The following is a 144179-nucleotide window of genomic DNA, read 5'->3' as shown; positions in this document are numbered from 1 at the left end:
GGAGTGGCACTATTAGGAGGTGTTGCCTTGATAGAGTAGGTTGGTCACTGTGGGCATGACACTCATCCTAGCTATTTGGAAATCAGTATCCTGCTAGCAGCCTTCAAATGAAGATGTAGGACTCTCAGCTCTGCCTGCATCATGCCTGCCTAGATGCTGCCATACTCCCACCTTGATGATAATGGACTGAGTCTCTGAACCTGTAAGCCAGCCCAATTAAATGTTGTCCTTTATAAGACTTGCCTTGATCATGGTGTCTGTTCATAGCAGTAAAACCCTAACGAAGACACACTCTTTTGGAAATCAAATGCTTTCCAATGTTTAGCTTTCAATAAAATTTAAAGGGGACTTAATTGTGCTGAGAAACTATTAAGAATAAATATATTACTTAATTAAATAATTATTTTTAAATTTCAATTAATTTAACAAACAAAAACAAAACACAGACATTACTTATTTGGTGCTATGTGATGTTTGAGATACACACACAATATATACATACATGCATACTTACATACATGCATGCAAACATACAGTGATACTCACGTCAGGGTAACCATTTCTACCTCCTCAAACATTTATCATTTTATGGGTGAAACATCCAAGCCTTTTTTCTTGCAGAGTTTGGAACTATAGAGTATGTCATTATTATCTCTGGCTACCCTGCTGTGTGGCACTGAGACTTCTTAGCCCTGTCTAACAATGTCTTATATTACAGATAACTCACTCCCCTGTAACTACATCCAGAACCTTTCTCCAATACTCCAAAGCATTACAATGGTACAAGTTATTTTCAGCCATCCATCATCTGCAATAAAAAATGCTTTTCAAAAACCTGGCAGTTCCTTTGAGTACCCTCCTAAGAATGAAGGGACTGCAAAGTCCAAAGCCTTTGGCTATTTATGTGAACATGCTTATTTGGCCTTAAACTTATGAAAGTAATCAAGTCTCACATGGCATTCATTCGTTAATTAATTAATTCATTTATTCATTTGAAGTACTAGGGATTGAGTCCAGGGTCTCACTCATAGTAGACAAGTGTTCTTCCACTGAGCCACTGTTTGAACCCTTTTACCAAACAATTTAGGAAGTACATACCTACTTCTTGTTACCCAGGTCACCACTTATTCTCTGTATTCATCATAGATGCCCCCAAGACTTCATGACACTTAGGTTACATAGCTCAGTGGTGAGTGGCTTCTGGTAGGTCAGTTCATTATCTGGATCATCAAGCTTCGTTGTGTCACATGGCTTGAGAATAAACAGCCACTCCAAGTCATACAAACATCATCAGACAGGGCCATGTCACAGAAGTGCCCCAGTTGTTCCACGCTTAATGTACCCTTTGGTGACTCCGTGATGGGAAGGACAGAGAGCACGAGTGGCCGAGCTGCTCTTGTTCACACACATTTGCAGGCTCTAAGAGTGCTCTCCTAAGTAATTCCCTCAACTGTGGTTCATTAGCAGATGCTAACAATCCCCTCCTGGCCTTAATTAATTACCTTGCTTTGGAGTCAAAGAGGGGAATGGTTGTCAAGAGTATTATTTGCTCAATTACCCAAAAGCCATAGATAATGCGTGGTAATGGATTGGAAGATGGAACACCAGCCTTGCTCCAATCCCACAACTGTAAAATCTTGCACTGTTCACTAAGGCCCATGACAGCAGCCGTGGGAAGAGCTTACACCGGAGACAACAGTAAGTGGACTCAGAGGTGAAACCTCCACATTTGCTTTGCAGCAGAAGCACAGAAACTCCACAGCTAAAGAGCTTGCTGTTATTCACAGACAAATTCCTGAGGCCTCTCGCCCTCTGTCCTTTCCTGCCTCTCCATTTTTAGGCCATTTTGTGTCTATTTCACAGCTGACTTCACCCTGGTTGTTATTCCCCGGATAGCATAATTAAATGTCAACTTAGAGGCCCACAATGATAAAATTACATTTATGTTGGCTTTTTAAAAATCATCTTCTAGTTGGTTAGAGCTGGTGATTATAAAAAAAATCATCTTTTCATATTTTAAGTCATGTTCATTGGTGAAAATGTAGATGTAGTCAGTCATATTTGAGACAGTTGGTAAGGAGATAATTGATGTCATGGAAATAACAAAGCTTCATGAGATGAGCTAAGGTGCAGGGGGTGCAATTCATATATGTAGATGATCAGTGTATATGCAGTGTTTAACTCTTGAGTGTGTTTTCTGCAAGTGATATGTATGTTTGGTATGATATGTATAGGTCTGTGATTAATATGCACGTATGATATTTAACTCTGCATATGTGGTGCAAACTGCACCATGCTACAAGCATGGTATAGTTTATATATGTATGTGTTTGATTTGCATAAACAATGTTTAACTCTCTGTGTATGAGATTGGTGTCTGGTGTGCATGTGTGGTGTGGTAGTACACGTGTGATTGGTGTTACATGCATGTACTATGCTTATCTCTGAGCCTGTGCATGTGGACTTTATTCGGGAAGTATTTCCTGGGTTGAGTCTTGAATAATGAGTCCCTGGAGGATTATAAGAGTCAGGTCCTTTAGAAAGAATAAACAGTACTCCAGCAGGAAGAGAAACCAGGTATTGGTAAATCATAGCATGCATGCCAGAAGATGGGACTGTGCAAAGGGGTTCTGACCTGCTCACCAGTGACTTGTGTCTGTCTCAGGACAAACAAATCAGACTTGATGAGGGAAAGTAGCCAGTTTTGTTTCATCAGCAATGTGAAACTTGACCTTTGGAAATGAATCATGGGAAATTGTGTTCCCTGACACCCTCTGTGGTTTTCTCTGACTTCAGAGCTAACTGGGTACGTTCATAGACTCACAGGATTCAGGCTTTGCCTCATTTTCATAGTCCATGTGTTTCTTCAGACTTGGATTCCAGCTTGATGACCCAGAATCTGCTTCCTTTCAGCTGAAAAGAACATCCACACCCCTCCTTAAAAATAGCTGAGTTTCCTGCTATTACAAAATAAAAAAGGACATCATGAGTTTTGCAGGCAAATGGATGGAACTAGAAAATATCATCCCAAGTGAGGTAACCCAGATACAGACATGCATGGTATGTCCTCACTTAGAAGTGGTATTAGCCATGAGGTACAGGGTAACCATGATATAATCAACAGACCCAAAGAAGCCATGTAACAAGAAGGCCCAAGGGAGGATGGTTGATTCTTTCTCAGAAGAAGAAACAAAATAAATATTAGAGGTTTATGGACGGAAGGGACTGGGTGGAAGAGGGGATGGGGAGTGGAACAGGGTCGGGTCGGGGGAGATCATGTGTAGGGAGAGCAGGGGAAAGAGAAGTGATATCCGCTGGGGACATTAATCTCTAGGATGTGCCAGAGATCTAGGATGGGGAGAGTCCCCAGAGCATCTCTAGTGCTACTCTAGCTGAGACTCCTAGCAATGGGGGATATGGATCCTGAAGTGGCCACTTCCTGTAGCCATGCAGGACTCCCAGTGGAAGGATAAGGACAGCAACCCACCCACAAAGCTTTCCACCCAAATATGTACTTGCCTAGATGTTCAGGGACAAAGATAGAGCAGAGGGAATGGCCAATCAATGACTGCCCCAAATTGAGACCTATCCCATGGGCAAGCACCGATCCCTGACACTATTAATGACACTCTGTTATGTTTGCAGACAGGAGCTTAGTATACCTCTCCTCTGAGAGGTTCCACCCAGAAGCCAATGGAAAGAGATGCAGAGACTCAAACCCAAACATTAGATGGAGCTTGGGGAATCTTACAGAAGAGCTAGGAGAAGGACTGAGCGGCACAAAGAGGACAGGGACTCTACAGGAAGACCAAGAGAGTCAACTAACCTGGACCCTTGGGGGCTCCCAGAGAGTGAATCACCAACCAAAGAGCAAGCACCAGCTGGACCTAGGCCCCCTGCACATACATAGCAGATAAACAGTCTTCATGTGAGTCCCCCAACAAGGGAAGCAGGGGCTGTCTCTGAACCTGCCTGCCTGCCTGCCTGCCTGCCTGCCTGCCTGCCTGCCTGCCTGCTGTCTGCCTGCCTGCCTGCCTGCCTGCCTGCTGTCTGCCTGCCTGCCTGCCTGCCTGCCTGCCTGCCTGCTGTCTGCCTGCCTGCCTGCCTGCCTGCCTGCCTGCCTGCCTGCCTGCCTGTCTGCTGTCTGCCTGCCTGCTGTCTGCCTGCCTGCCTGCCTGCCTGCCTGCCTGCCTGTGGATCCCACATTCCTAAATGGACAGACTTGTCTGGCCTCAGTGGAAGAGGATGTACCTAGTCCTGCAGTGACTTAATGTGCAGAGGGGGTTGGTTGAGGGTGACACCCATAGGGTGACTTCCCAAAGGTGGAATGGGTGAGGACTTTCATGACAGGGTACTAGGAGGGAAGGAAGAGCTGATATTGGGTTATAAAGTGAATAAATAAATAACTAAATATCCGTATACCTTTCTTAACTGGCTTTTCACCAAGCCTGCCATTTAGACCAAATCATCTCAACAACAACAGCAGGCTCCTATCATTTACCAGTTACCGCTTGGGATAGCCCTCCTTGAATATGAAAGATCAATTTAGAATCTGTAAAAAATGTCCCCAGCTTTTATCCCTTTATTGGATTGTTTGTAGCCTACAAATGCTATTCACAGTGAAAGCTATTTTTTTAATTTATTTTTATTTATTTATTTATTTATTTATTGCTGTTTCCTTATTAATGTCTAATTTCTGCAGCTTACTTTCTCTGTGGTGATACCATCTCCTATAAAAACATAATAAGAATTATCACCAGGAGCCCCTGCTACCCCTGCTTTCCCCACCTTTTGTTACCCTCCTCCGCTGCCATCTCCACTCCCCAGCTACCTTCACACCATTCCTTCCTCACCCCCTACCATCCCCCCTGGCTACCCCTACTCCCATTATTCCCTCCACCCATATCACCTGCTACCCCCACTCCTTGCTACCCTTACTCCTGTAACTCCCACCCCGTGCTGGGAGACTGAGTACTGATGCACCAGTTATGTGTATTAGGACACTGTCAGCCTGAAATACTTGCTTGGGGCTTTCTCATTCTGAGCTGTAATGAAAGCAGACAGAATTCTCAACTTCAGTCAGCATTTGTCATCCAAGAACCTTGACTATTTACTGTGAGGTAATTTGGTCCACTGGTTGACATTGATTTCATTTTGGCAGTAGACTCAGTTTTGCTGGCATTGCCCTATGAATAGGGACATATGGCATCTCATCACTCAGGTAAATCTCTATACCTTAGATTTGCAAAACGATCAGGACTCTGATAGAGTGTACTGGAAGTGCCTTATCCAACACAAAGAATGCTCAGGAAGCAATTCTCTTGGTTTCTATGGATATAGAAAGAGAAAACTCGTACTCCATCCCCCATTTCTCAATACAGATCAAACCTTGGATCTAATAACTCCTAAACAGGTGCATATCACTGAGCTACACCCAAACACCCACGGCTATCTATCTCATTTATTAACAACAGTCTGTTATCCTACTGGTTAGAGGTTTGTATAAGATAACCTTTTAAAGAAGTCACACATTTAAAGCAATTCAGTTCAGGATTGGAATGGCCAGTCTCCAGAATGGCCCTCTTTACTTCACATTATCTTATTGCCTCTCACATATCACAGGACTGAGCTGCCACCAATAGGATTATTATTAAACTAAACATTTGTGTCCCATCCATATCTCAAGTCTTAACCTCCAACGTGATGGTCTAAGAAGGGCCCATAGGGGTTGCCTTTGTAAAAAGATGGTAATACAACAGAGCTTCATAGCTCTCAACAAGGAAGAGAAAAACCAAATTGAAACCTGGAGGTCCCAAGTTCAGTTTCCAGAAACCACACGGTGGCTCACAACCATCTGTAATGGAATCTGACTCCCTCTTCTGGTGTGCCTGAAAACAGAGCACTCATATACATAAAATAAGTAAATCTTAAACAAGCAAACAAACAAACAAAAATCAGCTGGCATCATGATCTTGGACTTCCCAGCCTTCAGAGCTATAGAAATAAATGTCTGCTGTTCAAACCACCCAGTCTATGGTATTTTCTTATAGCATCATGAACAAAACTTCACAAAGTTGGGACTTCTTGGTCCCAGTCATCTGTCTCTGTCTCTGTCTCTCTGTCTCTCTGTCTCTGTCTCTGTGCCTGTCTATCTCTATGTCTGTCTCTCTCTTCCTCTCTCTTCCCCTCTTTCTCTGTCTCTCTGTCTCTCTGTCTCTGTCTCTCTGTCTCTCTCTCTCTCTCTCTCTCTCTCTCCTGAAGATATTTCCATAGCAGAAGCCTAGGTACAGTATCCACCAGTCCTCACCATGTGAGAAATCATCACATCTTCTAGTCTCACAACTGAAATCCAACCAACACCTTGCACTCTCAGCCACAATTTTTGACACATTCGATCCAAAACCACTCGACTCAGGCGTTCCTGCATCCTTGGTTCATACTGTATAAAAAATTAAATGTTTACTTTTTGAGCTATTAACTTTAGAGGTAATTTCTAGATAATAGACTTCTTTTTAAATTCATATATAATTGAAAATACATTTCCTAATGGGAATGACGAAGGAGTCTGCATATTCCCGACTCTTCTGAGTTCATATGAAACTGCCTGACAATGGCTTGTGGTCTTATTCCCAGACAAGTCACAGGACAAAGCTCTTGGTCCAAACTCCCACCTGCAGTCTACAGGTCAGAATGATTCCTGGATCACAGAATATTTTTTAAGTGTTTACTTTTCAACATTTAAAAATTGAAGAATTCCATTAATGTGAGTTTATTGTTACTATCCTTTTGATACAAGAATATGGTAACATTAGGCTGGCCTTTATGATGATAGCAGTTAGAGAGAAGCCCATGACAGCTGCCTGTTTTGAATGACCATATAGTCTCCAGTTTGCACGGACTCTACAGCCCCCATTTAGCTCATCTATGTTTACTACTTGTGCACTCCAGGGAGTTGGATCTCCAGCACTGCACTGTGAGCTCTCCCGGCTAAGGGAGACATTCGTCTTATTGCTGGTACCTTGCCTGGCATATTCCCTGCCATACAGTAAATCTTAAAATGAGATCACTCAATTGTAAAAGTATAGTTAGCTTTGAGAATTTTTAGAGTTTTACACCTATTACTCAACATTATGGGTTCTAAACGTATAATCACTTACTCTCATATAGTGCTGCTCTTGTGACAGGTTACCTTTCAGAAATGTCCCTGTAAGTCCCCTTTGAATTTCTGTATACTCTCTTAGTCTTTTTTAGCTCTTAGAGTTAGTAATATTTCAGTTTATAATTATAAATTTAAACTATGTTGTGTGTGTGTGTGTGTAGGTATACATGTTCTGAAGATTAAAGCAAAGATCTGTATACTATGCTTACACAATACCATTGAGCTATACTCCTCAACCTCCATGGCATTTGTTACATATCTATTTCCTACATCTTTCCACTAAAAAGTCCCGGAATTGAAGCCCTTCAGTTGTAGTTATTAATCATCACTTCACAATAATAGGAAAAGATGCATTTGGGAGAAATGGCTGGTTCAAACTCTAAAGGATGCACACGAGCTTGGTCACACTAGAAAACAAGGGAACTGTGCAAGATTGTTTCTTTAGGATATATGTCTGTATCTCTCCAAGTTCATAGGTGGAAATTCGGATCTCAGTGTGGTGGTGATATTTGCAGATGGGGCTTTGGGAAGTGATTAGGTCACAGAGGTGAGACCCTTTGTGAGTGAGGTTAACGTCTTTATGAAACAAGGCAGAGCCCAGAAGTAGTTCCCTTTACTCCTCATAAGTAAGAATAAAGTAAGCCAGGGAAGAAGCTCTTTCCAGGAGCTGGAGTCGGCCTGCACATTTATTTCGATTCTCGGAACTGTATACTTCTGTAGCTTAAGCCACCTGGGCTATGGAAAAGTCATTCATCATTTAATGCCAAGAATAAGAGTCACAACCAAGAGCTGTACTGAAAGGTTCAAGAGGCGGCTGCTGAAGCAACACAGCACAGTGCTCTTAAGGAAACTCTTTTCTTCATAAATAGGAGTATACCGTACAACTGCCATTGGGGTGGTTGTTTTAGAAGGAAGCCTCAACTGAAGAATTATCTAGATTAGGTAAGCCTACAGGTATGTCTGGGAGGGATTGTCTGACTGTTAATTGGGGTGGACAGACTGGCCCTGGATGTGTCACCATTTCATAGGCTAGATCCTGAACTGTAATATAAATGAGAAAAACCAACTAATCACAAGCGAATGCGGATGTGTGATGTGATGCGACTCAATGCTCAAGTTCCTGCCTTGACTTCCCCAAAAGAATGGATTGTAATGTGGGATTTCAGTGCAAATAAACCACTATTCCTCTCTATTCCTTTTCTCAGAGTATCTGTCATAGAAGCAGAAATGAAACCCTAATAGTCATACAAGGTATCATATAGTAAATGTATAAGCAACTAACATACCCACCCCATCACTATCATCACTAAATATCAGGAACTGTATAAAGTTGGATGTGCTAGCCTTTTACACTACCGTCAACTTAGTACATTTGTTTGTACCAGCATTACCACAAACATGAGTAACTGCTTTTGTTTTAGACAGAGTTTCATTGAATGGCCAATGTTGGCTTCAAATTCATAATCATCCTGGCAGCCTCCTGAGTGGTACAGGAATGTACAGCACCTGGCTGAAGAATGGTGCTTTGATGGCTATAATACCATCAGGCAATAGGAAAATTTCAGGTCCATTATAGCAATTGGATATGCTGTTTGTCATTGACTGAAATGTCATTATGTGGTGTTTAACTGTGACAGTGTTTTATTGGAGCAGCCTGAGGTAAAAATAAATGTTCAAGTTGTCCCTGAGTATAGGGTTTCCCGAGTCCCAGGACAGATTTTGGAGGTTTGTTTTGGTTGTTTCCCCAACATATTTGAGACATCTTGGGTATATCACAGCTGAGACATTTGCCAGACAGTGGGCTATTCAAAGCATGTCCACAGAGCTGACATCCACAGGTCACTCCTTATTTAACAGTGATGCTCCAGGTGAGAGGGCTTCCTGTCGCCTAGACATTAGCTTTCCATTAGCCAATGGCAGGGCAACTTGTGCACCAAAAAGATGAAAAGCAGGGGAATAAAATGCATCAAATGGTGTAAATCCATGAGTCCCTCGTGATATTAAAACCAAAAAGAGCCGGGTGGTGGTGGCACATGCCTTTAGTTCCAGCACTTGGGAAGCAGAAGCAGGTAAATTTCTGAGATTGAGGCCAGCCTGGTCTACAGAGTGAGTTCCAGGACAGCCAGAGCTATACAGAGAAACCCTGTCTCGAAAAACTAAACAACCCCCCCCCAAAAAACAAAAACAAACAAAAAACCAAAAAGAGAACAAGGGAAAATAGAAGCTCCCTTGCCACCTTTGATAAACAGTGAGTTTATCAGTGAGATGAACTGAGTTGTCAAACAATGAAGAAAGACACTCAATGTTTTCTTCTGCCCTATGAGCTGAGGGGAAATTGTTTACAAGATGTTCCATTATAATACATACAGGATTGATATTAGAAAACCCTGATTTTGTAATCACCACTAACATGATGGACTAGAGAGAACCCGTGGCTGTTAGTCACAAAAGCAGTGCTTCTCACAAGCAGTATGGGTTGGGTGGGCTCAGCTAGATGGCGCCTCTGCTGACTTTGCCTGGGGTCACGCATAGGGAAACACTGAATTGAGTTGGTGCTGGGGCTTCATGAGGAGGAAATGGAAACTGTAAAGCCTCTTTCAGTTCTCAAGTTGTATTGTGTAATTCCCACCATGTATTATGGGTGAAAACAAATTGAAGTGTTATCTCAGATCAATGGTGATGGGCATATAGGATGATAAGGCCACACCTAGAAAAGATACATGGCACCTGGAGGTCAGCTCAGTAGTAAAGTGGATGTTGTGCATATGAAGCCCAGCTTTCCACCCTGATTCCACCAAGAAAAGAAAACTAACAAGATAGGAGACAATTCTAAGGGCATCTATCACAGTGTGGATGTGTCCCTCAAAATGCATATGTTGGAAACTTAGCCTACACTGCAACAGTGTTGGAAGGTGGGGTGTGTTCAGAGGTGAGCATGAGTGAGCGAGCCCTTGTGAAGAGAATATTGTCTCAGGAGTGGGTTCCTTATCATGCAAATGCATTTATGAGAGGAGCTTGCTTTCTGCACGCTCGTATGTTCCTTCTCCTGCCCTTTCCTCCCATCGCAGGAAGGTACAGCACAGAAATCCTCTTCGGAGTGCAAACAGATGCCAGCACCATGCCTTTGGATTTCCCAGCTTCCACAATTCTATAATTTTCTAAAATTATATTTTCTAAAACTCCATAATTTTCTTCTCTTTGTAAATTGCAATATAACAGTACAAAATAGCCTTAAGGCACTATTTATAGAAACAATTCTTTTCAGGACAAACATGAATTTAATCAAGCCAGGAGATTTACTAACTTACAAATTAATTCCTTTGTTGTATGACTTTAGATATAAGAAATGCCTTCATTATTTTGAGGTATAATTTTATGTCTTTGAAGTGTCTAGATGGCAACAAGCCCTCTCACCTGGAGCAATACGGCTAGGTAGTAGTGACCTGTGGATGTCAACTCTGTGGACATTCTCTGGATGCCCAGAGTATGACAAATGTCTCAGCAGTGATATGCTTTAGATGTCTCAAATATGTGAGGAAACAATCAAAGCTACCTCCCATGTCTATTCTAAGACTGGGGGAGACCCACACTCGTTGTCTATATACTCACACCTGCTTTCCTTTAAGTCTCATTCAGCCAGGATCTTCTGTCTCAGATGATGGCATCACCAACTGCCACCACAGCGCCCTGCATCTCCCTCTGAGCACACTGTCTGTGGGCCCATGCCAGTCACCCTATCTTCCTCTACTGTCTTACACAGCCATCTCTCATTCAGTGTGTTGGGCTGTCCACAACATCTCCAGGCTGAGTGGTCTCAATTCATCTATTTCTACTTTTCAGGCTTATCTATTTGTTTCTATACTTTAAGAGACAAGAGGTCCTACTTGTTCTAAAAGTCACTAGTTACAAGGATATATGCTACCTCACCACCAAAAGACTTTAAAAGCACATGATCATGTGTATTTATTAAAATTATCGCTTGGCAGTGGTGGCACAGGCCTTTAATCCCATCAAGTGGGAAGCAGAGGCAGGCCGATTTCTGAGTTCAAGGCCAGCCTGGTCTACAGGGTGAGTTCCAGGACAGCCAGGACTACACAGAGAAACCCCTGTCTCAAAAAAAGAAAAAGAAAAAAGAGGAAAAAAAATGAAATAAAGAATTTTTGTTAATTGACTTATTTGTGCTTCTGTGCATGTGTATGTGTATGTGAATGTGTGTGTGTGTGTGTGTGTGTGTGTGTGTGTGTGTGTGTGTGTGTGTGTGTGTGTATGTGTATGTGTATGTGTATGTGTATGTGTATGTGTATGTGTATGTGTATGTGTATGTGTATGTGTATGTGTATGTGTATGTGTATGTGTATGTGTATGTGTGGAGTGGTTGGAGAACAACTTCCTGGAGTCAGTCTCTCTTTCCACTGTGTGGGTCCCTGGGATTAAGCTCTGGTCATAAAGTTTAGTGGCAAGTACCTACGAAGCCATCTGACCAGCCAAAAATAATTTACAATTCAGAAAGATACTTGAATGTCATCAGTTTGACACCTCCCTTGAACAGATGATAAAGCTGATGTTCCAATTGGTTAAATAACAATTCTATTCTTATATATCTATCTCAGAATGGGCCTGAAGAGTTGTAGCAAGCAACTCTTGAATACAACACTGAGCCTTCCACATTAGATTTTCACCTGCATTTCTCCCAGTATATTTTAGTATACCCATGAACAAGGTACTGAGCACCTGGCTAAAGACTCTCTTTTATACCCAAAGCCTTACCTGAGTTCAGCAAAACCCTAGTATCAAACACTTTTCAGATTATATTCTCTTTTAATAAGTATGACCCATTATTTGATTTTTCTGTTCAAACTTATGAAGCTAAAACAGTTTACATAGTATAAGACCATCCCTAGAAGTTGTGAGGAGAATAAACAGAGGGAATCCGAAGAATGGCCCAAATGCCTCCAAACCCCCAATATGAACAGAAAAGCTGACAGGTCATGAAATATCCAGCTATTCAGGGTCTGGTGAGTTATGTAAGTGCCACAGTAAAACCACACAACCTTTCCAAGGGAAAGTGATAATGATTAAAGAAAAGATCTGTGGCTCATTCTGAAATGGGATATTTTCAGGGATTTATCAGAAAGCAGCACTAGGTGTAAACGGATGATGTGGGCACAGTATTAAAGCCACAATGAAACTGTGTTTCTTGTCACTAGATAATTGAAATAGACTCTACACCTCAAACCTCCACCACCACTGCCAATGTGACTAGGTCACTTTTCAATCCCCCCTCTGAGACCACATTGCCGAATATTACTCCTGCTCATGGGCTAACAGTGTTTGCACTGTGTATGACAATTCTCTTCAAAGTCACATTTCTCATTCAAAGATCTTCATAGTCCAACCACACTGTGCTCTTCCAAGCACGTTTCTCCTTTGTCACTGTATTCCTGCTGTTGCTTGCTGTCTCTCCTAGCCATCGATCCTCCTTCTGGCTCATTTACTTACTGTCTTTCTAGATTCAGAAGACAAGACCCAGCTTTCTGGCCTGGTTCCACTCTCTCCAGGAAGCATCTCTGACCAAGCTTGTCCTACCAGCTTTATGTTTCTCATATCTGAAATTATAACCCAGGACAAGAATCCTCTAACTCTTGTATGCATGCTGCATTGATCTTCCCATCTAGGAAGTATAATGTTCCAGGCATCTAATCTTGGCTAACCGCATCACCACGATTCCTAGAGGAGACTCTGACAGGATTCTAAAGGGGATTCTGACAAGCCATAGGAAGACATTCTGAGGTGCAGGCAATGGTAAAGATGTATCAGGTGCTTAAATAAAGCCTGCACTGAGAGTTAATGATAAGCCAGTCATTTGGATGACTGAAGCAAGAGGACTCTTCCTTGACACTGACCTATGAAGCATAAATACAAAACCTTGAAGATCTTATGGTTTCAAGACTGTTATTTCCAATTTCCTACATACTCTAAGAGACCACAGGTACTAGACCAAACTACTATACCCAGTAAAGGTTTCAATCACAATAGATGGAGAAAGTAAGAAATTCTATGATAAAAACGAAATTTAAGCAGGATCTATCTATAAATCCAGACCTATAGAAGGCAGGAAAAAGAAAACTTCAATCTAAGATTAACTACGCACAAGAAAACACAGGGAGTAAATAATCCCAGACCCCCTCCAAAAAAAAATCAAAAGAAGGGACACACACACACCACCGTCGCCGCTGCCACCACCACTACCAATAAAAACAACAACAAACCAAAATAACAAGAATCAACAAACACTACTCATTGATATCTCTCAGCTCAACAGCCTCAATTTTCCAATAGAAAGACATAGACTAACAGAACAGATGTAAAAACAAGATCCATTCTTCTTTTGAATATAAAACAAAACAAAACAAAACAAAACAAAAACATGCCTTAGCATTGAGGATAGACATCACCTCAGGGTAAAAGGATAGAAAAAGATATTCCAAGAAAATGGACATAAAAAAGCAAGCTGGTATAGCTATTTAAATACTTGACAAATAGACTTCTAACTGAAATTAATCCAAAGAAATTGAAAGGACGTTATATACTCATCAGAGAAAAATCCACCAAGAAGACATTGCAATTATTAGCATCTACGTACTAAACACAAGGTACCCAAGTCCATAAGAAAGACTACTACAGCTTAAATCTTATATTGTTCCTTACAAACTGGTAATGGGAGACTTCAATACTGCAGACTCAACAAAAGACAGGTCATTAAGACAAAAACTAAACAGAAATGCTAGAGCTGACTGATGTTATAATCCAAATGGACCTGTCAGATGTTTGCACGACATCTCACCAAACGTGAAGGAATATACGTTTTCCCCTGTGCCTTATGAAACTTTCCCCAAAATTGACCACATTCTCAGACACAAAACAAGTCTTGACCGATTAAAAAACAAAACAAAACAAAACAAAACCAGAAATAACACCCTGCATTCTATCTGACAATCACAGATTAAAGTTGCATATCAACAAGAGAAACGACAGAAAGTTTGTGATCAGTTGTTTATGAAAACTGAACAGCTCACTACTGAATGAAAAACCAGTCAAGACAGAAATTCCAAAAGAAATGAAAGACTTTCTAGAATTGAATGAAAATGAATATACACTATACCTAAACTATGGGACACAATGAAAATAGCTCTAAGAGGCAAGTTCATAGTAAGAGGCAAGTCCACATTTAAAACAAAAAACAAAAAAACATTGGAGAGAACTCATCTTACTAACTTAATAGCACACCAAAAGCAGCAATAACAAAGAATCAATGAAACAATATGTGGGGCCAGAAAGCCATGGGACATGGCCGGGTTGGGGGTGGGGGAGCAGGCTGGAGCAAGAATAGGATTGAGGTATGTCCAAACCCCAGAAATCTCATCCTGAGATTGGCAGGAGTAGCATCTTTCCCCACTCCTGCCCCAGGCGTCCACACATAACCCTGTGCCCCCACCTCTGTTTCCCCCAGGAGGTCATGGAGCCTGGTTAAACTTCCTCTCCCCTTATAAGGTTATGTTCTTCCTTATGCAAATAAGGCATCCTAGGCATCCTGGCCCCAGCCAATGACGTACAGTCCCTCCAAAGCCCCTAACCCCCACAAAGGTTTAAGTAGCCTTCATTCCCCCTCATTAAACTGACTCACTACAGTTGTCTCCTGAGAGTCTTTTCTTGTGGACACCACCACCTGAGGTCTCTTCTGCTACTGGCAATTCTGGCCTCCACTTCCCCTCTCAGGATCGTCAGGCAAATAAAAAAGGGTGCATGACAACAGATTCTGAGGAAATCCAGAGAATCAGGAGGACATACTTTAAAACTCTATTTTCCACAAGTTGGAAAATGGATAATTTTCTTGATACATATCACTTACCAAAGTTAAATCAAGACCAGATAAGCACTTTAAACCAACATATAACTCCTAGTGAAACAGAAGCAGTCATTAAAAGACTCCCAACCAAAACAAGCCAAGGGCCTGATGGTTTTAGTGAAGACTTTTTTTTTTTTAAGCCAAGCTTCAAAGAAGAGTCAATGCCAATATTCCTCCAATTTTCCCACAAAATAAAAACAGAAAGAACATTGTATAGTTCTTTTTATGAGGTAGAGTTATCCTGATATCCAAACCAGATAAAAATCCAACAGAGAATTACAGACCAATTTTCTTTATGAATATAGATGTAAAATTTCTTAATAAAATGCTTATAAGACAAATCCAAAAGCAATAAGAAATACCCACTATTTCATTTCAGAGATTAAGAGATGGATTAATTTATATAAATCGATAAATGTAATCCACCATATAAACAAATTAAAAGACCAACCACATGACCATCAGGTAAGATGCAGGAAAGACATTTGTTAAGATTCAACACCCCTTCAAAAGTCCTGGAGAGATTAGGGGCATACCTAAATACAATATAGGCAATGGCAGCAAGCCTATAGCCACAAACACATTTAATGGAGAGAAACTCATAGCAATTCCTCTAACATCAGGAATAAGACAAAGTTGTCCATTCTCATCATATCAACTCAATACACTACTTGAAGTCTTAGCTAGAGCAATAAGACAGCTAAAGGGGATATAAATTGGAAAGGAAAAAGTCAAAGTATTGTTATTTGTGGATAACTTATAGTGTACATAAGTGACCCTAAAAGTTCTACCAGGAAACTCTGATACTACAAAACTTTAGTGAAGTAGCTGGATACAAAACCAACTCACAAAAATCAGTAGCCCTCCTTTATACATATGACAAATGAACTGAGAAAAAAAAGTCTGGAAAAAAACACTTTCAACAATAGTGTCAAATACCTTGGGGTGAATATAAGCAAACAAGTGAAAGTCTTGTATGGTAAAAACTGCAAGTCTTTGAAAAAAGAAATTGAAGAAGATCTCAGAAGGTGGAAAAACCTGCCATGCTCATGCATTGTTAGGATTAATATAGTAAAAATGGCCATCCTACCAAAAGCAATCTACAGATTCAATGAAATCCCCATCGAAATTCCAACACAATTCTTCACAGATCTTGAAAGGACAATTTTCAGCTAAATATGGAAACATAAAAAACTCAGGATAGCTAAAATAAAAAATTCTGAATTTAAAAAATAAAGACAACTGAGGTATCACCATCTTTGATTTCAAGTTGTACTACAGAGCTATAGTGGCAAGAACAGTATGGAAATGGAACAGATGTGTCAATCAATGGGATCAAGTTGAAAACCCAGACATAAATCTACATGCATATGAACACCTGATTTTTGATGAAAAAGACAGAAATACACACTGAGGGAAAAAAAAAAGCATGTTCAGTAAATGGAGCTGGTCAAGCTGGCTGTGGCTGCATGAAGAAGATTCCAACTAGATCCATACTTAGCACTATGCACAAAACTCAGCTCCAAATATATGGAAGAACCAACATAAAACCAGATACACCAAATCTGATAGGAGAGAAAGTGGGGAATAGCTTGGAATTCCTTGGCACAGGAAAAAGAGAAAGCAGAGAAAGCTGCACTAAAGACTGTGTTACATTCTGACAAGAGATCAGCTACATGTCGCCCATGTCCTGACAAGTTGTGAGGTTGAATTAAAAAGTAATGGACCCCTTTGTTTGGTGGAGAAATTTTTCAGAATAGCCTAACATTGGGGCTGGGCATGTTTGCTACTGCTTGCTTTTAGCCCCTCTGCAGTGAAAATGGAGAAAATGGAAGAGACTAATGTTAAACCAGTGAGGTTTGAGAGCACCTGAGTGCGTTTAAAGCTGTGAGCAAGGAAGCACTGACAATGTGGAAGTGGAGAGAGAGAGATTAGTGTGTGCACTTCACCCTGGGACAACAGGGAAGGTGCTTTAAAGGAAAGATGCCACTTTTCGAAGCCCACAGAACCTAAGAATGCAAACTCACTTGAGAGATCTTTCCTTGTAAGAAGACAGAACCTTCGGGATGTCACACTTGAACAGGGCTACCGGGGGAAGTGTTTTGTTTTATTTTGTTTTATTTCTGTGTAGACACTCAGAGGCCACTGTGACAGTAGTAAAAGGGGATGAGCTGTGTGAAGCTAGCAGCCAAGCCTAGCATTATCCATTTGGTGTTGATTTTGCAGGTGTGGACTCGATAATCAATGTTTATACTAAGGTTCCTGAGAAAGACAACACCCTAGGGTCAGATGACCTATAAGGTGCCCCTGATGACCTGGGTAAATCTATGGTGTATCTGAGTAGAGTATGAAGTTTTTGTGAAGGCTGAATAGCAGTGGAGACTTCCTGATGAGGGACATGTCAGGGATGTGCTATATCTGCTAAGAGAAGCTGTAGGCAGTAAGTGGAACATGTTATATCTTGTAGCCAACAAAGCCCTAGAAGTCCAATTCCCCAAACCTGTTTTGGCCTAACTAAGCAGTTGTCAACCTGTGGGTCCTGACCCCAACTCTTTCACAGGAATTTCCCAAGACCATCAGAAAACACAGACATTTACATTATGATTCATAACAGTGGCAAAATTACAGTTACAAAGTAGCAAATGAAAATCATGTAATGTGAATCAGCACAACATGAGGAACTGTATTAAAGGGTCACAGCATTAGGAAGCTTGAGAACCATTGACCTAGATGATGCCACCACGAGCCCTAATATAGGTCAAGGAGGTACAAAATTTAATGTTTGTTGTGCTAAGTCTCAGTCTTGGACCGGTCTGATCTTTTCTTGCTATGACTCCATTCCTCACTTCTGGAATGGAAATATCCAAGTGTCATCATATATAAAAGTATGTGGCCGGGCAGTGGTGGCACACGCCTTTGATCCCAGCGCTTGGCAGGCAGAGGCAGATGAATCTCTGAGTTTGAGGCCAGCCTGGTCTACAGAGTGAGTTCCAGGACGCTCAGAATCACACAGAGAAACTTTCTCAGAAAAAAATTAAAAGAAAAAGGACAACGTAATTTGTTGTCATATTTTATAGGAATTCACAGCTCAGAGCTTTCCTAGAATCCAGATAGAGACTTGCCCTTTTGAGCAGTGTTGGGACTGGTAAGACTTTGGGGACTCCTGAAGTTGGACTGAATAATTTGGCACATTGAAAAGGCTAAGAGATTATTAGTGGCCAGAGGAGAACTGTCACGTATTGACCAGGGGCTATTCCCCTCAGGCTGATATTTTTGAATACTTGGTCCCCAGCTACCATACTGTTTAGAGTCCTTTGAGACATGAGGCCCACCTGGTAGCTATCCGATACTATGGCTCCATCAGTCCAGCTCAAGGCTTTCTCCCTTAAGTTGTTTTGGTTCTACATTCTCTCTTTGTTCCACAAACAAACATACTCAAAATCAACCAGGTTGGACTTGATCTCACAGAGTACTGTGTGCATCTGCCTCCTGAGTACTGGGATTAAAGGTGTGAGCTATCAGGTCTGGCAAGAAATGCACTTTTATTTGGTACCATCTGCATAAACATATGTGTGACCAGAAAGGGAACTCCCACACTTTGGTAGGCCTGCTTGTCCCCACTTCCTGCTTCTACACAGAGAGAAAGAGAATTTCTGCTTCTCCCCAGTAAGCCTGCTGACAGAACTGGTTGAAAAATGGAATTGTGGGAGAGCAACAGTAATGGAGACATGGTTAGAAAGCAACAGTAGCTCAAGGAAGAATGAAATCTTTATGCGAAAGAGCAGGGATCTAAGGAAGTGGGCTCACAGATGCTATTTTTATTTTGAGCATTTCAGGGCAACACAGATTGAGTTAATGATGTATAGCTCCAAGGCAACTCAGAAATGGCAGGGCTCAGACTAGCAGAGATGTACTTCTTGTAGACTAGGGAGAGATGCTGAGGCAGGTCTGGGGGGCTGTGCTGAGCCCCTGGCTGCAGATTCAGAGGCAAAACATACCGTGGCAGGGGATTTCTATCCCCCCCCCCCCAGGCAAGTGGCAATTCGCCTGCCTCTTCTTCTTGTCAGTTTCACAGCTTGGAATCTACTGCTCCATTTCAGTGGTTAAGAACCTTTTATATTGGAGTAGCCCCAGAGGTTCAATGACAGACATGAGCCAAATGAGGGTAGGAAACAATTAAAAAGAACCCTGAATTCCGTTTCACCTCTAGTGTTTATGTCTTCCGAGGGAGACATAGAAGTATGCAGGAAATTTCTAAAACCCTTCTGGGGTACTTTGAGATGCTTCCTATTGTAAAGGATTGCTAAAGACCAAAGAATCTGCGCTGCCTGAGGCTTTCTTTTTGAATGACTGGAGAGTTATTTTAATTTTTTTAAAGGCAGTGAAGATCAATCAAGACATTTTGAAATCTCATCTCAAGTTTCTTCTTGACAAACATTTTTTTCAAATGAACTTTTTATGAAATTATTTAATTTTACCCATATTATTTTAGTATGCCAAAACCTGAATCAAAACTACTTTATGAGCCTCAAAAGTCATTTACATGTGTGGATATGGCTGTGTACATTTTCATATGCACCTATAAGACAATTCTATTCTTTGTGTGTAAAGTGTGTGTGTGTGTGTGTGTGTATGTGTGTGTATACATATGAAAAGTATGCATACACAGAATATATGGAGACCAGAGAAGGAATCAGGTGCCCTCCTCCATTGCTCTCTGCCTTATTCCCTTAAGACAGTATCTCTTGCCCCAGATTGAACCTGAATCCCAGTGTTTGGGCCTGGTTGGCTGGCACATAGTTTCATTGGATCCTCCTGTCTCCACTCCACCAATGTTAGAATTATAAGAACAAACGGCCATGCCTGACTTTTATGTGGGTGTGCCGACTCATACTCAGAGCCTCATAGTTACATAGTAAGTATCCTACCCCCTGAGCCTCTCTATCACCCCTCCCCAGCTCAAGTTCAAGAGATGCCAATTATGTCCTATAGACACAGAAAGGCCCAGGCTCTGTCCTCATTCTCTCCTCCCACTGTGTGAGTGATACCATCCCCTCCTGGGGCTTATTTGTCAGTAGTGATTTCCAAAGCTCTGCATAGGATGTGTGATAGAATGTGACACAGACATGAAAGAGTATGGCAGAGGACATGGCGGTGCTGGTCTGAAATGGCGTAAAGATCTAAGAAGAAGAACTCCCAAGTCTCAATTGTTCTTACAAATTGAACAACAAGAGATGTTAATCCATGATTAGCTTCAAAAGGCATTGCTGGGCTGCACTTAGGATGACTAAGAATTTTAAGAGTGAACTGGAGGTGATGGCATCAACTGATATGAAAAAAAAAAAAACAGGAAGAAGAACAAGCAGGCTGCTGAGGGGTAGACACCAAGACGCTGAGGAGGAGATCAAGGAGCATGGAGAAAACCTATATATCAAGCCAAGGGAACTGTTCATGGAGACACAGTAAGTAAGGTGGACTTGGAGCACCCCAGTAAGATCTGAACCAGGGCAATACAGAGCTGAACGCACTGTGATAAGAAAGGAAAGCCATACTGGTGAATGGCATCATTCAGGGTGAGCACGCAGGGTGGGAGGGGAATGGAGACAAAACCCCAGGGAATCGGAGTCCTTACAGCATGAGTGACATAGGAAACAACTAGGAGACATCCAAGAGGGAGGCACTGTCAGCTAGCCAGGGCAGTGCAATAAAGGCTGAAAACCAGCCAGCCAGCTTGTCTCCCACATTGCTGTCTCCTCAGCAAGAACATTTACAGTGTACTAATGACCATGAGACCCAGACTACAGTGACCCAGGGACAGCGAGGACCAGAACGCCATGGCTAAGGGACACTCTTGCAAGGATTATGTATGAATCCAGTGGGTGGAATAGGGTAGATTAAGAACTTAAGAAAGGTTTTCTCTTGTATTTCTTTTTTGCTGTTCTTTGGTTGGTTGCTTTTCTGAGATGAGTACTTTTTTTTTTTTTTTTTTTTTAGGATAAGAAAAGAACCAATTGAGAAGAAAAAAATTGGAATGGAAAAAAATAGATGAAAAATTGAAATAAGATCCTGAAATGAAAAATGGATGGGCTTATCTGTGCACCTGGAAACATCTCTGTAAAAAGAGGGTGCCTCCTTCAGGGGAAAGAGCTGAGGATAAGTGTTTTGAGCATACACCTCTATACACACATGGAATCATTTCTCTTTGCACTTTACAGCAAGTTCCTTAATTCTCAGGAAGAAGAGGAAAAATAGATTTAGATTTATCCCCACTACTAAAATAACAATAGACATGCAAAACTTATTGCCCGTTTTTCTAATTTGCTCTCTGTTTCTGTGATAAAAACACGTCCCAAAAGCAGTTTGGGAGAGAACAGGGTTTATCTGGCTTACAAGCTACCTGCCCATCCAGTGGGGAAGCCAAAGTAGGAACTCAAGGCAGGAACCTGGAGGCAGAAGTTAGAGCAATACCAAGAGGAAGGCTGCTTGGTGACTTGCTTCTGGTTCATATTCAGCTCTCTTTCTTGCACAACCTAGGTCCAAACTCCTAAGGGTGGAGCTTCCTACAGTGGCTGGGTCTCTTACATTAATCAGCAATCAGAAAATGTCTCACAGACTTTCTCACTGGCCAGTTATTGGAAGCAGTTCTTCCACAGGGTCTTCTTTTTCCCAGATGTGTCACATTGACAACAAACCCAGACCCCTATATATCCATTCTTTTATTGTTATGTGAATGCCATCAAATCATATGTAAAAATTATCTCCCATTTAAGCAAACCAAAAGAAATAGAAGAACTCTCCTAGGCATTACTAATAGGATTCACCATCAAAACAGAATCTGGGTCCATTGATGGCTGGGCTAACAAACCACTCATCAGTCTCTAGTAAAATCTACCACAGTCGCCTCACTGGAAGTAACTAATGCAACTCCATATTTTGCTTTCTCTTTCTCCCTTCTATAAGTTTGGCCATTTTTATAATAGAATGATATATCCCATAATACAAAATATGTATTTAGCTCCATGATATTTATCTCAGTGAATGTATGAATGTATCAAGTTATTTGTCCCATAATACAAAAGTGGTGCCTATGCCCATTCCAGAAGACAAGCTCAGGAAACTTTAAAAGTCACTACAATGATGCTATGGCGAAACTGTCTCATCTGCTACAGGCCACATCATGTTCTACTGCTAGAGAAAAGAGGATAGAATCTGCTTTAGAACATTAGAGTCAAGACCATAAAAGAGTCCCTAGGGATCTAGGCTGCTAAAGCACCCCTGAAACCCAGGCACTCATGAGACTGGAGGATCATGAACCCAAGAGTTCTTGGGTTACTTAGAGAATTGAGAAATGACTTGGAAAAAGTTTACACCATTATTCATTCTCCTCTTCTTCTATAACTTCTGATGCAAGTCACTATCCTTTTAACCTGAACAGCTTTTGCTTGCCATCACAAGTGGAATTATTAATCAAATTTAGTGCACTCCCATGGATCTTCTGGCTAAGTAAATAAGTATAGAGTCGAGAGCTTTGAGCCTACTCATGAACTAAAATTACCTGAAACCAAAATTATTTTATGTTCCCTTACTCCCCTCTGCTGGTGATGTCTAGTATAGTTCTTAGTTACTGTAAAATTAAATTGATATGTGCATTAATTTTGCTTTAAAATTATTTTTTAAATGTACCATTTTAGTTTAAAATTCATAAAACTATTAATTAGAAGAGGTCATTGGTCGATCTTTAGGTATCTTTTCAGTACACCCTGCCCCAACAATATGAGATACATGCTCAAAAGAATGGAGCTTGGTACAATGTGAAGTGTATTTGGACACAAAATAATAATTATAAAATTAATTTATTTACAAGTTAAAATAGCTCACTTTCTTGGCTATTCACAATACAAACCATTCTTACATTTGCTCCCTCTTATAACAATGCCATGTGATAGGTATCCACACCATGAAATCCATAACTTATTCTCCTAAGAAGCAGTTGGAATCATGTGGGCAGCTTCAAATGATTCTAAAGTGAATTTCCGTATCTTTTGACATTGTCATTTCTTTCCACAAGGCTTTTCCTCTTTTCTCCATGATGACATCAATCTCCTCCTTTGAAAAAAATAAAGCAGTTGGGACATTTAAGCATCTCACCTCTCAGGACAATATGAAGAAAGTGATCCTAAAACTAACCAGCCTATTACGGGAAATTGGACTTTACTGAGGGATACTTTTCCTCAGGGAGATTTCCTATAGTCAGGCAAGGTGACTTAGCAACCAAGGTTAGTATGTCCTCACAGGAATAACTGGAACTTTACCAATAAGAATTCTGTATTAGTTGAGCAGTGGTGGCACACGCCTTTAATCGCAGCACTTGGGAGACAGAGGCAGGCAGATTTCTAAGTTTGAGACCAGCCTGGTCTAAAGAGTGAGTTCCAGAACAGCCAGGGCTATACAGAGAAACTCTGTCTCGGAAAAAAAAGAGAACTGTGTATTAGACTGAACACAGACGTAAGGTTTAATGTGTTGGGATGTACAGTTTTATTCTCCAAGTTTTAGCTTTCTTGTCTGTAAGTGGGGATAACAGCCTCTTCCTAGGTGTGCAGTGAGGACTAACAACTGACATGCTGTGTTGAACATATGCTGCTCCTTACCTCCTAGTGCCTTGGTGGAACTTCTTAGATGGTTACAGAATTTAAATTTTGCCAGAGACTAGACAAAAACATCACAGACTTTTGCAGTTTTGAGGCTATGCAGAAGAACAACTCTTTCTAGAGACTGTTCCCTAGAAATATTTCCAAGTCATGCCCCCTTCCTGTTTTATACCGATGTGCCTAAGGATACAGAGCCTTTTCTGGTGGAAGTACAGATGGGAGATGGCCACTCAGCCTCTTCATGTATTTCTACTTACTTTCTTCCTGAGTTGTAAAGCTGCTATCTGTAGTTAATAGTCACTTCTGCTTGTCATCTCTGCTGCATGGTCAGTGAACACTAGCTCATGAATTTGAGTCAGTTAATGTCATAAAATCATGCAGCTGGTGGCTGGTATCCCTTAAAAATAGCCCCGTCTTAACCATTGGGCCAGAATGAAGACATCTCAACATTGGTCCCATTAGAGCTTTTTTTCTTTCCTTGAATTTTCAGGAAAGTTTGTAAAACAAGAATAATGTGTCTGCTGCATAATCACAGGACCTGAGTTTGGACCCTCTTCCCTGTTGCTAAGCACTTGGAGGTGAAGTTCAGCAGCATCCAAGCAGCAGAAGAGATGGTCATTCAAGAAAGATGCTGAGAAGAGTCAACAGGGGGCAACACATGTGAAGGAGGCCTTTTCCTTCCTTTCAGCATCTCATACAACTTCAAAAATATGTCATAAAAATATTTAACATCGATTGAGGCATTTGATATACCAGACAAAATGTTGGGACTACAACATGAGTTGCATTGAGGAGGAGAGGGGGAGAGGGGGAAAGAGGGAGAGGGAGAGGGAGAGGGAGAGGGAGAGGGAGAGGGAGAGGGAGAGGGAGAGGGAGAGGGAGAGGGAAACCCTCCTAATAACTTAGTGATGTAGATTGTCTTGCCTATAAGGATTTTTTTTTCCCAAGACAGGGTTGCGTCTGTAGCCCTGGCTGTCCTAGAACTCATTCTGTAGCCCAGGCTAGGCTCAAATTCAGTGATGTCCCTGCCAGTCACCCAAGTACCTAAAGGCATGTGACACAATGCCCATCTTACTTACTTTAAGAATCACAGGTGCTAGGTGATGGTGGCACACACCTTTAATCCTGGTATTTCAGAGGCAGAGGCAGGCAGATCTCTTTGAGTTCAAGGCCAACCTGTCTATGGTTTGAGTTCTAGGACAGTCAGGGCTAAATAGAGAAACCCTGTCTTGAAACACCAAAAGAAAAAAAAAAAGTTACAGAAGTTATAAATCACCCATGACTAAGTGGTAGAGCTGGAATTTTAGCCCCAGTTGTTTGACAACACTCTCCAAGGTCATCAAAATATCCTGTTCTGATTTCCTAATTCTAAGAGTATAAGCAACAGAGGTCCGTGTTGCTGACTTTTGAGCCCATCATTGTGTTCATAGTCTGTACTGCTGCAGTCAATGACCTGCTCATTCCTGGGCGATTTAGACTCCTCTACCAAGTAGCACTGGATGGGGACCTTCCCAGCAGCTCGTCCAGTTTTTCTTAGCAGCATGCTGTAATTTGAGGTTCTGTTCTCCTTTCACGGGGGTCTTGGTCTAAAGGTTCCCTCTGATGGCCCCTGCTATCTTCCCTTTCTACTTTAAAGTGCTTCCCTCTAATAGCTCTCTTGTACATCTGTTTGTCTTAGCATCTGCTTCTTGGAAAGCCCAAAGAACACATCATCCATGCTGTGTTTCGGAGATTAGTTTAAAACTCTAGACTACTTATGCAAGGGCTAAGTGGAAACTGCTAGGGAGGCTTTGGATCAGAGTCCTGGTTTCATTTCTATTTCTGAGATAATACACTGACAAAAAGCAACTCAGGGTAGGAAGGGTTTATTTGGGTTTGCAACGCTAGGTTACGGTCCATCACTTGAGGAAAGTCAGAGGGAAAGAAGCTGGTCACATCATATCTACTGTCCCAACTGAAGAGAAATGAATGCATGCTTACTTAGTGCTCATACACTGCCCAGGGCCCCAAATCCAGGAATGGTGTCTTCCTACATTAATTATAGCAATCAAGACAATCTCTCATGGGTAGATCCACAGGCAAATCAAATCTAGGTAACCTGTCACTAAGTTAATGACTCATTGAGATTCTCTTTCTTGGTAATTCTAGATTGTGTCAAATCTGTAAACTAGCCACCACACAAACAATATTTTTAAAAGGGTGTGTGTGTGTGTGTGTGTGTGTGTGTGTGTGTGTGTGAGAGAGAGAGAGAGAGAGAGAGAGAGAGAGAGAGAGAGAGAGTAGGTGCCTGTGGAATCCAGAGACATTAGATCTTTCTGGAGCTAGAATTATAGGTGGTTATGAGCTGTGAGATGTTGGCACTAGGAAACAAACTAGGGTTCTTTGCAAGGGGTTTGAATGAGAATGTGCCCCACAGGCTCACATGTTTGAATATTTGGTCCCCAGTTGGTAGAACTATTTGAGAAGAATTAGGAAGTGTGGCCTTATTCAAGGAGATGTATAGCTGGGGGAAACTTTTGTGTTTTCAAAAGCCAGCCAGTATCATTCCCAGTTAGTTTTCTGTCTTCCTCCTAGCTGTGGATCAAGATATAAGCTCTCAAATGCTCCTTCTGCCATGCCTTTGCTCTACAATCATGAACTCTAACCTTCTGAAAATGTACTCTCCAGTTAAACACTTTCTTTTATACATTGTCTTAGACATGGTGTATTATCACAACAATAGAAAAGTAATTAAGTCAAGCTGTATACACTCCTAACTGCTGAGCTAGCTCTCCAGCCTCAAACATTCTACTTTAAGTCATAACCTTCTGACATTGTCTCCAAAATCTCATATTTTGTTTTTATATAGAATTTTAAAAATTATTTTTAATATTATTTTTATTTTATGTGTATGATAGCACTGTCTGCATAAATGCCTGCAGGCCATAAGAGGTCATAAGATTCCATTATACATGGTTGTGAGATGCCATGTGGTTGTTGGGAATTGAACTCAGGATCTCTGGAAGAACAGCCAGTGCTCTTAACTACTGAGACATCTCTGCAGCTCCCCTTATTTTTTAAAATAATATAAAATACAATTCAGCCAGGCAGTGGTGGCGCATGCCTTTAATCCTAGCACTTGGGAGGCAGAGACAGGTGGATTTCTGAGTTCGAGGCCACCCTGGCCTACAGAGTGAGTTCCAAGACAGCCAGGGCTACACAGAGAAACCCTGTCTCAAACAAACAAACAAACAAACAAACAAACAAACAAAACCAATTCAATTTTAAAAGCCTGAGGGCCATAACTCCAATACTTTAAAAATCCAAACTTTCTTAACGATGATACCATATAAAATAAAGAACAAGTTTATACTTTCAAAATATAATTACACAGAACAAACATTTTTATCCAAAAATGTAAAAACAAAGGTATAGCAAGTAACCAATCATACCAAAGAAAGACATGCCCATCATCTGGAGCTCACAGTGTAATTTTCCTGGCTCCAAAGGGCTAAGTAGTCTACCCTTCCCTGTCATCTGCTGCACACACAACTTCTCTCTCAGGTTTAGACTATTGTACCACATACCTCCACCTCTCTTGGTAGACATCCCATGGTCCTGTCAACTATAGATCCTGGAATCTGCCCTGCAACTGAAACCTTACCTTCACAGCCCCATTAAATGTCTTCTCAGGGGCTTCTGCAGAGGGCCTCTAATCCTGTCACATGGTACCAATCTCACCCACTCTCCATAACCTCTTGTTTTCTCATGCTGTCAAAACAGAACCACATGGATGGTATGGACATCTCTAGGTTCTGTTAGGAGCTGAACATATAGCCAACCCAAATTGGACCGAAGTTGTGTCTTCCTTTGTGTGCTGACTCCAAGGGAATACTTTCCCACTGTTTCAGTGAACCACAGGAGTTTTCACTTTAGTGATGCTGATCCTTTAAAAACCACAGCTGCTTCTTCAGCCCTAGTCTCATCAGAACACACACATTCTTAGCCAAAATAGTCATAGAAATAGCTCTTATACCTTTCCCTGGTAGAGTCTTTATTCCTTTCTAAAAATTCATGAGCTGTGCTGCGACTGTCCATATTTAACTCAGTATTATTACTATGGAAGCTCCTACTAAAATATCCCATTAGTCTCTGCTTCCATATTCAATGGGTTTTGTAGCCCAATGTACCAAATGCTTCTATATTCTTCCCACAAAAATAGTTCAAAGCATGTCTTAGTTAGGCTTTCTATTGCTGTGAAGAGACATCATGACCATGGCAACTCTTATAAGAAAATATTTAACTGGGGCTGGATTACAGTTTAGAAGCTTAGTTCATTATCATTATGGCTGGCAGCATGTAGGCAGGCATGGTTCTGGAGAGGTAGCTGAGAGCTCTTTATTCAAACTTGCAGGCAGCAGGAAGAGAAGGAGACACATGGCTTGAGCATCTGAGACCTCAAAGCCTACCCCCAGTGACATAATTCTCCAACAAAGCTATACTAATTCCAGCAGGGCCATACTTCCTAATAGGGATACTCCCTATGGAACTATGAGGGGCCATTTTTATTGAGATCACCACAAACCATAAAAGTCACATGGTCAAGTCTATCATAGCAGTCCTCTTCCCCTTTCACAGTACCAATTTCTGTCCTTGTTTTATTTCTGTTGCTGTGATAAAATACCCTGACAAAACAACAAATTAAGGAAGAGAGAAGTTTATTTTAGTGTGCAGTGCCAGGCTATAGTCCATCATAGGGAAGTCGAGGCTGGAACTTCAAACAGCTAATAACATCACGCCCACAGTCAAAGCAGAGAGAAATGACTGTGGACATGCTTGCTACTTGCTTGCTTGTTCTCAGCTTAATTTCTTCTTGTTGTTGTTCTTGTTGTTGTTTGAGACAGGGTTTCTCTGTGAAGCCCTGGCTGTCCTGGAACTCACTTTGTAGACCAGGCTGGCCTCGAACTCAGAAATCCGCCTGCCTCTGCCTCCCGAGTGCTGGGATTAAAGGCATGCACCACCACACCCGGCTTCAGCTTAATTTCTACACCCATAAAATTCAGGACTCAGGGCTGGAGCGATGGCTCAGCGGTTAAGAGCATTGATTGCTCTTCCAAAGGTCCTGAGTTCAAATCCCGACAACCACATGGTGGCTCACAACCATCCTTAATGAGATCTTCTTCTGGGGTGTCTGAAGACAGCTACAGTGTACTTACATATAATAAATAAATAAATCTTTAAAAAATAAAATAATATAAAATTCAGGACTCCCTATCTAGGGAATGATGCCACTCATAGTAGGCTGGGTTTCCCAAATCAATTAATTTAATTGTCCCATAGACATACCTGTAGATCAAGCCCATGTAAATCTTTCTTCATTGAGACCCTTACCCAGGTGATTCTAGGTTGTATCAAGTTATAAGGCTAACTGTGACAAACTTAACTATCATTTATCCATCGCTCATATCTGAGCAATCCTATACTGTTGCTCTCATTGAGTCATTTAATCTGTCATTGTTATTCTGTTTTCTATATGTGAACACCTGTGGATAAAACAGATATGTATCTACATAAATATAATTAATTACCATTATTTTCATTATAAGAAGAGTTACAATTTTAAAGCTTTAAAACTGGAGTTCAACATAAATAGAAAACATTTCTTATTATTCGAGAGCTGATCTGAGAGTCTTAAAAGAAATTCTGAGCCATCTGAAACAAGAAAAAAATGTGAACTTGAAAAGGATATACACAACGTAAGTTATGTTTTAGAGTTATGATTGAAGAATGAAGACAGGGAATAGATTCCGTTTTCTCTTTAATGCAGCTTCTTATTAAAAATTTATAGCTTTCTCCAGGAGTTCATCTTTAATGCTGTTCCCACTCAGCCACTTCACCTTCACTTTTGAAAAATTAATTTATTCCTTGAAAATTTCACATATGTGTATAATACATTCTGGTCACATTTATTTCCCTACCTTTTTCTTATGTAAATTTTTAATTTTTTGAGAATATTATACATGAATACTATTTTGACATCATCATCCCCCATCTTCCCTCTTCCTGCTCCAACTGGCCCCATGTCCCCCTACTACCTCTTACCTTCATGACCCGTTTTCCTTCAATTATTATTGTTACACACACACACACACACACACACACACACACACACACACACACATTATGTTAATCATTGTTCTATTGCTGTGAAGAGATAACATGACCAAGGCAACTATTATAAGAGAAAGTTTAATTGGGGGCTTGCTCACGGTTTCAGAGGTTTAGTCCATTATCAATAATCTCAGGAAGCATGGTAGCATGCAGGTACATGCTGGAGCAGTAGTTGAGAACTACATCCTCATCCATAAACAGAGAAAGAGACTGTGGGTTTGGCATGGGCTTTTGTAACCTCAAAATCTACTCCTAGTGACACACTTCCTCCAACAAGGCCACACCTCCCAATCCTTCTAATCCTTTCAAATAGTGGTGGTCCCTGGTTACTAAGAATTCAAATATCTGCTGGCCAGTGGTGGTGCACGCCTTTAATCCCAGCACTTGGGAGGCAGAGGCAGGCAGATTTCTGAGTTCGAGGCCAGCCTGGTCTACCGAGTGAGTTCCAGTACAGCCAGGGCTACAAAGAGAAACCCTGTCTCAACCCCCTCCCCCCCCCCAAAAAAAAAGAATTCAAATATATGAGTCTATGGAGGCCATTCTTATTCAAGTCACAACATCTCACTCCCTGCTCCGCAGGCTTGTAGCCATATCAGAATGCAAAAATGTATTCAATTCAACTTTCCATAGTCTATCAGTCTCAACAGTGTTTAAGAGTTCAAAAAGGCTGGGCGGGCCGCAGACAACCGGCCACCATCCGGACCAGAGGACAGGTGTCCGCCTGGCTTGGGAGGCGGCCTCAGCCTCAGCAGCAGCGGTCGCCATCTTGGTTCCGGGACTCAGCAGAACTTAGGAAATTAGTCTGAACAGGTTAGAGGGTGCGCCAGAGAACCGGACAGCTTCTGGGACGGGCAGAAGCACAGAGCCGCTGAGGCAGCACCCTTGGCGGGCCGCAGACAGCCGGCCACCATCCGGACCAGAGGACAGGTGTCCGCCTGGCTCGGGAGACGGCCTCAGCCTCAGGAGCAGCGGTCGCCATCTTGGTTCCAGGACTCCCTGGAACTTAGGATTTTAGTCTGCACAGGTGAGAGTCTGCACCACAGAAGCTGACAGCTTCTGGGAACTGCCAAAGCAACACAGCTTCTGAGAGAGGCCCTGTTTTGGGCCTTCTTCTTCGACCAGGAGGAGGTCCAAAAACAAGATATCTGCGCACCTTCCCTGTAAGAGAGCTTGCCAGCAGAGAGTGCTCTGAGCACTGAAACTCAGAGGAGAGAATCTGTCTCCCAGGTCTGCTGAGAGACGGTAACAGAACCACCAGAAGAACAATCTCTAAACAGAGTCAACTATAACTACTAACTCCAGAGATTACCAGATGGCGAAAGGTAAACGTAGGAATCCTACTAACAGGAACCAAGACCACTCACCATCATCAGAACCCAGCACTCCCACTTCGCCCAGTCCAGGGCACCCCAACACACCCGAAAACCTAGACCTAGATTTAAAAGCATATCTCATGATGATGGTAGAGGACATCAAGAAGGACTTTAATAAATCACTTAAAGAAATACAGGAGAACACTGCTAAAGAGTTACAAGTCCTTAAAGAAAAACAGGAAAACACAATCAAACAGGTAGAAGTCCTTACAGAAAAAGAGGAAAAAACATACAAACAGGTGATGGAAATGAACAAAACCATACTAGACCTAAAAAGGGAAGTAGAAACAATAAAGAAAACTCAAAGTGAGGCAACACTGGAGATAGAAACCCTAGGAAAGAAATCTGGAACCATAGATTTGAGCATCAGCAACAGAATACAAGAGATGGAAGAGAGAATCTCAGGTGCAGAAGATTCCATAGAGAACATCGGCACAACAATCAAAGAAAATGGAAAATGCAAAAAGATCCTAACTCAAAATATCCAGGAAATCCAGGACACAATGAGAAGACCAAACCTACGGATAATAGGAGTGGATGAGAATGAAGATTTTCAACTCAAAGGACCAGCAAACATCTTCAACAAAATTATTGAAGAAAACTTCCCAAATATAAAGAAAGAGATACCTATGAACATACAAGAAGCCTACAGAACTCCAAATAGACTGGACCAGAAAAGAAATTCCTCCCGACACATAATAATCAGAACAACAAATGCACTAAATAAAGATAGAATACTAAAAGCTGTAAGGGAAAAAGGTCAAGTAACATACAAAGGCAAGCCTATCAGAATTACACCAGATTTTTCACCAGAGACTATGAAAGCCAGAAGAGCCTGGACAGATGTTATACAGACACTAAGAGAACACAAATTCCAGCCCAGGCTACTATACCCAGCCAAACTCTCAATTACCATAGATGGAGAAACCAAAGTATTCCACGACAAAACCAAATTCACACATTATCTCTCCACGAATCCAGCCCTTCAAAGGTTAATAACAGAAAAAAAACCAATACAAGAACGGGAACAATGCCCTAGAAAAAACAAGAAGGTAATCCCTCAACAAACCTAAAAGAAGACAGCCACAAGAACAGAATGCCAACTTTAACAACGAAAATAACAGGAAGCAACAATTACTTTTCCTTAATATCTCTTAACATCAATGGTCTCAACTCCCCAATAAAAAGACATAGACTAACAAACTGGCTACACAAACAAGACCCAACATTTTGCTGTTTACAGGAGACACATCTCAGAGAAAAAGATAGACACTACCTCAGAATAAAAGGCTGGAAAACAATTTTCCAAGCAAATGGTATGAAGAAACAAGCTGGAGTAGCCATCCTAATATCTGATAAGATTGACTTCCAACCCAAAGTCATCAAAAAAGACAAGGAGGGGCACTTTGTTCTCATCAAAGGTAAAATCCTCCAAGAGGAACTCTCAATTCTAAATATCTACGTGCCAAATACAAGGGCAGCCACATTCATTAAAGAAACTTTATTAAAGCTCAAAGCACACATTGCACCTCACACAATAATAGTGGGAGACTTCAACACACCACTCTCACCAATGGACAGATCATGGAAACAGAAACTAAACAGGGACACACTGAAACTAACAGAAGTGATGAAACAAATGGATCTGACAGATATCTACAGAACATTTTATCCTAAAACAAAAGGATATACCTTCTTCTCAGCACCTCATGGTACCTTCTCCAAAATTGACCACATAATAGGTCACAAAACAGGCCTCAACAGATTAAAAAATATTGAAATTGTCCCATGTATCCTATCAGATCACCATGCACTAAGGCTGATCTTCAATAACAAAAAAAATAACAGAAAGCCAACACTCACGTGGAAACTGAAACTCAATGATACCTTGGTCAAGGAAGGAATAAAGAAAGAAATTAAAGACTTTTTAGAGTTTAATGAAAATGAAGCCACAACGTACCCAAACCTTTGGGACACAATGAAAGCATTTCTAAGAGGGAAACTCATAGCTCTGAGTGCCTCCATGAAGAAACGGGAGAGAGCACATACTAGCAGCTTGACAACACATCTAAAAGCTCTAGAAAAAAAGGAAGCAAATTCACCCAAGAGGAGTAGACGGCAGGAAATAATCAAACTCAGGGGTGAAATCAACCAAGTGGAAACAAGAAGAACTATTCAAAGAATTAACCAAACGAGGAGTTGGTTCTTTGAGAAAATCAACAAGATAGATAAACCCTTAGCTAGACTCACTAGAGGGTACAGAGACAAAATCCTAATTAACAAAATCAGAACTGAAAAGGGAGACATAACAACAGATCCTGAAGAAATCCAAAACACCATCAGATCCTTCTACAAAAGGCTATACTCAACAAAACTGGAAAACCTGGACGAAATGGACAAATTTCTGGACAGATACCAGGTACCAAAGTTGAATCAGGATCAAGTTGACCTTCTAAACAGTCCCATATCCCCTAAAGAAATAGCAGCAGTTATAAATAGTCTCCCAGCCAAAAAAAGCCCAGGACCAGACGGGTTTAGTGCAGAGTTCTATCAGACCTTCAAAGAAGATCTAATTCCAGTTCTGCACAAACTTTTTCACAAGATAGAAGTAGAAAGTACTCTACCCAACTCATTTTATGAAGCCACTATTACTCTGATACCTAAACCACAGAAAGATCCAACAAAGATAGAGAACTTCAGACCAATTTCTCTTATGAATATCGATGCAAAAATCCTCAATAAAATTCTCGCTAACCGAATCCAAGAACACATTAAAGCAATCATCCATCCTGACCAAGTAGGTTTTATTCCAGGAATGCAGGGATGGTTTAATATACGAAAATCCATCAATGTAATCCACTATATAAACAAACTCAAAGACAAAAACCACATGATCATCTCCTTGGATGCAGAAAAAGCATTTGACAAGATCCAACACCCATTCATGATAAAAGTTCTGGAAAGATCAGGAATTCAAGGCCCATACCTAAACATGATAAAAGTAATCTACAGCAAACCAGTAGCCAACATCAAAGTAAATGGAGAGAAGCTGGAAGCAATCCCACTAAAATCAGGGACTAGACAAGGCTGCCCACTTTCTCCCTACCTTTTCAACATAGTACTTGAAGTATTAGCCAGAGCAATTCGACAACAAAAGGAGATCAAGGGGATACAAATTGGAAAGGAGGAAGTCAAAATATCACTTTTTGCAGATGATATGATAGTATATATAAGTGACCCTAAAAATTCCACCAGAGAACTCCTAAACCTGATAAACAGCTTCGGTGAAGTAGCTGGATATAAAATTAACTCAAACAAGTCAATGGCCTTTCTCTACACAAAGAATAAACAGGCTGAGAAAGAAATTAGGGAAACAACACCCTTCTCAATAGTCACAAATAATATAAAATATCTCGGCGTGACTCTAACTAAGGAAGTGAAAGATCTGTATGATAAAAACTTCAAGTCTCTGAAGAAAGAAATTAAAGAAGATCTCAGAAGATGGAAAGATCTCCCATGCTCATGGATTGGCAGGATCAATATTGTAAAAATGGCTATCTTGCCAAAAGCAATCTACAGATTCAATGCAATCCCCATCAAAATTCCAACTCAATTCTTCAACGAATTAGAAGGAGCAATTTGCAAATTCATCTGGAATAACAAAAAACCTAGGATAGCAAAAACTCTTCTCAAGGATAAAAGAACCTCTGGTGGAATCACCATGCCTGACCTAAAGCTTTACTACAGAGCAATTGTGGTAAAAACTGCATGGTACTGGTATAGAGACAGACAAGTAGACCAATGGAATAGAATTGAAGACCCAGAAATGAACCCACACACCTATGGTCAATTGATCTTCGACAAGGGAGCTAAAACCATCCAGTGGAAGAAAGACAGCATTTTCAACAAATGGTGCTGGCACAACTGGTTGTTATCATGTAGAAGAATGCGAATCGATCCATACTTATCTCCTTGTACTAAGGTCAAATCTAAATGGATCAAAGAACTTCACATAAAACCAGAGACACTGAAACTTATAGAGGAGAAAGTGGGGAAAAGCCTTGAAGATATGGGCACAGGGGAAAAATTCCTGAACAGAACAGCAATGGCTTGTGCTGTAAGATCGAGAATTGACAAATGGGACCTAATGAAACTCCAAAGTTTCTGCAAGGCAAAAGACACCGTCAATAAGACAAAGAGACCACCAACAGATTGGGAAAGGATCTTTACCTATCCTAAATCAGATAGGGGACTAATATCCAACATATATAAAGAACTCAAGAAGGTGGACTTCAGAAAATCAAACAACCCCATTAAAAAATGGGGCTCAGAACTGAACAAAGAATTCTCACCTGAGGAATACCGAATGGCAGAGAAGCACCTGAAAAAATGTTCAACATCCTTAATCATCAGGGAAATGCAAATCAAAACAACCCTGAGATTCCACCTCACACCAGTCAGAATGGCTAAGATCAAAAATTCAGGTGACAGCAGATGCTGGCGAGGATGTGGAGAAAGAGGAACACTCCTCCATTTTTGGTGGGATTGCAGGCTTGTACAACCACTCTGGAAATCCGTCTGGCGGTTCCTCAGAAAATTGGACATAGTACTACCGGAGGATCCAGCAATACCTCTCCTGGGCATATATCCAGAAGATGCCCCAACTGGTGAGAAGGACACATGCTCCACTATGTTCATAGCAGCCTTATTTATAATAGCCAGAAGCTGGAAAGAACCCAGATGCCCCTCAACAGAGGAATGGATACAGAAAATGTGGTACATCTACACAATGGAGTACTACTCAGCTATTAAAAAGAATGAATTTATGAAATTCCTAGCCAAATGGATGGACCTGGAGGGCATCATCCTGAGTGAGGTAACACATTCACAAAGGAACTCACACAATATGTACTCACTGATAAGTGGATATTAGCCCAAAACCTAGGATACCCAAGATATAAGATACAATTTCCTAAACACATGAAACTCAAGAAAAATAAAGACTGAAGTGTGGACACTATGCCCCTCCTTAGAAGTGGGAACAAAACACCCTTGGAAGGAGTTACAGAGACAAAGTTTGGAGCTGAGATGAAAGGATGGACCATGTAGAGACTGCCTTATCCAGGGATCCACCCCATAATCAGCATCCAAACGCTGACACCATTGCATACACTAGCAAGATTTTATCGAAAGGACCCAGATGTAGCTGTCTCTTGTGAGACTATGCCGGGGCCTAGCAAACACAGAAGTGGATGCCCACAGTCAGCTAATGGATGGATCACAGGGCTCCCAATGGAGGAGCTAGAGAAAGTACCCAAGGAGCTAAAGGGATCTGCAACCCTATAGGTGGATCAACATTATGAACTAACCAGTACCCCGGAGCTCTTGACTCTAGCTGCATATGTATCAAAAGATGGCCTAGTCGGCCATCACTGGAAAGAGAGGCCCATTGGACACACAAACTTTATATGCCCTAGAACAGGGGAACGCCAGGGCCAAAAAGGGGGAGTGGGCGGGTAGGGGAGTGGGGGTGGGTGGGTATGGGGGACTTTTGGTATAGCATTGGAAATGTAAATGAGCTAAATACCTAATAAAAAATGGAAAAAAAAAGAGTTCAAAAAGTCTCTTCTGAGACTTGTAGAATCCAAAATAAATTCAAGACCACTCAGCCCCTTCCCCCTCTGAAGGAACTTTTCAAACTATACTAGCAGGCCAAGTGCAGAGTCTGATAAGGAAGCTGGCTGACTAAACAATGCTGAGAAAAAAACCATAAGGGCAGGCAGAGTGAGGGACTAGGCCAAAGGTAGTGACCCTATGCAAACCAACCAATGCCTGAAAGGGTTACTTGCTGCACCAATTAGAATAAGCCAGCTAGCCTTGTTGCATAAATCTGCTCCTTACAAGGTATAAAAAGTGTGTTCTTTGTTTGTTTGGGGTCTCTCCTCTTGCCTGCGTGCTGGGGGGGGAGGTTCCCCAACATGTTGGATCAAATAATAAAAACCTCTTGTTGGTCTCTGTGAGTGAGGGTCTTTTGGCGGACTTCAACAGACTCAAGGTAATTGGCTAACTGTAACCCTTTATAAAATCCAAATTAAAAAAAGCAGATCACAAATATCAAACATTCAATGGCACATAATATACATTACAATTCCAAAAAGAGGGGGTGGCAGAAGAGGCAGAGTGAGGAAATACTAAACCAAAGCAAGACCAAAACCTAGCAGGACAAACTCCAAATGCTACGTCTCTATGCCTGATATCAAAGCCCTTTTCAGCTCTTCAACTCCTTTCAGTTTTGTTGAATGACAGGAGCGCACTTTGTTCTCTCTCCTGGGCTGGTTCCACACCAGCTCTGCAGCTCTCCTTGACAGGACTCCCATAACTCTGACATCTCCAACATCTTGGAATTTCCAACACAATTCAGATTACATCAACAACTTCACACAATGGCCTCTCTAGGCATCCATGTAGAGACATCCTCCACATATGTCTGGCCCTAGTGACTTTCCTTAGTTATTCCATAACTCCTGTCTCGTATCCTTGATTCTAAAGCCAGAATGATATGGCTAAAGTTAAGAATCCCTGTGTACCCTTTCTTCAATTACATTTACATAAACTTTCTGTTATTGAAGGGGTCCTTTGCTTTTGTTTAATTCCTTTTCACAAGTTGAAAGTTTATCTGGGTGGGACCTTTCCTTAAAGTCACTACTTCCTTTATTCTATTTACCACCAGGCTTTCTTTAAACATTTTATCACCTGGAGCACTAGACTTAGCTCCAGTACACTCTCTTTTCTTCTCAAACTGTACATTTTGCACTTCCCCTTGTCCAGCTTGTTCCTTTTCATTATATATCTGCATAAGAGTGACCACTAATAAACACACAACACAATCAATACTAAGTTGTCTTGCAGTCTTCTTGGTCAATGCCACTAATCCAAACCTTTTATCCTTGGGCAGATTTTTTTTTTTTTTTGAGAAAGGCAGAAAGCAGACACATCCTTCCACAAAATGTCATAATATTTTTTGTTGTTTTAAAAACAAAATCTCAATCATCCTGTTTTACTAAATGAAGACTCAGGAGCCAAAAAACCTACTAACTCCGAATGGCAGAGAACGCACCTAGCTGACCATCCTACTCAGGGACATCCCAAAAGGAAAAAGCCTTTCTCTTTCTCCATGGTGCACCTTTCAACTCAAAGGACGCTTCTGTTTATTTATTTATGTTCACTCCCTGTCAGTTTGGTTACTTGCTTTGCCTCTTGACCTAGGGTTGACTTTATTTAGCTCTGGATTAAAGGTGTGTGTTAGGGCTGAGCCACACCACAAGGTTTTTCTAGTTCACAATCTTGGGTTTCACAATGTGTTCAAATACCCTGAAACACTTCTGCTTCTCTGAAACCTCTTGGGCTGGGCCATCATCATCTACATTGCTCTCAGCACCATTGTGTTCCATGTTCCCAATAAGAAGACCCAGTAATATCCATTTCAAATGTTCAACTACCTTTCTAGTCCAAAGTCCTAACATCTACCATATTCCTATAACAGCATGGCCAAGCCTGTCACAATGATACCCTACTCCCTGGGACCAACTTCTGTTCCCAATTAGTTACTATCAGTGTGATGAAGCACTGACCAAAAGCAACATGGTGAAGAAAGAGATATTTAGCGTTATATATTCACATCACTGTCCATCATTGAAGGAAGCCAGGAAAGGAACTCAAACAGGACAGGAACCTGAAAGCAATAACTGATGCAGAGGCCATGGAGGAGTGCTACTTCCTGATTTACTCATTATAGCCTTCTCAAACTGATTTCTTACAAAACCGAAAACCACTTGCCCATGGATGGCACCACTCACAATGGGATGGGTCTTCCCCATCAATTACTTAGTAAGAAAATACCCTACAGCTGGAACGTGTGGCATTTTCCTCACTTGAGGTTCCCTCCCTTCAGATAATTTTAGCTTGTGTCAAGGTGACATAAAAACTATCCAGTGCATACATACATGGATGTAAATAGAAAGCACTATTTAATATTCAAAAGCTAACCTAAGCACCTTAAAAGGAATTCTTAGCCATCGAAGAACCAGAACAACGTGGCCTAGAGAAGGATATACACAACATAAGTTATTTTTATAGTTATGACTGAATGCATACACATTCTCTCTCTCTCTCTCTCTCTCTCTCTCTCTCTCTCTCTCTCATGTGTGTGTGTGTGTGAGAGAGAGAGAGAAAGAGAGAGAGAGAGAGAGAGAGAGAGAGAGAGAGAGAGAGAGAGAGAGAGAGAGTAGGATTACTGGTGTTTGGAAAAGGAAAGGCAGCTCTGGGAAACAAGAGGAGAAGGTGATGTCATGCATTTAAATCAGACAGCTGAGGTTTCAGTAATGGCAATGGCAAACAGGACTTCTGGTCCTTTAACCAAGTCCCACAGAGGTAAACTATTGCTGCAGCTGCCTCCTACAGCTCCGTATTCCTCCACTACTCTCTCGTGACAAGTCATCTTTGTTGTGCTTAATTACCTTAATTACCTTATGTAAGAAAATTTAATAATACCACCAGTCTCCCAAAGAAGGACCAATGGCTCACAGTTCCAATTCCCTTCTAAGACCTTGGGTCCGGGTCTCAAAAACAAAACAAAACAAACAACAACAACAACAACAACAAACGGCGTTTGTGATTCATAACTAAACTTGACTCCTCCCGCCTTCCGTAGAATCGGTTTTCCCTATGACGGGACCTTTAGCTTTAGTGGAGAAATGAAAGGGCGGAAGTGGGGGGAGGTTATGAGCTGTCTATTCGGATCTCCGAAGTATATTGTCCGAAGAGCAAAGCAAACATATTTGAACACGTTTTTGACATTTTTCTTCCAAAGAAATAGGCAAAGAGAAAGAGGAACTCACTCTCTTCACATTTCTTAACCCTGATCTCAACGCTCGCTGTGCTTTCGGCTTTGCCGGAACCTTTTAGACAGGCAGCTCCTGGCCACCCCAAAGGGTCCTCATTTTGAAAACAGGAGCGGGCCAATCGGATGCGGAGCGCTGTTTGGCGCTGGCATTTGAGCCACTGCTCAGGTGCGGTCGCGTCGGGTCTGATGTGTGCCGAGAAGGTGGGGCGCTGGCGGAGCCGAGTCACTAAGCTTTAGCGGGCCGGGGCCACAGGCAAGGCTGATGGGCTAGGGGAAAGGCTGCGTGTGAGACGGGGTGACGGCGGGGACCAGCCCGGGCAGGGACCGGGACTGGGGATCCCTGAGCAGCCGGCTGGCCCGGCTGGAGGGAGTAGCTTAAGGTTGCATTTCCATCTCAAGAAATCAGAGCGGGGAAGGCCACCCTGCGGGGAAGAGGATAAGTGGAAGTGTCCGGAAGCGAGAAACTAGCTGCAGGCGTTAGTCTGGGGAAACGGAAGAGTCAGAAAAAAGGGAAGTTTGTGGAAGTAACTGACAGGGCTGAGCGACCCGGAAAGAAGGCTGGTGGAAGTGAAACAAGAGTGAAGAGAGGCGCGAGAGAAGAAGGTCTGTGTAAGTGGATCGAGGGAAAGTGGAGGAAGAGTGCCAGAGGTGGCTGGAAGGCAGCGGAGCAGAGCGAGCCTGAGGGCGTTTGGCAAGTGGAAGAGTTGGTTGGTGGCAAAGAAAGTCAGGACCCGGAGTCGGCCTCGGAGAGTAGGCGACGTGTTCGGGATGTGGGATCAGAGACTGGTCAGATTGGCCCTGCTGCAGCAGCTTCGAGCTGTCTATGGCATTAAGGTCAAGGGTGGCCGCGGTCAGTGCGATCGCAGGAGACATGAAACTGCAGCTACGGAAATAAAGGTAAGTTACAACGTGTTGGGACAAGGGCATACCCATTTTATTCTGGATAAGAAAGACACGTGGTTAGAATGCAGTCTCGGTGGTGATGATCAGACGTGCCTCCCTATGTTGCCGTGGGTTTTTGTTTTGTTTTACAGTGCTAGGAATAGGATACCAGGCTCCCTACTTAAATACTGTGCCACCGATCTGGTAATCTGTCGTGTTTTAAACAAGCAGTATGTGGGGGAGGGGAACACACTATCCTGTCAGGCTGGGGTGGGCAGTCAGAACATTTCAAACGAATCATTAGGGAGACAGTCAGGCCAAGTTTAGAAATAGGCTTCATAGGATCCTTCTGTATCCAGCAATTTACGAAGAGGCCTGCTGCCCGACATTTTCGCAGTTTCTGATCTCTTTAGCAGAGTAGACATTACCCACCCAACATCAACATTTGTCCTTGACAAAACAAAGCTGTTTTTTTAACAAGCAAATTGAGAAACCAGAGTTGGTTGAAGTTTTTTGTTTTGTGTTGTTTTAATCACTCACTTTTGCTAAAGTCTCAGGATCCTCACCTCCACCCCCTGCTCCCCAGTTACTTTTGTGTGTGTGCACTGTTGGACCCATGCCATGCTATGCCATGCCATGCCATGCATCTGTGGTCAGAAGGACAACTTGCATGAATTCTCTCCTGTTTGTGGACCTTGGAGATCAAACTCAGGTTGTCAGGCTTAGCAACAAACGCTTCACTCGTCTAACTGTCACTGGCCCAATAAGCTGTTTTTTTGATTTAGTGGTAGAGGTCAAGAGATTTGGGTTGAGATCTTATCTCTAAGACTTTGTGAAAAACTGAATAAGTCATTTTAAAGTAAGTAGGAGCTGGGTGGTAGCACACTCCTTTAATCCCAGCACTTGGGAGGGCAAAAGCCAGCCTGGTCTAGGGAGTGAGTACCAGGCCAAGGCTATACAGAGAAATCCTGTCTCAAACAAAACAAAACAAAGGTATGTGAGTAATTTATTACTAGCACTTTGTAGTATTTGAAGACAAAAAGTTTCCATAATTTTGTATTATGTATTCAGGCTGGCCTTGAACTCACTAACTGATGCTGGCTAAAGCTCTTGATCCTCCAATTTCCCCCTCTCTGGTATTGTGATTAGAAAGGTGTATCACCACACTGACTTAATGTTTGTTTATGGTTAAAAATTACGGTGGATACTTCTGTTGGTAAAACTGGCTTTCCACAACCTTAAAAATGGGTATTTGCTGTTTTTCTTTCATTCCTTAACAAACAAATCCCGACCCTTGCCTTTAGAGACAGGCAGGAGTTTGACTTGCGCTTTGCAGTTAACTGAATGTGGACTGCTTGTTTATGCTCACTAAGCTCCCATCTCTGTTCTATAAAGTGGTAATTCCTGGTAAGTTCTGTAGGTAAGCCTGACACAGTACCTTTCACTTGCCTCCTTTCCAACTATGATAGTTACCCATGTCCTAATTAACAGTTGTATGGTATAAACTCATCTGTGAATGCTAGTGACAATCTAATGAGATGCAAATTTCCTATAACACAGTGACATAAGATCCAGGCTCAGATATAAGAGACAGAGAATGTTAAATGGCTTGATTAAGATTGCACAGCTAAAAGTTAGACAAAGCTAGCATTTGAAAGCTGGCAGTCTTGCCCGTGGGAGCTAATTTTTAATTGTTCTTGACTTGGTGATCATTTTGCTTAGAATATTTGTCAAACAAGCCAAGCGCTAGAGACAGGACAGTAAAATTTCATTTCTGGGTTGAATCAGCAATGCCTCATGGTGCTCTCCAGCAGAAGGACCTGAGTAGCAAGCAATCTGGAGAGCTGGTGCATCTCAACTAAACCAGCAGGAGTTAGGTGCACTGACGTAATTTTGAGTGTGCAGGCATATACAGGCTTGACTTTTTCAATCCATTGTAAAGCCACAGCTTTGTAATTAGTGACATGGTTTTAAGAAATTCATAGTAGGAGCACAGTGGCAAAAAGCACCAAAACCGGGAGAGTACTTTGGGAATCCTTGGTGTTGAACTATGAATGTATGTTCTTAAAAAGTGAGTCTGGAGGTAGCTAAATGAAAATTGCCTTAAATGTTGCAATCTTGGTCTTGTGTACCTCAGGACATAGCTGCAAAGCACTTTGCTGTACAGCGTGGAAAAGGTAAAAATCAAGGTCTCAAATACCCACATCTGATGCATTTTAACAAGTGCTCAGATGCGGCAGGAACTCAGGAGTTACTGCTTGATTTACCAGCTGACTTGGTCTTTTGTGTAAATTGGTATTTGTAGGATGACTAGAGAGGAGTAAAAATAAGGTCACTGAAGAAATGTGTCGCGTAGGGAAGGGTTAATATTTGGAATAAATCTGGTCTAAGCACTAATGAGGTCAATGACTGGCTGAATGCGCTAGAGTATCTGAAGGCAGTGTTTTAATCTTGGTGTCTTTTTACTCAAAACATCTAGCATAATTCTTGGAGTTACTTGCGAGTAAATGTACTTCAGTTAATTGTTCTGTATTGGTTGATTGATAGCTTGGAGTTTATTAACGTTTTCATTCCTAAGATCTTTATTTGCCTAATGTTAAAGATTTTCCTTCATGCCTGAGTTTATGAATAACCAAGCTTGTCATTTTAGGGTAAGGTATTTGGAGTACCCTTTAATTCCTTGCCTCATTCAGTCGTTCCAGAATTTGGACACATTCCAAGGTAAGCTGACTTCAAAATGGAGAGAATATCTCAAACTGGTTTGAAAAATAGTTTCAAAACAGCTGCTGTGTACATTTGCTTACATCCACATTATTTCCTCTCTGAGTGTTGCCTGTTATTATGGGGCTAAAAGATGACTTAGTGGGTAAAGGTGCCGGCAGCATAAGCCTGCTGCCAAACCCGTGTGTAAAGGTGAAAGGAGAAGGCAGCTTCACAGACTTGTTCTCTGGCCTCCAGTGTGGGTGCTGTGACACCAGCACATACACATACTCCTGCTGCTATAACAGTGACAAGTCTTAGACCCAGGAGGAATGGGTGACGCTCTTGTCATCTCTTGGCTGCCTGGAAATAAACACAAACCCAGCCGCCAGTCACCCTGTTCCTCGGGCTGACATCTAATCACTGTCAGTACAGCTATGTCACTGCTTGCAGCTGGTGTACTTTCTAATTTTTTGGTGCTGGTTGTTGAGTTTCAAGTTCAAATTGGTTGAGATTAGTTTGTTGGTAAAATTGAACCTCCACCCCTTAACATGAGGCTGATTATAAGGACAGGGAAGGATTCTGTTTTTCCAAAGGAAAATATTAGAGTGAAAAAAGCTTGATGTTGTTTTTTGGGGAAAAAAGGATGCTAGGTATGTATGCTGTACCAGTCACCACTGTGGAGAGACAGTGGATAGAGCAAGCCCTGAGCCAGGTAGGCATGGTGGCTAATATTTGTAATGCCAGCGCTTGGAGACTGGAGGAATTGCAGTTCACAGCAAAGTGTGAAGCCCCAGTTGGAGCTACATGAAACTTCGTCTTCAAAAAAGGAGAACAAAGCTCACGTCATTCCACATGTAGACATCAAGAAGGGACACCTAGAAGGAGCCTGAGAACCAGTAATTCAGGGAGATACCAGGACAGCCAGAGGGATAGTGGAAAGGACACTTTAGAGCAGGGGGTGGTCGGATGTGTGAGGAGACAGTGGGTTCACGTTGATCTGGTGATTTGGTTGATTTGGTGAGGCGAAAGGCATTGGTAGCCTTGGAGAAAGCTGTTAGGAGCAGTGAGGATGAGTGTGTCTGAGTTAGGTATTGAAGGGGGTGTGATAAGCAAGGCAAGGCTTGAGTTACGGAGAGGCAGAAAGAACATAGACTTGATAGGACACCTGTGCCAAACAGAAAAAGCCCTAACTCTGTGGTCCGAGTAAATGCATGCTGCTTATGGGTGCAGTCATGTCAACAGCCCCAGAGCTTCATAGCCATGGAGGATTGAATGGAAACAAACACTTTCTCCACAGAATGAGGCTCAGGAGGAGATGACAAAGCCTTCTTTGGGGACTGAGGGCAAATGTTGGCAGTGTATTAAAAAATGTCCACCATAGCCTTCCACCCCACCTGGAGTGAAGACTGATATTCTTTAAAGACTGCTCCTAAGGAGATTAGTAGTTAGATCAAGATTGCTTTCTTGATCTAGCTGAATATCGTAAACCCAGCTTCTTTTTTCCTGTAGGAAATAACTTGCCTGCTTATTCTGCAGTATGCAATAACTCCACCTCTTTGTTTAAGCCTATGTAATAAACACATTGAGCTGAAGTCGGCTGTGGTCTCTTTATCAAGGAGCCCAGTCCACCTCACCTCAGCTATTTCTCTGTGTCTGACTTTTCTTCATTCCCCTGCCACCCGTAGTCAGTTCTGTCCCTGGAGCCTTGCTGTATGTGGCACACGTTGACACTGTCATGAGTAAAGCTGTAGACCTTAGAGGAAAAGTTAGGAAGGGAGGAGAACAGCTAGATAATTTGTTGGAAGGACCAAGAGGATTTTGTGCACGGGAGCTGAGAAGGCATACTGCCCTGCTTGTGTATTTTAGCAGTAGAGTGGGGTTATTGTGGTGTGTATCCAGACCCTTGAAAGAACATGGTTTCTCTTTCAGCTTTCTTGTTGATGCGTGCGCATCTTTAAAAGAGCATATTCATACAGAAGGGCTTTTTAGGAAGTCGGGGTCTGTTGTTCGTCTAAAGGCACTAAAGGTAGGCACAGTTTTGAATTATACTCTTTCAGTAGTATCATTTCCTGATTTGATTTTTACAATTGGAATATTTTTCTAAAAAAATTTTAAGTTAATTATCTATGCTTTAAAAATATAGTATGCATTCAGATTGTGTTCTTCATTCTTATAGAATACTATATGAAAAGGAAACTCAACTCTATTATTTTTAGCCTTCTAGAAAGAACTAGAATTTTAAACCAGACTTCTTAATTAGATATGATAACCATTATTGTATTTAATATATTCTTAAGATTTTAGAAGGCTCAAGATTCTTGCATCTGTTTTAGAGTAAACTGGATCAAGGTGAAGCCTGCCTGTCTTCTGCACTTCCGTGTGATGTTGCAGGCCTGCTTAAGCAGTTCTTCCGGGAATTGCCAGAGCCTGTCCTCCCAGCTGATCTGCATGAAGCACTTTTCAAAGCTCAGCAGTTAGGAGCAGAGGAGAGGAATAAAGCTACATTGTTGCTGTCGTGTCTTATGGCAAACCCTACAGTTGATATATTAAGATACTTCTTTAACTTTCTTAAGAGTGTTTCTCTTAGGTAAGTGGTAGTTAAAAGCCTTAAATGAGTTTGTTGTCTAAAGATGTTCTCAATAGTTAATTTAATTTGGAATGAAAGAAATTAATGACTTTACAATAGGAAAGATACCCTGTGTAATTTAAGAAACAATATACCGGGTGATTTAATATTTTTGTCTCGTTAGACTCTTCATTATTTGATGCCTTAATGGCATTGTCCATTGCATGGATTCTCATTGCTGTGCTTTTCAAAATATGTCTTGTGTTTCTTAATTTTCCTCTTATTGCAGTTAGTGAACCTACTTGTTTATAATTGATATCTTCTAGTGCTGTGGCTCTAAAAGTCAGATAAACAGACTTAATCTGGTGAAAGAAAAAGTGTGTTCTGATTAGTACAGTCTCTATGTGAACTTGAGTGCTGAGGTTGGCACTCAGGCCTGCACATCAGACACTCACACTCAAGCCTTTCCCTTTGTGCTCCTTCCTTCCTCCCTCCCTCCCTCAGGCCAGTCATGTGGGTGGATATACAGGGCTGTTTTCCTTTCAGGTAACAGGCAAAGTAAATACACTCAGCATGTTATTTTAACTTCCTGGAGTCTTATCTTTTTTGTCATTTAAAAAAGTCTTTTGTTATCAGGGCAAGTGAGAATAAAATGGACAGCAGCAATCTTGCAGTAATATTTGCACCAAATCTTCTTCAGACAAGTGAAGGCCATGAGAAGATGTCTGCCAACACAGAGAAGAAGCTACGTCTGCAGGCAGCAGTAGTGCAGACTTTTATTGACTGTGCATCAGACATTGGTAAGAGGTAGCTGCATTGTCTAGTAGTGGGGTTTGTTTAGATGAGGGCGATCCTGCCGCCTCCATGTGAACTATGAAGACAGCTGTTAGAAAGGCAATACTAGTACCTGTGCTCTGGCATGGGAAAGGAAAGAAGGAATAATTGCTTGTGAATATTTTGATTTAGGACGAGTGCCAGATTTTATCCTGGAAAAGATACCAGCCATGTTAGGTATTGATGGACTCTGTACTACTCCATCCCTGGAAGGCTTTGAAGGAGACTTTGAAACTCCTGGTGAATGTAAGAGAAAAAGAAGACAAAGTGTTGGAGGTAATTGTGCTCTCATTTTAGGGTGGTGCTGAGATTGGCTTTTATCTAAAGTGCAAACATCAGCATTAGCTGGTGGGTGTATTAGTTCAAGTGATAATACAATATTAAGTGCTAAATCTTTAACAGAAGGTTCACTGGACCATAGTCACTCAAAACTTCTCTCCACTCGAAGTGATTCAATTTGGCTTTCCTTGGCTTCACCTGTTCTGTTTGGCCTCAAACATGTTCACGTGCATGGGTACAAAGGGCCATCAGGACAACCTTGGATGTCTGTCCTGAGTTTTGAGATGGGATCTCTGTTTACTGCTGTGCACTCCAGGCTAGCTGTCCTATGAGCTTTCAGGGATTCTACTATCTATGCCTCCTAGTCTCCACATTCATACTGCCATACCCAGTTTTAATGTGGGTTTTTGAGATATGAGCATAGGTCTTCACACTTGAATAGTATGTACTTTATCCACTGAGTGGGCCACTTATCCATTTCCATTTGAGGATCATTTTTGGGGGGGGATCTTTTGGCTTAGTTACTGATTTCTTATGTTCTTTCTTTGCTACTTTTGTAGGTTCTTTTTATTACTTCTCTTATTTTCATAGGGTACTGTGTCAAAGCACACAAAATGAATGACTTAGAAATCATGGTTCTAGAAGTGAATCTATAAGTGTCAGCTAGGCTCTGAAATCTGTAGGGCAGAGAAGAAAACACAGTTTAACCTATAAAACTTCCTGCCACAAGTCTTAGACATGGGTCATCTTTTTTAATTGGTACAAGGCATGTTATATTACATTTTGATTGCTTATGTTACTTGTATGCCTTGCATTTCAGATTTTGTGAATGGAGCCCTAAATAAACTTAAATCTAGCAGAACACCCTCTATTACACCTCAACAAGATAGGACAGGTAGGTGTTTGTGGTAAATATTTAAATGAAAATGTCTTTAGTGCTCTGTAAAGGACAATTATTATAATTACTTAAGTATCAGATAATTGCCTAATAATCTAATCCCAGTAATATTTCCTTAAAAATATTGTACTGTGCATAGTACATTATGATGTTATTAGTTATATTGAGTGCAATGAACTCAAAATTGTAAGTAGGGAGGAATGTCTATCTGTTGTTATTTTTAAAAATAATTTTAATCATGATTTTCAATTGCTTATAATTTAGAGCATTTGGACATGGCTAAACCTCACTTTATGTCAGAATAAGAAAGTTATATATTCTGTATTCTAATAATGTGTACCAGTTTGCTTGTGAGTAAGTAAATATATTTGACCAAAGACAACATGTTTTGTTTCCAGTGAAATGATTTAGTCAGTGCTCACTTATGAGAAGCAAGTGACAGAGTTAGTTTTATCTTTGAATGTAGTTTTCTTTTCTATATTGATATTATTTCATCTGTTCATTACTCTGTTTACTTTATGTTACTTTCTAAGAGCTTTGCCAAGCTCAGTATGGTTGCTTGTGCCTTTAGCACTAGTACTTGGGAGAATGAGGCAGAAGAGTCTCATGTTCAAGTCCTGTCTGGGCTACATAGGGAGATCCCACCTCAAGCAATAAAGAAAAAAAAAAGGATCTTGCCTTTTTGTAACTTTGCTATTTTTATTTTAATTAATTGCAGAATGTTAAGTTAGCTAAGTAATAGTGGATCATAGAAATGTATCTCTCAGTTGTGCTAACATCTAAGTAATAGGAAATTAAAGCTTTGTATGTTAACATGTGTATGGAGAAGCAAGTCCTTTCTGTGTGGTTTCAGCTCAGGCCTCTGCATCACCATTGATTCTCACCCCGAGTGTTAAGCGTAAACTGCCAGGAGAGTCTTCTCATGCTTTCTCGAGTAAGAAAAGGAAATCCATCAAGCACAACTTGAACTTTGAGCTGTTGCCAAGTCATTTCTTCAGCAGCAATTCTACACCAGTATCAGGTAACAAGGAGAATGCTTACCATTAGGGTGTAATCATTAACGTGAGGCCTGGTTCTCAGCAAATAACTACTGATGCCACCCAGTGGAGCCAGAAGTTACATTGCTATGGTAAATCCCTAAGCCTCTGGGCTTCTGCAGATGGCACTGGTGCTCAGGTTTTATGTGACTGGATAAGCTGGGTCCTCATAGGTAGGACCCTACTGTTATCTTCAGAAATTTTTCCAAATCCATAATGAGAGTGTCACTCAAGTAGGTTTTACACAAGCTCTTAAACATGGGTCAAGGTAATTGACTTAAATTGTTTCAGACATTTGTCATTTCTTCATTTCAGTGAAATTGGAAATCGTATTAGGTATTGAGCACATATTTTTGTTGCCAGAGTCTTGGATTTAGTTTACTCTTTTAGCATACACAGGATATGGGTTGGTTCCTGCTACCTATGAATCTTACTAGCCAAAAGTGAAGTGAATCCCGAAGCCTAGGGGTACCCTGTCTCACATTTAATCAAAATCTGAGACTTTTAGATTTTAATAGTTTTTTTAAGCACCATTGAATGTTTCATTTTGAGCACAATAGCTGACTTACGAATTCTTCCCAAAGGTCTATTTCTTTTTTTCTTTTTGAAAGTTCATACTTTGCTTAAATTGAACAGAATAGCAAATTGTGTTTTTCCAGAAGGGAAACCTCACAGGTTATGCAGGGCTCATTAAACTAGAAGCACAAGAAAGATGACAACTACAGCTGTGGTGCCGTTAGTAACCAGAGGTTGGAGACTTAAATAAACTCTTAAAGAAGCTTTATACTTGTATGATACTTAAAAGCCTATCCTGGTTGGAAGACTTCCCAGTGGCTGATGGGAATTGTAGTCTTTTTGTCAGCTGCTCCCCAAGTGGAAAGGGCAAACATTTTTGTGTTATTTTGAGGCTTAGTTTGAGTTTTCTTTATGAAATGTTCAGTAGTAATTCAGTTACTATTAATTCATCATTCTTCTTTTGGTCCACTTATTCACTAATCAGTAAAATATTTGTAAGTCTGAAGACAGGTTGGTTTCTACATTTGAGTTTTAAAAGACCCTCTTTTTCTCTCACTGTATACAGATATTTACAGTTCATGTACTACTACTACCTACTTGTAATTTTGTGTGTAATTAATTTATATTATACTGCCTGTTCTGACTGCTTCTTGTGACCATATGTTTTCAAGATGACTAAGTCACATTGAATATGTTATTGACCATTAAAATGTTCTTTGGCCCATGCATGAAGAAGTCACTAAGATCACTATTTTCATGACTAAACAAATCCATTAATACCTTTTTGGATACTTTGTGGATATTTTTAATCAATAACTAATGAATTGACTGTTCATTGGAAGTATACTGGGTATAATTAGGATATAAATCTAATTTACATGTCTCCATTGTTTATTTTTCTATAACAAATTACATGGTTTTATCTATTCAGATTAGATAACATTGAATAATGAGACTGAACACTGTTTTAAACATGAACTGCTTGCCTGGATCGTGGCAGAGATGAATGGGTTAGGCATGGATTTGGATTACTAGATTTTGTTTGTTTGACAAAAGTTATTGGTAAATTATACTTGTCTGGTAGGACTTTGGCTAGCAGTTGTATCCTGAAAGCTAACACTCAAATTTGTCAATAGTTTAGTTTTTTTTACTTTTTACTAGCATATACTATGCATAATGGGTTTTATTATAACATTAATGGGTATCCTTCCCACATCTAATAATCCTTGGCAGTAATATTTATGTTCATCAAGGAACTGTATTCCTTGAGTCCATTTAATAAGTGATAGGCAAGTTCTACTCTTTCTCCATAGCTTACTCTTCAAAGTTTGGCAGGGTTTATCCCTCCCTTGTTGCTAAGTGTTTAAAGAATAACTACTATAAGATTAGGGTTAATCTAACCCTTAATTGGTAACTTTTAAATAGGAGGTTAATACTTTGTTTTTTGGCCATTATTGATACCTGAACCCTCTAACCAGAAGTTGTACTTTTTGTTGCTGCTTGGGTGGTAGAAATGGGATTTAAATCTGCTTGTTGCACTTTTATGTTTTGCAAAGAAAGCATGTGATGTTTTACCTGTACTTCTTATAGTTCACTTAGATACAAGTCCTGACGGATCATCTCAGACTTCTCTCTCACCAATCGCCATGAGTGGAAACCACTTGGTCAGTACAGAATTAAGGCGAAGTAAAAGGATTGCCAGCAAAAAAGTTTACAGGTAATCTGTCTAAGATGTGATGTTTTCACTGGCTGATTAGTGGTATGTGAACTGTCCTTCCACCAAGAATTACAGCTTAATCAGATTCTTTAAGTCCCTCGGTCTTGATGTTTGTTCTCACTAATTATAGGCCCTTATAATTATATGCCATCAGAGAAGGAAAAATATACTAAATTGAATCGTCTCTCCTTGATAAAAATTCTATGTTGATGGTGTACTTTTAAATTTGTTGGGCTTATACGTAATCCATTCTAATGATCTTGATTTGTATGTGACTAAGGATGATAAAGAATTGTCATGTGCAGATAATCATTTATATAGAGAATGTTTAAGTAATTTAAAAAAATATTATTTAGTTATTAGCAATATGACTTCTTTGGGCTTAGTCAAATTTTCATTTTATAAGAGTTTGTGATTTATACCAGAAACTGACATTTTCAATTGCACTCTCTAGGGTAGAGTCAGGAAAAGCGGGCTGCTTCTCTCCCAAAGTCAGTCGTAAAGAAAAGACCCGAAGATCTCTCCGTCTGAAATTTAGTCTGGGGAAGAACAGAGATTCAGTAAGTATCTTGTTCTTGAGAAGGCTGCACAGAGGAGGGATGCCTTTGGTTGGTGTTTTCAGAAGGGTCAGTTCATCCTGGTGGGGAGGATGTGGCTACAGAGCCCTTCACATCATGGCAGCAAGAAACAGGAGGAGTGCAGAGAGGGCTGGCGACTGTCCGGACCTAAGCACCGGTCCTTTTATCTAGTCCCACGTTTACTACCTCCTAGCAATGCTTTCAGCTTATGAATCATTGATGGATTACTTCGTTCATTAGGGCAGAACTCTTTTTCTAATAATCTCTGGAAATGCTGTCACAGATACCCACAAAGGGGTGCCTAGCTAATAATGTTCTAGGCCTTTCTTAGTTAGGTTCACACCATGAGCATCATAGTGTCTTATGGCTTTATTAATTTGTTAGCATAACACAAAGTATAGTAACATAAAACTGTAGACTTACACCCTCACACATTTGCCTTCCAAAATAATGACCCATGCACCAGTCCTCTTCATCAATATTTTTTTAATATGAGAACTGCTGGCATCGAGGGGAGGGGTCTACTCCTTTTAATCTCAGGACTTTCATCACACAGGAACTGCTGCCGCAAGGAATTGTGTGTGTGTGTGGGTGTGGGTGTGGGTGTGTGTAATGGGTTTTGCCTGAACATTCAAGAAGGGAACATGTAGAAATCAAGAGTTCAGTGGATCTTTGTGACTTCAGTACCAGCCAGATCTACACAGTAAGTCAGGGATACATGGTGAGACCCTGTCTCAAACAGACAAAACAAAACACAGTGGCTTTCAGCACTCTAAAGCAGTAGTCAAGGGTTGTTTTGTCGACTAAAGGCTTCACTGTATCCTCCTACCATTTGTCTCAGGACCCCTTATGGTTTTTTGCTTACTTTCATGTTACTTTTTAAACTCCTTTGTAATGGAATAGCCAACACAGTTTGTCTAAAATACCGCATTTAAGTTCTCAGGCCTACAGTGCCCTCCTAAATAAGCACGCGTCTGTCTTTGCTTGCTGGGTTTGGTGGTTTTTATTTGATTTTGGGAGTATTTTGACTTTTATTGTGCTGAGCATGTGTTGTGACAGTGAACTCTTGATTTCTGTTGATCCCCTCCTTGAATGTTCACACACACACACACACACCTCCTTGTTGCAGCTGTCCCTACAGCAAAGGCCCTTTTCACTGCTGTCATGTCCCATTCCCATCGTGCAGCCAGACTGTGCACGTGCTTCCTCACTGACGGTCTCAGGGGCCACATCTTGTCTATTAGAGAACCTGCATGTTTGATCTTAGCTGTCCCAAACTGTCTTCTCCTCGATAACTTGCAGTTAATCTAAGTGTGCCTGCTTCTACCCTTCCTGCAATACTCGCCTACCAGAATAGACCTTACAAAAACAAATTAAGTCATACTGCTTTTCTGTTCTGAACCCTCCAATGATACTTTTCATTCTGAATGAAACCTCAACTTAACAGGAAGTGCTCCACATGATCTGTGTGAAATTAGACTCCCACCATTCACAGCAGTGTTCTCTACTGTCTTACTATTCTCCAGATCACTCTTGACCGTGTATTATATTGAGGTATAATGTACTATTTTCTAATTCTCAGCATGTAAATACTATAAGGAATAATTTTTTACTCCCCCTCCCCCCATGCACATATACACTCAACAGGTACACAGCTTGTCAGTAGGCCCCGGCACAGAGCCAATACAGGAACTTATGCTATTTATAATACTGAATGAATGTGCTATGCTCTTCTCATTTTACTTTGCAGAATGTACCTAATATTTATGTATTTCGCTAGCAGGCCAGTGTGTGTGTGTTGGTTACAAAGTCTTTTTTTTCAGTTCTATAAGCCTTTGAAAGTTAGTTACTGATTTTAATACTTGGTCTTAATAGTTTAATTAACTGGATTTCCTTTACTAGACCATTTTTAAATTTTCTTTTCTGTACAGGATGGATGTTCTGTCATCAATAGATATGAAAATGTTGGTCGACGACTAGCGAATCAGCAAAATCTAAAAAGTAGGATTGATTCTGTAAAGACAGGCCTGCTTTTTAGCCCAGATATTGATGAAAGATTGCTAAAGAAAGGTACATTTACACAATACTGTTAGAATTTAACCTCAAATTCTTGTATCTGTTTCTTTAAGGCAAAGTATACTATTTTGTGTTCTGGAAGTTTAAAGTTCTCATTTGAATGGTGAAAAGTATTTGACTTGGCAGTGTAGCTTTCTGTTAGTATCTGGGGGATGCGTGTGAGTATCAGCACTGTACAGTTTTTACCTTAAATTATAGCATCCTCAGTGTTCTGGAAACAATGCTCAGTAACTTTGTTATATGTTCGGAATATATTTCAAAACTAGGCAAGATGTAAGGTATTAAAAAGCATTAACTGCTTTATTTTAGGCTCAGAAAAGATCAGCAAATCTGAGGAACACTTGTTAACTCCAGATCAACTAGATGGAACAGGTTACCGGATGTCTTGGACAGAACCCAGTAATTCAAGTTTTCAAGACATGAGTGCAAATGGAACTTCTCCAATAATGCAAAATCTTGAGGTGAAGAGCTTTTCTTTGGAGCCCGACATTACTGTTGAAAAATCACCAGTTGTGTCCTGTGAGCTCAGGCCTTCCACCTTCCATAGCCAGCCTGACAGCAGTGTGCTGTCTCTTAGTGGGGATGAAGGGAACCTGGCCTCCGAGACCTTGCAGAAGATTCAGAAAGCATTTTCCGAATCTGGGAGTGATCTTCATATGGTGATAAATCATGAGCAGTCATCAGTAACAAATACGGGGGAAGAAGTGGAATTCAGAGATGTGACTGTGACTGAGTCAAAGGGACATGATGGGAGCTGTGCTGGGGAGGAGGAGAACTGTCCTTCAGAACGGAATTTCTCACCGGATCAAAGCCCAGAGTTTGCCAGAGAAGCTGATGAGGAATGTTACTCAACTCAGATGAAGGTGGAATGTGAAGGCCTGCACTCAGAAACACCCAAAGCTGACCCCCTCATCCTGCAAGCATTCCCCGGTGAGGAGCCAGCTGAGGAACCACAGTCCCCAAGGAACCAGCTAAGCACTCCATCACGGGGGAATGAGAATGGGGGGGAGAGCGCTGGGGCAAGTGGAGCTCCCGGAGAAGATGAGAGCACGTGCAGTGTGGCGGTCCTTTCGAAACCTCGGCCCCAGAGACTTTCGAGGCAACAGTCACTGGTGGAAAAATGTGATAGTGTAGCTCCTGGGGCTCTACAAGTGACAGAGCACGGGAAGGTTTCTGATCACATACAGTGGTTTAATAAACTTTCTCTAAATGAACCGAACAGAGGAAAAGTGAAGTCACCTCTTAAATTTCAGCGTACTCCTGTCCGTCAGTCCGTCAGAAGAATTAATTCTTTGTTGGAGTATGGCAGGCAGCCTGTGAGGCAGAAGTTGGCAATCTTTGGTGACGCAGCTTCTCCTCTCGTTAAATCAGTGAGCTGTGACAGTGCCCTTCCCTCTTGTGTACAAAACACATCAAAAGGTCCCACTGCTCCACTTATCACGTCAGGCCTCGAAGCACAGAAGTCTACGTCTTGTAATAAATCAAGTGTTGAGTTAACTTCTAAATCTTTCACAAAAATGAAGAGACATCCGGATCCTTTGAGTGCTTCTCTTGGGACTCCCAGACTTTGTAAGCAGGAGAACAAATCTAATGGCCACATTAAGTTTCCTTTGGATGATCTCACGAATCATGAGAGATTAAAATTTGTTGTAAATAACAATGTGGCCTTTTCTCCAGGGATGAAAAACAGAGTTGTTAGGAAACCATCAGAAAAAGAAAGGGTCTGGTACAAAGGGTCTCCTAAAAATCCTATTGGGAAGACTCAACTGCTACCAACGAGTAAGCCTGTCGACTTGTAACCGTCAAATGTGGCGTGCTCGTCATCAGTGTAAATAAAATTGCTGGGTCAGGTTGCAGAATGCTCAAGTGCTGGTGTGTAGATATGTCGGGCGGGCAGTTGCAGGATGCTTGTGTGCTGGTGTGTAGATACAGCGGGCGGGCAGTTGCAGGATGCTTGTGTGCTGGTGTGTAGATATGTCGGGCGGGCAGTTGCAGGATGCTTGTGTGCTGGTGTGTAGATATGGCGGGCGGGCAGTTGCAGGATGCTTGTGTGCTGGTGTGTAGATATGGCGGGCGGGCAGTTGCAGGATGCTTGTGTGCTGGTGTGTAGATACAGCGGGCGGGCAGTTGCAGGATGCTTGTGTGCTGGTGTGTAGATATGGCGGGCGGGCAGTTGCAGGATGCTTGTGTGCTGGTGTGTAGATATGTCGGGCGGGCAGTTGCAGGATGCTTGTGTGCTGGTGTGTAGATATGGCGGGCGGGCAGTTGCAGGATGCTTGTGTGCTGGTGTGTAGATACAGCGGGCGGGCAGTTGCAGGATGCTTGTGTGCTGGTGTGTAGATATGGCGGGCGGGCAGTTGCAGGATGCTTGTGTGCTGGTGTGTAGATATGTCGGGCGGGCAGTTGCAGGATGCTTGTGTGCTGGTGTGTAGATACAGCGGGCGGGCGGGCAGTTGCAGGATGCTTGTGTGCTGGTGTGTAGATCGGGGTGCTTGTTAAGTAGGGTCTGTCTGAAGTGGTCCCACTGTAGAGCAGTTTGGACTTTCATACTTGCACATGGGGCTACTTTGTTTTTCTTTATTACTGAAGCATTTACACATAACTTTATTGTGATTTCCTGAAGCAGGGGTTATAATAACTTTAGAAGATACTGTTGGCTAGGTTTATTTATATAAAAGGGACATGAGTTTTATTCTGCATGCTTGATCAGAAGAATACAGGAAGTTGTGCTTGTGCCTCTTGTTATTCCTTCACATCAGGAACATTGTTCACAGAAACTTCTAGTACATAAAGGGAATGATGAAGCCCTGCAAACCTTATGTCTTGAATTATTCATGTTTGTTGCCTTGACCCAAAACCAAGAAGTTAATTGGCCTCAGTGGTATGTGAACACTTTTGTTGGAGACAGAGGGATTTATTTGGTCAGCATCGCCTGTGGTTTCACTTGAATTTTGAATTAAAGACAGTGAATAAAGCATAATGACAACAAAGGTACTGCATACTTTATAATGTTGAGGTAAATGATTAATCGTAAGCCATACTTCATTTTTAAAGGTGATTTGGATCATATTTTGTCCAGTATGACAATGAAATTTTTAGGCAGGTATAGTTAAACTGGAAAATTTTAATCAAGTTGTTTTTTTCCTATGAAGATGGTTGATTTTAGAATTGAATTGTTAATGTACCTCTGTACATTTTACTTAGATAAATATCAGATAGTGTTATCATGTGTTTAAATGTTATTTATTTAGCATAGACATTAAAAATAGCTCCTGGGAAACGTCTTGTCTGCGTGTTGTATTTTAGATGTAAAACACTGCACACACTATCAGTGTGCGTTTGTGTGTGAAGAACTAACGTCAGGTTCTCAGGGTTACTTTGCAGGTTCTACGTGAAGCCTTGCGGTGATTAGATTTATTTTACATGTGTGTTGTCTTCATGTAAGTATGTATAACACACGTGTGCCTGTCCTCTAAGATGAGAACAGCAGTTGATATCCTGGATGGTTGTGAGCCACTGTGTTGGTTCTGGTAACCAAACCTGGGCCTTCTCTGTAGGATTGGAAACCAAACCTGAGTCCTTTACAAGAGCAACAAGTGCTTTTTAGCTGTAGTACAACCCTTCCACCCCCAAATTTCTGTTTTATTTCAAAAGTTCATTATATTTCCAATGTTCATTATCTAGTAAAACTCTCTAGTCTTAAACTTCATATTCATCTGATCAAAACAGACTAGCCATGCATTTTCAGTATGCCTGGAACAGGTTGTATGGATCTTATACCTAAAGTGGATAAGAGAAATATTTCAGATTTTGGAATATTACATAGGTTTTACTGATTGAAGTGCTTCCAAATGTGAAACATTTTGAGCTAAGTTTTCCTGTGTATTAAGAAAGCCTCCTATGATTTCAGTGGGTGTTTAATGCCTGAGCAGAGCATGGTGCAGATGCACTCAGAAGATAGAGGTGTGTGGTGGTGGTGGGGAATCTACAATTTAAGATTGAGGAATGAGTTGTTTAACTCTTTAAGATTCCACATTTCTTATTTGGGAGGTGAGAAAGTTTTAAAATGTGGTTTCATTTTTGTATTTCTTATCTTATTCAAAAATGAAGATTGTTGCTAATTTCATGGGCTAAAGGTCAGACAGTATATACATTTTTGCTTTCTGAAGTTAAAAGTGTACAGTAACTTCAAGAGTTATTCTCATTTTTTTAAGTGTAAGAAACTAGTATTTGGGTGTTCTCATAAATAAGCAGTAGATTTTAATACACAAAGCACTAAAGTTAGTGGGTTTCTGGGTTACATTCTACGGTCACTAAGAACTTACTGTAGGGTTTTGAGAAACAAGTATAGGATATATATGATTCATATTTTATTTTAAAAATACCAGGTTTTAGTCAAGTGTACTGGCACATGCCTGTAATCTTACCTATTCTGGAGGCTGAGGTATGTAGGCTCTTTTGAGATCAGCCATGGTAAGACCCATGCACTCCTCAAGCTTGCATGTGAACTGTTGCCCAGGGGCTCAAGCTGAATGCTTTGTTCCTAGCTAGTGGCACTGTAGCAGTTGTAGAACCATTAGGAGTAAGTGTGTCACTGGGGGACCTTGTATGCTCTGCTCTTTATCCTGACCCTCCATGAGCTCCCACCGTCATGTACTGAAATCTCAAAAGTTGTGAACCAAAATTTTATAAAAATGTCCTTTCCATCTGCATTTTGTCAGCAATAAAAGGTCTTCACACCCTGTCTAATAAGTACAACATGAATCGTACAGTTTTTGTATGTTTCTGTCAACTACACAGCCAGCAACCTATTTTTCCAATATTAAGTTGAATATAACTGAGCTATGTTGAAGTCAACTTGAGAGTAAACAGTATTCATTAGTAGTAGGTATTGTGTACCTGAATCCAGGAGAGTGTTTATTATCTTGACTGAAACAGAAAGCATCCAGGGAACCAAAGGCACTAGATGTCTGGCTTTTCACACAAACTTCTGGCTGACAAGTCTTCCAGCTTCTATTCATTACAGTAAAATGTCAGTGGGTTTGCTGCTTCTAGCTGCAGTAAGAAAAAAGAAAATCTGAATTCTAACCACATCCTGGAACTTGCTGTTTACCACAAGTTTCTTGATGAAGGCTTTGCAGCATTTGTACTGTTACTTTTAGGGCCAGGAATCTCCTAAGATCCTGGGTCCCACCGTTGGTATCACAAAATAGAAGTTCCAGGTCTGTTTAGGTAAGTTCTGCATGCCCCGAAAGTGTCCTGCACGTTCACCTCTTAGTGAACTTATGAAGCAATGCTCAGAGCCTCCGGGTCCCCTGGGGCCTTAAGGGAGGGTAGCACTGTCACCAGGGCTTAAGTGCGGGGGTAGGAAAGGAAAAGTACTAGAAGAGAGTATGAACATTCCAGCATGAAACCCATTTGTATGGTAATTCTAAAATCTAGAGGATGTCAATTAAAGATGCCATCTACTTGTGGCAATTGCTTGAGACTGATAAAGGAGGTAAATGACGTTCATAGGGGTCGATGGAGAAAGGGGGCACCCTAGAAACAGCCAAGAGACACAGAGACTGCTTCAGTTGGAGCTGAGCAACATTCCAGGCCTGAGACGCAGGCGCCTGCAATGCCTTCCAGGAATTCTGGGAAGGCCTCTTCCACCTGCTGTGGGCGGGGCCTGGGTGGACCGAGGTTTCGGAGGGAGGTGACGCAGGAGCTATCCAGCACGTCAGCTCCCTGTTTTGGCCTAGATTGCAAGAAGCTCGCCCGCGGCCACACGGTGAGTTCCGCAGTGATGCAGGTGATGCGGTCCGACTTGTCGTTCAGCTGAAAGCGGGAGTGCTTGGGTTCCTTGGGTGTGGGGGAGCATGCCCTTCAGAAACCCTAGCTGGGGTCAGACAAAGGATGGATGCGGGGATTACAGGGGGTGGTTATAAATAAGGGGTGGGGGTGGAGTTCCGAGAGCAGCGATTGGGTAGTTCATCCGTGGGCTAGCCAGTAAAGAAAACATCCTGTATTCGGAGTTCATGAAGAAAGATGGAGATGATGGAGCCTGGTGCCCGCATCCAGCCCTTTTATCACAGCGGTAGATTGTGCTGTTAAAATAGCGGTCCTTGGCTCTTTGAAGAGCATGGTTTTAATGTCTGTGAGTTGCAAGGAAAGGCCGTTAGCTGCAGACAGATAAAATGAAGTATTTGTTTTAGGGAAGATATTTGGCTTGTTCCCTACCTTTTTATTCCCTATTCCCGTGTGAATGCTCAAAAGGGTTTATCTGACTATGGCCTGAAGCACCCATCCTGAACGAGCAGCTGCCAGGGAAGCTGTGTGAAAACTGTTTCCTTGTTCAGCTTCCCGTGGCTTCTACGGACACCAACATGTAAGGCAGATTTATCCCCCACCATGTCACTGTCTTTCCTCTCCCTGCTGCTTCTGCCTCCGCAAACCTTAACTCCCAGAACCGCTTATTACCATCAAGGGGCTAGACGTGCAGGGGGCTTACTAGGTACCTGGCTTTGCTCCATGCTCCTTACATGATTTTGATCTTTATCTTCACAGTAACTCTATAAGATAGATTGTTGCTATCCTTGGTCTGTAGAAAAGGAGGCTGAGGAACTTGCCCAGGAAGACCTAGCTGGTATGCAGTCAAGCGTCTCATGTTGCTTGCTTCCCTCATCACAGAGCAGGATAGGAGTTGGCGTACCTCTCTGCTCGGGATCTTCACCTATTGCCTGCTGGTCTGCTAAGTTCAAACACCCTCGGCCACTACTCCAGACCTTTCTCTGGGATGTTTTTTGATTGTCTGTTTGTTTTTTACTGTTTGGGTCTCCCTAACTCCCTTTTGTTATTCCTTTCTTTCCTTAAACTAGGAGATCTTAAAAATTACCACCCTCCCTATCTCAAATCCAAAAGTGCTTAGATTGCAAGGATCACAGACCATAGATGTGAGAACATATTCCTGTCCTTAGAATCCTCAGGTGTCAAGTTAGAGGGACTAGTTTATCCTAGACTCTTCTGTCTTCTTATTTCCTTCACACAGCGGTTTCCTACCTGGCTTGGACACAAAGCAAACCTCTAGGAATTTTTCATTTGAGTCTCCTTTCAGGGTGGTCCTTCAGCCTCAACTTGTGAGTCATAGTTATATCACCCCAGTTGTGTTATGGTTGCCCATTTTGGCCAAGTTATATAACTTGGTCCTTTCTTCTGCAGGTTAAAAATGGCCTCAAGGCTGGTCTCTGCTATGCTATCTGGCCTTTTGTTTTGGTTGATGTTTGAGTGGAATCCAGCATTCGCTTATAGTCCACGGACCCCTGACCGGGTCTCAGAGACAGACATCCAGAGGCTGCTTCATGGGGTTATGGAGCAGCTGGGCATTGCCAGGCCACGCGTGGAGTACCCGGCTCACCAGGCCATGAATCTTGTTGGGCCACAGAGCATCGAAGGTATGCACTCTTCCAAACTGACAGTGTTTCTATTGTATTTCTGAGGGTTTTTGTTTTGTTTGGTTTGGCGTGTGTGGGGGTATTGTTTTCTTTTTTTACTGGTAGAATCTTATTTAGACCAGACTTTCACTGAACTTCCTATGTAGCCAAGGATTACCTGGAGCTCTAATCCTACTGCCTCCACCTCCCCAGTGCTAAGACGGGGAAACGTATGAGGTTCTGAGGAAGGAAGCTGGGGCTTCAGGCTAAGCAAGCACTCTGGGCTGAGCTGCATACCTGGCACTATTTCTCCTGATATGTAATTTTCCCTACTAGGACCACCTCACAGTGCTGTCTGCTCCAGGGCTCTAGGTTGCTGTGAATAGTGTTGACACATGATGCCCATTTCTGTCTTGTTGCTGTCACTTTGAACCATTGATATGCTGTGTATTTTGGTTGACATTTGATTTCAGGAGTAGATTAGCCTAAATAACTTGAATCTGCAAGCATGCAACCATGGCAAATGGCTTGCATCAAGATAAATCAGATAGGACTCCTTGCCATTCTTTTAGGAAGAGTCTAAACTCTAAGTGGCACCAGTCACCTGTTCCTGTTTATTTAATTTTTTTTTTGAGATGGTAAATATCTGCTCTCTCCACTAGTAAAGTATATGGTTAATCACTCTGCTGTTGCCATGGGGAAGGGTCTCCCTGGTATCAAAAGCCTGTGTTTTTCAGAGCCTTGTTTTATTCACTCAGTCAGTATCCAACCGTGTATTGTCCTCCATATGCACTTTGCAGGATGCTGGGGCACCCCTGTCCTACGTGGTTCAGACTAACTGGGAGAAGGGAACTGACAAAAAGTCATTACGGTGTATTCTGATATGCACTGCTTCCATGGAACAAAGAGTAGGAGGTAGGTCAGGAATAGGAAACGCTTCTTAGGGGAAGTTCCATTTGGCCTGGGTCTTGAAGTTTGCATAGGAAATCCCCAGGGGAGTGTGGTGAAAAGGCACAGAGGAAGGAAAGAGGATGGATTACAGTGGATCTGTCCTTAATCTTGAGGTAATGAGCTGCCATAGCAACGTCAAGACTCCTGTAAGGGATGGGCATTGACTTGTGCTTCCATTGACTGCTGCTCTACCTTGAATTACCACAGCATTAGCAGTTTCTCAGGACACACATTGTCTCCCAGTTACTTCTGTTCCAACTCTGGCAGTCTCTCTCCATTCAGAGTCAAGCCAAGGTGAATTCTGATGTTGCCCAGCCATACAGCGACACTGGTGTGGGGGCTTTTAAGAAGCTTGTTAAGGTGACTGACTGGCAGACTTCATTTCCATGCAGTTATCAGCTCAAGTTCCCTTTTTGATGGCTGTCGGCTGGGAAGTCCCTTGGGAAGGACACTGCCTCGAATATTCCTATGCAGAATATCCTGAACAAGAATGTTCTGTTGTGACATTTTACTTCTCCATTATCAGCCCCTTTAATCTGATAAGGGTGCTGCAATAGAGTCCTGGGAGTGACTATCGGCCACCTTTGTTATCTAAGATGATAGCTACTTATCTCCAGTCTCCACCACATGCGGGGGGGGGGGGGGGGGGGGTCTTGTATGTTCAGCAGGTAAGAAGAATCTTGGAGCCAGTTTAGAATTCTGTCTCTTAAAGCTGAGGTGGAAAATGACAGGAAGTAGATCAAAGACAGTGGGCGGATAGAAATGAAGTACAAACCTTGAGCTTTTCCCAGTCCATCCTGGGTTTTAGATGGATGGCCTGGTTCTTATTTTTGTGAACAGATCACTGTTCCACTCGCCCATCTGTCTGTACTCTATGCTCAGAGACTCACTCACACCATGTGGAATAGCTCCTTCCATTCTTTTACCAGCATCAGAGAGAATCAGTTAAAGGTGTCCCTGCTACCCCCTCCTGATTTTTATAGAGAACACACACAGTACATGTATTCCTGTGAAAACTTCAAACCGTATGGAATGGGGTTGCTATGAGTTTTGTTACCAGAGCTCCCTGGATTTAAAGGCCAACCCCATCACTTTCTGGTGCCGTCATCTTTTAGTAAGTTATTTCTTCATTTCTACTTAGCTTAGGCACGCCTCTGTGGGAACCTTAAAAACAGCCAAGAAGTAGCATCTTCCAAATGTATAAAATTGTTGGCCAAAACCAAGACAAAAGGACAAAGTAAAGACTGCCAGGAAGTGAGTGCCCTTCTAAAGGCAACCTCAGGAGGTCGATGGCAGGAGAACGGAGTCTGAGCCGTGTACACACGGCTTGCTTGCTTGCTACGTGAGATCTTGGCGGCCTCTCTGAGAGGTAATTTTCTTATGGATGAAATAAGGCTTCCTTCACATACAGTCATGTGAACTGTTAATAAAAAGACCGCAAGACCCCGCCTCTGTGTGCAGCAGCAGCAGCAGCATGAGGGCTTTACTTGTTTGTCAGTTTTTATTTGTTGTTTGAGACAGGATCTGTTACAGCCCAAGCTGGCTTTGAGCACTGTATGTAGCCATGGATGACCTTGAACTTCTCACACTCCTGCCCCCACCTCCTGGGCTTCTGATCATCTTTCTAACTGCTCATCACCAGCGTTGGTCAGCTTCCACACCTTATGTTTCCGCCCTCCTCCTCCTCCCCCGGCTGCTGGAGCAGGTCTCTGTGACATGGTAAATGCTACTGTTTTCCCTTAGAGGCAGGGTAAGCTAGCAGCTCTCCCAGGGACAGACTCGGAGAGCTGTTTACTAAGGGTGAGGACTTTGGAGAGTAAAAACTGTCTCTGGTGACTGACACTCTTCTTGAATTGGGGTTGATTGAACCAGGACAGATAGTCTAGCCCTTGAATATTAACAGCCTCAGGTTAAAAATAAAAAAAAACCCAAAACAGCAGCAAACTGTTCTCCTAAAGTGTCAGCTGTTTCTTCCTCCAACACTTTAAGCTACTGAATACTTAGCACTGTGGTAACACTAAGTCTCAAACCACTAAACAGACGTTATAAATATTTGATGATTGTAAATTTTATTTATATTGTTAAAATACATCAAAATATTTTTATAACACATTTAGAACCTTAATTTCATTCTTTTCAAAATAAAAGAGAGCTGAAACTTTTAAAAATTGTATCAAATGGGGGGGAAAAAGCCCTTTGTAAGGTGGCATTATTGAAAAGGCAAGTAGATTTTAATAAGCCTATGTTTGGCCAAATTTGAATAAAGGAGCTGCAGTACCTCTACTTTGCCACGAGGTGGCAATAGCTGCCTCCCAATCAAAGGCTGACAGAACCGGGGCAGTAAACATGGAAGAGGAGTCTCACTTTGTTTCTGGAGAGTCTCTTTCTGCATTTAGAAGGAGGAGGGGATGTGGAAAGGAGGGACAAAGTGAGATAGGGAGGGAGGGAGGGAGGGAGGGAGGGAGGGAGGGAGGGAGGGAGGGAGGGAGGGAGGGAGGGAGGGAGAAGGAAGGAAGGGAGGGAGGGCTGTCTCTTAGCCCAGATAACTTTTCTAAAGTCTCTTTGTAGTTTTCCCCATTCTAGAGGAACCAATGATAACTTTGCCTGCGTCGGTGTCTCCAGTTTTTCCTATGCCCTCTGAGGCTGCCTTGAAATCACTCACACAACTGAAATTCTTGTAAAAAAAAAAAAAAAAGAAGACCTTGGAAAATGATTTTAAATATCCTGTGTGGATTAGCTGCCTGGATACAAATCTTAAAACGTTTTACATGCAGGTAGGCTAGGGAAGATGAAAATGATTGTGTCGTTAAGGCTCTCCAGCGTGTCTGGAAAGGCATGAGGATGGTTCTTTGGATATGCGGAACACAAGACAGATGTAGGGGGAGGGCATTTTGGAGTCCTCTCCTTGACAGGAGTGGCTGAGGCTATCGAGTGGATGAGCTGTCTAGGCAAACATTGCTGATGGGGACAGAGCACCTAAGACGAAGTTCTGAAGAACTTGACACAAAAGGGCTAGGCACCCCAAGCACTGGAAAATTGGGTGGAGTCAGGAGGATTATAAATTTGAGGGTGGCCAACTTTAGACAGTGAGTTCCAGGTTGGTTTGGGTCCATAATGCGGCCTTGTCTCACAATCACAAATTCCAAGTAGTAGACTCAGTAGCTGTAAAGAAGGTTATGGCACTTCAAAGAATAAGCAGAAATTGTCACTATCCATGACTATTGAACAATATAAAGTATTGGTTCATCCCCCAAATAAATAAGATTTTCTTATGGTATTGTCTTAGCTAGGATTACTGCTGCTGTAATGAAACATGACCAAAAGCAACTGGGGGAAGAAAGGGTTTAGTTAGCTTACACATCTACATTGTAGTCCATCCCTGAAGGAAGTCAGGAATTCAAACAGGGCCTGTACCTGGAGGCAGGAGCTGATGCAGAGACCATGGAAAGATGCTGCTTACTGGCTCACTCCTCATGGCCTACTCAGCCTGCTTTCTTAGAGAACCCAGGACCACCAGCCCAGGGGTAGCCCTGCAATGGGCTGGACCCTCCCTATCAATCACAAATGTTCTACAACCTCATCTTATGGAGGCCTTTGCTCAATTGAGTCTCCCTCCTGTCAGATAACTCCAGCATCTCTCAAGGTGACAGAAAACCAGCAAGCACAGAGGTCAAAGAGGGCCATAGAAAAGCAGCAAAATTAGCAAGGTGAAATTTCATGCCTAGCAGCTGCTAACTTAGAGAAGTCAGTTATTTGGAGCCCAGCTTGTCTTCATCCGCCCAGGTGACTCGGTCTACTGCTCGCAGCTCTTGACCGTCTAGATCAGGCCCCGGCTGAGGTGTTTGATGACAGCCTGCTTCACGCTTCAGGGCTAGCTGACTCTTGACATGGCCGAGAGGCCGGAGAATTCATGGAGGACAGTTGCACCCCCTCCACATTGGGGGTTCAGACTTCAGTATAATTTTTAAGGGGACATAAACACTGAGTGCTTATTCCAGCTAGTGTCCATCTGTGGGTACAGGGCCTGAGCTAGAGCTTCTTGTGAGCTCTGTAGCCTAACTCATTCTTCCGAACACCAAGTCCCAGCTGTGTGCAGCCTTCATGGAGAAGCAGCATTTAAACCATGCGCTCGGCCCATTTCTGTGACCGTAACCTGAATGGAACAAGTGGGGACAGTGAACTTTGCTGCCTCTAAATTCTGATGAGGTTTAAAAAACTCTTATTTTTTTTCTAACCCTTTTTCTCCCACCCCACTTTCCATATTGTTCACACGAGAGTTTGGCAGGTGTCTTAGTCAGGGTTTCTATTCCCGCATGAACCAAGAAGCAAGTTGGGGAGGAAAGGATTTATTCAGCTTGCACTTCCATACTGCTGTTCATCACCAAAGGAAGTCAGGACTGGAACTCAAGCAGGTCAGAAAGCAGGAGCTGTTGCAGAGGCCACGGAGGGATGTTACTTACTGGCTTGCTTCCCCTGGCTTGCTCAGCTTGCTTTCTTATAGAACCAAAGACAACCAGCCCAGAGATGGTCCCACCCACAAGGGGCCCTCCCTGTTTCATCACTAATTGAGAAAATGTCCCACAGCTGGATCTCATGGAGGCACTTCCCCAACTGAAGCTCCTTTCTCTGTGATAACTCCAGCCTGGGTCAAGTTGACACACAAAACCAGCCAGTACAGCAGGGAAAAAAATTAATCTAAGCATAGCATTCCTCCCTTCCCGTCTACTTGTAAGGCACGGCTTCGAAGCTGGCAGCTAAGACTCCTTGCACTTTCCTGAAGTGTGGGCTTAACCCAGGAGGCGTCTTGGTTCCTGGAGAACCTTGGCTCCTGGGGTTTTTTCCTGTCAGGCATTGTCTGTGCAAAGTCCATATCTGTGCAAAGCCCGTGGTGTTTAAACTAGAACTCTGTCTCATGTCACCTGATTCATACCATCTGGAAAAAAAACCCCCGGCAACAAGAAGCACCATGAGTCACCTGGAAAGCCGCAATGAAGGATTTTCCACAGAAAATTGACAAAGTGGATTACGTACACAAAGGGAAGGGAAGAGCAGTAACCCAGTTTTGTGTAACATTTATGGTTCGCAGAGCTGCTTTCCTGTAACTGTCTTATTTGATATAATCATCCTAACGACCGAATCTGTTTATGCTTTCCCGCAGTGGCTTGGGTTTTTTAAGTTTGTTGGCAAGCCAGCTATTTTAGGTCTGAGTACATCTATCCCTGCAGACTTGTATAATCCTGGGCTATTTAGTTGAGAAACGATTATGAGTCTAGGCATTATGGTAAACCACAGGTGATTTTGGTGGCTGGTATTTCAGGGACCTGAGGCTACAGGAAGCGAATGTTCTGACAAGTTTCCCTCTTGGAACAAATTGGTGCAAACATCTTGGTCACCGCAGTCCATAAAGAGTTAGTGAAGCAGGCTGGGTTTAGCAGACCACAGTTAGGCACGGCCTTTAAACCTGAGTGCACACATTGGCCACTGTGCAACGTGTGCCATGTGAGTTTTAGCAGAGGGAGAAGCGTGTGGGGTTTGGGGTGGGGGAGGTGAGAGGAGGATGGTATATATACAGCTAGCAGGGCGTACATTGAGATAGGCTATTCTAGTTCATTCTCAGAGAAGTTACAAGACTACCTGACAGTTTACTTTCCCAGTCTTAAAATGGCGATAAGCTGTCCGGTCCATCTCACAGTGTTGTTGTGACAGCCAAATTAAGGGGGATCAAGGTATTTTGAAAAAGGTAAAAAGTGTTCTAGAGACATGAACACTTTGTTTGCTTGCTTGTTTAGCGATGCCTGGAATCCAGCCCAGGTCATTGCCCTTGCTAGGCAAATGCTTCACCACCGTGCTCCATCTCCATCTCACAAAGCACCGCTGTGCTCTCGACTTCCTCTGTGCTCCCATAGTCATTTCCAGTTACAAACAGCTCAAAGTTGAAAGGTGATCCTATCTTCCCGTTCCCTGTGTCCTGCTGCGCTCGGGCCTGAGACACAGCGCTCCCAGCCGTTGCTTATGAATCCTAGGAGGAATCGGTTTCCCTGGCCTTGTATGTACCCCGTTGGCGGTGACGTAGGAGTTAGGATCACAGGGCTGCAGCGAGGAACAATGCTTCGTGAAGATGAGCGAGCCGCAACTTCCCCTCTCAGACTTGCCCTTCCCTTTTCTTGCTTTTATGACTTTATGACCACTTCAGCAAGAGTTCCAAAAGTGAAACATGTCACAAATGAACATCAGGTGCTGCTGAAAGACCAGTGTGCCGATGAACTAGATAGAAATCTGGCCTGCGTTGGACTGGAAGCAGACTGTCTACTTGCTGGCCTCTCTGGCCATTTACACCAACCAGCATCCCATCAGAGTGCCCATTAATGCATTTCCACTTGTATCCATTCAATAAGTAATTAAATTCTTACGTTGTTCCAGGAACTCTGTCCTTCATAGGTTTCAAAACCAGTATGCACTGCTCTTTCAGAATTTTGTAAACCAATTACAAATCGGGCATTATCGGAACCTCTTTGTGAAGGATCGGCTCCGGCCAGAGGAACATGGCCGTGCTGTGGAATATGAGGGTGGTGGCGGGTTCTGATTGCTGTGTTCCTTTATGCTAGCTGAGGCTCCTGTTGGTCTTTATTCAAGAGCCACTCACAGGAATAGGAAAAGCTAACACACAAGAAAGATATGGAGCTGCGGGCTGTGTTTTTGCTCAGCACCTCACTCCAGTAAAGTGGGCTGGCTAACTGAGGAAGGGCCAAAAGGAGGAACAGGCCCATCTAACATCTCCTATCCTGACCTGCAGCCCTAGGTTAAGGAGCCTGAAAGAGAAGTAGGGAAGGGACGTGAGACGCTTACTGCATGTCTGTAGTGTACTGGGCTAGAAGCTGAGAGTCCTATATATAGATTATTACAGAAATGGTTCTCTCAGGGCCAAGGCATTGAACTAGGGAAGCTGACACTGGAAGAATCATCACCATCACCATCACCATCACCATCATCACCATCACCATCACCATCATCACCATCACCATCACCATCCTCGTCATCCTTGAGCAGAGCTTCTGTGAGGATGTATATCATGGAGACTTGGGTTTGAGTAGCAGAAGGAAAGGAAAAAAAAACAATTTTTTAACCATTGTGTCAAATACAAAATGGTTACAGGGTGGGGTGGGGGTGTCAGGAAAGGCCATTTGAGACTGTCAACAGGTTTGTCTTATGTCCGAACAATGGTCACATGAGGCAGGTGGTATATACCGCCCAGCCCCTAAGCTCACACAGGAAAACTCGACCTCTCTCAGAGCCCACATTGTACTTGTCCCTTAAAGCTTCCACGCATCTGGTCACCACCTTGGTGGCAACATTAGCAGTAGTCAGTGGGGCTGGCTGGGGGCACAGTTCATATATTTCTGTTCGCTCTGGTCAGATCCCACGCACAGAGCTCACAAGCACCATCGGAATACCAGAAGGTAGAGGCTGGTGTCTCTTCAGCTTGGTGTTTCTGAGTGTTGCTCAGCGTAAGTCAAATACTTCATAAAGTGAGCCTCTCTCTCTCTCCCAGGCAGCTGTTCACTTGGACATAGTTGATTATAAACTCCCAGAGAGGTGAACACAGACCCATTATGGCATTTTAGAATATCCTCAGTGCAGAGATGGGGAAGGGGCACTCAACCCACAGGAAAGAGACCTGACCGAGGCACAGTGACACTAGGGGCTGAGAAGGCTGCTGAGGGGCTTTCTCCCAGGAGGGGACTCGGAAACTGGCAATCACCCTCCACAGGAAACTGTCCTAATTTTTCTTTGCCTGAGGCAGAGGGGACAGTCAGGGCTGCTGGCCTGCCTTGCCGAGGAAGGCCCAAGGAACTTCCCTAATGCCATCCTCCTAGTGGGACAGCTCAGCAGGCCTCGCTGAGCAGTTTGGATAAATGTGAATGACTAACGTTTTCCCCGCAAGCAGTGGGACTGGATGGGCATGCTGGGAAGGATTCCTTTGCTCTAAACCACGGAGGAGCGTGCCTGTCTCCTGAAACCAAGCAGCCCGTCTCTTCCGTCGTCTCTTCCCTTCTTCCGGTGTTTCCAGGCCTTCAGCAGATGGTGGGAGGAACCATTTGTTGAGTCTGTCCAGACCCTGCATAGTTCTTGGTCACTGAAGTGTGTAAAAACATGGCAAGGATGCAGGTGCTATTGTCTCGACATGTTTACAAAAAAAGGAGAGAGAGAGAGAGAGAGAGAGAGAGAGAGAGAGAGAGAGAGAGAGAGAGAGAAAGCAGCTATTCTGACAGAAAATGATACATTGTACTAATACTGAGAGGCCTTTTCTTTTAATGTGTGAACAGTGAATAGGGCTGTTGGCATTGGCTCTCACTTAACTAGGTCTGTATACAGCACACTGGAGCCTGTAAGTGCCTCTGGCTTTTTTTTTTTTTTTTTTTTTTTTTTTTTTACAGGCAAAGTTTTGGTGCCTTGGGGTCTGGGCCATGGACCAGCAAGATGTGCCTGCAGGCAGGGCGTGGCCAGCTTACTCCCAGCTGGCCAGATCGGAAGGCTGGCCACAGTAAATTGTCAGTGGTACTTAGTCACGTTCCCCCTGAAGCCTACCTGCTCTACTAAAGCCTTCTCATGCCCCTGCCTCAGGATGTCTGTGCTGTTAAGGTTGGTTAGATCACCTCCCTAATCCCCAGGGAGGACAATAAAAGTGTGAAGGGTTGAGAGGCAACTGGCAGAATATGTCCTGCTCTGGGCTGCAGCAGCAGCAGCAGCAGCAAGAATGGGGGAGCACTTGAATTTTGAGCTCTGCTTTTAATAGAGTATGTTGCGTGTCTAGAAGCCAATCTGCAGAGCTTATTCTGCAAAGGTAAAAATACAAACAACCAAATGGCTAAATGAGTCCCAGAAGATGTATGTGCAGCTTTTGTGGATAATGGGGCATGCATGCTGACACTAGCGTTCCATGTCCTCTGGTGCCTTCATGCCTCTCAGACACTCTATAGCACACTAGCTTTGAGGCATACCTTGTAGGACAGGAGGTCAGTATTTTGCTTGCATTGCCCACTGGACTCAGAACATATGCCCCTGTGAGTTCTTGCTTTACAGTAGGGTAGAATGGTGAATTCTCTTTTCATCCTTTCTACCCAGTGTTAAAGCTCTAAAATCTGGAGGAAAAATGATATCAGTTATCTAACATGAGAAACGTGTTTGAGGGGTGCTGGAGAGATGGCTCAGTGGTTAAGAGCACTTGCTTCTGTTCCAGAGGAGGAAGGTTCAGTTCATAGCACCCATATGGTGGCCCAGCATCAAGTATATCCCCAGACCTGATGCCTTCTTCTGGCCTCCAAGGGTAACAGACGCACACACACATTTTGTGCATACATATATGTGGACAAAACATTTATACACATAAAAGTAAATGCTTATTGTTGGGAGCCGCCCCCACATTCGCCGTTACAAGATGGCGCTGACAGCTGTGTTCTAAGTGGTAAACAAATAATCTGCACATGTGCCAAGGGTATCTTATGACTACTTGTGCTCTGCCTTCCCCGTGACGTCAACTCGGCCGATGGGCTGCAGCCAATCAGGGAGTGACACGTCCGAGGCGAAGGAGAATGCTCCTTAAGAGGGACGGGGTTTCGTTTTCTCTCTCTCTTGCTTCTTGCTCTCTTGCTTCTTGCACTCTGGCTCCTGAAGATGTAAGCAATAAAGTTTTGCCGCAGAAGATTCTGGTCTGTGGTGTTCTTCCTGGCCGGTCGTGAGAACGCGTCTAATAACAATTGGTGCCGAATTCCGGGACGAGAAAAAACTCGGGACTGGCGCAAGGAAGATCCCTCATTCCAGAACCAGAACTGCGGGTCGCGGTAATAAAGGTTCCCGTAAAGCAGACTGTTAAGAAGGATTCAACTGTATGAATTCAGAACTTTTCAGCTGGGGAACGGCGGTAACCCGTAAGTATAGCTTTACGAGGTAAGCCTGGCCTTGAACTTTCTAACGAAATTCAGACAGTCTATCAGAAGTAAAGTGGAATATGTTTGGCCTTGAATTTTTTCTGGTGTTAGGAGCCCTTTTGTTCCTTTTCACATGTTATCAAGTGATTAAGATAGGGCTGAAAATTCTAGAGGAAATTCAGGACAAGCTATCAGAAGTAAAGCGGGGAGAGAGAGTAGGAGCAAAGAGGAAATATGGTACACAAAATAAGTATACAGGCCTTTCCAAGGGTCTTGAACCCGAGGAAAAGTTAAGGTTAGGTAGGAATACCTGGAGAGAGATTAGAAGAAAAAGAGGAAAAAGGGAAAAGAAGAAAGATCAATTAGCGGAGGTCTCTAGGAGATACTCGTCACTAGATGAGCTCAGGAAGCCAGCTCTTAGTAGCTCTGAAGCAGGTGAAGAATCCTCCTCTGAGGAAACAGACTGGGAGGAAGAAGCAGCCCATTACCAGCCAGCTAATTGGTCAAGAAAAAAGCCAAAAGCGGCTGGCGAAGGCCAGTTTGCTGATTGGCCTCAGGGCAGTCGGCTTCAAGGTCCGCCCTATGCGGAGTCCCCGCCCTGCATAGTGCGTCAGCAATGCGCAGAGAGGCAGTGCACAGAGAGGCAGTGCGCAGACTCATTCATTCCCAGAGAGGAACAAAGGAAAATACAACAGGCATTTCCGGTCTTTGAAGGAGCCGAGGGTGGGCGTGTCCACGCTCCGGTAGAATACTTACAAATTAAGGAAATTGCCGAGTCGGTTCGTAAATACGGAACCAATGCTAATTTTACCTTGGTGCAGTTAGACAGGCTCGCTGGCATGGCACTAACTCCTGCTGACTGGCAAACGGTTGTAAAAGCCGCTCTCCCTAGTATGGGCAAATATATGGAATGGAGAGCGCTTTGGCACGAAGCTGCACAAGCGCAGGCCCGAGCAAACGCAGCTGCTTTGACTCCAGAGCAGAGAGATTGGACTTTTGACTTGTTAACGGGTCAGGGAGCTTATTCTGCTGATCAGACAAACTACCATTGGGGAGCTTATGCCCAGATTTCTTCCACGGCTATTAGGGCCTGGAAGGCGCTCTCTCGAGCAGGTGAAACCACTGGTCAATTAACAAAGATAATCCAGGGACCTCAGGAATCCTTCTCAGATTTTGTGGCCAGAATGACAGAGGCAGCAGAGCGTATTTTTGGAGAGTCAGAGCAAGCTGCGCCTCTGATAGAACAGCTAATCTATGAGCAAGCCACAAAGGAGTGCCGAGCGGCCATAGCCCCAAGAAAGAACAAAGGCTTACAAGACTGGCTCAGGGTCTGTCGAGAGCTTGGGGGACCTCTCACCAATGCAGGCTTAGCGGCCGCCATCCTCCAATCTCAGAACCGCTCCATGAGCAGAAATGATCAGAGGACATGTTTTAATTGCGGAAAGCCTGGGCATTTTAAGAAAGATTGCAGAGCTCCAGATAAACAGGGAGGGACTCTCACTCTTTGCTCTAAGTGTGGCAAGGGTTATCATAGAGCTGACCAGTGTCGCTCTGTGAGGGATATAAAGGGCAGAGTCCTTCCCCCACCTGATAGTCAATCAACTGATGTGCCAAAAAACGGGTCATCGGGCCCTCGGTCCCAGGGCCCTCAAAGATATGGGAACCGGTTTGTCAGGACCCAGGAAGCAGTCAGAGAGGCGACCCAGGAAGACCCACAAGGGTGGACCTGCGTGCCGCCTCCGACTTCCTACTAATGCCTCAAATGAGTATTCAGCCGGTGCCGGTGGAGCCTATACCATCCTTGCCCCCGGGAACCATGGGCCTTATTCTCGGCCGAGGTTCACTCACCTTGCAGGGCTTAGTAGTCCACCCTGGAGTTATGGATTGTCAACATTCCCCTGAAATACAGGTCCTGTGCTCAAGCCCTAAGGGCGTTTTTTCTATTAGTAAAGGAGATAGGATAGCTCAGCTGCTGCTCCTCCCTGATAATACCAGGGAGAAATCTGCAGGACCTGAGATAAAGAAAATGGGCTCCTCAGGAAATGATTCTGCCTATTTGGTTGTATCTTTAAATGATAGACCTAAGCTCCGCCTTAAGATTAATGGAAAAGAGTTTGAAGGCATCCTTGATACCGGAGCAGATAAAAGTATAATTTCTACACATTGGTGGCCCAAAGCATGGCCCACCACAGAGTCATCTCATTCATTACAGGGCCTAGGATATCAATCATGTCCCACTATAAGCTCCGTTGCCTTGACGTGGGAATCCTCTGAAGGACAGCAAGGGAAATTCATACCTTATGTGCTCCCACTCCCGGTTAACCTCTGGGGAAGGGATATTATGCAGCATTTGGGCCTTATTTTGTCCAATGAAAACGCCCCATCGGGAGGGTATTCAACTAAAGCAAAAAATATCATGGCAAAGATGGGTTATAAAGAAGGAAAAGGGTTAGGACATCAAGAACAGGGAAGGATAGAGCCCATCTCACCTAATGGAAACCAAGACAGACAGGGTCTGGGTTTTCCTTAGCGGCCATTGGGGCAGCACGACCCATACCATGGAAAACAGGGGACCCAGTGTGGGTTCCTCAATGGCACCTATCCTCTGAAAAACTAGAAGCTGTGATTCAACTGGTAGAGGAACAATTAAAATTAGGCCATATTGAACCCTCTACCTCACCTTGGAATACTCCAATTTTTGTAATTAAGAAAAAGTCAGGAAAGTGGAGACTGCTCCATGACCTCAGAGCCATTAATGAGCAAATGAACTTATTTGGCCCAGTACAGAGGGGTCTCCCTGTACTTTCCGCCTTACCACGTGGCTGGAATTTAATTATTATAGATATTAAAGATTGTTTCTTTTCTATACCTTTGTGTCCAAGAGATAGGCCCAGATTTGCCTTTACCATCCCCTCTATTAATCACATGGAACCTGATAAGAGGTATCAATGGAAGGTCTTACCACAGGGAATGTCCAATAGTCCTACTATGTGCCAACTTTATGTGCAAGAAGCTCTTTTGCCAGTGAGGGAACAATTCCCCTCTTTAATTTTGCTCCTTTACATGGATGACATCCTCCTGTGCCATAAAGACCTTACCATGCTACAAAAGGCATATCCTTTTCTACTTAAAACTTTAAGTCAGTGGGGTTTACAGATAGCCACAGAAAAGGTCCAAATTTCTGATACAGGACAATTCTTGGGCTCTGTGGTGTCCCCAGATAAGATTGTGCCCCAAAAGGTAGAGATAAGAAGAGATCACCTCCATACCTTAAATGATTTTCAAAAGCTGTTGGGAGATATTAATTGGCTCAGACCTTTTTTAAAGATTCCTTCCGCTGAGTTAAGGCCTTTGTTTAGTATTTTAGAAGGAGATCCTCATATCTCCTCCCCTAGGACTCTTACTCTAGCTGCTAACCAGGCCTTACAAAAAGTGGAAAAGGCCTTACAGAATGCACAATTACAACGTATTGAGGATTCGCAGCCTTTCAGTTTGTGTGTCTTTAAGACAGCACAATTGCCAACTGCAGTTTTGTGGCAGAATGGGCCATTGTTGTGGATCCATCCAAACGTATCCCCAGCTAAAATAATAGATTGGTATCCTGATGCAATTGCACAGCTTGCCCTTAAAGGCCTAAAAGCAGCAATCACCCACTTTGGGCAAAGTCCATATCTTTTAATTGTACCTTATACCGCTGCACAGGTTCAAACCTTGGCAGCCGCATCTAATGATTGGGCAGTTTTAGTTACCTCCTTTTCAGGAAAAATAGATAACCATTATCCAAAACATCCAATCTTACAGTTTGCCCAAAATCAATCTGTTGTGTTTCCACAAATAACAGTAAGAAACCCACTTAAAAATGGGATTGTGGTATATACTGATGGATCAAAAACTGGCATAGGTGCCTATGTGGCTAATGGTAAAGTGGTATCCAAACAATATAATGAAAATTCACCTCAAGTGGTAGAATGTTTAGTGGTCTTAGAAGTTTTAAAAACCTTTTTAGAACCCCTTAATATTGTGTCAGATTCCTGTTATGTGGTAAATGCAGTAAATCTTTTAGAAGTGGCTGGAGTGATTAAGCCTTCCAGTAGAGTTGCCAATATTTTTCAGCAGATACAATTAGTTTTGTTATCTAGAAGATCTCCTGTTTATATTACTCATGTTAGAGCCCACTCAGGCCTACCTGGCCCCATGGCTCTGGGAAATGATTTGGCAGATAAGGCCACTAAAGTGGTGGCTGCTGCCCTATCATCCCCGGTAGAGGCTGCAAGAAATTTTCATAACAATTTTCATGTGACGGCTGAAACATTACGCAGTCGTTTCTCCTTGACAAGAAAAGAAGCCCGTGACATTGTTACTCAATGTCAAAGCTGCTGTGAGTTCTTGCCAGTTCCTCATGTGGGAATTAACCCACGCGGTATTCGACCTCTACAGGTCTGGCAAATGGATGTTACACATGTTTCTTCCTTTGGAAAACTTCAATATCTCCATGTGTCCATTGACACATGTTCTGGCATCATGTTTGCTTCTCCGTTAACCGGAGAAAAAGCCTCACATGTGATTCAACATTGTCTTGAGGCATGGAGTGCTTGGGGGAAACCCAGACTCCTTAAGACTGATAATGGACCAGCTTATACGTCTCAAAAATTCCAGCAGTTCTGCCGTCAGATGGACGTAACCCACCTGACTGGACTTCCATACAACCCTCAAGGACAGGGTATTGTTGAGCGTGCGCATCGCACCCTCAAAGCCTATCTTATAAAACAGAAGAGGGGAATTGAAGAGATTGTACCCCGAGCACCAAGAGTGTCGGTGTCTTTGGCACTCTTTACACTCAATTTTTTAAATATTGATGTTCATGGCCATACTGCGGCTGAACGTCATTGTTCAGAGCCAGATAGGCCCAATGAGATGGTTAAATGGAAAAATGTCCTTGATAATAAATGGTATGGCCCGGATCCTATTTTGATAAGATCCAGGGGAGCTATCTGTGTTTTCCCACAGAATGAAGACAACCCATTTTGGGTACCAGAAAGACTCACCCGAGAGGTCCAGACTGACCAAGGGAATACTAATGTCCCTCATCTTGGTGATGTCCAGGGCGTCAATAATAAAGAGAGAGCAGCGTTGGGGGATAATGTCGACATTTCCACTCCCAATGACGGTGATGTATTCTCCTGCTTTTTTACCACTAACTAGGAACTGGGTTTGGCCTTAATTCAGACAGCCTTGGCTCTGTCTGGACAGGTCCAGACGACTGACACCATTAACACTTTGTCAGCCTCAGTGACTACAGTCATAGATGAACAGGCCTCAGCTAATGTCAAGATACAGAGAGGTCTCATGCTGGTTAATCAACTCATAGATCTTGTCCAGATACAACTAGATGTATTATGACAAATAACTCAGCAGGGATGTGAACAAAAGTTTCCGGGATTGTGTGTTGTTTCCATTCAGTATGAGAAATTTACTAGGGCAGCTAATTTGTCAAAAAGTCTTTTTCAGTATATGTTACAGAATTGGATGGCTGAATTTGAACAGATCCTTCGGGAATTGAGACTTCAGGTCAACTCCACGCGCTTGGACCTGTCCCTGACCAAAGGATTACCCAATTGGATCTCCTCAGCATTTTCTTTCTTTAAAAAATGGGTGGGATTAATATTATTTGGAGATACACTTTGCTGTGGATTAGTGTTGCTTCTTTGATTTGGTCTGTAAGCTTAAGGCCCAAACTAGGAGAGACAAGGTGGTTATTGCCCAGGCGCTTGCAGGACTAGAACATGGAGCTCCCCCTGATATATGGTTATCTATGCTTAGGCAATAGGTCGCTGGCCACTCAGCTCTTATATCCCATGAGGCTAGACTCATTGCACGGGATAGAGTGAGTGTGCTTCAGCAGCCCGAGAGAGTTGCAAGGCTAAGCACTGCAATGGAAAGGCTCTGCGGCATATATGAGCCTATTCTAGGGAGACATGTCATCTTTCATGAAGGTTCAGTGTCCTAGTTCCCTTCCCCCAGGCAAAACGACACGGGAGCAGGTCAGGGTTGCTCTGGGTAAAAGCCTGTAAGCCTAAGAGCTAATCCTGTACATGGCTCCTTTACCTACACACTGGGGATTTGACCTCTATCTCCACTCTCATTAATATGGGTGGCCTATTTGCTCTTATTAAAAGAAAAAGGGGGAGATGTTGGGAGCCGCCCCCACATTCGCCGTTACAAGATGGCGCTGACAGCTGTGTTCTAAGTGGTAAACAAATAATCTGCGCATGTGCCAAGGGTATCTTATGACTACTTGTGCTCTGCCTTCCCCGTGACGTCAACTCGGCCGATGGGCTGCAGCCAATCAGGGAGTGACACGTCCGAGGCGAAGGAGAATGCTCCTTAAGAGGGACGGGGTTTCGTTTTCTCTCTCTCTTGCTTCTTGCTCTCTTGCTTCTTGCACTCTGGCTCCTGAAGATGTAAGCAATAAAGTTTTGCCGCAGAAGATTCTGGTCTGTGGTGTTCTTCCTGGCCGGTCGTGAGAACGCGTCTAATAACAGCTTATGTTTCTTAAATACTGGACATAGATAGAGTCTCCACATGAAGGGTAAAAACAGATCTGTAAAATACTTATTCAAAGGGAAATGTTCTAGTAGAAGGGAAATAATCCCCATTTTGTGTCTACCGTGGCCCAGTATGTTATTTATTACAATTTTTGTCTTCATAAATCCTATGTTCTGTTTTGCAGTGGAAGTGGTTGAGCAGTGTGCAAAGACAGGCTTAGGACATAGAATCTAGATTTGGCTCACTTGTATTTGAATCTAGAGCAGAATTTGCACCCTCACCACTGTTGATACCTAGGCTGCAGCATTTCCCGTTGACGGTCCACATCCCTAGCCTCTGCCCATTAGAGGGCAGTAGATTTTCCCCAATGGGACAGCTCAAAACATCTTCAGGTGATTTTAAATGTTCCTAGCAGGTTAAGATCTTCTGTTGAAATTTAGTTCTCTGCAATGTATATGTGCGAGTGTATATATATGTGTGTGTATGCACATACATATGATGTGATGTATGTGTACGTATATACATTATGTGTGTGTGTGTGTCTATATATGTATGTACATATATCTCTCCTTCCTTTTCATCTCTTCCTTCTCCTATCTGTCTTTTTCTTACCCTTGCATATTCAAAACAAAATTTGGGAAGTAACTTTAAGGACTCTAATTATGTTTAAACCTTTTTAAATATGAAAGTAATAAAAGCATTGTGAATCATTAGTACAAAATGTTAAAGATTATTTATAGTCTTACCACTTAGAAGGTTCCATGTTTGACATCTATTTAGTTTATGTATTTATCCTGTGTGTGTGCATACTTGTATGTGTGTGTGTGTGTGTGTTTAGGGCCCTTTTACTTTGGTAATTTCCTCTAATGGATAGCCTTGAAAATAACACTTCAAATAAAGGTTTTTACAGTTATCTGTGGGGAGATTGCTGGGGGCTGTACGCACGTGAGTGCAGAGGCCAGAAGACATGGTCATCTTCCTTGCAGTGGTCATCACAGGAGGTTGTGCGCTTCCTGTTGTGGGTGCTGGGAACCAAACTCAGGTCCTCTGTAAGAACAGTAAATGCTCTTGACCACTGAGCCATCTCTCCCACCTTCATAAATAGTGTTTGTCTGTATTTCGTAGGTAATATTCCAGCAAAATATTCTATATCCTAACAAGTTAATGTCATGATTTTTAGTAACTGCATCACATCCTCTTATACAAATATACACAGTGCAAACATCCCCCAAGTGGTGGGCACTTAGAGTTTTTCCAATTTATTATTTTCATAAATATTTCCTTACTGACTATATATGCACATGACCCTTCATGTAGACACCTGATAAATTTCCTAGGGTGTGCATTTCAGGGAAAAGAATAATTTGACCAAACTCTATATATTTTTAGGTTCTATTTCCTCAACTACTGTCAAGTTGCTCTCAACTGTTTAACCAATGGCTGCAGTGTTTCTCTCTTCTTCCATCTCCTCCTTCCCTCTCTCCCTCTACTCTACTCATGGACAGCGTTTCCATTTGTCTTCTATGACAACTGCCCTTTAAAAACTCCTTGAAAGGTAAAACTGGTATCTTAATGTTTTTTCTTTTTTTCTTTTCTTTACTTTTTTTTTTTTCTTTTTTTTTTTTTTTTTTTTTTTTGGTTTTTCGAGACAGGGTTTCTCTGTATAGCCCTGGCTGTCCTGGAACTCACTTTGCAGACCAGGCTGACCTCGAACTCAGAAATTCGCCTGCCTCTGCCTCCCAAGTGCTGGGATTAAAGGCGTGTACCACCAACGCCCGGCACCTTAATGTTTTAATTAGTATTTATTTCGTGATCTACAAACCTGCACATCTTTCCGTCCCTGTGTTTTTCTTATTCTTTGAAGTGTTTGTTAACAAGATGCATTCCTTCTTCACCAGCTGTAATTGCGCCTGACTGACTCTTTCATAGAACCTTGAGTTTTCACAATCAGACTTGCAGCAAAAGTTTTTCTAAGATTTTTAGTACAAGTAGAGAAATATTGGAGTGAAAATTCGGGAGAAGACGGGGAATTAATTGTGTGATGGCCACCAGGCGGCGCCATTGGCTCAGAATAGAATCATTGCTCTGGCGAGTAGGAGGCTATTACTTGACCCAGGGTCCTGAGCTGGGCTAAGTGAAGATCCTTGAGAGCTCTTTCCTGCATAGAACACCACTGGTCGGGTTTGTAGTTAACCTGACAGTGACCATGAGTGGGCCCGATGCGTTTGTATGTGGTCAGGGCCATTCCTGTTTTTGCTTAAAATATGTGACAGCTGTGCTTTACACAGTTGCCTAATAAACTGTACAGTTTCATGGTTTTCTGTGTATTCGTGTCACAGCAATCCATTTTAGAATATTTTTTATCATCTCAGAAAGGAACTTTATCTCTTTTTTCATCCCTGCCATCTCTCCCACCTCCTCTCCCCTTTCCCAGTACTGGAAGAGCACTGACTAATCTCAATTCTACCCCTGGGCCTACTTTCACAGTGACTTTACATACCTGGAACCTCCAGTAGGTGTTCTTTGTGATGTGGATTTGGTTGCTTTAGGCTGACAGTGCTGCCCCATCTGGCTTCCTGGCAGGAGACAGGGGCACTTTCAGGTCTGCTTGAAACAGTGACCTTTTAATATGATGGTTCTTCACTGTTTAGCCGGGAATGCTAGGATGGAAGATTTCTGGGCCCCAGGCCTCCCAGCAGCTTGGGTTTGGTGCCCTGGGTATCTACAACTGGTGACGCTTGTTTATTAGTAACTCTGACCCCCTGACAACCGAGCTGGCAGCAGTGGGGGGCTCAATCTGGAGGGGGGAAAAAGCCAGGTTTTAAATGGAGGCATCAGAGAAAGAAAGCCTTTCCCTGTGAGCCGCGGTGCCAACTCCAGCTTCAGCCCCTGTCCCTGAGCAGGCCGAGACGCTGCTTACTATCAAGCGCTCCTCCTTGACTTAGCCTGACAACAGGACATATCTGAAGGCCATCAAAACTAATGACATCAGCCTGACTTACTGCTCGGCTGGCAAGGATCTCAGCCCAGCGTAGCAGGAAGAGTGCTCAGTCTGATGCCTGAGGCTCACCAGAAAATTCCACTGGCTGGTGCCCGAGGCTGTTCTGAGACTCCAGTGAGAAGTGCCACAATAAAGCAAACCGATGCATGCGACAGAATCAAGGGTCAGAGTGGGACGTCTGGGAACTTCCTATCCACCCACCACGCGCGTTTCATAGAAAATTGAGTCTGAAGAGCTGACATTCTTTGCTGAAGGAGGGCCTATGACAGCTGTTGATGGAAGGTCAACTGTGGATCTGGGAGGCACGGCTCTCTGCTTCCTCTTTTCTTCCTTTGCCCACCCTTTTCCCACTCCCTTCCTTGGGATCAAAAGAATCAGATCCAATCACTCTAACTTTTCAGAATTGAGTTCTCATTTCTCCATGGCTACAGACCTAGTGGATCTGTAAATATTTGTGCTGAATGGGTCTGAGTTGAAATAATGGCATCTGAAGAAATCATCGATGACTGTAGGAACATCAGAGAGCAGCGTCAAGTTCCTCGGGGCCTGAGTCTTGTGCAACTTGGAAACCCGTGTTAAGAAAAGCAATACAAACTCATATTTCAAAAGGGCTGGAACAGATGGCTCAGTGGTTAAGAACACTGACTGCTATTCCAGAGGACCAAGGTTGGATTCTGAGCACCCACATGACACCTTACAACTCTCTCTAATTACAGATCCAGGGAACCCAGTGCCCTTTTCTGAACTCCACAGGCATCAGACAGACGCATGATGTATAGACTGCATGAAGTCAAAACACCCATGCACATGCAATTGGAAAATAATGGTAATGGCTGCAAGGCCTTTGAAATAGCCACACTCATTGTGCATGCAATGAGGGACTGCATTCAACTTCCCTGTCAGACTACTGCTAGGACTTTGTAGACTGGAATAGACCTGTTTGTAGAAACGACAGCTGGTATACTGGGAAGTATTTCATAACCCTCTTCTCTCATGGAATAAAGACAGCCCTAGAAATAGACGGGTACTGAACACGTGTTCCATGTGAGGAATACCAAAGAGAGCAATGAGGTCTGGAAAGGGCTGCCTCACTCAGGATGTGTGGTACTGAAGCCCAGGTAGAGGGTGAGGCCAGCTTCCTTCCCAGCTACCCACGTCTCAGTTTGTTCTCGGAGAATCTTTCACAGTTATTCTTCTTCTGAGTGCTTTGTCCAAAGGGGAGATCAGCATGGATAAAGCCATTTAGCATTGAGGGGTGAGAACAGGCTCAAGATTTACACAAATTTTTGAAGTTCTGTGTCACGGGTGGAGTCCCTTAAGTCCACATCACTGTCCTGAAGTGAACAGAAGGAAGATGTATGACCAGGGTGGCCTTTCCTCAAAGTGTGCCTGATGTCCCTGAAATAATAGGACAAATGCACACCCAGTAATCTGTCCCAACATCATTCTAGAAAACAACACGTTCACCCATTCTGTTAAGTGGTGACCTCAGCATTAGACTTTCTTCCTTTGTTTCTACCCTGTTGTCTGCCGCTTTCCAAATGGTACAACTTGGGAGTAGAGATAATTCCAGGCTCAGGAGAACTTGGTTATTTGCCTCATTCCTTTTCATTGTTGGGTCTGGCTCTGCTGAGTTTCTGTGAGGAAGAGGGCAGTCAGAATTGTGGAGTGGAGTCCCATTAGGTAAATGCTGCAGTGCTGGTTTCCTTTCCTCAGATGCCCTCGGATGGCAGGGAGACCTGACAAGGGACCATGTGTCTGGCCATTGCAGATGCATCAGCTTGGATGCCAGATTTGGTGTTCCTCAGAAATGAGCACGGGGGTGGAGAGGAGCTTGGAAACTACAGAGGACTCACAACATCTCCATGAAGGGCAACCCAGAGGGCCCCAGAGCCTGTGGTTCTGAGGTGCACATGTCCATTTCTGGTGCTGTGACCAATCCCATCACTTGGGTATCATTCTCTGTTTTGACATGCAGATTGTAGACATCTTCAGGAGTACTTCCTGGGTAATTCTAAAACTTAACAAATCCATCCTGTATGAGCCATTAAGAAATCCTCTCTATAGAAAAGCAGAAAAAGCCACGTTCAATAGGGATTTTGAATCTTATAATAATTAGTTGGTCTTGGGGAATGAGGCAAAACTATTGCTTTAAAAACAATAACTACAAGGGCCCATGAAGTGGCTCAGCAGGTAAAGCATATTGCTGTGCAAGCCAGGAGACCTGTGTTTGATCCTCAGGACCCATATGAATTTGGAAGAAGGAAACAGAGTCCACAGAGACGTTATACATACACACATTCATATGTCAATACTCACAGTAATATTGAATAACTCTAAAACCTCAACCATACCCCATATAATGCAAACAACCTGTGCATCAGCCTATAGAAAGCAACTCTGCTTTCTGTTAGGTATTTTCCAGTAGGCAGATGGTAAAAGATGCTAGTAGAGACAGAGTGGAACCTTCTGGATACTTGTCTCCTACATAGATACTCTGTCACGCTGCAGTTTGCCATTGTCCAGGCATATTTATTTACTTTCGTGTCTGCTTATCATGTATTTAGTTATTTCTTCATCCATACCTGAGTCTGGGGGGAAATAAAATGGACATGGAATAAGTATGTAGTTAATATCACCTGTTTATAGAGAAGGACACTAGTATTCAAAGAGTTGAGAGCATTTGTCACATAAGGTTGTACGTTGTACATGTCCTACACGTTATAAAATGATAACCACAGCTGACCTTTATTAAACATTTAGTATTGGCCAGAATTCATACAAAAGGCCTTAAGAAGAATATTTTATTTTATCCTGATGTCATCCCACAAATGTTGGTATTTTTAGTGTCTTCTCTTTACAGAAGAGGTCATACAGCCAGTTTGATGGAGCCAAGACTCAAACTCAAGCAGTCAGACTACAGAGGCTGTGCCTTTCAGAGCCCACAGCAGTGTTCCTTGCATGCCTGCCTGCTCCACACGTGGGTCACCAGCCCCATATGGCTCCTAGGCAGGTGCCAGATGGGTCACTTAAATTGCCAGACTCCCTAAGTACAAACTACACAGAATATGCTGTGGATAGTGTGAGAAAAGAGTGTAAAACATCCCAATAGTAGGTCTTTTTTCTTTTCTTTTCTTTTCTTTTCTTTTCTTTTCTTTTCTTTTCTTTTCTTTTCTTTCCTTTTCTTTTCTTCTTTAATATCAACAGTATGTTAAAATAACAGCAATTTGGATAGACTGAGATAGATTAAAATGAACTTATTGAAATTTAGTTTCCCCTGCTTCTTTTTGCTTTCTGAAGTGAAGCTATCAGACAACTTTCAATTATATGTAAGGTTTACGTTCTATTGCTATCAGGTGGTGTTGCAGTATACTATTCCAAATAGACTGAAACTTGCCCAGACTGTGGTTGGTGCCCCTCGGTAACCTAGGTGAGGCTTTGCTTAGGATGGTGGGGTGGGACGCTCCTAAGTCCTCTGTTATTTATGAACTTAATCCGCATTATTATCATGCGAGGGTAAAGAGAAATCAAAAGGATCAGATAAGCAATGTTTCCCGTGTCTCTAAGGGGAGCTCTCCTTCCTGATTGTCTCCTGACCGCCATCATCCCTCTCCTGGCCTCCATAGCTTGAAGTGTCATACTCCCCCCACCTCTGTGTCATACCCCCCCACCTCTGTGTCATACCCCCCCACCTCTGTGTCATACCCCCCCACCTCTGTGATACCTTTCAAATGTGTTTCCTATCACGTGCCTTTGGGGCCCAACGCCATCTGTAGTGTGACATATAATTGACAAATGACAAAACCCAGTCCTTTTGTTTGGGCTGTTGTTGTTGTTGTTTTATACCTAATGACATTTACCAGGCAGAGATTATGTGGGTACAAAAGGAAGAAGCTGCCGGGTGTGGTGGCTCACGCCTTTAATCCCAGCACTCGGGAGGCAGAGGTAGGCAGATCTCTGGGCTCGAGGCCAGCCTGGTCTACAAAGTGAGTTCCAGGGCAGCCAGAGCTACACAGAGAAACCCTGTCTCGAAAACAAACAAACAAACAAACAAACAAACAAAACAAAAAACAAAAAAACAAAAAAAAAAAAGGGAAGAAGCGCTGGGAACGTTTGTGGAGATGGGAAAGCCACAAGCTAGAGGGACATCACCAAAGCTTGGTTAGAGGATTTATTTTAAGCATCCACCCCCCCCCCCCCCCCAGCACACACATCATGTGCTCTTCCCCCTGCTCAGGACAGATTTTTTTTTTTTAAATGGTGATTTCTGGTAAAAGTCAGAAACAGAAAAGAATGTTCTGTTTGTCCAAAATAAATGTTTGTGTTAGCAATTTACAAAGGATATTCACTTATCTACAGCAGTTTGGGGTAGAGAGAGGAAAGACGAGATTGCTAATTTATGTGGTTATGAAGTAGTGAGGTCAGGTTAAGAGTCCTCTGAAGGCCTTCTCTGACCCGAACTGAGGCCCTCGTCCTACACTGAGGCCAAGGGTGGAGGGACACTGGCATTTGGAATGGTTGTTTTTCCATGCTGGGTACCCCTAGTCTACGCTAGTGAGGGGCTTTATACCCCCAGGGTAGCTGGCGGTTGGGACTGTGGTCGGGTATAACAGAGCTGGGCCCTGTCACCTCTCAGGGCCACTCTGTGTTGACCATGTGCTCCTGTGGCCTGTTTCCCTTTAGTGGTCCAGTATAGCTGGAAAGCTGACCCTGGGTAGAGGGGCTGGGGCAGAGGTCACACCCACTCTCCTGGAGCCCTGTCTACCCACCCTTAGCACTCCCCTTTCCTGTGGCTTCTGTGGCTCTCCTCTATTGGTTGAAGTTTTAACCTTCTTCTCAGAGTTGGAGCTTCTCTGACTAGGAGTTTCTAACCTGTTTCCCCGGGGCCTAGTTTGTCCTCTGACATCTGCTTACCTTGCTTTTTGTCTGTCTATCAGGCTCAAATTGGCTTTGTATACTTTCCATACCCAAAACCATGACACAACTCCACTTGACTTGTTAGTTGGTAAACCAGGGGGCCTGGAGTTCCTGTCAGCACATCAGTGCCTTGACCTCAAGTCATCTTAGAAGTCTTTTAAGATATAGATATTACACAGTGGGTTACAGTCAAATCACTACTCATTATTGTGGAAAGACATAGACCTGGAGGACAAAACAGCTTTGGACAAAGGATGTCAGGGGTGGGGGTGGGGGGTAAGAGCAACTTCAGACAACAGAGTGCAGCAGGGGTAGAGTCAGATGCTGGAGCACTGATGTTAACACAGCGTCTTTCCTAGAGTCTCCTGGATCGTCACTTAACCCCAGTCACCTCCACAATAGGTGTGTCACTTCATTTTCAAGTACTACTGATACATTAACATGGGTTCCAGACTGATGGGCTGTATAATTTCACATGGAATCAGAACTAAAGTTTTTAAAGCATTAAAAATGGGCCTTTTTTTATCTTGGTATAAAAGTGTGCTTGGCCTCTATAGAACTCAGTGAGTTGATCCTTTATTTCAGACAACAAATAGAAGTTCTCTGAAGAAGGTATAAGCACTTCTGCACATTACTTATTCATAATGGCTTTTCTCAAACCTCCCAGGTTCCTAAGTCCCCTAGAAATTGTCTCATGTCCCAATTATTCCTTTTTATTCTATGCAGATTGTATGCAAGGTTCATGGTGGTGGCTTCACGAAAATTAAATTCATAGAATAAAATTTGAACTTTGGCAATTGAGTAAATAGCCAAAACAAACACACTCTGTTGAAAAAAAAAAAAAAGTAGACATTTTCTTCTTTTGAAAAGCAAGCAGTGTCTAAATACCTTAAAAGTGAACTAAAAAGCTTTCCTAAAATAAACAGCTTTGCCTGGGATCCTAAATTGGGACCACATGGAGATGGGAGCTTACAAATGGAGTGCACCCTGGCTCCACAGTTCTGCCTCTGCTGCTTGTGTGCCTCGAGGAGCTCTGTAGCCTCCGGTCTCGAAGGAGCCCTCGGGTTTTAGATCCCAGTAAGAGGAGAAGGAGGCAGAAGAAAGAAGTGGAATGAAAACAAATGTCTTTCGACCCAAAGCATCTGAACAACCAGTCTCACTTGTGGCTCTGCCAGACTCACCCAACGCGGATCTCTCCATGCCGGCTTGTGGGGCTGCACCGGGGAAGGCCAGGTTTAAACCTCGGGGTGGGGTTCAAGGAGTGTAAGCAAACTGCCTAGGCCAGTCCCTGCCTTGTGGCACGTCAAGGAGAAGCTAAACGGGCATAGATAAAGATTTTATCCTTCCTTGGTTTCCCCTATTTACCAAGTGCTCCGAGCTTTGAGATCACATGTCCTGAGTCTAAGGAATGTAGTTATTGTAATATAAACCTTGTCTATTTTAAATATCTCTCATTAGTAGGAGATGGAGTCTACAACATCCATGTTGAAGAGTGAAGGGTGGCAGGCTTATTTCTTCATACTAGAAATGCATCTCTCTCCCACGTGGGCTCCTGGTCTGCCCTATCAAGTGGGCACTTACATCAAATGCTTGTCTTAGTTGACATCTTCTGTCCCCTTTACCTAGCGGGCAGGTTCCTTGAGAGTCGAGGTGTTAGGGACTTTGGGAAGAACTGCTCTGAGATTCATGAGGGCAATGAGTTCAAATACTAATCTAACTAGTTTTAACTGGCAGGGGCTCATAAGTGTTATCAAAATGTGCCAATTGTTTTGAGCTGATATTTCTTAAAACCTCAACTATAGGACTATGGTCTTTAGAATGAAAGATAGTAGGATATTAATAGTGGCTTCGTGAGTTGTGCTGTTCGGGAGGACGACATAGTGAAAAATGCAGCTGATATGTGTTGAGTGCTTAGTAGTAAGCCACGGCACTAAGGTGGGCGTTTTGTATAGGACATAGTGTCTGGTTTGATTCCCCTACAAGCATCTCATTCCTGTGTTAGACCAGAGGAAACTGAGACCCAACTGGGAGATTAAGGAATGGTATGCCATGGTAGCAGGTGTGCTTGAATCCAGTCCCAAACATCAGGAATCAATAATGATTCTTCCTATAACAGGAGTTCTGTTGCCTGTGTCTCCCTAGCTAAAGAAAATAGTGGCTTTTCATAAATATAACTGAATATTAGAACATTTGTTTCTTAACAGAAATTGTGTGTGTGTGAGTGTGAGAGTGTGTGTATAAGAGTGTGAGAGTGTGTGTGTGAGTGTGAGAGTGTGTGTGAGAGTGTGTGTGAGTGTGAGAGTGTATGTGAGTGTGTGAGTGAGTGTGTGTGTGAGTGTGAGAGTGTGTGTGAGTGTGTGTGTGAGTGTGTGTGTGAGTGTGTGTGTGTGTGAGAGTGTGTGTGAGAGTGTGTGTGAGTGTGAGAATGTGTGTGTGTGACTGTGTGTGTGAGTGTGTATGTGAGTGTGTGTGAGTGTGAGAGTGTGTGTGTGAGAGTGTGTGTGTGAGAGTGTGTGTGTGTGAGTGTGAGAGTGTGTGTGTGTGTGTGAGAGAGTGTGTGAGTGTGTGTGTGTGTGTGTGTGTGTCACATCAGGGGCAAAAATCCCCAAGCATTCAGAGCAGAGGAGATTGTCCTGAGTAAAACCGTTAGAGTCCCTCAAACACGTCTCTTCCCAGTGCCCTAATGCTTCTGATGCTTCCTAATGTTACACATGGACCATGTCCAGCCTCCTCCTCACCTTCCACAGCTGCTCTGTGGTCTCTAAAATGAGAACTCAGAGGCCTCTGTGCATTTCACTTCCCTCTGTCCTAGCTGCAGGATGACAGCCTCCATTTCTTCCCTAACGTCATCTCGAATGTCTATAGATAAGGTCTCTCTTGCACCTCAGCTCTCTCTGAAGAGTCTGGGGTGGGAGGTGGGGAACAAGAGAAAAGAAAAAAGAAGACAAAGTCAGGCCCCCTTTAAAACAGTTACCCGGTTGCTCTACTCTCCCGGACAGTGATGAACAAACGAAAGCGTATGGTGGCTTCCTAAGTGATGGATGGAGACACTGCGGAACCCAAGATGGGACTGAAGTGTATTTTTAGTGCCAGCAGCGTGTGGCAGCGTAAGTGAAAACTGCTGGATCCCCTCCCTTCCACTGAATGGCTCGTATTGAAGAGTCTATGCCCTCTCCCTGCCAGACTCTCCTCACGAACTACCGTTTTATGAGGTGGGTGACTAGCTCCTTGGCACCAGGCTGCCCCGCCACAGTTCTCCTTTATGGCTCAGCACTGAAGCCCAGCTTCATGGCTCCACAGACAGCCTCGGCATGGGGCGAGGGGCACTGATGGAACTCTGCTGGCTGCGAGCTTGTCAGGGTGTTACCAAATTGTGAGGCAAAGCCTGCCGGGCAGGGATCCGTCTGGACAAGCTGAGCCTTCTGGCATGAGGCGGCAATCAGACACGAAAGAAGTCGGGAGCGGGGGACAGAGGCTGACTGCCCATCTCAGAGTGTTTCTGCTGGTACCTTCTCTCCAGTGGGAAGCTAACCCCCTGGTCACTGACGTATTTGGGACCCCGGAGGGAGATAGAAACTACCAGAAACTACCAGAGACACCAGTTATCCTAACAAGTCATTCTGCCACTGTTGCTCCAGAGCTAATCTAAAAAAAAAAAAAAAAAAAAAAACGGAAAGGAAAGGAAAGCCACTGGGCTGCACCAGGCCCCATGGCATGCTTCTGATGTCTTTCAGAATGGAAACCATGTTGGAGCTGCAGACTACAAAATGTCAGACTACAAACTTGCTAAAGGGCAAGTAAGCATATTCTAGAATTCTCTTAAGAGAAGTAACCCTTGTCCTAAGGACCTCACTAGAGCTCCACAGGATGGAACAGTGCTTTGAAACAGTTGAATCATAAAGTGACCCAAACGTGGGAGAGTGATGAGCATCGGAGGGGAGACCAGGCCCTGTCTTTATTTGTTCCTGTTTCTGACCGTCATTGATCTCTATGATGATGGTTCCAGGTGGCCCAGCCGGAAGAGAATTTTGTGTCTTGGTGTGATGAGATCAGCTCTCTGAGAGACATCACCACTACCATGGAACTTTACCAACAAGGGTCATGCTTTGCTGACAATTCTATAGGATTCATTGGAATGAGAAATGGGGCCAGAAGGGCTTTCTTGTGAAAATGAGAGAGTGCCTCTCTATCCAGAGTTCAACCTGAAACCAAAAGATGTCACCACAGCTGCAGATCCCTTAGCTCCAAACCTTGAGTAACTTTATAAACACTCTCAGCAGCCATGCAGGGAACACTAAATTCCTCTTAAGATGCAGGAGTAACACCCTAGGGTGCTCTCATAGCTAACTTAATCTTACTTCATTCACTGTTCTAAAACACGTGGCTGTCATATTTTAGCTGTTGCCATTGAAAGCCCAGTGACAAGAGAACATTAACCTGGGACTGGAGATGCACAAGCTGAGGCCCCGCCCTTCGCCTACTGCACGGGAATCTGCATTTGACCAAACCCCTGGGTACAGCCCTTGTAAAGGAAAGCAGGGGCAGGGACTCATGATGCCTAAGCTCACTTTAATTTTAATTATGCAATCACCACAAAAGGGCTATATGGCTAGAATTAATAGCTTCCAAACCAGCTGAGACTATTTAATAGAGTTCTCTCGTTGTGTCCTTCTAGTCATTGATGTTAGCAGTGATAGTCCAAGATTATTATAAAGAGGCCAAACCATATATATTTGGACAGGGTTTCTCTGTATAGCCCTGGCTGTCCTGGAACTCACTTTGTAGACCAGGCTGGCCTCAAACTCAGAAATCCACCTGCCTCTGCCTCCTGAGTGCTGGGATTAAAGGCGTGCTCCACCACTCCCGGCTCATATTCTTAAAATAAGGCTTAGATGTCTATCTAAAATTCACTGGGGCAAATTTTCTTTGAATGATTAGATGAAATGATTGTTGACTTTAATAAGGATGCTTCAGTCATCTGGATACTATGTGGAGATTCATCTTCTCCAGCAAAGAGAGAGAAAACACCGCAATTGGAAACCTCACTTTGGATTTGGCTCATGGAGAGTCAAATGACGTCAGGATACTGTGTAATACTATATAGACTTACTCTATGAAAAGCTTAGAATTCATTCAGTGCACCAGAAAATTCATACCCAATCAAAGCTAGATAAAATTTGGGGATTTATTGGTATTGGTTTTTTTTTTATTTCACTTATTGCATATTGACAGCTAGCCTACATTATTTAAATGGTAACATCCTGTTGGCTCCTTGGCACCAGGCTTCCCCACCACGATTCTCCTTTATAACTCAGCACTGATGCCCAGCTACATGGCTCCACAGACAGCCTCGGCATGGGATGACACCAGGACCACAGCAACTCTTACAGAAGAAAACATTTGATTGGGGCTGGCTTACAGTTCCAGAGGTTCAGTCCAGTATCACCATGGAGGGAAGCAGGCAGACATGGTGTTGGAGATGTAGCTGAGAGTTCTGTATCCAGATGTAGGCAGCAGGAAAAGAGAGCCACTGAGTCTGGCTTGGGATTTTGAAAACCTCAAAACTCACCTCCAATTGTTGTGGCCGCCAGCAGCTCGCAACGTGAACGGTTCGACTGATATGGCTACTCGAGCTGTAAGAGAGGAATTTAGACGGGGTGAAAGAAGAAACGGAGCTAAGACAAATTCATTCTGATCAAAGCTCAAATTTTATTGTTGCGACACTAGTTATGAAGGAAGGGGGAGGGGACCCGATTCTCGCCGAATAATCTCTGGTCCAGTATGAAAGGTGCACGTGTGTGGCTCCGCAGGTTCCAGCAGTGGGCGTGGCAGAACGAATGAGCAGGAAGCTCCACCCCTGAGCAAGCAGGTTTCAGGCTGGGGGAGGGGAGACTACATCCAATGGCACACTTTCCTCAACAGGGAAACGTGCCACCTTAACGCTTTCCCCACCTTCTAATCTGTTAAAATAGTGCCACTCCCTGGTGAGCAATCCATGAGCCTGTGGGGGCCTTTCTCATTTAAGCCACCACACCCTCTATTATTCAATCTAGATATTTCGTTTTGTCTAAGTGTTGCTACAAAGAATACATTTAATAAATATTTTAAATTGATTGAATAATGACTTCTAATATGGGTTTGGTTGATAGGAGTTAAGGAGACTGAGGTAAGTAGACCAAGCAGAGCCTGCAGTATCACAGCATTTTGGCTCATTTAACATGTGATGTAACAGACCTATTCTAAAAAATATAATGGATCAGAAAGGTAGCATTTGGTTGCATCTGATACTACTTTGGAAGTTATTTTCTAGATGGTCACAGGACAGCATCTTTGACATCTACAAGTCCCCCACAGTCCCTGCCTTACTGAATGCATCTGGATTCAATGTCATTATGCATGGTTTGAAAAGAGTTTGTGTTCTAATAGATCTACCTAGTTGTAAACATCTGTTGCGACCTAACAAGTGCTACATTCATTTAAACGGCACCGGTGCACAGAGGTAAATAGAGCCTTGGCAGGCTTTCCATAAGGGAAACTGTGTTTGCTTCCTTCATTAATTACTAATGGAGCATTAAGACATGTGTTCCCTCTGAGCCAAGTTGGATAATTCCTGGCACTTAATTCCAGGGTGCTTTCAAAAGCAGAGACATGTATTGACACAGCAGAGAGCATGCCCTGTAACAAGCATGGTGCTGACTACCCTGCCAAGATCATACTAAGCTTCAATTTTACCAATACCAAGTGCACCAATTCGTTGGTTTAACCTTTGCAGTTTGGAGGTTAATTTGGAAAAACAAGCATATATCCCCAGAGCACTTCTGAAAGCAGCTACTACTGTGTGACTTGGAAAACTCTTTATGAAGATCCAGAATGAACAAGCTAAGAACAGAATTACAAATCAAACTGTGATTTAGGAGTTAATGTTCACAAGCCAATTATCAACAGAATTAAAATGAAGATTTATTCCCTTGGACACATCAACTAACATATCATGGGAGTGATAACATGAAAATAGTAACCAGTAAGAGACTCACCAATACATCTTAGTCATATTAGATTTTTAACATGTAGCACAATATGTTTAACATATATTTTAATATAGATTATGATAAAATATGAATAAGAATATGGATGTCAGTAATGTTGAATAGTGGCTATATTTGCTTATGAGTTACATAAAATAGCTTATTTTAGATGTTCACATAGTTATAGTGGTCCACAATAGAAATACCTTCTTTTGATCTGTTTGTTTTCGAGACAGAGTTTCTCTATGTTGGCTGTTCTAGAACTCTCTCTCTCTGTACAACAGGCTAATCTCAGATTCAAAGATCTGTCTGCCTCTGCCTCCCAAACACTGAGATTAAAAGCATGCACTACCAGTGCCCTGCAAAAGTTTTTTTTTTTTTAAGTTTTACTTTTATTTTGTACATATGGGTTTTCTACCTGCATGTATGCTTATATGCAAGGTACATGCAGTGCTCATGAAAGCTAGAAGAGGGTTTTGGATACTCTAGTACTGGAGTTACAAATGGTTGTAAGCCATCATGTGGGTGCTGATAGTCGAACCAGGGTCCTCTGGAAGAGCTATCTTAACCATTGAGCCATTTCTCCATCCCCAAACATTTTTTTCAAACATATAAATTTTGTAGATATCCACTCGTGTTGGGGAGTAATGGAATCCAGTAAAAGTGCAAACAAAGTAATGCTGCATGCTGGTGATGTCTGGGTACGAGAGTTAGTGCTACTAATGGGGGGAAGTTTGTTCCTCATTAAACTTTAATCAAACATAACAGAGACAGCGATGGAAAAACACCTCAGAAAGACACCAGGCCCCCCCCCATGATGATCCTACTTGGATATATTTACAGCCCCAAAGAAAACAACAGGCCTATCCAAAGAGGAACAGGTTTGGCCCAAAAGACTAAACCAATGTAGTCATGGAGGACAAGGAAGCTTTGCCTGGCTGGACTTAGGGAAAGTGGCCAGATGGGAAGGTCATGTTTCTCATGAATGTGGAAGGATGAGGCCATATCCCACAGATTTGACTGTAGTTTCATGTGCAATGATTTAAATCTTTGATTTAGAGTAGGACCCCGCCACGGACATCGGTGAGCACCCTGAACATAGATTAATGCAGCTATGAGGGAAGAACACCAGCCTCTCAACAGAGTTAAAAAATAGAAAGTCTTCCTAAGAAAGGGTCTGGAAAAAGGAAGCTTCTTGACCTTGTAAAATGTCAGTGGTATGAGTGAAGTAGCACATAGTAGGTATAGGCACACAGTAGGTGTGGTAAAACAGGGTATGCATGGGAACTTCTGAGTCATGCTGTGTCTGTGTATAGATGAGGCTCTTAGAAGTCTGTTGCTGCCATGGAAGAAATGGGGGCAGGCAGTTATTGGACAAATGGGGTGGGATAATAGGGTATCTATTTGAAACACAGTAAATAACGGATTAAAGGGTTAATTTTTCCCCAAATTTTAATTATAACCCTGAAGAGGCAATGGTTTTACAAGTCTAGACAGATAAAAAGAAATCGCAAAGGAGAGTTGAAAACAACTCAGACTATGCAAATATTAAAAACTTATGTTAGCAAAATATTATAATAGCAACCAGAATTCGAAGTCAGACAATGTTGGGAAATGTTTGAGGAGAATGTGACAGACAAAGGCCTGATATCTTTATGAAATGAAATGTTTGTACAAATTGATAAGAGAAACATTGTAATTCTAGAAGCATAAACAGACAAGTCATAAAAAAAAAGAAGAGAAAACCAGTAAATAAACATATGGAAGATATTGGATTGATTTGGCAGTCAAATCCATTTAAATGAGCAAGAAAAAATATGAAATTTTATTTTTATGAAACCCAGTGCTAGCGAGGATGTTGTAAAAGTGGTACTCTCATGCTTTGGTGATATTTAAATTAGTACCTCCTTTTTGGAAAGCATTTGGCAGTACAATATCATGAGCCGTAAAAAATGTTTATAGCCTTTGACCTAGTAATTTGACTTGCTTCTGGGAACTTCTCCTGAAGAAAATTAATCCAAAATATGGAAGAAATTAAGGACCTAAAATAAATTGAGAAATGCTAAGTGTCTCACAATAGAGAATAGTTAATGTGTCATGGTACACTGATTGGATGTAAAACAACGTTGTCCTTCTTAAATACAGAAATGGAGCACAGGCAGATAAAAGGAAAGATTCTTGTGATTTCATATGAAATAAAGTCATAAGGTATTTACATTTTTGTGTCTGGGTGTGCATATGAGCGTGGGTGCCCACTAATGCCACAGGTAGTTGCCACTGCTGATTGTGGATGCAGGGCACCAAACTCAGGTCCTCTGGAAGAGCAGCACATACTCTTAATGACTGAGTGATGATTCCAGCCCCGGTAAAGAATTATGCAGAAAAATATATCCAGAAGAAAACAGTTGGAATAACCAAATTTTGAGTTCTTAAGCTGGGGTGGTGGTATATTAGTGAGGTTTTTCTTTAATTCTCCCCCCCATTATATTCCTCTCATCTATTAAACTTCTGTGACAGTTGCCCTCTATGTGTCCCTCATTCCCACCCAAATCCACACCCAATTTCCAGAGTCCTGCTCATGTATGTGAGCATCCAGAAACCCAGTCATTCACCAGCTGTATGGAACTGTCTCATGTCCAAGCTCCATAATACTGTCTTAGCATTTCTTTCTTTCTTTCTTTCTTTTTTTAGAATGATACATTTTTTAAATTAGGTATTTTCTTCATTTACATTTCAAATGTTATCCCAAAAGTGCCCCATACCCTGTCTTAGCATTTCTATGTATGTCATACACAATTCACATTCCGAGGAAATGACTGATGCATATTGTGTGTCCTTTTCTGTAGTTAAATTCCAAACCTCAAAAAGGCAGGATCCATTTCATATACTTCCCTTGCTTGCTAAGCATGGTGCTTTGCCTGCTGCATAGATATCAATTTAAAGATGTTTCTTCCCACGCTGCAGGGGGAGCTCACGAGGGTCTTCAGCATCTGGGTCCTTTTGGCAACATCCCCAACATAGTGGCAGAGTTGACTGGTGACAACATTCCTAAGGACTTCAGTGAGGATCAAGGCTACCCAGACCCTCCAAATCCCTGTCCTCTTGGGAAAACTGGTAAGGAATATGGCCCTGGGTTATAACGGGAGGTAACTGGAAATTCTGACCCCAGCTACAGTGTGAGCCCTCTATGAAGAATGTTCCTCTTTTTATTAGGGTGAGGCCTCTCTCTTCCCTGAAGCACGGGCTCCCATATTGGGTGGAGCAACATGGGAGTTGGATATGACCAAGCCAGTATGAGGAGGCTGGCCCTGGATGACAGGAAATCTTGAGTCACTGGCTGGCATCAAACCCATCAGTCACCTTTGACTTGCTTGTAGGGTTTTGGATGGGTAGGGAAAAAGACCAGCTCAGAGTGTGGGAGTCTGGAAAAGTTGATAAGAGAGGACAGCAGTTCTTAAAGTGGGGTCCTTGGGCCAGAGGCAGCAGCATAGCCTGGAACTTAACATAAACTAGAAATGCAGATCTTTAAGTTGAATCAGACTTACTGAACGAGAAATGCTGAAGCTGGGTTCTAGCCATCTGTGTAGTGAGCAGCCTCAGAGCACACTGAAGTCTGAAATCTACCATTAGAAGACAAAGGGAAGACACCCAACGTCCGAGCCAAGAGATCTGAGTTCTAGGGTTAATTTGTGCAGTATGATTTTACTTCTTTAGGTTTCCATCTCGTCATCTGTAAAACGATGACACACTCAACACCTTAAAGAAATGTACAGTGTGAGTTCTGGGCTTTCCTAAGCAAGACCTTTGGTGACATAGTACTCTGTGCATGCCCTTGACGCTGAGAGGAGAGCGCACAGTGAGCTGACAGACATGGGTGAGATCCCAGCCCTAGACTCGGCCTCAGAATTTCCTTTTGCCTTTGCTATCTATCGTTTCATGAAGCTAACACACTCCACACTGTTTTCCTGCCTCAATTGACAATCTAAGAAAAGAAATCACTTACTAAACTTAGCTGCTGTTGGGGGGAGGACTTCTGAGGCCACCTTACCATGCATGATACAGCTCAGCACGGTTGAATGGTCCAAGAATGGAGCGATGACTTGCTTCTGCCCTGGCATGATCTCATCCAAACCACCCCCCATCTCCCTGTGCAGCTCCGTGCAGCTCCTGGGATCTAACATGGCCACAGGGTTAGAAGGTTACTTTTAGGGCACATTTTCAGCCCTCTACAATCTCTGGTGTCTCGCAGACAGGCTTCATCTCCACAGCTTGATCTCAGCTGACTTAAAAGTACTTGAGAAATAATGACCAAAATGTTGCAAAGATGCTGCATTTGGACCAGGATGCTCAGTATCCCTTTCTCATATAATAAAGGCATTAGCAATAGCTCAGTGCGAAGTGCGGAGTCACACAAGGAGTTGTTTGGAAGACTAATAACTTGCACGCTAGTCTTCTGGGGCTTAGGGATGCCACACTGCATTTGAAAGCCTCCAGTTTAGTCCTAAGAGCTAGACAACCTTGCTAATTGCAAATAGATCTTCTCTCATTGTTGACATTGACAGGTCATTATCCCTTGGCAGACAACCGCACCAAGACCTTTGACTTGGGGACCTTCTTTCCTATCCTGATCTTGCACAAATGCTTGCAACATTTGTTTCCTTTTCTGCTTTTCCACCTCACTTTACAATGCTGGGACTTGAACCTAGGGTCTCACATATGCTAAACAGGTACTCAACCACTGAGATAAATCTCTTTTTAAAAAATGTCTTTCTCCCTTTTCAAAAATGTTGTCTAGAATACATCAGAAGCAGGAAGTTTTAATAACTCACTTTTAGGGGACCATACCTAGCTATTATAGATCTTAAAGAAAAACAAAAGCTAAGGAAGATAATCTGCTTTCTTTGGTTTGATCAGAAACCATAATATATACTTCAATGAACCATTGCAGTTGGGTATTATAGCATATTTCTGTAATCCTAGCCCTCAGAAGGCATTGACAAGAGAATTGTGAGTTTGAGGCCAGTCTGAGGTACAGAGCAGGCACTTGCTGAGAGCAATCAAAACAAAAGCAAAACTAAACAACAACAAAACAGATATCTTGGAACAAACATTCATTTAAAGGGAGGTGGCAGAGATGGGCCGTAAACATTCTGCAAACTTCTCCTGTAACAAAGGTATCATGTATGGGCATTTTCATTCCTTAGAACAATATCTGATTTACCTAGTTAAATAGGTAAATAAACAGCATTGGAGAAGCCAGGTTAACTCTATGAAGCTAAGCCTATAGATCCTACATATTCTGGGATTTGGTCCTTAAGTCTTGATCTGTCTCAACTCTAAAACTTAAGTCACTGCTGCTGTGATACACAGCACCATGACCTGTCTGCAGATATCGGAATGGTCCCTAAAGACAGCATTCAAAAGAAGCAGAGGGACTCGGGAAACACGTGACAGTGAAGCAGATGAAGCAGTCTAGGGCAGTGCTTCTCAACCTGCGGAAGGCTGTGACCCTGTTGGGCTGACCCCTAACCACACAACTATCTTCATTGCTACTTCATAACTGCAGTGTTGCTACGATTAAAAATTGTAATGTAAATGTCTGTGTGGCCCACAGGTTGAGAACCACGGTTCTCCTGGTTCTTCACACTAGATACTTGATTTTTATTTCTATGCAGTCCAATCACAGGGAGGTGAGGCAATGACAGAGGTGGAGAGTTCTGCTGTCTTGAATCTTGATGCCCCCAGTTGCCCTGGCTGGCAGCGTGCATACTGGCAGATGGGGTAGAGTTGGGGAAGTGGACCATAATAAAAAACTTTTGGGGACAGGCCTGGAAGTGGAATATATAACTCCTGTCTGTGTTATATTGGCTCAGGCATATGACTCCAAATTATTGCAAAGAAAGGCCGGAAAATTAGCCTTGCTATGTGCCAAGGAGAAAAGGGAAGTGGGTTTGGAGTGCACCCAACAGGTCTTTGCTAGTAGAAGTAGTCCCATCTACCAGGGGGATTGAATCCCAGAGGGAATGTGACTTAGAGTATCTGATATGAACAGACTCTGCCCCTTGTATGTATAGATGTTTTAATAAATTAACATTTAGAGTAACAACAGATGCTTTGACCATTTCTCAAAAACCTCTGTCTACAGCTGATGATGGATGTCTAGAAAACGCCCCCGACACTGCAGAGTTCAGCCGAGAATTCCAGTTAGACCAGCACCTTTTTGATCCAGAACATGACTACCCAGGTTTGGGCAAGTGGGTAAGTCAATTTACAGTGGATGGTAGAGTTTTCACTCAGATCTCGTGGGAATAGTAATGCTGGAGACAAACACCATGCATGGAGGGAAGGAAGGAAGAAAAGTTGTTTAGGAGTTGATTCCTCAGAAATCTCCGGTGAGGGAAACACTATGCAATTATCATTCCAGACCACACTTGTGTCTATACAGCAGTATACTGATCCCATCGAAAGATCCAGCACATCCAGACCATACACTCCCTAGAGGCTTCTCTTCTGCTCTATTCCCCAGACTGAATCATACCATTCCCATGCCTCACTAGTACTTCATGCCACTCGACCCCATGAGAAGGGAAAGAGTTTTTCAAAAGAAAAGATACTGAGAAATTTGTAAAGTTGATCTCTAGACTATGGGAGATGGATGATCCATACATTATCTCTGTAGAATCAAGGAAATAAAGACATCCAGACTTGTAAAGAGACACACATAAGTCTTCTTTGTGGAAAGAGGGACAATCTCCAGATGTGTGGCAGTGAGCTTGCTGTTGGTCGCATGCAACTATGAGTAGCTGTCAATGAAGGGTGTTGTTTTATAAGCACTTGGAAAGAGAAATCATGGCCACTTGGCACTGGTGTGCTAAAAACAAGTTTTGTCGATCTGCTCATGTTATTCCATTGCCAGCATTATGTGTGCCAGCTTAATGAGGGGAATGAAGGAGGCATGGCGCACTTGGATTTCATCTAAGTATTTGACAAGATCTTTTATGATCTCCCATTGGAAGAGGTGAAGACACACGTCCAAGTCAACAGAATACCACCAAAAGACAGCTTGTTAAAGAATCTGTGTCTGGAGGGGAGGGAGATGGTACAGGGAACCCTGCATGTCTGAATGCTACCCCACTTCACATGTGTATCAATGTTTGTAATAAAAGTACAGATCGCACACTTCTCAGATTCTCAGTGGATGACACAAAGTTGGAAGGGAGAGCTCTGGATGACAGAGTTGGGATTCAAGAAGATCCCAACAGGCTGGAACAATGAGCCAAGGAAGATTACAATTGAATGGGAATGTGTCTAGGTGCCTGTGGTCGGGCCTATGTAATCCAATGATGAAGTCATGTGAGAAAAACACAGGGAAACGCTGAGCAGCGTTAATTCACATATGAGAGCAGATGTCAATGCATCTGTGGGACGAATGAACGGGGAGTGTTCCCTCCAAAGACGACAGTCCAGGTAACCTAAGCCCCTCCGGCCTCGCCAGTCCCTTCTAGGTTAGTGCTAACTGCAGCCTTGGTAATTCTGTTACACCGAAGCCGTGAAGCTATACCTTCCCCTTCGTATGCATTGCTTTGAAGAAAGAAATTTATCCCAGATGACCACTTTCATTTTTTTTCTAGCATCTTTCTTCACATTACATTAAGTCAGTTCAGATCCCTCTGCCCTCAAAATACATTTCCAAATTAAGGCAGGAAAGAAATACACTTGAGTTAACATTTCATCTCCAATTTGTATCTCTCCCTCTCCCCCCTCCCCCTCTTCCTTTCTCATCTCCTTCTCCCCCTCCCCCTCTTCCTTCCCCATCTCCCTCTCCCCCTCCCCCTTTCCCTCTTCCTTTCCCATCTCCCTCTCCCCCTCCCCCTCTCTCCTCCCTCTCCCTCCCTCCCCCCTCTCTCTCACACTTGTCCTCTCCTCCCCGACACATATAGTCCTGTTAGAGAGAGTTGTTTTGTCAAACTATTTTCAAGCCTTCTACTAGCAGAGTTAGTTTTTATTTTTTATTTTTGTTTTGTTTTGTTTTGTTTTGTTTTGTTTTGTTTTTTTCGAGTCAGGGTTTCTCTGTATAGCCCTGGCTGTCCTGGAACTCACTCTGTAGACCAGGCTGGCCTCGAACTCAGAAATCCTCCTGCCTCTGCCTCCTAAGTGCTGGGATTAAAGGCGTGCGCCACCACCGCCCGGCACTCACAGAGTTTGAAACATAAACAGAAAAAAAATCTTGAGTGTTATGAAAATCTCCTATAAAATGTATCCCAATGAGATAGTAAGAGGTAAATAGAGAGGAGACTGAAAACAGAAAGAAAATGGAGAAAGAAATAATTAGACTTATGCTGATCCTATGTATAGTGATGAAGATAAGAATGAGTGCCATTTCAAAGGGAGTAATACAACTAGAATGGTTATATACTATAGACATAGCCTGAGAGAGAGAGAGAGAGACAGACAGACAGACAGACAGACAGAGACAGAGAGACATAGATAGAGACAGACACAGAGAGACAGAGAGAGGCAGAGAAAGAGACAGAGAGATAGAGACAGAGAGGGACAGAGAGATATAATTTATGTAAATGTTTATATATATTCTTCCTATGAGGAATTTTAAAATGAGAGAAGAGATGCGTTATACACTTATGTGCCAGCTTAAAGGAGAAAGGAAAAAAAAGGAAAGAGCAGATAAGTAAGAAGAGTGCTGGGGAAAGACCCACAGTAGATGGGTAAGGTATTGCTAAGCAGTAGCAAGGACCAAGTTCAGAAGGGAGCAAACAGGTTATGAGCCCGCTTTATTTTAGATACTGTGCTAGGTGCATGGTCTCCAGGACTCATCAAGTGGCTCTGGGCTTTTGACAGTTTTATAGTCAAAAAGCATGAAATGAAAAGCATGAAGATAGCCAGGCATGGTGGCTCACGCCTTTAATTCCAACACTCGGGAGGCAGAGGCAGGCGGATTTCTGAGTTCGAGGCCAGCCTGGTCTACAAAGTGAGTTCCAGGACAGCCAGGACTACACAGAGAAACCCTATCTCGAAAAACCAAAAAAAAAAAAAAAAAAAAGAAAAAGAAAAGAAAAGAAAGCATGAAGATATAATAAGCCCCAATTTCCACAGATACAATGCCCGTTCTGGCAGTACAGTGAAGGCTGGGTCCCAGTGCTAGGAAAGATGGAAGTCAAAGGCAGAGGAAGATGTGAGGCCGGTGGGCCTGATTGTGACTTAACTGCAGAGGAAGATGAGGCACTGTGGAGAATCAGTACTGAAGACTTAGGGGACAGACACAGCTAAATGGAGGCTGGACCTGGAAACAAGAGGAAAAGAAATGGAGGAAATCTGAGTGTGGGCAGAGCCCATCTGGGGTTGTGATAGGGTGGACGAGGTGCTAGCTTCTTTTCTCAGCATTTTGGTGTTTTGTTTGGTGTTTTGTTTGTTTGTAGGCAGGGCCTATCTACAGTCCTGGCTGTCCTGGAACTCATTCTGTAGACCAAGCTAGCCTCAATCTCAACTCACAAAGCTCCCATTGCCTCTGCCTCACGGGTGCTGGGATTAAAGGTGCACAGTGCTATATCCTCTTCTTCAAAAGCTCACTCTCCCCAATCCCACCCACACCCACTTTAGGAACACTTCCCTCTCCGTTCCCTCTCCCTTCTCAGAACTCCTTGGGTTTCTCCCAATCACCCAGATTCATTGTCCACATCAGAGCCGAAGACTAGAATTTAAGACCAAGAATAAAAAGTGCTATCACATATCAATGGCAAAGGAATGACATTTAGCCTCTTATCAGCTCTAATGATGTGTTTGTTTAAACATCAGTTTCCTTGTTTATTTTCTCATTACCACCCAGCAATAAAACCCTGTTTGCTTGATCTTCGCATGTAAGTGTTAACTGAGTGTCTATTGCTTTTTTAAGCCGGGATCCACAAAGCAGCCTGAGTGTTTATATAGAAGGATAGTCTCAAGCGTGTCTGCAACTCAACTACCCTTTCAACTTGCAAAACAGTCATCTCTCAAATAAATGGCACACAAGTCCCCCTGCTTCCTTGACAGCACTGCCTCCCTGTTTTTTATATTATCTGGAGCTGAGTTGCAACTTTAGCAATGATTTCCACATTACAAATATCAGTGTGTCTGTCTTATTTCCTGCACAGCTCTTTCCTTGTTACTGAACCAAGACACGTTTATTAAATATACACCATATGACCGACCGCTGGGCCCTGTGGCAGGGTAACGGGAAGACACCAATACTTGTTATATAATAAGAAATTCTAATATTTATAGCGCTCACTACAGTCAGATACTGTGCTAATATTTTACTTCAATCATTTTATCCAGGCTGCCCACCCTCATCACTGTCATTGTATAAAGGAGAAAATGCAGGGCAGGGGTCTGGGTAGCCTGCTCAGCAACACAGAGCTTGTGATTGACAGAGCTAGGAACTGAACTCCATCTTTACAAACACACACACACACACACACACACACACACACACACACACACACACACACACACACTCTTTATGTCTCATCCCTCATATGTAGCCTACAGAGTTCTATCTTAGGACTGATTGCTTTCAACACAGTGTATGTAACTGACTAGAGTCCTGAAGGTCTATGACTAAAGGCTGATATAAGCCTCCTCACATTCACTTACAATCCTCACGGCCTATGGCCAAAGGCTGATGCCAGCCTTTACCCTTAATGCACATTCCCAGTGCGTCAAAACCCAAATGTCCCTCCTTTTCCAGCGCCTTGTACAGCTTCCATCAATAGCTGATCAAAGCCTGAGCTGAGCCATGGGAGGCAGGAGTGTGGTCAGTCCCTCTCCGACTTTGTTTATCTTACATGGCCATGCCACGTTTGAATATGGGACTCTCCAATTCTGCTTTGTCTTGGTTTCTATATCACTAGACTTGAGCTATGTATTTTGTCTTCTTTTACTTGACACATACTAATTGTACAAATTTATGGAGTAGAATGTGGTATGTTTATACATGTCAATGCACGTACCTACACGTCATGTGTGATGTTCAGATCTGGGTCAGTGGCATATTCATAACCTCATACTGTATTCATTTCTTTTTTAAAAAAATTGTTCTTTAACTTTATGCAGATGGGTGCTATGTCCCCATGTGTGCCTGTGCTTCGTGTAAGTGCAGTATGCACAGAGGCCAGAAGAGAGCACTGGGTTCCCTGGACTGGAGTTAGAGATAGTTGTGAGCTGCCATATGGGTGCTGGCGACTGGAATGTGGGTCTTCTGGAAGAGCAGCCAATGTTCTTAACTACTGAGCCATCTCTCCAGCCCCTTAGTTCTTTTCTCCGTGTTGAAATATTCAAACACTGGGCAGTGGTGGCGCACGCCTTTAATCCCAGCACTTGGGAGGCAGAGACAGGCGGATTTCTGAGTTCGAGGCCAGCCTGCTCTACAAAGTGAGTTCCAGGACAGCCAGGACTATACAGAGAAACCCTGTCTCGAAAAACCAAAAAGAAAGAAAGAAAGAAAGAAAGAAAGAAAGAAAGAAAGAAAGAAAGAAAGAAAGAAAGGAAGGAAGGAAGGAAGGAAGGAAGGAAGAAAGAAAGAAAGAAAGAAAGAAAGATTGATTCAGAGTACCCACCACTGTTCTAAAACATACAGCTTATTAAAACGGTTATTCAGCAGCTGTGGTAAAGCGCACTGACACTCATTCCTTCTTAACTGTGCATGACCTGTATTGTCACTATGCTTTCTCCATCTCCTTCACCATCCCCAGCTCTGGGAGTCACTGTTTTTTTCTCTGTTAGCATGAGATCAGCTTTTTAACAATCATAACTTCTTCATAATCATGCTATTTATGGGTATCTTTAGCACTTTGCATCATGGGGCACATGGTGTCAGTTTGTTACCTGTTAGTAGCAGTTTCATTCTCTTTAGTAAAGTGGTGTCTATGTTTCTCTGGTATAAAACTATCATTTCCATTTGAAATTAACCTATGGGAAGCTACTTTGAGACTATAAATATCCTGATCTCCATGAGGCTGTTAACCAATGCATTTTGCATTCATTGACGGTAATTACCAGACTCAATTATAACCACAGTAGTTGCAGAATGGTGAGCTTCTTGCTTTCTTCTTTTCCATCTGCATCCTACCCCCACCCCCCACCCTGGGCAGAGCCTCCACTACTTCCTTTCCTGTTTGTAAACATGCTCATTTATTTGGTACCTCTATAGATTCATTGTTACTAATTTTGTTCAACATGTCCTGCATTTGGCCAATAGGAATTTCTTCAAGCTGGCATTTTCTTCCTTTGGATACAACTCTAGCACTTAGTTGAGTAACCTTACTTTCTGACTCAATCAGTTAGTTAGCACCATTAATGTTTGTACTTCCTATAGCCTAGACCTATGATCAGACAGTTCTCCATGAAGATGTCAATCTCCCAGGGTCCTTTAGGAATGGAACTGGTCATCCAAAATCTTGATGGCCCAGTGGAAAGCCCTTTGGTGAACTTAAACCAGTTGCTTTTCTAGAAATTAGGCCACTCCTCCCCAAGGAACTAACAAATGAGTGTCAGAAGAGGTAGCTGATTTATTTTAATTCATTTTGTGTACCTTTTTTCCCCTTCACATCCCAACCCCTGCTACCAAAACCCACACTGATACAGAGCTGATAGAGAAGACCCAGGCATGTTCAGGGGTAGGGGCATGGACATGTTGGTCCTGACCTCTGCTCTCCAGGAAAGCAGGAACCATCTTTGAGAGGAAGATTTCTAGACCTTGTATACTTCTTCTAGTTATAATTTTCCCCAAGAAGCTCTAAAGGGGATTGGAGATGCTACTGCCTTCACCCCATTTGCAGCATGCTGGAGCTGTGCCAAGTCTGATGAGCAATGGGCTCTCACTGCACCAGCTTGCTAGACCCTCTGCCCTCCCTCCAGTTCAGACAGCTGGAGAGAGTGATAGGTATGAGTAGTCACTATCCTCGCCCTCTTAACCCCAACCTCCTTCCCAACTCTGGCCTGAGCACCCAGAACATTCTGTGTGCATTAGAATTGTTTACAGTCAGACACTGAGGTTGAGAGCAACTACAATATTCTCATTCCTCAAGGGAACGGCCATGAGACCTGCCTTTTCTCCCTCCTGAGAGTTACTTGAGCCATCCCCGGAAGTGAGCCAGAGATAGGGGCTCTGGCCAATGCTGGTGTTTCTGGCAATGGGCATGCTTCTCCTGGCACCACCATGCCCCTGGAAATTTGAGGTTGGGCAGAGCTATTCATTGTAAATTGCAGGTGGTAGGTTTTAATGAACAAGAAAACCACGAAGCTCATTCTTGGCATCTGTCATTTTCACTTTCAAATCTACCATTTAAATATTTGTTAATAACCAGACAGCTCAGAGGATACAAATGTTGCATAAACTTGCTCCTCACCAGAACTCTGTCAGCTCCTTTTTCTAGAAGTTAGTGTTAGGGTATTGTAGCAAGATGAATCGTCTTCTGTACACTAGTTTCCTTATGATTAGAAAAATCAAATAAAACAACACAAGCAAAACACCCAAACCTCTTTCTTTGGTTTTACATTCAGGTTAAGTGTTCTGTCTTTTATAATCTCAACTGGAGAGAAATGTGTTGAGCATGTGTCTGATAGTCTCGAGCTCATTGAAATCCAGCGTGTGTTTGAGACACATCCGTATGTGGGAACACTTATACAAACTGTGCTAACAGAACAACACCCCCACACCCCCACCCCGACACACACAACATAACTTTCCTTTCTGCCAAGAAGTTTTTTGGCAGTTTTTAAAAGGTTCACTCTATTAAAAATGTTATAGACCAAATGGTTCTGTGATTGCCTTGACGGGGCCACTAACTTGAGCCACAGGAGGGATGGCTGCAGAAGTCAATGTCTCATTTATTTACACAGAGGATTGTTGGTAATGGTCAGACACTGCTCCAGAGAACAGTCATGTGTGCAGTTCATAAAAAGGGAATTAGATACTGAGATAACGTTATTTATTTTATACAAAGGCCATTCAAAGTGAGGAGCCGAGTTTCCCGCACCCTGGTATTTTAGCATGCCATCTCTCCCTGCTTATGAGATTGTTGGTGGCACTGTGTGCCCCGAGGCAGTGCAGAGGACTTTGTGAAAAGCAGTGCAGTCACCAGCTTTTCTCTTGTGGTCTATCATTCTGACACGACATTCCTTTCATCTAGCTTTGTTTCCAAAATATGTGTATGCAAATAACCAGAGGACACACCAAGTGCTGCTTTAAAATAGACAGTTACCAAATTCAATCCATACTTCTACATTTGTGTTTTCTTTTCTCTCTGCTCTAGAACAAGAAACTCCTTTATGAGAAAATGAAGGGAGGACAGAGGCGGAAGCGGAGGGTAAGTCACAAGGGGACCTGGGTGTTTCTGGGATGTTTAGTGTTTCTGAGAGGAGCAACTGAAACATTTGGTTTTGGGGAAGCAGCAGAATCTTTTCTGATGCAATTGCAAAGAATAGAACAGAAGTCGTGTATGGCAAGGGCCACACCCAGAATATATACCCTTGGTTTCTGGGCTGGTCTCCTCCCTGGGCTTTAGGAGTGGTCCATGGAAATCACGCAACACTCATTACTTCCTTTCTGGCCAGCTTCCATGAAGAGCAATTTCAACAGGTAGAAGGGACTCCTATCCACGCAGGGGAGGAGTGTGCAGGGAAGCTATTTGGGCACGACTTTCCTCAAGTATTCTGTAAGCCAGTGGAGGAAATGGCTCACACATCTGTATCCATTATGCAAATCACAAGACAGCAACCAGGAAGTGTGAAAGTGTATACTGCAGGCCATAATTTTGAATTTCTTCTATATATTTTTTTTATATTATCCCAGCCAAGCTAGAGTAGCATGCATTTGCCTTATCTCACTTGCTGACTGCCTTGTCTGGTACAGCCTCAGTTAGTTCTCATTGGAGGATTGTTCAAGATGAATCTTTGGCATCTGCATTGTGCATTTTGCTACAACATATATAGTGTTGCCTGGTATAAATCTGAATGTCAAGATTACATTGGGTTTCCAGTGCATGTTTATAGACCTCGGGCTTAACAGTGATCAATACCCACCCTGCTAATCTACTGGTACATTCTTCATCCAACCAAACAGGAGGGGTAAAAACTTTGCTATTGCATAGTAAAGTACTACCATAGTAACTGTTTTAGTTAAAATATACAAACCAACACAAGGTCGCTGACAATTTCTTTGGAATAGCAAGTACCTGGATCTTGGAAAAAATTGGGAATCTAATTAGTGACAATTTTGGCCCATCTGAAGAGCTTGGCCAAGTACAATCAGCAAATGTTTTAAGTGTGGGGTTTCTGGCTTTGGTATTAATCATAAGGCCCCTGGGTTGCTTGACAAACACAGATCCACAGGCGATTTCCTATGCAAGAAGCAGAAAGCTGTTCCATCTGGAAGCAGATCTTCTTTGGGAGAATGAACGGGGTTATTAGGGTTTTTCTTGGTGATTACAGCCTCCAATGGCAGATGGTGACAGGAAGGGTGTAATGCGTTCTTGAGAGAACATCAAGAAATTCTATTCTAGGAGCTCAGAATACACATAATTTACCAGGAAGATGGCTTGAATATCTCCCCATGGTACAACAAGGACATTTCCAAATAAGACCAATGACTGACCCCAGATGAATAACTTAGCATGCAGCTCTAATTGTCTCTACTTGCCGGTTCACCACGCCTTCTGCCAGGACTCTGAGGGGCTTAGGTTAACTTTAGGCCACATTTCCATGAGACTAGTAATTACCAAAATTCAAAATTCTGGCAAAGGCATATGTCATAAAGGATTTCTACTTTTATATCCATTTCTTCCACATAGACAAGGCTTAAAATTTAAGGGAAGAAGGGTCCCTGTGACCCTGGGGTATCAGTTCTCAGATATCTACAAAGCCCATTCTCATTCCTTTAGCCCTGGGCTGTTCTAGACTGATGGGCAAACAGAGCTTAACCTTTCACAGCCCTGCACCTCGGCTGCCGTTCCCTTCTTGATTGAAGACCTTAGCCACCTTCTCTGGAGCATGAATCAATATAAAGAAATCATAGCTCAGGTATTTGAAGAATTAAGGATTACTCTGATGAAGCTCACCATCTACTGAGGATTTGAAGAGGACAGCAAGCAAGGGTCCATCCCAAGCTGTCCTTCCAGTTGTCAGATGAATAATGACCACATGTAAATTACCCAATAACGACTATACATAGATAAGTATTGTGGGTTCTTTGGAACACACTTAAACAAAGCACTTAATTCATAATTGAATATCAATCCAAAACAAAAGAGGTTTGACTCTGGTGTCTCCCTCTTCCCCATTCCTCACAACCTTTGAAATGTTCTGGGACTAGACAGCCTGTCTTGCAAGACGGAAGTTTCTTAGCAAGGGGACGGATCCCTAAAGTTGCAGCCAAAACCCCAGGTCATTTTCTGTGGCTTTTATAGTCATTCCAGGTCATTTGCTTCACATATAAAAGATCAATATACTTTTAAGCGATTTTGAGGATATTTTAACTCTGTAGCTGGTATCTTGATACCATCTAAAAGCCACTCGTTATCTTAAACAGTTTATCAGCTACTTAGTCCCAAGTTGACAAATATGAATATCTCATATTCTCTTTTAACATGCGAGAATTTTAAGAAATTAATACTGTTATAAAACTTTTTCTTATTTTTTAAAAAAGTTGTTTATTATATGTACAGTATTCTGCCTACATGCCAGAAGAGGGCACCAGATCTCATTATAGACGGTTATAAGCTACCATGTGGTTGCTGGGAAGGGAACTTGGGATCTCTGAGCCATCTCTCCGGCTCCAAACATATTTTCTCTAAGTACATTAAATCTGCCTGCTCAGAGGTTGTTAGGATGGGCCACACGACACTAGTTGACAAGTTACAAAAGAGCACTATTTTGAATAATTTGAGGAGGAATACCTTTTTGTGACGTGCCTCTTTCCAAATACGTAGACACTGTTCACTGTGTAGTCCTTTGTGAGCTACCTTTGCAGAGTGGCTGAGGTGCTTCCTGAGTCACACGTTCATACACCAGGACGTGAAGAACACTGACAAGGGTTCTTGTGCTCCATCCCCTGTCTTTTGGAACACGTGCTGATCACCTTTTAAAGAGTCACGCAGGCCAGGCCCACGTGAGGACTGTGGTGTCTGTTTGCTTGTGGGCACTTAGCACTTCTGTAGGATTGCCCCTCCTTTGCTTAGCACTGCGGTAGGATTGCCCCTCCTTTGCAGCTTCAGCCTATTTCTTATATTTCTGTTCCGTTGCTGGAAGGCAACTTCAATAAACAGCTACCTTCCAAAACGCTCAAAATATTTCCTGCTCAACAAAGATTATGGTGCAAAGCTCTGGTTACCAGTTCAAATCCAAACCTCAAAAAAAGAAAAAAAATTGATATTATTAGAGAAGGAATGGAAACTCTTTGACTCATTCAGAACATCAACAGATGAACGAGAAACACAAAGGCCATTTCTGGATGGCTTTGTATTTTATCTCACCTTTTGGGATAGAATGAGGGACAGTTGGAATCAATCGCTGGAGCCGTTAATGAACAGTTCAGCAGAATTCTTGCAGAGAAGAGTCTCGGCCATGGGATGACCTAACAGCCAGTCTTAGAATACTAATTCCTACCTGGTTCAGTTTGTCTTTTTTTTTTTTTTTTGAAATTGCTTTATGTAAGAATAATGCTCACTCCCAGCATAGAAAAATCATTTTTGTTTTCACGTGAGACTTGGTGACTAGGTTAATAGTAAGAGTCTTTTCCAGCTCACCCCAAACTTTTAAGCTAAATATAACAATAAAAAGATTGCATTGCATTTGATCAAGAACACTACAGTTATATGGAAGACAGTATTAGTAACATCTGTCAGTGAGACTGTGTACTGCGCTATGGGGCACTGAGAGACTAACCAGCTCACTGGAGCCATCACTTGGTAGGTGGGTGGTAAGTGTAAGTGCTGTGTTATTTTCCTGTTAATCCAACGGCCAGAAAACAATTCTCATTCACTTATCCAAAGGCTCTGTATCTGAGGTTCTCATGCAATGCCAAAACATATGTCTTTTTTTTTTCCAGAGTGTCAATCCCTATCTACAAGGAAAGAGGTTGGACAATGTTGTGGCAAAGAAATCTGTCCCCCACTTCTCAGAAGAGGAGAAGGAAGCAGAATAAAGAGAAGACAGTATGTAGAAACCCATCCAATGCTTATGTGCATGTTCATAGAGCCCGTGAGTGACAGCATGCATTTTACATATTTATGGATGAAAAGCAGCTGTCCTTGCCTCCATACCAATGCCTGTGCTTTCTGCTACATTAGAATAAAAGCTCCTTCTCTTTGGGGGATTTTTTTGATGTGGATCTGCAAGAAACATTACAATTAAAATGTATATGTCAAGTATAATAAAAACACGGATATGAAATACTCAGATTTCTTGCAGTTTTGGGTTATGCTGTTTGGGCCAAGTCTGTAAAACGCTAGCATTTGATTTTGATTATGTAGTGTATCTAGCCCTTGGGCCTTGTTACACACCAATAAAGAAGTTTGTACTCAAGCAGAGGGGGTGACACATCTCACTCTGCTGCTTCTTAATAAATGTATGTGCGAGCATTGGCTTGGGAAGTTTTTATATAACAGTATAAAATCAATTTCTTTGCTTAATAGAGCTAGGTGGCTTGCAGAAGTATCTCATTTTAGTGCTAATACTATGAAGTCAATGGGGAAGGTGTAATCTCATTTCACATATGTTAGAACTGAGAATATTCAACACATGATGGGAATAATCATCAAAACCCAGAACGGAAACAACCCCTCCCAGGTGTGTGTGTGTGTGCATGTGTGTGTGTGTGTGTGCATGTGTGTGTATGTGTGTGTGTGTGTGCATGTGTGTGTGAAATGCTACAAATTTTAAAGGACTTAAGAGAAATATGAACCAAATGAAATATGTGTAGGTTTTTCTTTGTTTTCTGATTCAAGATATATATATATATATATATATTCAATCTGACAAGTGTGAGTAGTGGCTGAACATTTGGTGCAATTTTGTTGCTGCAAAGTTTTATGGCAATCGTTGAAAGAGTTCTTGTGTCTTAGAAATGTCTGATGAACTTTGTGCAGGTGGTATTTAGATTTGCTTTAAAACAATCCATTAATAGTGGTAGGAAAGGATAGGGAGGGACCTTGGGATTTCGATGAATCTGATTAGTCGTATTGATAGATATTGAAGCTGGGTTCCATGGAGACGAGGACTTCCTGTGCTTCTACCTCTCTGCTTGAATGTGCTTGAAATGTTTCTATACTAGCAACCGAGGTGAGGCTCAGCAGTAAGATCAACTTATGGTAAGCACTGGTCTGGAAATGTAGCAAATAAGGTAGAAATCTTTATGCATAGAGATATGAAGAATTAATGTAGAATATTTCCCTTGGCCATTGTAGAAGAATGTGCCACTGGGCTTTATGGGGAGAAAATTTGTTTGGGGATGGGATGAGTTGGGTAGAGGGGAGAGACAAAAGTGTCTGGGAGGAAAAGAGATTTTTATAGAAGAGTAAGGAAACTTAGAGAGGACTCCAGTAGACTAATAGACTTGAAAGGGAAGTCCTCTTCCAGGTGGGGCCTAGACCACATCTACAGCAGAGGCATTCATTGGTTTTCCTTGGCTGAGCAGGGTCATTACCACCCATCAGTCTTTCCATAGTGCTACAGCCAAGGATCTTTGAAGTCAGGAAGGTGATTGTAGTCAGCCCAAGGACATTTGGGGGAACAAAAGAAGAACATGCTTGGCACAGTAGGCAGAAGTGAAGCATATGGTGCAGGAACTGTCAGCATTGCCCTGGCTGAACTCTGACTCCAGTGGTACCAGCCCACTGGAGGTCCCTGGATGTAATTAATCAGCATCATCAAGCCCTAGCCCCAGAGGATGGTACAATGGGGCAACTCTAGAAGAGAATTTCCTCTGTGATTGCTACTGGAATGTGGGGAAATAGAGAATTGTTCAATGTTATCTGTTATATGTATTGTCACTGAGGCTACTCTTAACTCCTGCCCCATGATTCATTAGGCTGAGTCTTCAAGAAATAAGTATTCAAAATATAATTGCCACTACAATACTGAATGTTCCAGAATACCTAGTATTCCTAAAAGGATCAATTCTGAGCTTGAAGCATTTCTACCAGGGAACCAAGGTTTTATTAGCTTTGGGAAGCTATCTGGAGGTGATATGATCTTGGAAAACTGGAGTAATGTTCCATCCCACCATGACTGCCACACAAGTTGCAGCATGACCAGACACCCCACATCTCCTGACCACCCTGGAACAAGAGCTGTACTCCTTCAGTAAGCCTACATGTGCTACTGAGCTCAGCTAGCGCTGGCTTAGGATCTGAGGAACGGGTATCTCCAGGCATCTGCTACACAACACAAAACAAGTCACTAAGGTGCCAGGAGCACACAGGGACCACGAAGCCAGAAAAGGTGGGGTGGGGGGAACTGGGAGAGAGAGTGCAGGAGGTGGGTAATCAGAAAATTCTAATAAGATAGTGAGTTCTGGAAACAGTCCTCCCAGGAGAAAGGTAAGTGTTGACTGACAGGAGGTAAGTATGGAGTGACATGGTTAATCATTAACCCCATGGCTTGGATGGTGGGGAGGCTGGTGAGATTGTGCAGCCGAGTAAGAGGAAGGAGAGTAGTGGACGTGAGTTTATTGATAAGGTTTATTGTTTCTGGGGTCTCTTCATACAGCAGCATAGAGAATACTGTCCACATGTAGTGTACATCTGGGGGGACTCTAGTAAAAGATGTGAGGAATGCAGCAGCGACTACTTAGACAGGAGTCTGAATGACTTACTTTCATTCTCAGGGAGGAAAATTTGAGGTGTCTACCACTAAGCCAATTATATGTTTGAAAAATTATTAAAGATATAAAAAAGAACCAGAATGCATTTCAAACATTTAGTGCACGGAACATTCCTATGGGTTGCTGCTACTTCATGAGGAACTGCTGCTCCATCCACTGGGTCAGCTTTCCTCCCACTGACTCCTGACAGCAGCACTGGAGAGCGGCTGGCTAGCACAGATTCTATTCTGAGATCTCAGAAGGTCAACTTGGTTGTGTTACTTTTGTAATAGTGATGTGATTATAAGACTCCAGACATTGAGCCTTTCCCTACTTCTTTTTTTTTAAAAGACTTATTTTTTTATTATATGTAAGTACACATATAATATTATATAATTATATGGGATTACATCTGTAATCCCATGAGGTCAATCTGGGCTACAGAATGAGACCCAATCACAAAAAACAAAAGAGACAGAGAAGCAGGTTGACTAGGAGGAGAGTGGTAACCTACTCACAGGATATACATCAGAAAAGAGAGCAGAATGCTTATGATGGTTTAGACAAATGCCTTTGTTAAAAGCTCAGTTCCTGTGTGTAGTGTTACTGGGAAGTGACTCAGTCTTTAATAGGCAAAGGCCTCTTTAAAAGTACTCATGGGAAAGTTTCAAATCATTGAGGATATGCCCTCAAGGAAACTCTCCATCCCCTCTCTTCTGCTTCTTGGTCATGCTCTGCCACACACTCCCATCATGACATGCTGCTCACAGCAAAGGAATGGGTATAACCAGTCAATGGGTAAAGTGTCTAAACAGTGAATCTTTTCTCTTTATAACTTATTTCTTCAAGTATTCCTTACAATGATAAAAAGCCAGGTGCAAAATTATGAGAGGAACAAGGGTATGTGTCCTAAACCAATAGGGTGGAGAGTCTGGTGAGGGGGGAAACCTGGTCTATGAGAAGAAGGGGAGGGTTTTCTTGAGATCAGGGGTTTAAAAAATCATTGTCTCACTTGTAGATCAGTGTTCAAGCCATTTTTGTCTTTTCTCTGTCAGCATCCTTTTCTGCATAATAATATGTTAAAAATCACTACATTTTCACTAGTGCCTTAAACTCTGAGCACCCAGTACTCTCTGCTGTGCAGCACTCGCTCACTTACTGTCTTTGCCTCAGTCAACAGTTAGAGCTCCCTGAGGCCATCGACTCCATCTTGTCCTTCCTTTTAAGCCTGAGATCTTCCAGAAAGCCTTCTGAAAGCATACCTGGGTGCCAAATGAATGAATGTTAAGGAACATTTTGAAAAAAAACATATAAAACTTTCCTCATCTTAGCATATGTATAAAGAAGGATGGGCTCCATAGCTCAGTGGATAAAATGCTTGCACAGCAGCATAAAACCATAGGTTTAATTCCCAAGGCCATGGTTAAAAGGCCAAGAACAGTGACGTGCTTGCAATTCCAGGACCATAAAGGTGAATATATACAGTTCCCTGGGGCTTGTGGGCCAGCCAGCTGAGAAGAATTGGTCAGTAGGTGACCCTTGTCTCAAAACCAGAACCAAACCAAACAAACACATGAAAACTGAGGTCTGGATTAGAGAGATACCTCACTCACTCAGTGAGCAAGTGCTGCACAAACCCGGAGACCTGAGTTCAGGTTCTCAGCTCCGATGGAAAAGCAGATGTTGGGAGACTCTGTAACCCCAGGCTAGACCAGTGCCACTTTAATCCCTGACCCTTATTTTCTAGCCACTTTAGCCAGTCAGTAAGCTCTGGGACCATTGAGAGCCCCTGCCTCAGAAAATGAGGGGTAGAGAAAGACAACAACCTTCAGCCTCACACATAGCAGCACACATGTACACACACATATGAACACATATACATGTATACACCACACATGCACACATGTATTCACATGTGCATCTTTATACACAGGAACACACACACACCACACACACCACAAAAAGATATAGGGGTGCTATGACCTTTAAGATATTCAGCATGATTCTCAGGCTTTTCTGGGAGTGGCCCAACAGATGCAAAGGTTTTTTTTTTTTTTTCAAAGTCACTGTCCTATGATAACATATCTAAGCTAGAAGTGCAGAAGTCCATCTACACTCCTCCATTTGCCGCATTTGAAGGATAGCTGAGCATCAGTGTATGGTGAGTAGGGTAACGATCCTGCTCTTCATGATAGCCGTTCTGAGGCAAGCATTGGATTCCACTGTGGATCTTCATCTTTTGTTGGTTCTTTCCTTGCCACAACATTTTACGTATTCATTAAGTAGTCGTTATCAAGGATATATTCTGGGTGCCCTTATACACTGAGCCCTGTTCTGGGACAGGGAGGTTGTCCTAGTTTGATTTCTGTTGCACTATGACCAACAACAAACGGGGGAGAAAGGGGATTATTTGGCTTATGCTTCCAGGTCAGGGATGATCAGTGAGGAAAGCTGAGTGGGAACTAGAGGGAAAACCATGGAGGGATGCTACTTTCCTGAGCATCTCAGCTAGGCTTCTTGTATAATCCAGGCCCACTTACCCAGGGTGCTGCCTACCCTGGTCTGGGCCAATCACCAATCAAAACTACCTCCCACAGACATGGTCACTGTCTAATCTGATCTGAGCATTTCCTCGTTCAAGGTTTCTTCTTCCCAGGTGGCTCTAAGTTGTACCAAATTGACACTAAAAACCAACCAGTGCAGAATCTTCTACAAAAATGCATAAAATAGGGGTCCTTACCTCATAGAGCTGATCCCATAGCATGGTGAGCAAAAAGATGCCCAATGGTTTACTATATTGAATCTTACATCACTGTAAGTGAACAAAGCAGTTAGACACACAAAAATTGTAATTAGAACTACACTGATGATGAGTATTATAATTTATAACTTGTATAACTTAGAAGTAGAGAACTTTCAGCTCATGGAATCTTCTTGCATCTGAAAAATGAATGAGCATGACCACACATACCTCATGAAATTGATGTGAAGGTAAAGTCCATGCAAGAAACACATTCTCACTCTGGGATATCCCTGGATGAAAGGACTTTACTATGAGGCATTAGGTGCTTGCAAAATTATTTGAAGATGTTGTGAAGCATGAGACAGGGATCCATGGCCGGGCTAAGTCACTTCAAGGTCACTGGCATCACTGTCTACAGGTCAGGAAGTGGAGGCTGGTGTTACTGCCCTGACCATAACATTAAGGCTGATGCAGGACACCACAAAACCATTGTCTGGACAGCAGAATGCTAGCTTGTCTGCAGCTAAGGTTTCTGATAACAGCCATAGGGACTGCAGAAAAGTGATTTCTCCCTTCCACCTTCAGAGAGTATTGTAGAAATACATATTATTTGCTGCTCTGGTTTGCCTCCAGATTCCTGATTGGCAACTATCATTTATATTTTCCATGTAGAGGTAGCCAAACTATTGGTAACTTGACTACTCTGTCAAGAGCCAATGCATTGCCCAGTTGTACTGATCTCAGGTTAGCCATTAATCCACTTTACTTAATAGCTTAAAGGAGAAAGGTATGATTTTGGAAATTTAAAGATTACTTTTTCCAGTCTTCTTGTCTGATAAAATAAGAAGGCTTCCTCTAAAGAAAATAAGCAACTGTAGCACAGTCATAAGTCAAGCTTGAGCCGTGTCATTAGTTTTGACATAGGAATCATTCCTTCCTGCCTTAAATGCGTTAATGAAGGCAGTTCACATGGAGGTGTGTCCCTGCCATCTTTTATTATGCTTTGGCTTTATTTTGATTGCTTTTTAGATTGGGCAGTTAGCTAACTTAATATCGCAAATGTTGGGAACTTTTTAACTTAAATGATGCTTTTTTTGAGTACTGTAATAATTAATTTTTTGAGAGGAATAATCTATCCTATTGAGATGGGCCAGTTGTCCAAGAAAACTCAAATTATTTTTGCAACTTGCCAACAATACCCAGGGTAGGAAGTAATTATTATTTTTTTGTAATATCAGTTGAACTTAAGGACTGACAGGGAGCCATAAAAGAGCCAGATGGAAAATGAAGAGATGCCCAAATATTCTATTTTACCCACTACCAACGGGCCACAAAGAATTTTCCGAATCACTTTTTACTTATGTCTTGACTGTTGATTCATCAAAGATGTCTTCAATAGATTCACAACTCAAACCACATTGCAGCATTTTTTGTTAAGGAAAAGAAGGGACTGAAGGTGTGAACATAGTATTTCTTCTACTTTGGCAAGTGGTATGTTTGATAGAGAATACCATTAGCAGCTAATACTATGTTAATATGCTCAGATCAGTAGGCACACTAGTAAAGGCTGCAACATTCTTATATGATCAGAGACTTTGTGTGCAGGGCACCATCCACCATCTATCCTAAGAGAAGGGGTACTTTGGATACAGTCTGTGAACACATATCAGAGCAAACATATTTTTCAAGAGACTAAAGTATTTTTTGTTCCTGGTCCATTATATATATGAAACAATTTAAACATTTCACATTGTAGCAATATAAATATTTTTATCACCACTATTTTAATACATATCTTTCTTTCTTTTTATTTATTATTATTATTTTTTTTACAATTTCATTTTACTCTGTCCCAGCCTTTCTGTGTTTCTTGTGAGAAGAGAAGCAGAGTTCATTTAAAACACTCTTGTTTATGATGGATAAAACCACAAGTCTTTTGAGATGTTAACTCACTCAGAGGAAGATAATTTGAACTTCAGAGTATTTTGTGTTTGGAGAGAAAGTGCACTGAGGAGAACGGGCTCTTTTTGATGCATTGTATTACAGGAAGGAAAAGATCAAGGAAGAGTTGGTCTTAAAAATGTCAAAATATGAGAATTTGATGGGAAGAAAGAAGGAAAACAGAGCAGTTGGAAATGCAAAGATAAAAGAGCTGGATCCAGACATGTCGATGTAATTCCCCAGAAATGGAAATTGTACTAGCAATTTGGAAAGAGATATGGAGAAGCAATATGCACTAACTGTTGAGTGTTTCTTTAGCAGTAAAGGGTTTTAGAACACATGGCGTAATGGGCTCATGACTCATCTACATATGGGCTTGTCCTTGGTGACTGATGAAGGGAGAAGCCAAGTTTCGTAAGGAATTAAACATGGAAGAGCAAGCTAAACCCTTTTTCTAGGAAGGAAAAAAAAAAAAAAACCCTCTGGGAGGCTTCTGGGTCATCCGCAGAGTGTTAACTAACTCAGCCAATTAAAGTCACGTTGAGGTAGATCCCACATGCAGGGCCTTTTCATGGTCCAAAGCGTGTTATGAGGGCATCACTTCCCCTGTTTTCCTGATGACCCAGGGGTTGACTTGTCAGAAGCTGTTCAAGTAGCTGGTAGTTGAGCCCAGGTGCAAATCGAATTCTTTCCACCACATGAGCGATGCTCAGAAGCTGGCTGCTTATCAACATCATTTGGAAAGCTTTGTAAAAATACAGATTCTTGGGCCTTGGCCCAGGAAATTCTGATTCAGTAGTCTAGAGAATGCTCTGAGGATCTTTTTTCTTTTTCCTTTTAAGTTCTATCATTGACTCTGATATAGTTGATTTGGGAAAACACTGCATACAGAGATGATGTGAGAATGAGCAAAGATAAGAGCCCAGAGGAGAAGATAGAATATGGTATGTCAGTACATTGTGAACAGCCTATAAAACTACACGTGGTCTTATAGAATCCAACCATGTGGTCTTATAGAATCCAACCAGATCTGAAAAAATGTGCTTGGCCTTCCCTCTAACCTTCCTCCTATAGACCTAGGCCTTCCTAGTCAGTCAGCTCCTCCTCCAGACCTCCTGAGCTTTGCAAGTTCGCTTCGGAAGGTGCACACTGGTGTCACAGTCTCTTCTCCCACAATGCATTGCAACTGGATACTCAGTCTAGCCTCAGTGCTGGAAAAGCAAGAGACATTTGCAATCAAAGCCACTCTCAAGGAATCTTAGCCTTGACATTGTTCTAAAACAAGAGTGTTTAAAAGATCTGGTAAAAAAAAAAATACTACATATCCAATTATTTTTTTAAAAAAAATAATGTATTTAGGCTGGAGAGATGGCTCAGTGGTTAGGATCACTATCACTTTCCGAAGGACCTGGGTTCAGTTCCACCATGGCAGTTCACAACTCTCTGTGACTCCAGTTCTAAGGGGTCTGACACTCTCACATCTGTGCACATAAAATAAAATTAATTATTGGAAAAAATTATTTATTTTTATGTCATGTACATGGGTGTTTTGCCTTCATGGATGCCTGTGTGAGGGTGTCAGATCTTTGAGTTACAGACAGTGGGGAGATGCCATGTGGGTGCTGGAAATTGAACCTGGGTCCTCTGGAAGAACAGTCAGTGCTCATAATCACTGAGTCATTTCTACAGCCTATCTGATTATCCTTTATTTTATTCAAATGATTTTTTTTCTTCCTTTGCACTAATAGGCAAGAAAGCTGAAAATCTCCCTACACTGCATCCTTAAAGTCCCAGAAAGCCAAGGTAACAGTGCACTCTTACCTTCTCACGAACATTACCTCACTGCTTTCAGTGAGGCGAACACCCAGCATGGCGGACACCAAACTTACTTCTTTAGGCTCTGGGAAACTCAGACTTTTATTTTACAAGTTATTTCTATCCTTTCATGTTGGTTTCCATACATTTTTAAATATTGTCCTATTTTTCCTAGGCTATTAAAACATCAGAATTAGAAATTCAAAAGAAAAGCCATAGTCTTTCTGGTGGACAATATCATGTTGAACCTTTAAACTATGAACCTTTTGAATACTAAGTAAAAAAGCTGCCAGGGATCTCATGTAGGGTCCCTTAAATAAACAGGTCTGAACAGGAAAACATCTTCAGTAAACTTTAAAAAAAAAAGGCATTAGTTCAAATATATATATATAAAGCTTATGTATTCTGTATTTGACAGTTTTCCAACATCTAGAAAGGGGCTGGATTTTTAGCAATGAAGAGACACCTTCACACTCATAAAACAGAGATTGTACCAGGGTGACAGAACTTAAAACCCAGTTTTCTGTGCAGAAGTCTGTTTCATTCATCACTTGTTATAAAACCATTATGTTTAAGACATAAATCTCAGATATGCGGTAACTGTCACAAGGCACTATCCTGTGAACCAAGGATATCCTAGTTGTATTAGTTTAAGCTGTTCACTCAGGTGTTAGGAGTCTAATTCCCTAGGGTTCCCTTAGGTTGCATGGGCCCTGGCATCACTTCTGGGCATCTACATTCTTCATCATGTGTGGGCATAGTTGCACAGTCCTAAACCAGGTTCTAGAACACTTCATTGGTGATAAGGTCTTGTTACAGACTCTTCAGACTCCCAGTGGGTGTCAGGTCAGTTCAGTCCACTACTCTAGCTGGACCAGCCAGCTCCATTTCCTCTGTTCTATATTTTCTTTAAAAAACAATAGGGTATTCCATGGATGAAAAGACCTAACCATTGGCAGAGAGAGAAGATGCCAAAGCGTAGAGCACTATGCTCTTTCCAACTGTTTTATAGTGATGGGTCATACACCGTGTCCCATTGCTCCTGGTGAATGGGGAGCCAAGGAGCACAGGGGTGTGTTCTCTGATCCCATAGCAATCATAACAATGGAAGCTCTCCTAGAGGGCTGTGATCCAGAACCACAATGCTTAGCTATCCAGTGAGTTTCCTCTAAAATGTAAAAACCAGAGCAGGCTGAGAACAGTGGGAGCTTCTTTGTGGTTGTGTGATTGTCACCCAAAGGAGATCGAGAACAACTCTGTACTTTTGATGGCAATGAATGTTTCTGTCTTCCAGGGAGGCAGTGAATAAGAAATGGTTCTTGTCCATTCTTACACATATCTCACAGGAAGGAAATGCATGAAAATTAGACAAATGATCAAGCTGGGTGATATGAAAACCTGGTAAGAGCTAGCAAGGGCTTAGGGCAGAAGAAGTGTAGAGTTCAGTGCTGGTCCTAGGTGTTTGCTCAAGGGTTAATGAGGCAGCATGGTGGACATGAGCAGGACAGCAGAGAAACCTTGGCAGCCATCCAGATGTGCAGTGATCCTGACCTGGACTGGGGACACTTTGAAGTCAAATATGTGAACTGCCACTGGCAACCAAGGTTTGGGTGAACACCAGTATGGTTCCCATGGGGATGGGATAAAACAAGCCAGAGGACAGCTGACGAGACTCACAGCACTTTAGCTCTGATTCAGCTCAGCCTGTGCTAGACATACAGGCACTCAAAGATGAGGGTAGATGTACTTCTCTGTGCACTTAGGGCTGGTTTGTTCAAGAGCAGAGGGAGCCTGAGACAACAAGGGAAACACTGAACACAGGGTAAAAATGAATGACTATTTTGTTTGAGGTCCATCCTCAAATTCCTTGCTATATCTAGGCAACTTAATATCCATATTAAATACCTAGACTGGAAATGCAATTCTTGCTTTGAAAGCTTTCTTCATAGTGACAAGGTTCTTTTCCTTGGATTGGTGCCATGGAATTGACTTGTCAATAACTGCCATTAAAAAGCTAAAACTTCTGTACCATGTAGAGGAGCTGTCTGTCTTTGAAATAAACACAAATCCTTATTTAGAAGCACTCGAGCATCCCTCTCTTCCCCATTCTTCTTTTTAACTCCTGTCCTTATATTTATCTCCTTTCCCCTCTCCCTCCCTCCCTCCCTTCCTTCTTCCTTCTTCCTTCTTCCTTCTTCCTTCTTCCTTTCTTTCTAAGAAGACTGGAAACCTAACAGAGGCCCAGGCTAGGTTTTCTAGAGTAGTAAGAAAAAAAAATCAGCATATCTTGAAGGAAAATCCACTCTTCACTGTCTAAAAACAGTGGATTGCTCTGGTTGGCAATGTGGCTGCTGTATGAATCGTTGCGATTGATTTTGAGCAAGGTTTCGGTCTATTACAACATGCCTTCATGACAGTGAATCAAATGTGATTCATTCTCTAGGATCATTGTGTGGTCCAACCACTTCCCTCTAATATGAAGGAAACGAAGGAATGTGGCCTCCACTCGGGTGCCTGAGATCCTGCAGTCCCCTTGCTGCTCAGGGTGATGTGATGATCAGAGTCACCAGGAATCTTACTGCACCTGGCAGACACATGGGAGATCATCTGAAGCCAGTGTCTGGGGACACAGAGCCCCCACATGCTGCCCACTTCAAAGCTTGTCCATTTTATTTTGTTTCTCTTGTTAAATAGACAAGCAACATGGGGTACAGAAACAAACATTACAGTCAAGATTACCTTGCCCTGTTGGAAATGTTTTCCCCATTCAGGAGTTCTTTCAGTGTTAGGGTAAACAGGCTGGATGCTCATCTCCAAGGTTTCTTTTGCATTTTAGATGAGATTTCTCTGATAATTGTTTTCTTCCTTGTCTGATTCTTTCAATGATACTGTGTTTCTCTGGAGAGTGTGCCCTCTGTAGACATCACGTGCTTGATGTCCATGAGGCTCTCTGCAGACATGGATAGACAAGTGGTTAGTTTATATAAAGCACACGTGTATTGCTCTGACATAGGCAGTGACAAGAAAATAGTTTACTTTTTTCATTGTTTTTCTTTTAAAAAGGAATGAGGAATCAGATTCCGGATGACCCAACTTTCTAATCCAGGAAGCAAAGGAGCAGAGAAGACTTCAATTTAGGGACCAACAAGATGGTTCTCTAGGTAAATGTGCTTGCTGCACAGGCCTGTCAACATGAGTTCGAGTCCCAGAACTCACCTAGAGATGGAAGGAGAGACTCAACTCCACAAGTCTGTCCTCTGATCTCCACAGTGCACTGTGGTGCGCATGCCCAAGGCACACACACACACAGCATTCTCTCACACACAATCGTAATGAATACATAAAATTTACAATGTTTAAACTTTGACCTTTGCTTGCCAAATGCCAAGTTCAGGTTTATCTGTAAAAGGGAAATCAGGCCTGAGACTTATTCCCCCACCTTTATTCTTAAGCTCTCTCTATTATGCAAACACCAAAACACTGAACTTATTTGTAATTTCCTAATTTAAAACATAGACATGTGCTTACCTAGAACCAGAAAGACCATTGCCACACATCCTCTCAGGTGTGGATCCTAGCTTCAAAATCCAGAGTCTGTGTTTAATTTGGAATAGCTGCAGAAGCCAGAAAGCTAGAAAACAGCCACTCGAGGGTGGAAGAGAAAAGTCTCAAGGGAGGTTAGGCAGCAGAATAGAGGTGGCATGAAGGGAGACAGGGGTGGGGGTGGGGGGACTGAGAGAAAGACAACGCAAGTGTGGGGGATGGTGCGTGGAGGGCAGAAGTGAGTACGGTATGGGGAAGGCTAACTAGAGAAACATAATTTATAAGCTCTTCAAAAAAATAAAATAAAAGAATGTGGCCCAAAGGCTAAGAGTGCTTGCTACTGTCCCTGAGGACTTGAATCTGGGTAACAGTACCCACATCAAGTCACTTACAATCATCTGTAACTTTAGCTCCATGGGGTTCCAATGCATTCTTCTGACCTCTGTGGGCAGCCACATCTGTGTGGAATATACATATACAAAACAAACAAACAACCATTAAATAGTTTTTAAAATACACATTACATATAATTTTTAAAAGGAGTTTGCCCCTCCAACACATAGAGGACTTGAAGTTAGGAGGGAGGTAAGGCATTAAAGACAACTGGAAAGAGATAATGTTGGATGGATATAATCAAAATGCATTGTATAAATGGGGGGTAGTGGTATGGTACACACAATTAATCTCAGCACAGGGGAGGTAGTAGCAGGCTGATCTCTATGAGTTTGAGACTAGTCTGGTCTACAGAGATCCAGGACAGCAGGGGGCCACATACTGAGACCCTGTCTAAGATAGGAAGAAAGGAAGAGGAGGAGGAAGAGGAGGAGGAGGAGGAGGAGGAGGAAGAGGAAGAGGAAGAAGAAGAAGAAGAAGAAGAAGAGGAAGAAGAGGAAGAAGAAGAAGAAGAAGAAAAGAATTATTTAAAGAATAAATAAAATATTATTTTACAAAGAGGGTTGACTGGAGGTGCCTTAGATATGAAGATAATTCACCTCCCAGAAACCTTGGGTTATTAAAAATCCACATGCCAAATGTGGATTATTTCTTTATGAGTTGTTGGTCAGGTTGGTCCCAGAGGTCTTGAAACAATACAGGTCAATGCTATTGCTCTTGGCTGACTACGAGGACTCAATGGCAAAACCCCTTAAGATGCCACATACTTTTGTCAAAGGACATGCAGTCATCAAACTTTCCCCATCTTGTAGCTTCCTCTATGCTGGCTAACTTATATCATGCCAGAAGGTGCTATGGAAGCGCCTGCAGGAAAGGCCATTGCCAATCTTACCTGAAGGTTGGCCCTTTAAGCTCCAGTCATCACTAGCCTGGCCAGATGTGTCCACTCCTGCAACAATGGCAAGGTAGTCATGGGGAATCAATGACTTTCTGATGGATTTCGGGCCTGCTCCACAGGAAAGAGTTCATACCTGCTACTACAACCTTTGTCCAAGACCCTGGTGGCCAGGGAGGTCATGGGCCCTAGAGGAAAATGGATGACAATTATTTTGCTCAGTGGATATGGTGTTAAAATGCCTTCTCAATATTTATCTCTATGCTCATAGATAGTTCACTTCTCAGCCCTCATTAGACAAGCTTCCCTAGATCCTTCCCAAGCAATAGACTACAGTTAGTACAGAGACTGATAACTGGCTAAGTGCCAAAAATAAATAACTGTGCTTGGTTTTATATAGAACATCTATATCACTCCTTTCCGCTAAGTCTCAGGGAATAGTGTAGAAAAAATTATAAAAGATAGAGACTGCGGGGGCAGGGGAGCTGTTAGGAAACAATGTCATCTGGATATAACACAATCGATGTATTTACAAACTCACTGTTGCTATGGTTACCTGTGTAAGACTTGCATGAGATAGAGCCTGTCAACATTTTATCAGAGGGGAGAAGGGCTCATGAGACCTCCCCTTCTTTCAAGCCTAAAGTAGCCCTCATGGAGGGGCGTCACATGCTTCAGCGACAATATGAGGAGTGACATACACCCATACTCCAGTATATAACCTACTGGTGCTCAGCTGGGTAACCTTATGTAAACTCAGTGGGTTCCATACACAAGACATGGAAGTAGGAGGGCATTTTTATTTCCTAAAGAATAAAGCTCTCAGGGGTAAGGGGGATGAAAGGGGTAAAAAAAATGACCAAAATTCAACACATGTATATATATCTGTCAAATAATAATGAATAAATGTGCTTTAAAAATAGACTTCTGTAAGTCACAGTGGCCATAAAGGAGCAAAAGAAGGCTCAGTTTTTGTTTTTTTTAATAGAAAATCCCAGGAAGACAGAGCACATCTGAATTTTCAGACTATGTATTTGTAAGTCTTCATAAGTAAAATCCTGTATCCTCAAACTTGCATTGCTAATATGTTCATGTTATACAGCATTGGCTGTTTAATTATTTAAATTGCCTAGTGTTAAGAGGTGTCTATAAAAATTTTTTTGTTGTATATATTAACTGTATAATACAATAGTATGCTTGTGACTTTTGTGTTGAGACAGAGTTCCACTCTGTAAGCCTAGAGTTAGCGGCTTGAAACTCACTAGCCCATGCAAGCCTCAAATTCATGATAATCTTTCTGCCTCAGCCTCTCAAGTGCTGGGTTACAGGGAGAAGTGCCAGGACTGCTCGATAACTGGGACGTTTTCACAGTGATGTCTGCAGAAGTCACGGTGTTTACATGCCAATTCTAATGTTACAGGACCCAAGCAGACACCATGTGAGGGAACAAGGGCAGCGCTGAGGTCTTCTCATGTATCTCTGTGTGCCAGATAATAAACCCCCATGGATGCCTGCCTTCTGGGTCTTCTTAGAAAGAAGAAATAAAGTAGAATTCAAGAGGTTCTGCAAATTAAATTAGATCAGGAGCCTAAAACAGTTAAGCTTCTGATAAAAGCTAAATACACACACACACACACACACACACACACACACGAGAGAGAGAGAGAGAGAGAGAGAGAGAGAGAGAGAGAGAGAGAGACAGAGAGAGACAGAGAGAGACAGAGAGAGAGAGACAGAGAGACAGAGAGACACAGAGACACAGAGAGACACAGAGAGACAGAGACACAGAGAGAGAGACACAGAGAGAGGGCAAGAGAGAGAGACAGAGAGGGCAAGAGAGAGAGAGACAGAGAGAGGGAGGAGGAGAAGGGGAGGAGGAAGAGGAGGAGGAGGAGAAGGGGAGGAGGAGGAGGAGAGATCTAACGCTTTAAGCAAAACCTTCCTATAAATGTCTTTCAGGTTCTTCCCGAATGCAGTTCCTGTCAGCATTCTTGGGGTAGACATTCTGTGAATAAATGGGTGAAGCAGAAGAAGAGACAGTTACAAACCAGTAGCCAATCAGGACAAACTCCTCTCACATTACGTCAGAGTAGTTGGAAAGTGGCTTCAGGAAGTAGAATCTATCATTTAGTTACCCTTGCTTAAGCACCTCAGATTTGAGAGTTTCACTTGGGCCTGGATGTGATGGCTCAGACCTGTAATCCTAGCCCTTAGGAAATAAACAAAGACTTGTTGCAGGGCCAAGGCTAGCCCAGACTACATTCTGAGACCCTGTCTAAATTCCCCCTAACTCAACGCCATCAAAGTTTAATTTGAGTAACTAGTTGAGCGATCCTTATTTCCCTCTTATTAAAAGCAAGTTTTGATTGTGTGATTAGGCTTAAAGGGTTCTAAAGAATCTGTCCTCTGTTACTTTCATCCAGATTACATAATGGTTGACAACCAGTGGTTGTCACCTGTGGAAATGCAGATACAAAGACCAAAAAAGTGCCTATCTACATAAATATTTACAAACATTCTAGACTCCAAACTGAAGAGGCTAAGGCCTCTGCTGCTGTGTCCACAGAGGTTATATTCTCAGCACTTGGCCCAGCTGACAGTCCTACTTAGTGCAAATATGCCTAACTTTCTCAGCCCATAGGAATTTATCAAAGCCCAGTTACGTTAGACATCATATTTTGTGTCATGTAATCAAAGCAACCAAAATAGAAAAGGCCACACTCTCATGCAGTTTACATTCTAGAAAATACTTGGGTGACAGGAAGTGATAGATGATGATGAAGAAAAATGATGTAATGACTGGGAGATGAAATGGACTGTGGAGAAAACGCTAGGCTAGCATCGGCGTTCCAAAAACTAACACTTTGTTTAAGGAGGGTAATTTCCCCTCTTTGCATTTGTTATTTGGAATAGTTCATATGAGTCAGGAAGGGGCATGTAATTAAGGTTTGACTTTAGATGAGAGGGAGTTAATGAGTTTATAAAATAAACTCCCTTTTCTCTGGGGGAAATTATTCTCACACCGGCTCCGAGCACCCTCTTGGTGGGCTCCAGTGAACTCCGCATTCACTGCATTAGAACTCCGTGGGCTTCGGGACTCATAACTCTGCTTAAGTCCACTTGACCAGGATAGATCTTGAAGCTCATCTGATGGCTCTACTCTGTAGACAACTATTAACTGTGGAACAGTGTGTGTGTATGTTTGGGTATGTGCGTGTGTGTGAAGTGCACTAAGAGTATACAGATACAGCTTGCCATTTGCAAAAAGTCATTCAGAACGTCCTAATTTTTGAGATATTAACAGAGGTTCCCTTCTTGCTTCAGTTGCTTTGTGTGTGTATATATATGTCAAATATATATTTATATTATATATTCCATATATATATATGAACAGTACCTGTTAGGTGTTCAGTATATTTCTTACTCCCTCCCCTAACACTTGATAAAAAGGACTGAGTGCTGGGGTCCTTTTAGTTCATTCTTCTGCCACACACTCAGCTCAGGTAGATGGGCATCTGAGCAGAAGGAGCCAGTGCCAAGAAGAAGAGGGTATCCTTTTGCAGGCTGTTAGGGAGCCCGCCTGGGTTAACACCAGCTCAAGGGTTGACACCCTTTACGTTGGGGGCCTCGGGAAGATCCTTTAAGGCTCCTGCTTTGTCTGACCAGACTGTCCAACGGTGCCATTCAGCACAATGGTGAGGAAACACCTAGCTTGTCACGACCCGCTCCGTTGCTCTGCTCAGCGCAGCCGGGACTCCTGAGCGTGGAGCCCCATGCAGGCGAAGTTCAGCCTGCTAGAGAAGCCCAGACCTGGGGCTGGAAAGGGATGAGGGGCTAGAAGCCGGGGTGGGGGGATTTCCTCCCTCGCTCCCCTCTCCAACGGGAGCGGAAAATGTGATTTGCTGTGCATTCCAGGCGCGGTTCCCTGGGGTGACCTCTCCCACCCAGACGGGCAGGGGCAGGGGGGTGGGTGTAGACAAAGAGGCGAGGCGGGCGGAGAGGGGACCCCGCAGGGAAGCAGGAGGGGTGCAGTGGGCGGGGGCACTACCGGGAAAGGGGGCGGATAGCGGGTCCCGCGGCGGCGACGGCGCCTGACCAATGGAGAGACGCAGTCCCCGGCGCTTGGCTGGCGGCATTTAAACCGGAGACCGGGAGATGCCCGACACTAGGTGCGCCCTTCGCAGACCTGGAGACCCAGAGTACCGTGGTAGCGGCGCTCTCCTTCGTCTTCCTCCCGCGTCGAGCCCAAGTGGCTCGAGCCGCGGTCTCACGCAGCGCCACTCGTCCACAGCGAAGAACCTGAGGACCCACGGAAGTGACAGGTGAGCGCGGCGGTATTCTGGTGTGTGTGTGTCTCTGTGTGTGTGTGCGCGCGCTCGCTCGCGTGTGTGTTGGTATGAACCCAGGCTAGCCAAGGAGTCCCCAGGGTTCATACCATCTCGAATTCTTCTCAGTTGTGACACAGCCCCTTGGTGCACCAAAGACCCTTGAGTGCGCATTAAAGAACCGAACCTGGTCCTTCCTGCCGCAGAGGTAGATGTGGTGACTGAGGGGCACTGGGTCCACGGGGGAGGGAGGAAGGTAGAGAGAGAAGTTGTCAAAAAAGTGCATCCCGTTTCCATGTGCTGGAACCCTGCAAACTCGGTCCTGGTGCTTGAAGCACAGAGCCCGCGGGAGTCGCCTGCCGGGACAGGGCACTGTTGCCGAGTCAGAGCCCCGGAGCTGGCATCTCTGTGAGCTGAAGCCGACCTCGCAGCAAGTTGCAAGCAGAGACAGCCTTGAGAGTTGGGTACAGGGCTGGGACAGGGGCGTCTGTAGGAGTGGCGGTCCCAGGGCTTTGAGTGGTAACTGCTAAGGACTTGGGAATTGGTGGCGTGTGCATTTGCGGGTATGGCAGATGCAACTGAGGCTGGTAAGACAGAATCCGCGCGGCTTAACAAGTCGGGGTCGGGTACCTCGAAGCTTGAGTGCACGCGCCACACACTCTTGTGCTGGCTGTGCTCCGGCCGGCGCGTGGCTGTCTTTTTTGAGCCTCTTGGGGGGTTCCACGCTCTCATCCTCCATACAGCAGACCTGCAGGCGCCGGGCAGCCACTACTGGCTGTTTCCCACTTCCGTAGATGCTGGCCGATCTGTACCCCACAGGCCTCGGTAACGCCTCGCTGCGCCTCGCTAGCGACTGCGCTCTACTGCGCGCTTTGCCTCTTGCTCCTCGCTCGCTGCCGCTGCTGTGAGCCATTCCGGTGAGCCCTCTCTAGCTCCTGGTAGAAGTCTAGAGTGAAGGGAAAGGCATGTGGCTGTCATCTCCCTGGTCCTACTTATTTCCTGAATTCTAGTTTGGGAAGAACAACTTCTCTATAGCCCTGGACTGGCTGTTCCCTCTCTGGCGTTCTTCAGCTTAGTGTTTGCCTATGCCCGGCTCTGGCAACCATCCACCAGCGAGACTGGCTGGGGAGGATGCGAGATGACTAGCCTTTCGTCCGAGGACCTTCCAGAGAACCTTAGGGGGCTCTCTGGTCTAGCTCAGCAGCCGTCTTTCCCCTCCCCAGTAGAATCCAAATCCCTACCCTTTGATGGAGAAATATAGCCTAGAAGTGAGGGGTTAAAATCTCCTCTTAACTGTTGGAGGGCAGAATGACGACCATCAGTAAGTAATTGGATCTCTTGGTGGAAAGAGCAAACCCAAGTGGTGCGCACGTCTGTTTATGTTCCCCTGAGATGGTGCCAGGATACGAACTGATTAAAACAATCTACTGTGTTCAATGGGTCACCAGGGCTTTAAGCTGTCCCAGGAACTCCAGAGTAGTGGTTTCCTTCTGACTGCTCTTACAAGTTAAATAAATAGCGTAGAAGAGGTTAAGATAACCCCATCCCAGGGTGAGGGCTCTTCTTTCACCCCAGGGCTGCCCTCTCCTCACCCCCTCCCCTTTTTCTTTTTGGGACAAGGCAGGCAGGCGGCACAGGGCACTTGGGAGTACAGACTTTTCAAAGCAACGAAGGAAAAGGATCTTAAGAAAACAAGATCCTCCTTCACTATCACCACAACCAAGTCTGCAGATATAGGTGTTTTCATTACTCTTATTGGACACATTGCACCGTTGGATTAAGGCTCCTCCGTGTGTGTGTGTGTGTGTGTGTGTGTGTGTGTGTGTGTGTGTGTGTGTGTGTGTGTGTGTTTAACCTCCGGGTCATTGTAGGAATTAGTGTCTTTTGTAAACTTTGTAACTTCACAGCTTTCCTATGATCTTCAAAGTTCACTCTGAGTAAAATGTTTTGTTAACCCACAATCTGTAGGAAGTCCAAATTGGCTAATGCGGTTTTCACAGCAGCACTTAGGGAGAGAAGAACAGAAACACGCTAAGTCCTTACACCCCTCAATGTCCACCTCTTGTCCTTCTAAATTGATGCTATTGGTGACCTCAGTCTCAATGGTCCAGTCTACAAAGTGACAGAATACAAAGAACCCCCATGGTCCCAGACCTCCCCAAGAAATGCTTGCTGGCAGCAAAGCTTCGGAGTGTGTTTGAGAATGCAAAGCCAAAGACATATAGGAGAGCTTCAGCCTTTTATGTGAGGAGGAGAAGAGGAAGGCATTTCGGAGCAGCAACTACACATTTAACTGAAAGGCACTGACCAGGCAAGTGCTACCAGCCCATGTCTTACATCTGCAAAGAATTTTCTTTAGTTTTAACATATGTTCTTAGAGATGCAAAATACAACAAGAATTCCCATGACAGAAGGAGTCTTTTCCTCTGCTTGCAAACACAAAGATACAAAATAGATAATTATTAGATTTACAATATTTTTCAAAATCTACTGCATTAAAAAAGCAAAGCCACATGTTCCTTGTTAAATATGCTGTGCTGAATGTCACTGGCGTAGTGACTAAGGACATGTTAGAATTAGATGAAACTGGGCTCAAACCCTGGCTATCCACATTATAAACTATGTGACCTTGGATGGATTCCTGATTAGTAACAGGAAGACATTATTATATACCTCATAATTTATCATGACAAAACTTGGACAGTGTTTAGCATAATGTCTGATGTAGTAAAAACTAAAAAAAAAAAAAAAAAAAAACAAACCAAAACTAAGAGGTACCTTTTATTACTAGTGGCTGTGTTGGGCATGAGAGACCAGAGGGTGATTCTGAATTTAATCCCAAATCCCAAATATTTGTAACCATTACAAAATGTAGCATATGACTTGGCTGTCACTCAGTACTGCTGCTTGGTGAGCATTTGATATTTATACTTTCTAATTCATTTCCTGCGGATTCAAATAATTGTATACAATTATTAACTGCACTAAAAAAAAAAAAAATCTTCCCGGAAACTACAAAGATATTTAACCACCAGGTGTCTCCTCCTCACCTTGTGTGGTGTTGGATTCCAGCCTGACTTAGCCCTAGTGGGCAGATTATTTTTAAGAGACTTGCAACAAACGTGCAGGACATACAATTTATGACACATGCCAATCATTAATTTTTCTTATCTCCTTGGTAAAATTTGTCTGAGAAATAAGCCAACCTTTATTATTAATAAGGAATTCCCTAGTTAATTTCTATAGGATGGCTCTAAAATTTAAAGTTAAAGAGCTAACTAAAATTAACTTTCACTCTCCTTAAAGATTAAGGCTTAAGGGGAAAAAGAAATGGATTCTTTTAAAATCTGGCCTGTCTATAAAGCATTTGCAGCAAATTCCGTTGTGTTTTCTGCCAGGAGAATGAGCTCATGTCATTCTTGTTGCCTGTCTTTCTAAAGATCGTCCAGCAGGAACAGTGGGCCCGTTCAGGTACAGACATCTGGAGTTCACTGTAATTCTTAACAAAACTCCATTTAAGCCACTGACCAAGCAGGTTGCTTGGCTAATGTGAGAGCCACAATGAGAAGTGTGTGGAAAGGAGCTGGCCCTAGATTCTGTAAATACATCAATAATATTGGAAACAAGTCAGACATATTTTTGGGGTTTCTGAATCTCCAGACTGTGAAGACCATTCTTGGTGCTTTTGTGAAATTTTTTTTTTTTTGACAAGTTACCAGGGCAGAAGTAATTACCATACCTTTCCTTGCTTGGAAGTGTTTATTCTTGAACACCAAGAGAACTGAGGACAAATGGGAGGCAGCGAAAACCTGTTTTGAGGATCTGTCCTTTGAGATAAGTGATTGGAGGAGTGTAGTGGCAAAATGAAAAAGAGATGAGGATGAAGTAACAGCTTGTTGGCAAAGGCAAGCTGCAGAGAGAGCTCACCTCCAAAATATTAGCACATCACTCAACAGCAGAAATGCACTAAGGGGATGTTAAGGCAGGGTTTGGGATGAAGAACGATAGTATCTGTATAGGAGAACCAAGAGACATGCTTACTACTTGTCATGATCCACTCTGAGGTCGGGATGTGTCTGAATACAACGACTGGACACAAGTGGGAACTCATGAGAGCCTAATCTGGACCAGTATTTGGATTGATTTTGGACCATGTAGCACACTGCTAGGGGTTGATGTGGAAAGAATTGTCCTCAAGGACATACCATCTTCTTTATTTGGTCCATACCAGGGATACACAGAAAGTGCTAAGCATTTGGTGAAAACAGACTTGCAATTTCAAGAAGAGAATGATCCAGTTCCTTGATTGAATAATCAACACTAGTTGGTAGGGGGCTTGGGTGAATGGACACAGTGATCAGTAGAGCCTGGTTTCATCCTTCCAGTGCTGTTCACCTCACTCTTCTTCAGGGAGACCATCAGAAGCACACTGGCCTTTCTACTCAAGCCGGGAAACTGCCCTGCTGATTTCTTTTTCTTTTCTTTTCTTTTTAATTGGATATTTTCTTTATTTATATTTCAAATGTCCCCTTTCCTGGTTTACCCCCCACCCACCCACCCGAAGCTCTCTATCCCCTCTCCCTTCCCCGGCTTCTATGAGGGTGTTCCCCCACCTACCCACTCCCATCTCCCCACCCTCAAATTCTCCTACATTGGAGTCCCCAATGGAGGAGCTAGAAAAAGGACTGAAGGAGCTGAAGGGGTTTGCAACCCCATAGAAAGAATGATAATATCAACCAACCAGACCCTCTCCTCTCCCTCCCCCCGACCCCAGAGCTCCCAGAGACTAAACCACCAACCAAGGATTATACATGGAGTGACCCATGGCTCCAGCCGTATATGTAACAGAGGATGGCCTTGTTGGCTATCAATGGGAGGAAAGGCCCCTGGTCCTGTGAAGGCTAGATAGCCCTGCTGATTTCTGTTTATTGATGTTCTTGGAAGGCTTTTCTTTCTAACACTAAAGTTTAAGAACCTGAAAGCCTCACAATAAACCAGCAAATTTGAATCATTTTAAAATGGAAAAAAAAACATACTTTTTACACTTAGTAATTTTTAAATATTTGTTTATTTATTTATTTATTTTTACTTTTCTTTAGTGAAAAGTCAGACGGTGTAATGTAGACTGCTATGACTTATGGGGTATTCACTCTTGCATAGGAACAGAAAAAATTTCCCAAATTAAACCTCAAAACCATAGTCAACTAATTATGATTTTATTGTTTTATCATTTGGGTTAAAATAAGACTCATATTATGCTTCATAGAACCAGAAAAACAAACAAACAAACAAAACCAACCCCAAAAAGCAAACATCCAAACAACATTAACAAAACTTGAGAGCAAATGGAGATTTCCTAAAAAAAGAAAGACAAGTGTTAGAAAGCTGTCTAGGCTGGGAGAAGTCTACACTCCCAAGGGTCAGGAGACAAAAGCATCTCATGTAGCCGGCCTTGGCAACAGTGATGGTGCTTTAAGATGCAAAGAACAGAAACTGTATCAAACCTCTGTGGTATAATAACAATCGCTTAACAAATGTAGGAGGGACTCCTCTGTGTCAGGAACAAAGGGTCAGATGATGAATTAGCCTTCATCCATTCTGAAGGTAGATATAACAAGGTTCATTAACAGATGTAAATAAGCCAGGAAAGAAAAGTTTTATAAGACAAAACAAAGCCATTATTTTGTGAACGGATATCCTATCTGTAGAACAGTATGGCCTTATGAACGAATACTGTCACATGCAGTCAGCATACATCCACAGTCAGCCCCAGGTTGGCCTCTGTGGTTGTGAACACTGAAGCTCTGGACCCAAAAGGAGTGAATTAGCTTGGAGGTTATTTTTTAATAGATGTAGAGATTGTCAACCTAGATCTAGGGCCATCTATGCAATATTCCTTTGAAATAGCAGTGAATGGATTTTATTTTAGCACTTGGCCTTTTATTTTAGACACTGGCCTCAATTGGGAGTCACCAGAAACTTGTGAAACTGTCTTCCACTTGCACTGTGGTTCCTTAGAGCCAGAACAGGCATGGCTTAAGTTATCTTGGCCTCTGGAGAAAATCTGTACTATTTTATAACTGATCTATTTTCATAAGTGATGTTTTATAAGACAAAACAAAGCCATTATTTTTAGTTATTGTTGTTGTAGTGGTCAGATTGGTTTGTTTAAAGATCAGATACATAGTAACCCAAGCTGACACAAGCTTAGAACCTACAGTCGGAGCAGGAGTTGAATGTCACATTATCAGCTCCAAACTTGAACCTGCTCCAAAGTATTAAGTTAATGTCAGAAAAACAATGACATTTAAGAATATTTTTAATGAAACATTCAATTATCTTGGTTCGATGCTAGCCTTAGGGTTGGATGGCCCTCACTTGCCAGAAGTTGTCCTTTAAAGGAGATCCATCTTAGGCTGCTTTTTGTCTCTTAGAGATAATTGGTCTAGATAATGATACCAACTTGTCTGGTTCCTTGGAGATGAAGGTTATATTAAAAAGGTTATGTTAATATGCACTTAGTGGTTGCCACATGCAATACTGGTATTCAGCGGACAGAAAATGGATGCTTCCTTGCTGTTCTTGTGCAGCAAACCTTAAGCATGGGGCAGAGGAAACCCCAGGGAGCTGCCATGCCTGGAAGAGACATTATGTATTTGAAACTGTTCTCATTTGAAAAGAAAGCCTTCAATGCTTTAATAACTCTTGGTGTGCCCCAGGCCAGCAAGTGTTCCAGGCTTTTAGCTGGGTGGGAAGGCTGGCTGACTGAGTTAGGATCTTCATATTAATGCTTTCCCAGAGGACTGTGTCCAGGGATACTGCCCCAGGAGAATCCTGACAGCCTGCTGCCTCTCTTTCCCTTTTCCGCCTGTCTGCCCTGTCTTTTCTGAACAACACCGCCTCTGAAAAGTCTCCTCTTCTCTTATTTGCTTTGTTTACCTCATGTTCCTGTCTCTGTATGTTTCTTCTCCCACCAGGTGGGAGATCATGCTTAGACTTATTGCTTTATTTATTTATAATGTATTTATTTATAATTTATTTATTTATTAAATGTTATATGCCCTTGCCATATACGAGTCATATCAAGGTCCACATTTGCTCACAGTTCATTGGCATCAATTCTATTCTTATGAATTGAAATATTCCCGTACTTACTCTATTGTGCCCATTTTTCTACCTTACACACACTCTCTCTTCTTCTTCTTTCTTCTTCTTCTTCTTCTTCTTCTTCTTCTTCTTCTTCTTCTTCTTCTTCTTCTTCTTCTTTTTCTTTCTTTCTTTCTTCTTCTTCTTCTTCTTCTTCTTCTTCTTCTTCTTCTTCTTCTTCTTCTTCTTTTCTCTCTCTCTCTCTCTCTCTCTCTCTCTCTCTCTCTCTCTCTCTCTCCACATGTGGCTTGAAAGCAGAAGGACTGTTTGGGGAAATGACACAGTAAAGCAGCAGGGGGAGGCAAATGTGAACAAGGTGAGGTGACAGATATGCATGAAAATCCACAATGAAACTCCGTCTTGTACACCAACTTAAAAATTAAAGCCAGAGAAATTAAAGACCTACCTGGTCAATTAATCAGACAAAAAAAAATTCTATTCATACATACAGTCACATAGATGGGTAATGTATTTTACCACTTAGAAAGGTTGAAAAGTGGGGTCTGGAGAAATGGCTCATCAGCTAAGAACACTTTCTGTTCTTCCAAGCGTTCTGAGTTCAGTTGCCAGCACTCACATTGGGGGCTCACAACTGCCTATAATTCCAGCTTTAGGAGTTCTGGGTGTTCTATTGCCCTCCCTAGGCACACACACGGATTACACAGACACACACACACACACACACACACACACACACACACACACACAAGTTGTTATATCATGGCAGAAAGAATGATACCAGCCATCTTTATCCTCTTGGCCTTCCGTACATCCCTCTTTTTAGGTTCTTTTTTTTTTTGACAGGTTTCCTGGGCTTTTTCCAATACTGGAACAGTGAAAAGTCTCATGTCAAATTCAAGAATAAATACAGTTAAGTGAGCATTAAAAAAAGTCACATGCAATTGTGTCAGGAGCCAGTAAGGAATTCTAATAGGAGCTGGTTCAAAAGAGAGACGGGTCCTGACTGAGTTTAAAGCTTGGCAAATTCACTGTGTGACCTGTGTCGAATTACTCAGTTTGATGGCTGAGAGAATAATGGAAATAATAGTATCTAATGGCTGGTGATACTGTTAGAAGTCAGTGCAACTGAAGTGTGTGTTGAGTACAGTGTGTTAAGTGTAATTATTGATTTTTACTAAATAACTTTCTTATTGTCTGTGTCCCCCTCTCTTTGTCCTTTGTCTAGAATGAATCGCACCGCATACACTGTGGGAGCGTTGCTTCTCCTCCTGGGGACCCTACTGCCAACAGCTGAGGGGAAAAAGAAAGGTTCCCAAGGAGCCATTCCGCCTCCTGACAAGGCTCAGCACAATGACTCTGAGCAGACCCAGTCCCCACCACAACCTGGCTCCAGGACCCGGGGGCGGGGCCAGGGGCGGGGCACCGCCATGCCTGGAGAGGAGGTGCTTGAGTCCAGCCAAGAGGCCCTGCACGTGACAGAGCGCAAGTATCTGAAGCGAGATTGGTGCAAAACTCAGCCCCTGAAGCAGACCATCCACGAGGAGGGCTGCAACAGCCGCACTATCATCAACCGCTTCTGTTATGGCCAGTGCAACTCCTTCTACATCCCCAGGCACATCCGAAAGGAGGAAGGGTCCTTTCAGTCTTGCTCCTTCTGCAAGCCCAAGAAGTTCACCACCATGATGGTCACACTCAACTGTCCTGAGCTACAGCCACCCACCAAGAAGAAAAGGGTCACACGCGTGAAGCAGTGCCGTTGCATATCCATCGACTTGGATTAAGTCAAAGCGGGCACATTCAGCCTGTCATAGCCATGCTGAGAGAGCCACACCCAAACCACCCGATTCCTACTTGGCTTAAACCTAGAGGCCAGAAGAACCAGCAGTTGCTTCCTGGCTGGAGGCTGCTTATGCATAGTGTATGCGCATGAGTGTGCATGGGTGCCTGTGGGTGTTTCCAAACACCAGCCGGAAACAGCCTTTGCTAGAAGGCACTTCCTGTTACTCTGCTTCAGATGGTCGGAAATGCCCACACCACTGGACCCAAACATCCACAGGGGCAGGGCTGTAGTTGGCTTTGTCATTGTGTTCCATGTGCCTCCTGGGCACCAGGATTTCACTTGAGAATGAATACTAATGGGGGAGGTAACTCTGAGGGCTGCATTAGACTCGGAACTGTTCAGTGCTCGCCCTATGCTCCCATAGCCCATCCCTTTCTTTGCTCTCCCTGACATCTCAGTCGTAGCCCATGTTCCTAAATTAATTCACTTGACCGCGGGTGTAAGTCTTTTGTCTTGTGAAGAACCTTCAGAATGTGGGGAGACACGTGGTGATGGCAAACGGGACAGAGGACTGACGCAGGAACGGTCAGGCTGAGGACCAGTCTGGGCCAGTGAAATTCAGTAGTGAGATGTCTAGAGTTTAAAAGTTGTTTCCCAAAACAATATTAGTCTTGTTTTTAGCAAAAGGGTTTTCCTGATATTTAAAAGAACCCAGACACACAGAGGAAAAATATAATCAGCAAAAAAACAAAACAAAACAAAATAACACAACAATAACAACAACAACAAACAAAAACCCAATTCTCTGTGCCAGCTTCTGTGACCTACTGATACTAGCTGTAACTGATACTAGCTGTTAAGGGTGAAATGCTGACCACTCCTGTTTTAAGAACCAAGTGAAATTAAAAAAGAAAATGTGGCCTCCTACTTTACTTTGCCTCTCTGAAGGACAACTGAGAGCCTTGTTCACTGGGGTAAGAGAAGGCAAAACCTCCTAAGCTTAGTTTTGCTGGATTAACATTGCTTGTCCGTCATTTCTGAAAAATGCTTTAGACGTACAGAATCTTTCAATAAATTCCTGCTTTTCTTGAGGCCCCCTGTCAACAAGAAACAGTGTAAGATGAAGAGCCACCTGCTGCATTTGAGTTAGACATGTCTGGGGCCTTTTCTGTTTGGCTTTTGTTATAGGAGAGAATCAGAGGAGAGGGAGGGAGAGAGAGAGGGAGAGGGAGAGGGAGAGGGAGAGGGAGAGGGAGAGGGAGAGGGAGAGGGAGAGGGAGAGGGAGAGGGAGAGGGAGAGGGAGAGGGAGAGGGAGAGGGAGAGAGAGAGAGAGAGAGAGAGAGAGAGAGAGAGAGAGAGAGAGAGAGAGGCTAGGTAGTGTCTGGAGAAGTAAGGGCTGTGTTTGCCTCACTTCATTTGCTCTCAGAGGGTCAATAGGAAAGTTCCATTAGGAAACCAGCACACTAGGGTACATGAATAGTCCACCTATTCCCAGTGGATCTATGTGGCATTGTAACCATTATGCCTACTAGGGATGCTGTCCTCTGAGTACACGTGGCTCCCCAAATGTCTACTTAGCATTTATGTCAGGGCCAGAGTGAAAGGTGGGTGGGCCTTGCTACATTTTGGTTTGCTAAGCAATACTCCTTAAGACTGAGATTCTAGCTATAAATGCCCCAAATATATATATATATATATTTGTCTTTTCCTCTCAGAGTGACTAGTCAAGTTATATGTCATTTGGAAGGCAGACATTCACTGCCCATCAAAGATACCACAGTCAAAGAACCATTGGAAGTAAAGAAACTTTTTAATTTGTTTTAGCCCACTCCCATGTGACATCTAAGCAGGAACCATATTGTAAGGCAAATGCTATCTTCAATTCCCAAAACAGTGGGTCTAACTTTGAAAGTTTAAAAGTCACAACTGACGAATCCACACTAAATGAATTTGCACAAGCCCAGCCTGTGAGTTTCATTTGTACTGAGTGCTCCTTCCCCGAATCTCTGAGTCTTCCATATCCATAGCCAATAAGTCACAGGATGGATTAGATTAGGCTCACAAATGCAAATGCAGACTTTGGAGGGTAGTGAAGAGAGAAAAATAAGAGAGGAGGAAGCTGAAAATGTAGGACCACACCAGAGATGAAAAATGACAATGCTGAGAAACATGCCACGTCTAAATTCTGCCACAAACATGCAGTATTGCTAAAAATAAAAAATAATAATCAAAAAACAGTTTGGCAGCCACAGTAACCTTCTAGGAGCTTGTACCACAGTCTTTCATATAAGTTGGATTTAGATTTGGTTCATGTCAAAAGGATTGCCTCAAAACTAACTTCTTTGAAACTATCAGCAGCCTAAGTATCCTAAAAGCACATCACTGGTCAAAGACAGGGATGTCTGCCTTCCTCGCTGTGCCTATAACGAGACCATCAGAAATATGTGTCCTTCATTGTTTATTGGAGATGCCCTGTCGGTCGCTTATTTTGGACGCACTGGTGACGTAATGGTGCACATTCTCTCCAACATTGTAGCAGAACTGTTCTTTGGCGAGACAAGTTGCAATCTCCATCTTACCTATTAAAATAATGCCAGAAACCAAATATGAATCTTATGGCCTTCAATTTGTGCTTGGCATTGAAAGAGGAAAACCACATACCGTGTAAGTCTGAGTGCTTCTTTGCAATGGTATTCTTCAAAGCTGTTAAGTAAAAAACCTGGAGGAAAGGATAGTTTCCACCGTGTGGAATGTGAATAAGCAAAAAGTTATGGTTATTTAATGTAATTAGGAATTCAAAGTCCTTCGGTTACTGTGATTTCAAACATGTTTTCTTTCTCTATTTTACATGGCAGCCTCTGAGTTGGGCAAAGAAGAATCAGGCCCTTGCATGTTGCTAGAGACTTTTGTCAGGTCAGAGGGAAACAGTCTTGTCACATGTGAAGAGATGTTACCAAGTCAAGGACAAGCTTTTATTTTTTAAAATTGAATGTTCCTTAAAAGTTGACAATTCTGAAGCAATATTAGGAAAGACTTTAAATGTTCTTTTGAGAGACTTATGATGTGTGTATATAAGCAAATAGCAGATAATGATGGCTAGCTAGTTCAGACATATACGAACAGAACATTTCTAAACAAGAAGTCCTAGCTGAACGACTGAAAGAGATTCTATTGGTTTGTCATTTCTCAAGATATTTAATATCACCTACATTGTGTATTTAATATGCTTCAATCATTTTAAAACAAAGAAGGATTATATAGGCTATGATGGAATTTGCTTTGGATAAGGGCGAGGCAGGATTTAATGGTCTCATAAAAGCTAATTTGACTTAAAGTTTTATGAATCTGTAACTAGAATTTTATTTTCACCCTAATAACATTCTATATAACCTTTGCCAAACAAAGCAATCAATAAATTAAACCTCTTCTTTTTGTGTATGCGTGACTGAACTTTAACTGGTGGGAGTCTCTCAGCAGGGGTGGGGGCAGGGAGGGGGGGGCAGGGATTCACTTGCCCAGAGAGGGAAGAAGACATAAAGAACAGAGATTTCTCTCTTTTTTTTTTTTTTTTTTTGGAGAGGAATCCTCTCATTGCACTCATAGCTCTTGATTCTTTTTGAGTTTAGTTGGGACCCAGGTGGCTAAAGACAGAGAAAGCTGGCCTGTGACTGGGTCTCCAGCAGTCTCCCCAAAAGCAGTTAGAAGGAAGAGTTCCCCCATTTATGACAGAGTAGAGTGGTTATGCAAAACAGATGAGATGGCAGAGGACAGATGAGAAAGCTTTGATTTCCTTAGAGGAAAGAGTTGTGATGGAAAGAGTAGTCAGCCATCCCAGGAGCAGCCTTGGAGGAGACAAACTTGGGTTTTCTTGGAAACGTTTTTAAATGTGCTAGTTATCATTCCATAGAGATATAAGGAGAGTTAGTTCTTGGAGACCATGCAAGTTCCAGAGAGTTGTTCTCACCTGGACATATACTATCACTTGGCATTGGAAAGCTGACAACGGTAGCCAAGCTGTGTGTAAGTTGCTAATGTTGCACACTGAGCAAAGAGTTTAATTTGTGTTGTTCCATGGTTCTCAGGACAGCTCAATGCAGAAGGCATTGCTATCCTCCCTAAGAGGAAGTCCCAGACTCATGTGGTCTTACTGAATCAATCGGTCCTTCAAATTTTGTAAGAATTTTCAGTAGAAGTGACTTCTCCCTAAGAACAGAACACAGATCCAACTATTGATTATTGACTAAGGCCATCCTGCAGTTGCATGAATAGTTCAGAATAGTTGCATGAACGCATTTAGAAACACTGAATTGAAGCCTATTTGCCACTCCTCTCCTCTTTTCTAGATGTGGGTGTTGGGGGGGATGGGCTAGGGTGCTCAGGAAAGCCACACTCAGGAGGCAGCATCCAAGTAAGGCTTGAAAGGTGAGAGTGGAGCTCAACAAAGAACTCTGCAGGCTCAAAACAACCTTGTCCCTCAGAAAGAAGCAAGGCATAAGGGAGACTCAGTGAAGGGACTAATTTCTGAGTTCAAGCCATTCTTCAGCCTCTGTCCCTTTTGCTACTGGGTTTATAAGCACTCACCACAATGCTCATGTTCAGCAGATAAACAAATGTTAAAGAAATAGAGAAAAACTAGAAACACGATATATTGGGAACATGGAAATGATGAGACAGAGACACAGAGAGACAAAGAGACAGAGAAGAAGGAGGAGAAAATTATGAAAGAATACCCAAATTGAAATTGTAATGTTGGAAAACTAGCAGCTAAAATAAACCTTATTAC

The 144179-nt window shown here is 42.8% G+C and overlaps 3 protein-coding genes and 1 long non-coding RNA gene across 4 annotated transcripts; 3 read left to right on the top strand and 1 right to left on the bottom strand.

Annotated features, from left to right (window-relative positions):
- Positions 1–40334: 40334 nt before the first annotated feature.
- Arhgap11a (Rho GTPase activating protein 11A) lies at positions 40335–57504 on the top strand. Its single transcript, NM_181416.3, has 12 exons — positions 40335–41035; positions 43671–43741; positions 45653–45749; positions 46057–46310; positions 46926–47089; positions 47256–47399; positions 48223–48297; positions 49154–49321; positions 51444–51570; positions 52025–52130; positions 54080–54218; positions 54534–57504. Exons 1-12 carry the CDS (start codon positions 40907–40909, stop codon positions 56021–56023), a joined length of 2964 nt encoding a protein of 987 aa, NP_852081.2. The 5' UTR covers positions 40335–40906; the 3' UTR covers positions 56024–57504.
- A 2400-nt stretch (positions 57505–59904) lies between these two features.
- Positions 59905–112683, top strand: Scg5 (secretogranin V). The gene is made up of 6 exons (NM_009162.3): positions 59905–59997; positions 61425–61657; positions 96967–97116; positions 100148–100260; positions 108309–108362; positions 112100–112683. The coding sequence occupies exons 2-6, from the start codon at positions 61432–61434 to the stop codon at positions 112193–112195; spliced, it is 639 nt and encodes a 212-aa protein (NP_033188.3). The 5' UTR covers positions 59905–59997; positions 61425–61431; the 3' UTR covers positions 112196–112683.
- Positions 112684–122969: 10286 nt separating this feature from the next.
- Gm46756 lies at positions 122970–127839 on the bottom strand. The gene is made up of 2 exons (XR_003954050.1): positions 126181–127839; positions 122970–125681 (listed from the first exon to the last, which is right to left on the bottom strand). It is a non-coding gene; the product is annotated as a predicted gene, 46756 (long non-coding RNA).
- A 2508-nt stretch (positions 127840–130347) lies between these two features.
- Grem1 (gremlin 1, DAN family BMP antagonist) lies at positions 130348–140321 on the top strand. The gene is made up of 2 exons (NM_011824.4): positions 130348–130505; positions 138841–140321. Exon 2 carries the CDS (start codon positions 138842–138844, stop codon positions 139394–139396), a length of 555 nt encoding a protein of 184 aa, NP_035954.1. The 5' UTR covers positions 130348–130505; position 138841; the 3' UTR covers positions 139397–140321.
- Positions 140322–144179: the final 3858 nt, after the last annotated feature.

This window comes from Mus musculus, chromosome 2 (assembly GCF_000001635.26).
Source record: "Mus musculus strain C57BL/6J chromosome 2, GRCm38.p6 C57BL/6J".
Taxonomy (NCBI): Eukaryota; Metazoa; Chordata; class Mammalia; order Rodentia; family Muridae; genus Mus; species Mus musculus.
This window is presented reverse-complemented; position numbering and strand designations above follow the sequence as displayed.

Excerpts from the sequence above, each read along its gene's own strand:
- Scg5 (NM_009162.3), top strand. The coding sequence starts at position 61,432 with ATGGCCTCAAGGCTGGTCTCTGCTATGCTATCTGGCCTTTTGTTTTGG. Across the intron at positions 97,117-100,147 it reads CTGTCCTCTTGGGAAAACTG|CTGATGATGGATGTCTAGAA; the intron begins GTAAGGAATATG and ends CTCTGTCTACAG. Across the intron at positions 100,261-108,308 it reads ACCCAGGTTTGGGCAAGTGG|AACAAGAAACTCCTTTATGA; the intron begins GTAAGTCAATTT and ends TCTCTGCTCTAG.
- Arhgap11a (NM_181416.3), top strand. The coding sequence starts at position 40,907 with ATGTGGGATCAGAGACTGGTCAGATTGGCCCTGCTGCAGCAGCTTCGA. Across the intron at positions 48,298-49,153 it reads ACCTCAACAAGATAGGACAG|CTCAGGCCTCTGCATCACCA; the intron begins GTAGGTGTTTGT and ends GTGTGGTTTCAG. Across the intron at positions 52,131-54,079 it reads TGGGGAAGAACAGAGATTCA|GATGGATGTTCTGTCATCAA; the intron begins GTAAGTATCTTG and ends TTTTCTGTACAG.
- Grem1 (NM_011824.4), top strand. The coding sequence starts at position 138,842 with ATGAATCGCACCGCATACACTGTGGGAGCGTTGCTTCTCCTCCTGGGG.